Source organism: Perognathus longimembris, chromosome 13, assembly GCF_023159225.1.
Source record: "Perognathus longimembris pacificus isolate PPM17 chromosome 13, ASM2315922v1, whole genome shotgun sequence".
Classification (NCBI taxonomy): domain Eukaryota; kingdom Metazoa; phylum Chordata; class Mammalia; order Rodentia; family Heteromyidae; genus Perognathus; species Perognathus longimembris.
In genome coordinates this window covers 57,724,426-57,845,618 of record NC_063173.1, presented here as the reverse complement: position 1 = coordinate 57,845,618, position 121,193 = coordinate 57,724,426, and the positions used below count along the sequence as shown (strand labels likewise).

The 121,193-nt window shown below is 57.6% G+C and overlaps 6 protein-coding genes across 26 annotated transcripts in view; all 6 read left to right on the top strand.

Moving 5' to 3' along the window:
* Positions 1–14,148: 14,148 nt before the first annotated feature.
* Ehd1 (EH domain containing 1) lies at positions 14,149–58,040 on the top strand. Of its 2 annotated transcripts, XM_048361186.1 has the most exons (6): positions 14,154–14,656; positions 18,220–18,317; positions 34,296–34,708; positions 36,522–36,686; positions 37,016–37,553; positions 58,012–58,040. In XM_048361186.1, the coding sequence occupies exons 1-5, from the start codon at positions 14,253–14,255 to the stop codon at positions 37,538–37,540; spliced, it is 1,605 nt and encodes a 534-aa protein (XP_048217143.1). In that variant the 5' UTR covers positions 14,154–14,252; the 3' UTR covers positions 37,541–37,553; positions 58,012–58,040. The 2 variants fall into 2 exon arrangements, with proteins under 2 accessions (XP_048217144.1, XP_048217143.1); XM_048361187.1 differs by lacking the exon at positions 58,012–58,040 and having other exon boundaries at positions 14,149–14,656; positions 37,016–38,909.
* Positions 45,511–64,549, top strand: Cdc42bpg (CDC42 binding protein kinase gamma). Of its 3 annotated transcripts, none has more exons than XM_048361178.1 (37): positions 45,511–45,765; positions 48,112–48,203; positions 48,291–48,374; positions 48,709–48,804; positions 48,992–49,140; positions 49,975–50,068; positions 50,277–50,477; positions 50,598–50,846; positions 51,748–51,827; positions 52,564–52,646; positions 52,734–52,814; positions 53,038–53,144; positions 53,239–53,418; positions 53,601–53,693; positions 53,802–53,923; positions 54,422–54,488; positions 54,681–54,787; positions 54,883–54,997; positions 55,135–55,283; positions 55,371–55,459; positions 55,664–55,716; positions 55,802–55,897; positions 55,999–56,058; positions 56,391–56,496; positions 56,738–56,871; positions 56,959–57,098; positions 57,181–57,262; positions 57,740–57,956; positions 58,641–58,703; positions 58,821–59,420; positions 60,284–60,381; positions 60,461–60,545; positions 60,646–60,766; positions 60,946–61,063; positions 61,243–61,366; positions 61,488–61,576; positions 63,645–64,549. In XM_048361178.1, exons 1-37 carry the CDS (start codon positions 45,606–45,608, stop codon positions 63,699–63,701), a joined length of 4,641 nt encoding a protein of 1,546 aa, XP_048217135.1. In that variant the 5' UTR covers positions 45,511–45,605; the 3' UTR covers positions 63,702–64,549. The 3 variants fall into 3 exon arrangements, with proteins under 3 accessions (XP_048217135.1, XP_048217133.1, XP_048217134.1); XM_048361176.1 differs by having other exon boundaries at positions 55,799–55,897; XM_048361177.1 differs by having other exon boundaries at positions 45,512–45,765; positions 55,799–55,897; positions 61,491–61,576.
* Positions 64,550–69,263: 4,714 nt separating this feature from the next.
* Men1 (menin 1) lies at positions 69,264–74,781 on the top strand. 2 transcript variants are annotated; one of them, XM_048361184.1, is made up of 10 exons: positions 69,264–69,664; positions 70,040–70,500; positions 71,221–71,429; positions 71,582–71,710; positions 71,965–72,005; positions 72,091–72,178; positions 72,724–72,860; positions 73,190–73,325; positions 73,675–73,839; positions 73,996–74,781. In XM_048361184.1, coding segments are annotated over exons 1-10 (1,851 nt in total). In that variant the 5' UTR covers positions 69,264–69,662; the 3' UTR covers positions 74,479–74,781. The 2 variants fall into 2 exon arrangements, with proteins under 2 accessions (XP_048217141.1, XP_048217142.1); XM_048361185.1 differs by having other exon boundaries at positions 69,264–69,676.
* Positions 74,782–75,692: 911 nt separating this feature from the next.
* On the top strand, positions 75,693–89,849 carry Map4k2 (mitogen-activated protein kinase kinase kinase kinase 2). Of its 4 annotated transcripts, none has more exons than XM_048361180.1 (32): positions 75,693–75,819; positions 75,933–75,990; positions 76,176–76,266; positions 76,360–76,424; positions 76,716–76,771; positions 77,082–77,129; positions 77,239–77,254; positions 77,621–77,693; positions 77,783–77,914; positions 77,997–78,059; positions 78,346–78,427; positions 78,508–78,615; positions 79,201–79,279; positions 79,427–79,485; positions 80,626–80,669; positions 80,746–80,784; positions 80,973–81,006; positions 81,087–81,183; positions 81,268–81,356; positions 81,441–81,482; positions 81,596–81,680; positions 81,792–81,871; positions 81,958–82,018; positions 82,123–82,240; positions 86,436–86,494; positions 86,578–86,681; positions 86,781–86,958; positions 88,374–88,442; positions 88,559–88,645; positions 88,830–88,900; positions 88,985–89,040; positions 89,154–89,849. In XM_048361180.1, the coding sequence occupies exons 1-32, from the start codon at positions 75,724–75,726 to the stop codon at positions 89,239–89,241; spliced, it is 2,427 nt and encodes an 808-aa protein (XP_048217137.1). In that variant the 5' UTR covers positions 75,693–75,723; the 3' UTR covers positions 89,242–89,849. The 4 variants fall into 4 exon arrangements, with proteins under 4 accessions (XP_048217137.1, XP_048217136.1, XP_048217138.1 ...); XM_048361179.1 differs by having other exon boundaries at positions 77,212–77,254; XM_048361181.1 differs by lacking the exons at positions 75,693–75,819; positions 75,933–75,990; positions 76,176–76,266; positions 76,360–76,424 and having other exon boundaries at positions 76,711–76,771; positions 77,212–77,279.
* A 4,314-nt stretch (positions 89,850–94,163) lies between these two features.
* Positions 94,164–109,467, top strand: Sf1 (splicing factor 1). Of its 14 annotated transcripts, none has more exons than XM_048359549.1 (14): positions 94,164–94,961; positions 96,353–96,481; positions 99,591–99,666; positions 102,633–102,785; positions 103,187–103,276; positions 103,808–103,991; positions 104,092–104,207; positions 104,310–104,417; positions 105,767–105,947; positions 106,190–106,463; positions 106,762–106,821; positions 106,939–107,118; positions 107,847–108,051; positions 108,484–109,467. In XM_048359549.1, exons 1-14 carry the CDS (start codon positions 94,562–94,564, stop codon positions 108,611–108,613), a joined length of 2,286 nt encoding a protein of 761 aa, XP_048215506.1. In that variant the 5' UTR covers positions 94,164–94,561; the 3' UTR covers positions 108,614–109,467. The 14 variants fall into 14 exon arrangements, with proteins under 14 accessions (XP_048215506.1, XP_048215505.1, XP_048215511.1 ...); XM_048359557.1 differs by having other exon boundaries at positions 94,168–94,592; XM_048359553.1 differs by having other exon boundaries at positions 94,655–94,961; positions 106,190–106,467.
* A 5,966-nt stretch (positions 109,468–115,433) lies between these two features.
* Pygm (glycogen phosphorylase, muscle associated) overlaps positions 115,434–121,193 on the top strand; it is a 17,620-nt gene continuing 11,860 nt past the window's right edge. The window contains exons 1-7 of the mRNA XM_048360665.1: positions 115,434–115,763; positions 117,280–117,381; positions 117,467–117,545; positions 117,632–117,735; positions 118,068–118,199; positions 119,769–119,880; positions 119,969–120,051. Of these exons, the coding sequence (XP_048216622.1) occupies positions 115,521–115,763; positions 117,280–117,381; positions 117,467–117,545; positions 117,632–117,735; positions 118,068–118,199; positions 119,769–119,880; positions 119,969–120,051 (855 nt within the window). The 5' untranslated portion in view covers positions 115,434–115,520. The remainder of the gene's footprint in view (positions 115,764–117,279; positions 117,382–117,466; positions 117,546–117,631; positions 117,736–118,067; positions 118,200–119,768; positions 119,881–119,968; positions 120,052–121,193) is intronic.

The following is a 121,193-nucleotide window of genomic DNA, read 5'->3' as shown; positions in this document are numbered from 1 at the left end:
GCTTTTGTACTCGACTAGTGCTCTACCACGGGAGCCGCCGCTCTATGCTGGCTTTCTGCTGTTAATTGGAGCTAAGCCTCCTATCCTCCTCCTCCCCTGCCTAGCTTTGAACCGCCATCCTCAGATCTCAGCCTTCTGAGTCGCTAGGATTCCAAGTGTGAGCCGTGGGTGCCTGGCTCTTGTTTTCTGCAGTGCCTAGGAATGGAACCCAGGGCCTTCTGTGTACGGGGCAAGTGGGCCACTCTGCCACACCCGAGCCCTCCAGCTCTCTGTCCTCCCCCCCCCTCCACTCTTCTCCATCTCACTTTTCTCCCCCAGCCCCTGCCCCTGGCTGCTCCCCTCCCCTGAGCCCCTCCCGCCCTCTCCCTTCAGCCCCTAGCTCCCCGACCAGGCCATGGGGGATGGGCATCTAGAGGGCCTTGGAGCCTGACAGATGCCAGGTCACCCTTTGCTGTTCCTCTGCCCCATGGCTGCCCCAGAAAGGGTGGCCAAAGGGCGTAAGGTGGAGACCACGGTGGCCCCGCGTAACGAGGAAACAAAAGAACCTGGGGACAGAGGGCGCGGGCTGTCAGAGTGGGCAAAGGCTAGCCAGGAGTCGTAAACCCAAGCCACTCCCAGCTTTATGAGGAAGCTTTGGGGTTGAGCCTGGACTTCGCCCAGAAAGGAGGGCTGGCACCCCGGAGGGTGCTAGGTGTGGGCCCTGGTGATAAGGCTCTGGGGCCCAGAGGGTGGACGGCGGGGCCTTCTCCCGGGATCCTCTCCCCCTGGAGATGCTAGGCGAGCAGAACACAGCTTCCCATTGGTCTCTGCAAATGGAACGCAACTTGTCACTGGCTCCTGCAAGCAGCAGCTTCTCATTGGCTCCTGCCCCCTGTAACAGCAACTCCATGTGGAAGTGCCACTGTTTCCAGTGGGGCTGCTGTTATCCGGGGTGGCAGCCGGTACCCACGGAGGAGAAGCAGCAGCCGGCAAGCCCACCGGGACCTCCCTGGCGATGTGTCAGGCCGGGGTGGCAGAGGGTGGCGGGCTCCCGGCCGACTGCCAAGACCGAGTGCACAAGGCTCTGACCTATGAATTGACAGCCAGTGTCTTGTCTCCCCCTGGCTGCCAATTCCATAGGTCACAGGTATGTTCGCCTCAATGCAAGCTGCGGGACCTTTGAGGGCAGAGACAGGCGGGAAGGTGCCGGGGGTTGAGAAGAAAGACCTTGTCATTCCAGCACAGTGCTCAAACCCCAGCTCACCCGTCCCATTCCCATTTTTCCTTCCTTCCCTCCCTCCCTCCCCCTGCCCTCCCTCTCCCTCGCTGTCTCTCTCTCTTTCCTTCTTTTGCCAGTCCTGGGCCTTGGACTCAGGGCCTGGGCACTGTCCCTGGCTTCTTTTGCTCAAGGCTAGCACTCTACCACTTGAGCCACAGAACTACTTCCTGCTTTTTCTGTGTATGTGGTGCTGAGGAATCGAACCCAGGGCTTCCTACATGCTAGGCAAGCACTCTACCACTAAGCCACATTCCCAGCTCTTTCCTTCTTCCTTTACTTCCTTGCTCCTTTTTTTTATTTGTGCCACTACAAGGAATTGAACTCAAGGCCTAGGTGCTGCCCCTGAGCTTTTCTGCTCAAGGCTAGTGCTCTACCACTTGAGCCGTAGTTCCATTTCCAGATTTATTTTATTTTATTTTTTTGGCGCTTCATTGGAGATAAGAGGCTCATGGACTTTCCTGCCCAGGCTGGCTTAGAACTACCATCCTCAGATCTTGGCCTCCTGAGTAGCTGGGATTACAGGTGTGAGCCACTGGTGCCCGACACCTTCCTTTTTATTTTTTAATCTCCCAGCGATGGAACCCCCGGATCTTGTGCATGCTCAGGAAGCATTGTACACAAGCCAAGAATAACCCTTCTTGAAGGATTTGGTCCTGAGTACCAGGCCAGCACCCAACCCCCCCTCCTCAGCTCTGAGCTCCACACTCACCAAACTGATGCTTGCGGGCCCCCTCCCCACCCGCAGAGGGCTCAGCCCCCGGCCCCGTGAGCCCAGGCATGTGCACAATGAACGCTCCCAGATCTCCATCTTACACCCCAAGAATTGCCCGTGGGTGCTCACCAGGGCCTGGGGGGAGACACCAGGGGCCGAAGCACCGGCCCCACCTCCTCTGCCCGGCTCACTCTCCTCTCTCGCCATTCTCTCCTCCCTGAGGCACAGCCTGGACTCCCAAGCCACCTGGCTCTGCTTCTAAACAGGGCCAGGGCCTTATCTGATGGTGGGGGTGGGGGTGGGGGTGGTGGTGGTGGACAGGACTGCCGGCCCCCTCCTGTGACAGCTGTGACCCTACTCGCTCTACATGTATAATGGGACTCTGGGAGAATTTCCATTTGGAAAGAAAAGTCAAGGTTTCCGCTGCTTGCTGGGCACGGGTGGCTCATACCTGGAATCCTAGCTACTCAGGAGGCTGAGATCTGAAGACTGTGGTTCCAAGCCAGCCCAGGCAGGAAAGCCCATGAGAGGCTCTTATCTCCAATAAACTACTCAGGAAAAGCTGGAAGTGGCGCTGTGGCTCATATGGTACAGCGCTAGCCTTGAGCACAGAGAGGCTCAGGGACAGTGCTCAGGCCCTGAGTTCAAGCCCCAAGACTGGCAAAATAAGTAAATAAAAAAAATAAAATAAAATTTTAGCAAAGCTCTGGTGGCTCATTCCTGTGATTCTAGCTGAGATCTGAAAGTCGCTATTTGTAGCCAGCCCTGGCCAAAAAGAAAACCCTAAGAATAAAATATAATTGCTAAGGCAGGTGCTGGTGCCTCACACCTGTAATCCTAGCTACTCAAGAGGCTGAGATCTGAGGATCTTCATTTGAAGCCTGGAGCCTCTTATCTCCCATTGGGTACAAAAAAAAAAAATCTGGAAGTGGAGCTGCGGCTGTAGTGGTAGAGCACTAGCCTTGGGCACAAAGCTCAGGGACAGCCCTCGGGCTCTGAATTCAAACCCCACAATCAGCACGCACAAATTGTTTAACAAGAATTAGTACCTGATGCAGAAATGTCACAATGAAATCACTCCTAGGATAGCTTGTATATAACTAGTCTATGCTAACATGCCTTTGAAGTAAAGTAACTATATTTCATGTTGAAAAAAAAAAAAAGAATTAGTACCTGAGCTCTTTCTGTGTATGGGATCCTTTGGTGACCTTACCAGGTAACTTGTAAGCCGGGGGGGGGGGGGGGGCGGCGGGGGGAACGGATGCAGGGTCCCAGGGAATAAGCCGTAAGGTGTCAGGAGCAAGCTGGGCCTTTTCCCTCAGAACCCAGGTAGCAACCAACCCCAGACGCCTGGGCTCCGGAGCCCTCACCCCTTTCCATCAGTGTCTTTGCTCTGAATCCCTGGGACTCCAGCCACCCCTGCCGGGCCCAGCTCATCCCCCACCGCCGGGATTCAGCCGGCGTGGCCGCTCCCATGCCCTTATCTCACTGAAGGCATGCTGGGCGCTTATCTTATCCTTGCCTCGCTCTCCAACTCCTCCAGAGCAAAGTCTGCTACTGACTCATCCTCCAGGCCTGCTTCTCACCAACCAACAGCAGGGGTCCAAGAGCCACTGGCTGAACAGTGGGCACCGGACTCTCAGGGGACTGTGCCACCCCGGGGCCCTGGGTACTGGCTTAGGGTGGCACGGTGGCGGGTGTTGCTGATGGGGTTCCTCCTCCACCTGCCCCTCCTGAGCTCACGGCAGCCACAGGGGACCATGTCTCTACTCAGGAGAGAGGCAGCCAGCCCCCTCCCTCTGGCCTTGTGCCTCGACTCTACTTATAGAGCGCTGTCCCTGAGCTCTTCCGCTCCAGGCTAGCGCCCTACCGCCGGAGCCACAGCGCCACTTCCGGTTTTCTGGTGGTTCATTGGAGATAAGAGTCTCAGGGCCTTTCCTGCCTGGGCTGGCTTTGAACTGTGATCCTCAGATCTCAGCCTCCTGGGTAGCTAGGATTACGGGTGTGAGCCGCTGGTGCCTGGCTCCCATTGGCTCTTGGTTGTTTTTTTTTTTTTTTTTTTTTTTTGGCCAGTCCTGGGCCTTGGACTCAGGGCCTGAGCACTGTCCCTGGCTTCTTCCCGCTCAAGGCTAGCACTCTGCCACTTGAGCCACAGCGCCGCTTCTGGCCGTTTTCTGTATATGTGGTGCTGGGGAATCGAACCTAGGGCCTCGTGTATCCGAGGCAGGCACTCTTGCCACTAGGCTATATCCCCAGCCCCCCATTGGCTCTTGGAACCCCATCAACACCTGCTCCTAAGTCCTACGCTCTGGGTCACCTGCCTGAGCCCTAGAGATGTCCTCATCTGCCATCCCTGCTGACTCCCATGAGGGTGCTCTGGGGCCAGTTAGCACCTTTCCCCCCCCCCCCCCACACACACACACCATGTCCCATCACCCGCAACCTGTCCGGAAGTGGCAGTCATTGACTTAGTACCGGAGGGACTGGCACGGAGAAGGCACTCAAGCAACGCCCACTGAAGGACCGGCCACTTGTGTGGATGGAAACACCGTGGGTGGGAGGCCCTCCGTGGTTGCCAGCCAGCTGCCCCCTCCCGCCCTCCCCACCCACAGGACACCGCCAGGCCGGCAAAGGAGAGCGTGTGCAAATCATTCCTGTCCCCACTGCAGAGAAAGGGCCAGCAGGGGAAGGAGGGGGCCAAGAAAGGAAGGTGAATCGAGTTCAGCGTCTGTGATTGGCAAGGAGCTGAAGACGCGGCTGGGGTCGGAGGGCCCCGGGTGGGCGGGCAGGGCCAGCTTGCTCTGTGGTCAGGCTCGCTCCCGCGGCCGCCACCAGGGGGCGCGCTTGGCACCACTCCTGGGCTGGGCAGGGCTCCACCGCTGCAGAATGAGCCCAGAATGAGCCCAGGGGCCTACTGGGGCTCTGCCCTCTCCACACAGCTTCCCAGCTTCCTGGGGCGCCCCCAGGACCCCTCCCCGGGCCAGGGCGGCTGCCCTCCACTGAGGCGGCGTCTGGGACACGTGAGATCCGCAAGGCTGTCATGAGCAGAAAACACAAGTGTGCCAGGCACCGGTGGCTCAGGCCTGTCCTTGTAGCTACTCAGGGAGCTGAGACCTGAGGCCAGCAGTTCAAAGCCAGCCAGACGTTCACGCGCAGTGAGACCGGAGGAGGATATTCGTAGGAGAGGATCACAAAGGCGCCATGCCTGTGTGCATCTGAACGTATAAAATCGTATGTATTGAAGTGAACGCCAAGAAATGGAAACAAGGGGCTGGGGATATGGCCTAGTGGCAAGAGTGCTTGCCTCGTATACATGAGGCCCTGGGTTCAATTCCCCAGCACCACATATACAGAAAATGGCCAGAAGGGGCGCTGTGGCTCAAGTGGCAGAGTGCTAGCCTTGAGCAAAAAGAAGCCAGGGACAGTGCTCAGGCCCTGAGTCCAAGCCCCAGGACTGGCAAAAAAAAAAAAAAAGAAATGGAAACAAGAAGGTCTTTCCTCGAAGCTGTTTTTGTTTTCTTTCCATCTTGTTTGTTTACTTATCTGCCTTTGGGAGGGCAAAGAGGAGGCACAGAAATGGAGGGGCAAAGGGTGAACAAAGGCAGCCGTGGTACTCACTGGCTGCTATGTAGAAAATGCACTTTACAGCTTGTGGGTGGAAACAGGATAGGAAAACGGAGAGCGCAAGGGAAGAGATGACATTGTTTAAAAAGAAATGTACTCTTTGCCTGAATCATATAACTGTAACCCCCCCTGTATATCACCTTTATTATAACAATAAAAAATGTTTTTAAAGCCAACCAAGCCGGGCACTGGTGGCTCACCCCTATCACCCTAGTTACCCAGGAGGTCGAGATCTGACGGTAGCAGTTTAAAGCCATCCTTGGGCAGGAAAGTCCAAGAGACTGTCATCTCCAATCAACCGCCAGAAAACCGGAAGTGGCACTGTGGCTCAAAGTGGCAGAGTGCTAGCCTTGAGCAAAAGAGCTCAGGGATAAAGCCCAGGCAGCCAGTTCAAGCCCCACAGCCAACAAAAGGCGGGGGGGGGGGGGTGGTGGTGGTGGTGAAGCCAGCCAGAACAGAAAAATCCATGAGACTTATCTCATTAATTAACTAGCAAGCTAAAGTGGAGCTGTAACTCAAGCGGGACACCAGCTTTGAGTGGAAAAATCTAAGGAACAGATAACACCTAGGTCCTGAATTCAAGCCCTAGGACCAGCACACACACACACACACACACACACACACACAGTCATTTGTGCATGCCAGAAGTCCCTACGCAACAGCTGCTCTAGTCAAGAAAGAGACCAGGCCTGCAAATGTCACCGCGCTGCCTTCGTGGCTCCTGACAGCGGTTTGCTTCCATCGGTCACCATCATCGTCTTGTTTGTGTACAGAGGTGCCACTGCTGAGTCCAGCGCCAGAAACCAGTTCTTTGCATTCACTCACTGAATGAATTTTTATTTTGCCAGTCCAGGGGCTTGAACTCAGGGCCTGAGCACTGTCCCTGGCTTCTTGTTGCTCAAGGCTAGCACTCTGCCACTTGAGCCACAGCGCCACTTCTGGCTTTTTCTATTTATGTGGTGCTGGGGAATCGAACCCAGGGCTTCGTGCATGCTAGGCAAGCACTCTACTACCAAGCCACATTCCCAGCCCCTGGTGTATGAATTTTTATTCTTTTAATTAAAAACGATTACGATGTAATTCATTTTTTCCTTTTCACTATAAATGAATTTTGCCCCTGCCCCCGGGGGAGGGCACAGTTCCCCTGGGAGCAGTGGGCGGGCCCCAGGGCCCACAAGGACACAGCGCTGGCCCAGGCCTGCGGTGCCTGAAGGAACCCCTGACTACACACAGTCGTGGGGCTTGAACTCAGGGCCTGGGCGCTGCCCCTGAGCAATTTTCTCAAGGCTAGCGCTCTACCACTTTGAACCACAGCTCTGCTTCCCATGTTTGAATGGTTAAACTGGAGATAAGAGGCTCACAGGGACTTCTCGGACCCCACTGGCTTGGAACCCCGATTCTCAGACCTCAGCCTCCTGAGCAGCTGGGATGACAGGCGTGAGCCACCGGTACTCAGCCCCCTGAACTTCCCTTTGCTCAAGGCCGGCACTCTACTGCTTTGAGCCACAGCTCCACTTCCAGCTTTTTGATGATTAAATGGAGATCAAAGCCTCATGGATTTTCCTCCCCAGGCTGGCTTCCAACTATGATCTGCAGGTCTCAGCCTCCTGAGTAACTAAGATTATAGGCGTAAACCACCAGCACTCGGCTTTGCTTTTCTTTGACAGCTGTGAAATGTTCCAAAATGTTGCAAGAATTGTCCACTCTGATTCATCAAAGGTTAATGATTTTGCTACACTATTAGCTTCCCCTCTCTCTCTCGCTGTCATACACACACTCTGAGTTACATGACCCTTCATGACTCTTCACCCTTAAACATTTCAAAATATATCTCCTAAGAAAAATGACACCCCTTACACAACCCCCCAAGTTACCAAACACAGGCCTGGGACAGTGACGCAAGGCTGGTCTTCAGCACGAAGCCCATTTCAAATGTCACTGACGGCCTCCGTCACCCCCCCCCCCCCCCCACCGCGGGGCCAGGCTGTTCTCCTTGTCAGGTCTCTTCGGGGCTTTTGTTTTTGTTTTGTGGTGGGGTGGGGTGGTCGTGGAGCTTGAACTCGGGTCCTCGTGCCGTGCCTGAGCGTGGCGCAGTTCTCTGCAGGGTCTCAGGTGTCTCTTGGTATCAGCCAGGCTTGGTTTGCGCCCCGAGGTTCTGGGCGGCTCTGCTTCCAAGCTTCTCCTTGCTGCCGCCAGTGGCTGTTTTCTTACAGCTGTGACACTGGGGTCCCCACGTCCTTGCTGGCTCCTGGGACCCCCACCCAACTCCAGGGGATCTTCTTCCCCTTAAAAAGAACCCACATTTTTTTGTTTATTAATTGAACACCAATTTTTTGACAAGGTGCTGTGCAAAAAGGGTACAGTTACATAGTAGGGCAGTGTGTACATTTCTTATGATATCTTACGACCTGTTTTTCTATCCCTTCTCTAGGTCAGGTAGACATATATGCAATATACAATGTATCAAGCACATATACAGTGTTCACAGACTTGGTCTCTACTGTCTCTCCGTCTCCCTTTGTTAACAGTCATATATCAGGGAGATCATGCCCCTTTGTTTTCTGTGTTCTAGGCTTCTCGTTCCACATTATTTGTTCGAGTTCTGACCATTTCCCTGCAAATAACAATATTTCACCATTCCTAATCGCTATGTAGTATTCCATTGTGTATAAGTACAGAACCCACATTTTTTAAAGGTGGTGTACGAGGAGTTAGTTACATAAGTCAGGTAAAGAGTACATTTCTTTTTGGACAATGTCACCCCTCCCTCCCTCTCTCCCAGTTCCTCTTTATCTCCTTCCTCCTCCTCTTCCTTCCTTCTCCTCCTTTTCTTTTCTTGGTCAGTTGAGGATCTTGAACTCAGGCCTGGTTGACAGGTGCTACCTTTGAGCTTTTTCCACTCAAGGCTAGCGCTCTATCACTTTGAGCCGCAGCTCCACTTCTGGTTTTCTGGTGGGGTTTTGAAGAGTCTCATGGACTTTCCCGCTGGGGCTGGCTTTGAACTGTGATCTTCAGTTCTCAGCCTCCTCAGTAGCTAAGATTATAGGCATGAGCCACTGGCACCCAGGAAACTCTTTCTAATTCTCTCTCTTCTCCCTCTTCCTGACCCCCACCCCTCAGTACTGGGGAACAAACTCAGGGCTTCAAACTTGACAGGCAGGTGCTCTATACTTGAGCCATACCTCTAGCCTGGTTGTTTTCAGAATAAGGTCTTACTTTCTGTCCAGCCTGCCAGGCCTACGGTTTTCTGAACTCAGGGCCTGGGCATTGTCCCTGAGCTTTTTCACTCAAGGTGAACACTCTACACTTGTTACAGCTCGTTTGGGCTTTTGTTGGTACTGTAGTTAATTGGAAGTGTCTCTGGACTTCCTTGTCCGGCTGGCTCATCCTCAGATCTCAGTCCCCCATCTCTGACTCCCAAGGAACCTAGGTGACAAGCCGGAGTCACAGCAACAAGGCTTCACAGTTCTCTCCAGATGACCGCCTGTCTCTTTAAGCCAACAATGTCATGTGGCCTCCTGTGCTTCAACTCTCTGACTTCCTTTCCTGCCATTGTCCAGCCAGAGACACCGCTGCTTTAGAGGAGTTGGTGTGAGCAGGGACAGGGTGCCATCTTCCAGAGCCTCCCACGGGGGTCCACACAGCGTTCCAGGAATCATGGGGTGTGCACCCCAGGGCTGGGGAGCCTGGGGACAGGTCAGGGAAGGTGCTTCTGGGGACAGTGGAGGAGCCAAGGCGCAGGGGTGGAGGGGTGAGAGACAGAGACCTAACTGCAGCTGAGGGGGGCACTGGATTCCTGCCCTTGGGAGCACACCAACATGTTCTTTGGGGAGCAAGCATGGGGTCCGGGCTGACACGGGCCTGGGGGGAGAGCTTCTGGTCCTCTTTCTGGGGGTGGGAGGAAGCTCCCAGCAGAGCAGCTGGGCTGTGGCGGCCATCTGCAGAGATTCGGGATGTGGGGAGAGGCGAAGCCGGCAGAGTCTGGACGCTGGCCTTGGGTTTGATATCTGACTGCTAGTAAGGTACAATGTGAAGACAGAGCCCCAGACCAGAGGTGCTGGGCACAGGTGCACAGGCACACGTTTGTGTGTGCGCGTAGACCGGTGACGGAGGGGGACAGAGGGGGACGGAGAGGCCCCAGTGACAGAGGGGGATGGAGGAGGATGGGGACAAAGGGGGTAGCTTGAGCAGAACAGATCAGATTGGGGGGTTGGGGCGTGCCAGTACCGGGACTTGAACTCAAGGCATGAGTCAGCGCTGTCCTTTTAAGTTTTCACTCAAGAATAGTGCTTTACTGGGGCTGTGGCTCAAGTGGTAGAGTGCTAGCCTTGAGCAAAAGGAAGCCAGGGACAGTGCTCAGGCCCTGAGTTCAAGCCCCAGGACTGGCCCAAAAAAAGTCTCAGTGACTTTTCCTGCTTGGGCTGGCTTTGAACTGCAATGCTTAGAGTTCAGCCTCCCAAGTAGCTAGGATTAAAAGCCTGAGCCAGGCACCTGGTCACTCATTCTTCTGTTCCACAAACTGTCCTAGGGCTGCTCCCCACCCCTGACCGGCCATGTGCCTGGAGGGGATGTGAGGAAGAACACACACACACACACACACACACACACACACACACACACACACACACGTGAGCCTGAGCCGGGTCAGCCTGTGGCCACGCAGGCAGCTGCAACTGTGCACCTCGTTTATATTCTCAGGCTTACAGTTACCATTTCATTAATACAGGTTATGGGGGTCCCTCAGGGGCTTGCCAAGAACCCCCAAAAGCTATCCCTGGGGAGAACACTCAGTCCTACGCCATTTAACAAAGCACTCTGTGGGCTTCCCACAGACCATCTGGCCACACCTAGAGCTCCAAGGGGTGGGAGGTAAGTGTGGGGTGATACCCACTGCAGTACCCCGAACTCACTGCAGCTGGGGCGTTAGCAGCTCCTGCAAGGTGGGACCCCAGGCTCTGAGGGCCTGATGAGTATTCAGAAGCTCAACCTCTGGTCTGGCCATGGAACTCATTTCACTGCAAGTGCTGAGACGCGCAGGTGTGTGCTCTGTAACGTGCTGCGGTGGCGTGCGCGTACAACGTTCCAGGGACTCCTGTGTGCCTGGTGCCGAGCGTGCGGAGAAACCAAGGAGCCAGAGAGCCGGAGAGCTCGGGGCACAGCCCCCCCCCCGTCCCCCCCCCCCAGCCTGAGCCTGACAAAGAGGCTCTGAAACCCGTGCTCTGCTTTTCCACCTGCCTGACCGACCTTGCAGCTAGAAGGTCGGAGCCAGAAAAAGGCCCAGTGTGGAGAGTCCTGAAATCTCAGCTTCACACTCGGCCTGGCTTTCTTCAACAAGTCGCTGAACTGCCGGGGGGCTAGGGCTTTTTCTCACTGGTATTTGAAAGTAGCTGGGACTGGGGCCAGAGCTGGAGACCCCAGGGAGGGGGAGGGCGAGGGGAGGAGACAGACAGACCTTTCTGGTTCTTTACTTTCTGGTTCTTTACCTTGTTTTGGCAACAGTGATCTGCTGTCAAATCTTTTCACTTCATCAACAAAAGTCGGCATTTGTATGCACACTTCCTCAGGGGAGAGAGGGAATCGCTGTGTAGCCCAGGAAGAACCCTAAGCGGTTTCCATGTTCCCCAGCCCAATTCTTCTGCCATATTTGGAGAGAAAAAAAAAAAAAAACTCCCTCTTTTTTTTCTTGCGCTCTCTCTCTCTCTTTTAAAGTTGTCTTTAGGGACACTGTGGACCTTTCTTAGACCAGGTCATTTAGGGACCAAGCAGAGGATGGAAGATGAGAAAGGACAGGGTCACAGGCCTCTTTTGCAGGCCCAGGGTGGTCCCAGTCTTCCGGTTTGCAGGTGTGTTTGTAACTTGAAGAAAACAAAATCAAAAGGACTGGGAATGGGGGAGGGGGTGGGCACGGTTTCTGAAATAAAAGGAAAATATCTGAATCTTGTTCATCTGCTCAGGCAAAGAAGCAGAAGGTAAAACAGCAGAGAAACCAAAAGTGAAATGGCTCATACACACACACAAAAAAACCCAAAACTTTCCCACCAAAAAGAAAGTACCCTATTCAAAAAACTACGAAACAATAAGCCAAAAAAAAAATCAAAGGAAAGAAAATTAGGCCATTATAAGAAAGGATTTAGGCACCAAATTGAGGAATTGGGGGAAGTAATTCCGGGCCCCTTGGGTCTCCCTGCGGGGAGGGAGGGAGATCCCTTCTTCCTGGGCTTTGAGCTGCTTGGAGAAAGTTGAGTGCATGTCCCCAGTAAGGTCTGGCTTCCATTTATAAATAACCCAGGAACATTTTGTTTTCAGTTTGTTGGGGCTGGGTTTTCCCAGTCTCCAGGGCTCTGGGGAGATGTGAAAACTGAAAACCATGGCCTGTCAGGGTGCGTGGTGCTGGAGACAGCTTGCTATTCAGATGACTGAACAACCAGCTTATTTAGCATCCTCTGCCTCGAGCCTTTCTCTGGACCAGCGTAGAAATGACATCTCCGGGGCGGACCCTCGGCCACACTGTGTAGGAGGCAAATTACTTGGGTTTCTGAAGCAGACTGAGGAAGTCTGGACAGGGCTTAGCCTGAGGCCTCTGGTCACCAGTTGGCACATGGCCTCTGGTGACAGTCTCTGCTCAGGAGTATCAATATGCTCTTTTGAATGCACCATCAATCATTCCCCCTCCCCGAGTCTTATGGCTTCTGTGTTTTACTGTTATTGATGAAAAGAATGCTAATGAAATTCTACAGGAAAGCAGTAGTAAATTGGGGAGGGGCTTAGGACCACTGGTGGGTTAGAATAATTCATTAAGCTGCTCTCTAGCTGTTAGGGAAAAAGAAGGAAAAGCAGTCATTGAAGGAATAGGGGCCCATCATACCAAAGGTGACCACAAACCCTCCTCTCTTACCCTCTCGAGGTCTCACCAATGTATGTATGGCTTGTTCTGATTTCCTGCCTCTGTCCTCTTGGCCGTCAGCATTCTTTCTTTCCTGACACAGGTGCGCAGTCCTTCATGCTTCCATCTCTCTCCAGAAGCACAAAACTGGACAGGAGGCTTTCACATTCCCAAGTTCAAATTTATTTTTCTTCTTGTGGTGCTAGGGATTGAACCTAAGGCCTCAAGCCACAAGTATGCTAGGCAAGTGCCCGACTGCTGAACTGCACCTCATAAACGAATGCTTTCCGTCTGTTCTTAGTTCTTGAGACACAATCTCACTATGATGACCAGGACGGTCTCAAACGCCTGGACTCAAGCGATCTCTTGCTCAGTCTCCCTGTAGCTGGGACTACAGATATGTGAGACCAGGCCTGGCTTCCCCGGGTTCACCTCAGATCTCTCCACCAGTCCCTCCCCACCCCCCACCCCACCATCTGACACTGGTTACCTAACCATCATAATCCCCTGAGCTCTGACATCACCCACTGAAGATTCTCATCGGCCTGGAGAGGCCAGAGGGTCTAGAGTTGGCAGGGGATGATGGCGGGGCCATGATCCCATAGAACAGCCGGGAATCGGTAAGGAGGTCGGTGCACCGGTCAGGGCAAAAGGATGGTAACTGGTGGTGTCTCTGACAGGAAAGCGGAAATATTTGGGCTTCTTAATTTCCCCTAAGTTCCCACAAGATTTCATTGCTGCCCCACACGGGGAATTTCCGATTTCAGTTCCTCAAAACTCGAGTGGCCTGGAAGGCCTCGGCTTCCTCTTTACTACCGGCCGCAGTTGCAGCCTCTCCGGGGAGGGGGAGACCTTGCCTCCCCCTCCCCCTCCCCCCATGTCACCTTCACCGGTGTCCCGCCTGGCCCCCGTCCCGCTCCCGACCCCAGCCTGGCCTTCGGGGTCCACCACGCCCGGAGGTCTACCTAGTTTTTCTCTTCTTGGTCAGCCTCCGCCCTGGGGTCCCCCACTCCCTCGGCTGCCCCGGCCGCCTCTCCCGTCTCCACCCCGGGAGCCGATGAAGCCCGGGAGGAGGGCGGCGGGGGGGGGGGGGGGGAGAGGGTCGTCGGGGAAGCTCGACGGGAGGCGGCGGCGCGCGGGTTCCCAGGTCCCCCGGTGGCTCGGGAGGGGGAGGAGGGCAGCTAGGAGGAGGCGCCGCGGCCGGGGCGCGTAGTCGGGATGTTGGGGTGCTATTGGAGCGCTCCCCCCCCCCGCCCCGCGGCGGGGTGTAGGGGGCCCGCGGAGGTCCCGCCGCGGGAAGCCGCCGTCGCGTGCCCGCCCGGCACTTCCGCAATCCGCCCGGCGAGGGGCGGGGCTAAACAGGTACGGTTGCCCCGGCAGCCCGGCCACGGGCTCGCGAGATTTGAAATGAGCCAATGGGAGGCGGGGGGAGGACGTGGCACGCATCCGGGGGCGGGGCCAGGAGGGGTGCGTCCCTCCGCCCGGGGCCGGCGCGGGGGCGGGGGCGGGCGCGGGGGCGGCGGCGGCGGCGGCGGCGCGCCACGCCGAGTGGACCCTATAAAGGGCGCTCGGGGAGGCCCGCGCGCCACCCGGCCGAGCGCGCGTCCGCGAGCCCCGCGCCTGCGCAGTGCGGGCCGTTCCCCGCCCCCTGCGCCGCCGCCGCCGCCGCCGCCGCTGCCCTCCGCCGGCCGGCCGGCCCCTCCTCGGCCGAGCGCCCTCCGCCCGCCCTCAGCCGCCGGTCGTGTCCCGCAGCCGCCAGCCCGGTCTCCGGCAGCATGTTCAGCTGGGTCAGCAAGGATGCCCGCCGCAAGAAGGAGCCGGAGCTCTTCCAGACGGTGGCCGAGGGGCTGCGGCAGCTGTACGCGCAGAAGCTGCTGCCCCTGGAGGAGCACTACCGCTTCCACGAGTTCCACTCGCCCGCGCTGGAGGACGCCGACTTCGACAACAAGCCCATGGTGCTGCTCGTGGGCCAGTACAGCACGGGCAAGACCACCTTCATCCGGCACCTGATCGAGCAGGACTTCCCGGGGATGCGCATCGGGCCCGAGCCCACCACGGACTCCTTCATCGCCGTCATGCACGGCCCCACCGAGGGCGTGGTGCCGGGCAACGCGCTCGTCGTGGACCCGCGGCGCCCCTTCCGTAAGCTCAACGCCTTCGGCAACGCCTTCCTCAACAGGTACCCACCCACTCCTCACCCCCGGCGCCCGCGGCCGGGTTCCCCCACCCCCCCACCACACACACACACCGCGCGCGGCCCGCCACTCCCCTCCCGCGGCCCTCGGCGCCCCCTCCGGCCTTTGTCTCGGGGCCCCGGCCGGACCCGGCGCGACCACTCCACTCCCGGGGACAGCGATCGGCCCCGCCGCGTCCCCCGGAAAACCCACCCAGACCCTGCCCGGGGGGGGGGGGGTCGGGGAGTAGGCACCGCCCGCCCCGCTGGCTTCGGTCACCACCGGAATCTTCAGTTTAACTCCCAACCCCGTCCGCAGACCCCGGTCCCACTTCCCGCACAGCCATGGGGACGACGAGCTGTGGTTTGTCCCCCTTTCTCCGTGTCCACGAGTTTCATTCAAGGCTCTCCCTCCCCTCTCCCGCCGGGCCTGTTTCTTAAGTGTCCTGCGAAACCCACGAGACTTTTTCGGCTGTTGGCTTTGCTGGTGTGTGTGTGTCTAGACTCTTTACGCTCTCCTTCCTGGTAGCCTGTGTAGGAGGGACAATTAGGATTGGCTATGGCCTGCTAACATCTGGGACAGCCCCTTGGAGGCAGATGGGGTCTGAACGCCTCTCTCAAAGACGGCTATTAATGGGGTCAGGGCTGCCTCCAAGGGCCTTGGGGGGGGTGGTGTTACCGAGAACCCTGATAGGAAATTTGAGATTTGGGCCCTCCTTTCTGGAAGAGTGAGAGAAGATTCCTTACTTCACTTGGCTCTCCATTTCCCCAGTTAAAGGGTGAGGCCTGCCTCTTTAAAGTGTGAGTAATAATCCATCGGAGTCAGAGTCTCGTGGAGCTATGAATGAAACGCGGTGGCCTCTCTAGGGACGTGCACCGCCCAGGCTCACTTTTCTCTAAAGGAACTCGAGGCATCCTGCCTCCACCCCAAGAGGCCCACTCTGGACTTCTCAGACCCTGCTTTCTCTCTCCCTCTTTCAGGGAGTGACTCGGGGGCCTTCAGCGTCTGCAGCCTGAGTCAGGGAAGAGCCTAAGAAAGAATCTGAGTCCTGCCTTCCAGATCTCCACCCTCGACATCACATTCCTTCCCAGACACTGTCCAGCACACAGGGCGGGCCAGCTTGTCCCAGATCGCAGCCCTGGCCAGGCTGTCTCCCCGCACGGGCACACGGGGCTGACCTTTAATGTGTCTCTTTGTCCCTTCCAGGCATTTCAGCCTGGCCTTCTGTTTTATGTTTTATGCTGATGTTAGTTGCATGCCAGGCCTGGGTTGACTGAAGCCCTTTGGACTAAGGCTCCTGAAGGGCTGGCCCTTTGCTTCAGCACACCTGTGGCTAGTCCATCGGCTCCAACAGCCACAGGTCTTGGGGGAAGTTGGGTGCCTGTAACTGGTAGGGCCCTCACTGGGTCTCTACTTCCACCCAGAAATTTGGGGTTGAACTCCGGGGCTGTACGTGCCTCTGTCCTTACGTGTTCACTGGAAGTGTGAGGGCAGACTTTTTTGGAAAAGAGAAAGGGGACACATGACTGGGTTTCCTGTCTTTGGACACTTAGAGCTTCAGAGCTGGGCGGATTTTAGACACTATCTCAATATCCCTTACCTTATCAGTTCAGGAAATGGAGGGTCAGAGGGCTGATTTGTCAGGGTTACCCATTAAATTAAGGGAGTGAGACTGCCTGGCCTTTGTGTATTCACAGCTGCTGCTACCTTAAAAAAAAAAAAAAACACCACAAAAAACCTCGGAGCATCTGGGGAGTGGCCGGTTAGACACAGGCACTTGGATGACATCACTTGCATTTGCTTCTTGCCTCTGCTCCATTTCCACAGGGTCCCTGAGCACTGACGGCCCAGCTTCTGTCAGCTGGGGGCTGGAGCTGTGTCAGGATGTGTAGAACACGGGTTCCTCCCGCCAGGGAGGGTACAACAAAGGGGGCTTTTCTCCTCAAGGGACCCATTGAGGCTTGAACTTGACTCTCAGCCTCCTTTTCCCGAGTGGCTTGCTCTGAGATAGGATCAGATGGAGCCGATGGAGGCAGGGTACAACCGAAGTTCTGAGAGTGCTTGATGAATACTCATGACATAACCTGGACTAGATGGCCCGCCTGTAGCAAGATAGAATCTGCGTCCTTGTTGGGGTGGGTGGCATCTTTGCTGCCACCTGCTCTTCTGGCTTTTCTGTCCCCTCCCTGTGTTCTGTGGGGCAGATGCTTGCACACTGGGTAGGATCTTTTGCTTGCATGTTTTTGCATGTCACTAACCCGAATCCCTTCTGTGTCCCCTCTTTCACTTCTTTTTCTTTCTTTTTTGTTTTTTTTGTCCGTTGTGGGGCTTGAACTCAGGACTTGGGCTCTGTGCCTGAGCCTCTTTTGTGTTCAAAGCTAGTGTTCTACCACTTGAGCCACAGCCTCACTTCCAGTTGTTGAATGGTTAACTGGAGATAAGAGTCTTACAGGGACTTTTCGGCCCCGCTTGGCTTTGAACCGCAGTCCTCAGATCTCAGCCTCCTGAGTAGCTAGGATGACAGGCGTGAGCCACCTGCACCCGGCGCCCTCTCTTACTTCTGTCCTGTTATCCTCTCTTCAGTGAGGAAGCCCTATGTGGCAGGAAGTGACCTAGAGCACTCCGTGCTCTGTGTTGACCTGATGATGATGAGCTCCCAGCTTTTTCACCTTATCTGTTTTGCTCTGTTACACTTGGAGCAGCGCCTCTCGCCCTGGCCCCTTGACCCTACAGCCTGGGGGCCTCTAGTCACTTGGAGGATGGGGCCCGCAAGAGACACTAAGGAGCCCCAGTTCCCTCCCACCCCCACTGCTGGAAGGGCAGCTTGGGAGGGGCGCTCATTTCTTTTGCTCACAATACCTTTTTTCAGAGAGGGTGTTCTGTGTTCACTGAAGAGACAGCCGCTTGCTCTTTGGGGCTGCTCTGAGCTCTGCAGGAGGACAGGCACGTGGCCCAGACTTTCCTCAGGGGTCGCCTCTCTCCCCTGTGGCCAGGCTTTTCCTGGACTGGCTTTCACACTGGGAAAGGCGTGTCCATAGTTCCCAAATGGCACAGTCCCCTGGGCAGCGCGGTGACTGGGCAAGGCTGGCCCCGGAGCCCTGGGAAGCGGCTACCTCAGTGGGGTGTGGGAACCCGGCCAAGTGGCTGGAAGTTTTAATGTGGAATTGCCAGGTTCCTGTTGTCACACCTCTGTTTCCCTCCAGAGCTGAGTGGTCACCTAGGCTCACACAGCTTTCACCCACAAGTCAGCAACTTGGCGCTGAGCTGGTGAACTCTCGGGGGGCGGTGCCTGTGAGGGAAGCAGGGGGCCGGTCGGGGCCTGTGGGCTGCATTCCCCGAGCAGATGGGCGGCAGCGCAGTGTCAGGCTGCTTGCCAAGCATGAGGGAGGACCTGGGATCCAGCAAAAGAGACAGCGAGGGAAGAGCAGGGTCAGGTCTGATTCGCAGCTCCCCCTGGAAAGTAAGGTGGTGGGGGACCCGAGTCCCCTGCGTCTGAAGGAAGCCTGGGTGGGAACAGGAGGCCCAGAAGCCCTCCTGATGGCCCCCCTCTTGCCTTGCTGCCCTGTAGATTCATGTGTGCCCAGCTGCCCAACCCAGTCCTGGACAGCATCAGCATCATCGACACCCCCGGCATCCTGTCTGGAGAGAAGCAGCGCATCAGCAGAGGTAAACAAGCTCTGACCTCAGGGGTGGCCCTGGGCTTCCAACAACAACAACTACAACAGCAGCAGCAACCAAAAACCAGCTGATCCAACCCAGGGCGGTGGCTTGCACCTGTAATACCAGTTTCTAGGGAGGTGGGGAATCGAGAGAATCATAGTTCAAAGCCAGCCTGGATAAAAAGAAGTTGGAAAGGGCTTTATCTCAGCCCAAAGCCAGGTGTGGTGGTTGCACCCCTGTCATCCCAAGCTACAGGTCAGACAAGCACAATGGCTGGATGCAGTGTGCACACTTGTCGTTCCAATGACAAAGCCAACAGGAGGATTGAAGTCCAAGCTGCTCTGGCCATAATGCTAGACCCTATCTGGAAAATAATGCCTAAAGAGACTGGCAGAGTGACTCAAGCAGTAGAGCACCTGCCTAGCAAGCTGAAGGTCCCGAGTTCAAGTCCCAGTACTGCTGTCACTTCCATTGTGGGTGCTTACCTAAGTTGCTTTTTTCCTCTTTGTGCTTATTAGGTGATCAAGAGCAGCTAAGGTGAGATCACAGTCCCTTCAGTTTGGTTGCTGGGTTTTTTTGTTTTGTTTTGGTTTTTTGCCAGTCCTGGGGCGTGGACTCAGGGCCTGAGCACTGTCCCTGGCTTCTTTTTGCTCAAGGCTAGCACTCTGTCACTTGAGCCACAGCGCCACTTCCGGCTTTTTCTATATGCGTGATGCTGCGGAATTGAACCTAGGGCTTCATGTATATGAGATGAGCACTTTACCACTAGGCCATGTTCCCAGCCCTTGTGGTTGCTGTTTTTGAGGGGCATGCTTGGAACAGGGCCACTTGGACCCCTGGGCCATGCAGTGAGATGGGAGGGTATAGTCCAGGACTTGTGCCAAGGTGCTCCTGCCATCACTGCTTTGAAAGAGTCTCTGGCCTCCTGTGGCTCACTTGCTCTGGTTTGCACCTAAAACTTTTGCCTCCTAGAGCCATGTAATTTCCTAATAAGCTCAGAGATACTACAAGCAGCCCAGGCAAAAGGAGAAGCTGGCAGAGCTGTGTGAGCAGCAGCCCAGGCAAAAGGAGAAGCTGGCAGAGCTGTGTGAGCAGCTCTGGTTTGGAAATTTGCTTACATTTGCTTAGCTCCTGCTGGTCAGCAGCCTCCTGCCCCACGCCTCCTCCCCCCCCCCCCCACCCAGGGCCGGAAGTTTCCTGCTGAGCATTAGTGCCTGAGTCCAGTCCAGTTGTGAGGACTCCCATCCAGGTTTGCCCATATTTTTGTGTTTGTTTTTACAAAGTGGAACTTTATTTCCACCAATACAAAGGCAACACATTCTCTTTTCTTTTTGGTCAGAGATGGGATTTGAACTTGGTACCTGATGCTTTTGCTCACTTGCTCACTCACTAGCCTCCACCAGTGATTGGAACCATGCCTCCAACCCCGCATTCTCAAGAGCAGCTAAGTCCCCACGCTGCTCCTCGAGATGAGGAGGGGCCCAGACCCGCCTGCCCCACTGCGCTGCCTCGGGTGTAGCTCAGGATGAGCCTGGCCTGAGTCAGTGTCTGTCCCTTCCCGGTGCCCGTGGCTGGAGCTGGGGCACGGCTTCGGGAAGGGTTTGAGGACCAGTGGTCAAGTTCGTTGATTATTAGCTTGCCTGTCACCTGGCCCTTGTCCTCTGGCCTGACTGCAGTGGGGGGTGGGATCTTCCTCTGATCAGGTTGAGCACTTCCCCTGGTGTTCCTAGGAGCTAAGGGAGCAGTCTTGAGGTGCGGGGGTGGGGGTGGGGGGGGTCCCTTCCTAAGTTTGGCCAGATTTCTTTGTTTCTTTTTTAATTGATACTAATTATTCTACCCTGGTTTTTGTTTTTTTGTTATTGTTGTTGTTTCTGCCAGTCCTGGGGCTTGAACTCAGGGCCTGAGCACTGTCCCTAGCTTCTTTTTGCTCAAGGCTAGCACTCTACCACTTGAGCCACAGGGCCACTTCCGGCTTTTTCTATATATGTGGTACTGGGGAATTGAACCCAGGGCTTCATGCATACGAGGCAAGCCCCCCCCCCCCCCCTGGTTTTAAGAAGGTACCTGATAAGCTAAAGCTCTCTCACTTGTCAGAGCGAAGGCCAAGAAAGGAATAAGTTACGTAAGTTACTCTGAAAGACCTGGGGGTGGGGGTGGGGAGATACATCCCTGCCTCTGGGCTGCAGTATCTGGACCTTTGTTGGCTGACCCGAGGCTCTAGCAGCTGGCGCCTTTGGCTGCACACAGCCTCTGATAAGGGACAATAGCTCACGCAGAGAGACTGATCTGGCCCAAACGCCCCTGCTAGTGTGGCCGGGGGACCTGAGTGAAGATAGTGGAGGTGAAGGGCGTGGTGTTGTTACCACTCAGGTCTCACTCAGGTCTCGTGAAAAGGCTAAGCCTGGTGGGACACACCTGCAATCCCAGCCACTCAGGAGGCAGAGAGTGGGACTACAGTTTGAAGCCGTCTTGGCCAAAAGCTAGACCCCATCTCTGTAACTAACCTGGCTGTGGTGGGGCACATCTTTCATGTGTGTGGGAGAGAGACCTACGTAAAAGGTTTGGGGCCAGCTTGGGCAAAAAGTAACAGACCATATCAGAAAAATAACTAAAGCAAAAAGGACGGGGTGTGTGGCTCAAGGGGAAGTGCGCCTGCCTAACAAGTCCTGGGCCCTGAGTTCAAATCCCAGTGCCGCCAAAAAAACGAAAAAGAAGCTGTGTGCGGTAAAGTTAACTGGCTCCAGCATCTGATGCTTTGCTCCTCTCTTCGGCTCTTCAGCCTGTGTCCTCAAGAACTTAGCAGACCAAGGAGCTTGGACTGTATATCTTCATGCATGGGAATCGCTGGTTATTAGTTATGGGGCTTGAACTCAGGGCCTGAGCACTGTCCCTGAGCTGCTTTTGCTCAAGGCTAGCCCTCTACCACTTGAGTCACAGCACCATTTATGGCTTTTTCTGCTTATGTGGTACTGAGGAATCGAACCCAGGACTTGATGCATGCTAGGCAAGCACTCTACCCCTAGGCTACATTCCCAGCTCAGCCACTGCTTTCCTTAATAGGAGCGTACATGGCAGTGTACATGTGTGTCTTGGACAGGCAGCTACGTGATGCTTAAGCAGTCTTGGCAATGTGGTTTTTCTTCTATTTCCTTGCTTTTGTTCTGGTACTGGAGCTGGAACCCAGATCCCTGTGTATTAGGTAAGCCCTCTACCCTTGAGCCATACTTCCTGCTCCAACCATACCTTTCATTGCGTCCAGGCAGCCCAGCCCTCAGGGACCCTATGCAAACACACATGGAGCTGCTAGCCCACAGGAGACCCCCAGGTGTGCCTAGTGAGGTTTCTTGTGCCCTGCAGGTGATGAGTGAGCCCCCCTGGGTCCCTGTAGCCACCGAAGGCTCCTTGACCACATCCGCTCTGTGTGGGTGAAAGATTTTTGCTGGAAAGTGATGAGCAAACCCGGTTTTCCTAGACTGTTCCTTTCCTTCCATAACCCTAGAGGCCCTGCTTTGTGTCTTACTAGATGTTACCAAGTTAGGATTTGGTGTGGGGTGCTTTATGGTTGCTGGCCACCTCTTGGAGGCGCTGGCGTGGGAGGAGTGGGCTTTTCCTCAGGCCCCGCCCACCAGTCAGTCCCCGGGAGCCTCCGTGCCCCTGCGTGCAGAGGAAGTCCGAACGGGGCAGTGTGTTCCGGGCTCCCACAGCTGGCAGCATGAAGAGCAGGTGTTTCCCGCTCAGAAAGCGATGCGGGCCAGGGAGCATGCGCCTGGCTGAGCTGCCGGCCCCGCTGCCGCCAGCCCCTCCCTGGAAACGGCCAAGGTGGCGGGAGCATTAGTGTTGCTCATTACATCGGCTTCCGTCTGCTGGCCCCTCCCAACGTCTTTCCCTTTCCCATGGTCCCTAGTGTGTTTGGAAAGATAAAGACAAGGTGGGCCTGTGGGCTGGAGCAGCCAGGACACTGGCCAGGTTGTCAGGACCCCTGAGAATTGCCTCAGGGAAGAGGAGGAGCCATTTCAGGGTCTCCCTGTTTGTTGTTGGCTTCTTTTTTTTTTTTTTTGGTGGTGGTCCTGGGGCTTGAACTCAGGGCCTGGCCACCGTCCCTATCTTCTTTAGTTAGTGTTAGCTAGTATTCTACCACTTGTGCCACAGTTCTACTTCTGGCTCTTTGGTAATTTATTGGAGGTAACTTCCACAGACTTTCCTGCTGAGGCTGCCCTTGATCTTTGATCCTCAGATCTCAGGCTCCTGAGTAGCTAGGATGACAGGCGGGAGCCACTGGCGCCCAGCCCACTCCTGCCTGCTGTGCTAGTCTTCTGAGCGGCCTTCAAGATAACGTTCTCCCTTGTCAGCAGAGGAAGGTGCTACGGGACAGCATTCGCGCTCACTCCCGAGTGCTGCCCGTGTGACTGATAATGGGCATTTCAGAGGGCAGCTGGGGCTGGCTGGGCTGCTGCCCTTGGCCCCTGAGGTCGCGGGCATCTGTGCAGGCCCCTGGTCCTGGGCGTGAAGCCTTCCCTCTGGGCAGTGGCAGGAAGTGGACTTTGCAGGCTCGGTGGACTTCCCACAAGGGTTACTGTGTGATTGGGAGCCAAGCTGTAACTTCCCTGCCTCACTTTACCCCACAAAAGTTGCACGTACAAGACCAGACACTGGTAGCTGTCAGCCGAAATCCTAGCTACCAAGGAGGCTGAGTGTGGTTCGAAGCCAGCTCAGGCCAGAAAGTCTGTAAGACTCTTATCTCCAGTTAACCACCAAAAAGCTGTAAATGGGGAGGGAGCTGGTGGCTCACACCTGTAATCTTAGCTACTTAGGAAGTCTGAGGATCTTGGTTCAAGGCCAGCCCGGGCAGGAAAGTCTGTGAGACTCTTACCTCCAAATAACCACTAGAAAATGAAAAGTGGCACCATGGCTCAAGTGGTAGAATGCTAGCCTTGAGCTGAAGAGCACCCAGGCCCAGAGTTCAAGCCCTATAACCTACAAGAAAAAAAAAAAGCCGTAAATGGAGTTGTGGCTCAAGTGGTGGAGTGCCATCTTTCAGTGATAAACCTAAAGGCCAGTGCCTAAGCTCTGAGTTCAAGCCCTAGTACCAACACACACACACACACACACACACACACACACACACACACACACGCCCCCTCAGAAACAAACAAAATGACCACAAAAATCTGTGTGTGCACAGCATGAGGGTGGCTTCAGCTTGGATTAGGAGGTGGAGACCTGGCTGGCCTGGCGCCCGCCCTCCTGCCCCCGCGGCTCGTCCATGTGCCCCACTGGTGTCCCCAGCCGTGCCGGTCAGGAAGCCACTGCCCTTGAGACAAGGAAGCAGGCCAGAAACGCTTGGTGATGAGCGATGGTGACACAGGCTCTGGGTGGGGTCCCGGAGGCGGCCAGACGGGCCTTGCACCCTGCAGGGTTGTCCTGTGCGGGCCCGGGCGTCCCGAAGTGCTAGCCCCCAGCCAGGCTCAGACTCCCCGCCCGGAAGTGGACAGGGTTCTGAATGAATGGCAGTAGTGATGTCTCATCCTTGTCCCTGTCCTTGCCTCCCAACTAGAAAGCGTCCCCAAGGCCATCCAGGGCACATGGGGCCCTGGCCCAAGCTGGCTGCTACTGGGCTCTGCCTGCTTTTTGGCCCATAGGCTCTGCCCGAGCTGTCCTGATTCCCATAGTTAGGTAGGCTGGAGGCTGAGAGACTCCTGTCCCTGCCTTCACCAGGCCTCAAGCCTGGCAAAGCAGGGCTGTGCTCTGCCCCGATCCACCCACCACTACTGATGCCTTCCGGGCCAGTTTCATGAAGTGTTCTGCAGGCCATGGAGTGCTCCAGGGGTGGAGCACTTAGGGGGGTCCCAAGCCTCAGGGAGGCCCGGTGGTATTTGAGTTGGACTTAGAGTATCTGCAGCACAGACCATCCCAGAAATCCCCAAGTCCTGGGTTGCTCGGGAGGAGCTGAGTGGACAGGGAGTTGTTTTTATCACTGAGAGGAGAAAGAGCCTCTTAGCCAGGTGCCAGTGGCTCTCACCTGTGATCCTGTCTACTCCGGAGGCTGAGATCTGAGGATCACAGTTCAAAGCCAGCCTGGACAGGAAAGTCCATGAGATTCTTATCACCAGTTAACCACCAAAAAGCCAAAAGTGGAGCCATGGCTCAAGTAGTAGAGCACTAGCCTTTGTGGGTGGGGGGGAGCTCAGGGACAGTGCCTCGGTTCTGAGTTCAAGCCCCAAGACTGGTATAAAAGAAACAAAGAAAAAGACAACAGCCTCTTTAGATTATTGATAACAACTGTTGGAATTTACGTGCTCAAGGCTCTGGACCTCAGGATTTCTCACACTTGACTGTTTTTCGGGGTACACTCAGGTCAGCTTCCCTCCAGCTGGGGTAATCCGTTTGGGCAGCCAGCCTCCCTATGGCCCTCGACCCCACCCACTCCTCCTTGGCTCTCAGATCCTCAGCCCCCCACACCCCATGCACATTCTTGGGCTTACGGCCCTTTTGGCCATTCTCTCCACTGGGGGTGCTGGGTGCGCCAGCTCTGCCCACGGCGGCTCTGTACCAGGCTGTGCCGGCCTTGGCACCTGTTCCCCAGGCTGTGGAGCAGCTGGCCCAAGCGCCTGCAAATGTTCCATTTATATGTGAGGTAGCAGCCGTGTTCCCGCCTTTGAAGCCGTCCCTGCCTACGAACTCATCAGAATCCGAGCGTGTAAATAAGAGCAAACATTTACGAAGCGCTCATGGTGTGCCAGGCACTTCCCCGGCCCCCAGCAGCAACTTCCTGTCTTCGTGCTGCAGAGAAGAAAGTGGGAACGCCCAGGGGTGGTGGGCAGGTGGCCGGCTGGGGTCACCGGGCCGCCTGTTGAGGAGGAGGTCCGGGGCGCAGCTGTGGGCCTGGTGCCCGTCCATCTGCTCTCCCCACCCTGCCGCCCTTGCTTATTTTTAGGCCAGATGTGTTGAGGTCTGCATTCTGTCCCCCATTTCAGTTTTTTGAGACATGGACCATGCTGACATAGAACTCCTTATGTATGTAGCCCTGGGTAGCCATGACCTCGGGATCCTCAGCCTCCTAAGTACTGGGACTACAGACCTGCACTACCATACATACCTTGGACCACTATCCTACGTAGACCTGTGTAGCTGGCATCATAGTTGTACACTCCCTCATCTGGCTTGTTTTGCTGAGCTAAAAGTCTCACTACCTTTTTGCCTGGGCTGGCCTCAGTTCTCAGACTTCCTGATCTCCATTGCCTAAGTAGTCAGGACTACAGGTATGCTGCACTGTGCCTGGCAAGACTCACCCTTCTTGAAGCAGCTGTGTATCCCCACCACCACCACACGGCGAAGGCAAGCTCTCCCCTCCCCCGAGAAGGTCCCCGTGGAGCCTCTCTGTGCTCCTCTGTGGTGAGTCACTTCCAGTCCAGGCAACACAGTGACGTTTGTCCCTCAGACTCATCTTTAACCTGAGTGAAATCCCACGGCCTGGAGCCCTTTGGGTCCATCTGCTTTGACCAGCCCTGCTGCTTTTGACAGTCGTTGACATGTTTAGGAGTATGGGGTTGGCTTCCTTTAGAACATGGTTTTGTGTGGTGCTGGGGATGGAACCCGAAAGCCAGGGCCGTGGGGGTCACAGACAAGCACATTCTGTCTGCGCTGCACCCCCAGCCTGGAGATCGCTTCCCCCCTGCCGCCGGCCTGCCCCCCGCCCTGTGGGTGTGCCCTTCCTGAGTGGTCTCCTGTGGCCGTCACCACAGTAGTCGTGTAGCAGGTGGTGCACAGGGACCTTGGTTTCTCTGGGGTAAGTGCCTAGGGGAGGGGAGGCCTCTTCCTTTACTCTCTGTGCTACTTAGAGAAGGCCTTCCCTTAAGTCCAGCCTGGGGACCCCTGCAGGAAGTCCTCCCGGGGCCGCTTAATCCCAGCTCCCACCTCTGCTCTCCTGGGCTCCTGTCTCCAGGCCAGCCTGCACAGATGGAGACGTGTGCCATGGAACGCTTTGGCAAGAAATACCAAGGCCCACGCGGTTTGAATGGCAGGAAACAAGAGTCTGGTGGAGACAAACCCTCCATTGTTCCATGTTCTAGAAACTTTTGGAATGTGTGAAGCCATTTTCCCCAGCTGCAGGAACTACCTGTATCTGGAGGGTGCTGGGCCCGGGCAGGGGCCCCTGAGCCGCTGCGGCCTCCACGGCTGGACGGGCCGATGCAGGGACTCGCCAGGAAGGAGAGAGCAGGCCTGTGGGCAGGCCAGCGAAATCCAGTGACACTGGGGCCTCTGCGAGCAGACAGGCCTGGAGGAGGCCCAGCTTAAGCAGAGCCTCTGCCATGGGTGGTTTTCACATCTTGTCAATGTCACCTCTGTGGCCATTTCCCAGGGGGTGCAGCCTGGCTGCTCAGAGCAGCAGCTTGGGACCGTTTGTTTCTACCTTTTTTTTTTTTTTTTGCTAGTCCTGGGGCTTGAACTCAGGGCTCTGACCCTGAGCCACTCAGTGCTCAAGGCTAGCATTCTACCACTTGAGCCACAGCACCACTTATGGCCTTTTCTGAGTAGTTTATTGGAGACCAGTCTCATGGACTCCTGTCCGGGCTGGCTTCAAACCGTGATCCTCAGATCTCAGCCTCCTGAGCTACTCCGTCTTGAGTAGCTAGGACGACAGGCGTGAGCCACCAGCACCTGCTACCTTTCCTTTTTAATTGTGGTAAAATATACTAGTAGCCAGGTACTAGCCCTAGGCCTGGCACAAAATAAGAATTAATAAAATACATTTATAATATATAAGCATTATATATAACGTAAAAATTGTAATACTATTCTCTTGTCTTTCTTGCTCAGGCTGATGCTCTGCCACTTGGGCCATTCACTTCCAACCTTTTGCTGGTTAATTGGAGATAAGATAATGACATTTGTCTGCCTGGGGTGGCTTTGAACTGTAATCTTCCGATCTCAGCCTCCTGACTAGCTGGGATTAGAGCTGAAGCACCCGAGTCCAGCAGTGTCCCCCATCCTCAAGTTGGGCTCAGGGGTGAGAGGCACTTCCATCTCCATCTCCAGAACTTTCCCATCCTTCCAAACTGAAACTGTCCTCATGAATTACTAATCCCTGCCCTCTTGCCCTTCTGTCCCACTTTCTTCTGCATTTGACACCTGGGCACCTCATTCAGGTGGAATAGCCTGAATGTCTCCTCTTGTTATTGGCTCACTTCATTTAGGGGCGTGGCTTGCAGGCCCAAGTCTCATCCTGCTGGTTCTTGGTCTCTTGTGAGCAACAGCTCTGGCTTCCCCTCACGAAGATCCCCCTGCAGGGCCTTTTCGTTCTAGCCCACCACTTTGGGCTGTGCTTTATGCTTTTTTATTTTGTTTTTTCCTGTGCTAATAGTGTGGTTTGAACTCACGGTCTGGGTGCTCTCTTTTGCTTTCTCACTCAAGACTGGCACTCTTGCGCTTGAGCCATACCTCTGCTTCTGGCTTTTGTGTGTCTAATTGGAGATGCATCTTTTGGACTTGTGCCTGGGCTGGTTTTGAACTGTGATCCTCGGACCTCAGCTCCTGAGTAACTGAGATCATAGGCACAAACCACCTGTGCCTGGCTGTGCTTTGTGTTCTGGTGGAAACAGGAGTCACTGTCTTGTAGAGGCCTGAACCAGATAGAACTCATTGTGCAGGCTCCCGTCTTGAGGGGCATTGTTCTCTCTCACCAAGCATGCCACTGCAGAATGGCTACTGCCTTGGGCACATGATGTGTCCCAGAGCCTGGAGGCTCATGGCCTTGGGTACTGCTTGAACACTGGCCACCCTGCCTGGGCTTGCCTCCAGCTTGAGCCCAGCCAAATGGCGGCTCCCTACTGTCACCGTGCAGTGTGATTCCTTGAGCCAGCTCCTCCGAGAGCACTGGAGGGAGGGTCGGCTGAGGGGCTCTGGCCTGCAGCCACGTGGTCACACCCTTGCTGTCTGCACAGCCCTGCACACCATGACCCTTTAGGTGACCTGTGATTGTACTTGGCCAGCCGTGTGTCTCCCTTCCACCAAAATGGTGAACACTTTCCATAATAAACAGGAAATTTTACTCACCTGCAAAACATGGACTTAGCTCCATTTTGTTCTGACCCAGCTTGAGGTGTTGGCTAAGAACTGGACTAGTGGGTGGGGCCGGGGCCCGGCTGGGCTTGATTGGGGACCATATTCAGAGGCAGGCTCCTTTTCCTCTCTCCTCTCATTCCCATGGTCCCCTGACACCAGAGGGGAAAGAGTGAGGCCACGGGGCGGGGCTGGAGGGTGACCTCAGCCCCCAGGCGCTGTCCCAGCTGTGAGTCCAAAGCTAACATGGCCAGTACAGCTCGTGGGGCGCCCCTGTTCCCAGGAACTGAGTCTTGGCCTTGCTGCATCTCCAGCTGTGCGGATGAGTCTCAACGTGGCCGTCCGCAGCCTGTTTGAGGAGGGGAGGAGCCAGGCCTTCCTTTGCTGAGCCAGGAGCCTGCTAGTTCCCGAGTCAGCATTCCTGGAGGCTCCCAGGCCCGCGGAGGCCCGCGCTGGGGGTCAGGAGTGCAGCCTGGGGCCCTGGGCCCCGTTCCCTCCTGCCCTCGCTGCCTGCCCCTTCCGCTGTCATGCTGACCTCTCAGTCCCGGGGCGCCTCCCTGCTGCCACAGCATCTGCAGGGGCTGGGTGCCCCAGAGCCTTGGACTTTAGAACCAGCAGCCTGCCATGCTGGCTGTGAGCCACTTGATCCAAGCATCCTGACACTGGGAGCACTGCCCTCCGACCAGTCCCCACCAGAGCCCCTGGAAGGCAGGTGGGTCTGCAGGGCAGCTCCCCTCTTTCTGCTCCTGAACCCCTTTTCTCCATGACACCACTGCCACAGTTGCCTGTGCTGTCACCAGAGCAGTGGGAATGGGGTTTTTGACTGTGCCAGGAACGACTAACCTTTGACCTCTGAGCCAGGCTGAACATTTGTCCTTCTCAATTCCTAACTGGCCATAGAGTTCCAGGCCACCGAGCTCTTGCTTCCAGGGAGCTCCATTATCATCCTCACCTGGGAAGAGGAGTTCGTGCAGGTGGAGCAGCTCAGAAGTCAGGAAAGGCCAGGCACCAGTAGCTCATGCCTATAGTCCTAGCTATTCAAGAGGCCGAGATCGCAGTGTGAACCCAGCCAGGGCCGGGAAATCTTGGTGGTAGAGATTGGTATCTCTGAAAAGCCCGAGGTAGAGCTGTGGCTAGTGGAGCACTAGGCTTGGGCAAAAAAGCTAAGGGACAGCGCCCAGACCCAGAGTTGAAGCCCCAGCACTGGCACCAAAAAAAGAGAACTTGCTGGGTGCCCGTGGCTCACGCCTGTAACCCTAGCTACTCAGGAGGCTGAGATCTAGGACAACCGTTCAAAGCCAGCCAGGGCAGGAAAGTCCGTGAGACTTACCTCCCAATTAACCACCAGAAAACCGGAAGTGGTTCAGTGGCTCAAGTGGTAGAGCACTAGCCTTGAGCTGAAGAGCTCAGGGACAGTGCCCAGGCCCAGAGTTCAAGCCCCACGACCGACAAAAGAGAGAGAGAGAGAGAGAAATTAAAGTTGCTGAGTCAGCCACCGGGAGTTGACCCTAGGGCCCCCTCTTTCCAAGCGCATGTTTTTTCTGGACACTCCAGAGTGGGGAGGGTCCAGCCCCCCCCCCCCCATGGCTTTGACCGCCACTTGCCCAAGGGCTGGCAGCGGGAAGGTTGTCTGGCCACACTCAGCTTGGGGATCTAACTCCTCCCCCCAAGTGTAGCCGAGTTCTTGCTTATAGCAGCTTGCAGCAGAGGGCTTCACACACCAAACCCCAGCAGGACAGAGCCCCATAACGGACAATAAAAAATAAAGCTTAGGGACAGTGTCCAGACCAAGTTCAAACCCCAGGACTTGCACCAAAAGAAAACAATGAAGATAACCAAGCTGGATGCTGTTGGCTCATGCCTGTACGTAATCCTAGCTACCCAAGAGGCTGAGATCAAGGTTCAAAGCCAGCCAGGGCTGGAAAGTCCCTAAGACTCTTTATCTCCAGTTAAGCACCAGAAAACCAGAAGTGGAGCTGCGGCTCAAAATAGCAGAGCACTAACCTTGAGCGAAATTGCTCAGGGACAGCGCCCAAGCCCTAAGTTCAAGCCCCATGACACATATACACACACGCACGCACACACGCCACCAAGTCTAGCTTATCCCAATTCATCCTGAGGGGAAAAGCTCTCCCATGGCCTCCTTTCCCCCCTGAGTACTTCTGAAAAGGGAGGAACAGATAATTTTCACTTTGGGGAGCCATGAACAAAACAGAAACTTTTTTTTTTTTTTTTTTTTTTTGCCAGTCCTGGGCCTTAGTCTCAGGGCCTGAGCACTGTCCCTGGCTTCTTTTTGCTCAAGGCTAGCACTCTACCACTTGAGCCACAGCGCCACTTCTGGCCATTTTCTGTATATGTGATGCTGGGGAATCGAACCCAGGGCTTCATGTATATGAGGCAAGCACTCTTGCCGCTAGGCCATATCCCCAGCCCCAACAGAAACATTTTGAAGAGGCATATTGTTATAGAACACTGTTCCTGAGACCCCGAAAGCATTGCCTTTCATCATCAGACATCTGATAGTTTCTGTGAAAACACCAGTCCCAGGCAGCCTCAGACAGACAGCTTTCATTTTAGAACCCAAGGTGGTTGGATACTATAGTCCCTACTACTGCATATGTATTCCATTCCTTTTCTAAAAAAATTACTATTGGAGCTGGGGATATGGCCTAGTGGCAAGAGTGCTTGCCTCATATACGTGAGGCCCTGGGTTCGATTCCCGAGCACCACATATACAGAAAATGGCCAGAAGTGGCGCTGTGACTCAAGTGGCAGAGTGCTAGCCTTGAGCAAAAAGAAGCCAGGGGCAGTGCTCAGGCCCTGAGTTCAAGCCCAGGACTGGCCAAAAAAAAAAAAAAATTACTATTATAGAGGTGATATACATGATACATAGAGGGGTTACAGTTACGTGGATCAGGTAATGAGTACATTTCCTTTTGCACGTGTCATGGGTTCCTCACCCTCTCCCTGTCCCTCCCTCCTGTCTCCTCCCACCTGCTGTGTAGTTCACTTTCATCAATACCCAGTGAGCTTCACTGCTGTACTTTTTCACCCCTTTTCCCTTGGGTTCTGTGCCTCCTCCCTCCCAGAAGATAGACACGTGAATACACCATATATAAGGTAAAGAAGACAGAAGCATCACCAAAAACTAAGAGCTAAAAAAAGGAAGAAAGAGGGGCTGGGAATATGGCCTAGTGGCAAGAGTGCTTGCCTCATATACTTGAAGCCCTGGGTTCGATTCCCCAGCACCACGTATACAGAAAATGGCCAGAAGGGGCGCTGTGGCTCAAGTGGCAGAGTGCTAGCCTTGAGCAAAAAGAAGCCAGGGACAATGCTCAGGCCCTGAGTCCAAGGGCCAGGACTGGCCCAAAAAAACCAAAAGGAAGACAGAAGAAAAATAAGTCCATTGTTTTCATACCTTGGAGTTCATTTCAGTATATATATTATTTTATATAAATACGAAGAGGCACTTGGTCATTGTGCCTTTGTGATTTTCTCTAAGGCTGTCCTCTTTTGGTCTCAGTATATGTGAGTATCTAGAATCCTATATCCTGATGCATTTTAGGGCTAAACTCTTGCATATCACAAAGAACATGTACTGTTTGGCTCACTTCACATGATTTGTTCTAGTTCCATCCATTTCCCTGAAAATGACATTCTTTTTTTTTTTGCCAGTCCTGGGCCTTGAACTCAGGGCCTGAGCACTGTCCCTGGCTTCTTTTTGCTCAAGGCTAGCACTCTGCCACCTGAGCCACAGCGCCACTTCCAGCTTTTTCTATGTATGTGGTGCTGAAGAATCGAACCCAGGGCTCCATGTATATAAGGCGAGCACTCGACTACTAGGCCATAACCCCAGCCTCTATTTCATTCTTTCTAATGGCTGTCTGTGTAAAGTTCCGTTGTGTGTGGGTACATTTTTCGGGTCCACTCACCTATTGGGGGGCATCTGGGATGCTTCCCTATCTTGGCTGCTGTGGACAGTGCAGCAGTGAACTTGGAAGTGTGGTGTTCTTGTCGTATCCTGGCTCACCATGCTCAGGGCAGATGCCTAGGAGTGATATGGCTGGGTTCGGGAAGGTCTATGTGTAGTTATTCTGAGGAATCTCCAGGCTGCTGTCCAGAGTGGTGGCACTCCTTTACATTCCCACCAGCAGTGCAGTAGGTTCCTTTTTCCCCACATCCCCACCAGCATTTGTTGTTCAAATTCAAAACGGTGGCCATTCTAACTGGGGTGAGATGGAATCTCAGGGTTGTTTTGATTTGCATCTCCTTTATGGCCAGGGATGATGAGCATTTCTTTATGTGTTTCTTTGCCATTCTCATAGCATCTTCTTTTTTTTTTTTTTTTTGGTCAGTCCTGGGCCTTGGACTCAGGGCCTGAGCACTGTCCCTGGCTTCTTCCCGCTCAAGGCTAGCACTCTGCCACTTGAGCCACAGCGCCGCTTCTGGCCGTTTTCTGTTTATGTGGTGCTGGGGAATCGAACCTAGGGCCTCGTGTATCCGAGGCAGGCACTCTTGCCGCTAGGCTATATCCCCAGCCCCCTCATAGCATCTTCTGAGAAGTCTCTCCTTAGCTTCCCTGCGTGATTGGTTCATTAGGTTTGGGAGGGGTTAGTTTCTTGAGCTTCTTGTATATACTGGATATTGGGTCTTTGTCTGATGTATTGCTGGCAAAGATATTTTCCCAGTTGGCTGGTTGGCTTTCTAGTTTAGTAACTGTGTCTTGAGCTGTGCAGAAGCTTTTATTTTGATGTAGTCCCACTTGTCAAGTCTCTTTCCTGTCTCTTGTGCCCCTGAGACTTAAAGAAGTTTCTGCCTATACCTGTAAGTTCTACTGTCTCTCCTGCTCTCTCTAGCACAGTTTCAGAGTTTGGGGTCTGGCGTTGAGGTCTTTGATCCACCTTGAGTTGATCTTAGTGCCTGTTGACAAGCAGGGATCCACCTTTCGTTTCCTGCTTATGGCTGCCGCCGAAGCCACTTTTTCTTCTTTATGTTACAAGGGAGGCTGAGAAATGTGTCCTTAAGCTGAAAGCTCTGAATCCAGCTGAAACTGGTGTCGTGGGTGCAGTTCCAATTAGTGTTTGTCACAGATGGCATAGGTCACTTCCCTCGTTGGCTTTGTGTGGGCCTCCGTTGATGGAGAAAGCGCCCAGAGCCAGGGTTAGGGGTTGAGTCTGCCCAGTTCACCCCCTGTCATTTAGAGTGTCATTTAGGGTTAGGCGCGATGACAAAGGGGGAGTGCATGGCAGCCCGTGGCTGCGTGCGGGCCGAGGCCCGCACACCCTTGTCAGCCTCGCACACCTTCATGTTGCTGCGGAACCTCAGCTGAACGCCGCTGCTTGCCGCCGGGGTGGGCCAGCTTTGGCCCCCAGCTGACGGCTCTCCACCCCCTGTCGTAGAAAACGATTGAGACTTGCAAGGGAGCCTCGCCGTACGCCTTGGGCAGACCAAGGCCACCGCAGCTACAGTGCTGCTGTTTATCGCCTCTGCTGTCCAAGGCACGCACACTGGCCTGAGCGCCTGACTTTTCCTCTCAAGGCTGGTGCTCTGCCACTGGAGCCACACCTCCACTTTTGGCTAAGAGCCCCACAATTTTCCTGCCTGGGCTGGCTTTGAACCACAGTCCTCAGATCTCAGCCTCCGGAGTAGAATAACAGACATGAGCCACCAGTGACCGACTGTCGCTGGGTCTTGCTTTGCATGAACGACTATGCAAGTCACATGCTACATGGCCAAGGTGCTCCAGGTGGTGTAGAAATTGGGAAGACCTATGATCCCTCCCTCCGGTGACTGTGCTGGCTGGGTGAGAACATTCTAGAAATTTACCTTGCAACCTCAGGCACAGAGATTCTAGACTGTTAGGCACGAGAGCCCCCAGAGCAGCCCGCACCATAGCACCCTGCGCTCCTCCCCTCTCGCCCCCAGGCTATGACTTTGCGGCTGTTCTGGAGTGGTTCGCGGAGCGCGTGGACCGCATCATCCTGCTGTTCGATGCCCACAAGCTGGACATCTCGGATGAGTTCTCAGAGGTCATCAAGGCCCTCAAGAACCACGAGGACAAGATCCGTGTGGTGCTGAACAAGGCCGACCAGATCGAGACCCAGCAGCTGATGCGGGTGTACGGGGCCCTCATGTGGTCCCTGGGGAAGATCATCAACACCCCCGAGGTGGTCCGGGTCTACATCGGCTCCTTCTGGTCCCACCCGCTGCTCATCCCCGACAACCGGAAGCTCTTTGAGGCTGAGGAGCAGGACCTCTTCAAAGACATCCAGTCGCTCCCCCGAAATGCCGCCCTGAGGAAGCTCAACGACCTGATCAAGCGGGCTAGGCTGGCCAAGGTAGACCCCTTGGGTCACCGGTCACTGGGTGGGTCTGGGGGCTCGGGACCGGCACTCGGGGACCTTCCCTCCCTGACCGCTGCCCGGCCAAAGCTGTGTCCTTTCCCATGTGGCCAGAAGCCTCCGCTCTCTGTGCTCTAAGGTGTGTGCGTGTGGTGCGTGAGCGTGTGCGTGTGCGTGCTTGCCAGTCCTGGGGTTTGAACTCAAGGCCTTGCTCTTTCTAAGGAGGTGTTCTTTCTGCTGCACCCTGAGTTTTGCTGGCTGGTTTTGAGGCTTGCTTCCTGCCAAGGTGTGCCTGGCTGAAATGTGCTTACACAAGGTAGCTAAGATAACAAGACCTTGCACCACGTCCAGTTCCCTTGACAGGAGGGTCTTGTAGACTTTTCTGCCCAGATTGGCCTCTCACCCCTATCCTCGAAGTCTCAGCCTCCCAGGTGGCCAGGATTATAGGCGTGAGCCGTGTTCACCCCGCTTGCAGCCTGCTTTTAGCCTCGGTTCTCCCCGAGCCCCTTCAGCCTGGTCCAGCTGGGGCTCGTGCCTCACCTAGGGCACCCAAGGCACTAAACATGAGTGTGGCTTAAGACTGTCACACAGGAAGTTACCACAGAAGTGGGTCGTGGTGAGCTGCTTGGCTTCCCCTCTGGGGTTTTGTTGGAAAGGAAAGTGTGCGAGGCCCAGCGACACACACTGCCCCGCGGTAAGCACCGTGCTGCCAGGAGGGGCGAGGAGGCCTCGGGCAGGAGCCGCTGCATACAACACGTGCCGGGACAGGAAGGAGCTGGGGGTGAGGGGGCCACCAGCCTGTGGCCCCGCGAGAGAGCTGGCAGCTGAAGCCGAGGCCCTGTGAAGTGGCAGCTGCCCACGCAGGCCCAGTAGACCACCTTAGCCCCCATGGGAGGCCAGGCCCACAGGTTCCCATGGGGTCTCGAAAGCTCAGTGCTCAGCCAGGGTGGGCGGAGCTGGGAGTGAAGGCCGGTCACCCCACTGGGCCCATGGAACGCGGGGCTTGCTCACACCTATCCTTAGCCGTTTCCTTCCTCTTCCTGGAGTGATAAGCCCACCCACCCCGCCCTGGGAATCCCTAGACGGGGGTGGAGATGGATTGGAGGGGAGGCCAGCCCACTGGCTGAAGCTTTCCACGGCTGGACGACCCTTGGCTGACCGAGGCATTTGGAGGGCTGGGCTGCATGCCCTGCGCCCCTAGGGCAATGGAGATGTCCCACCCTTAACTGAGAAACATTGAGCAGGGGGTAGAAGCTTATCAGACAAAACTTTTGGGGACCGTCCCCCCACCTCCCATTTCTGCAGGGGTGCACTGATCTGGCTGGCTCCGGGTACAGCTGGGGCGGGGCTGCAGACAGCATGGACGGTGCACTGCCGTCAGCAGTCTGGGTCTCAGTCCTGGCTCCTGGGCTTGGTCACCAAGCCGTGAACAGCGCTCAGCCCCCCAGGCCTTACGCAGGCCAGGCCAGGCCAGGTTGTGTCCAGTTGCAGGCTAGGTGAGCACTGCGTGGGGCCGACACGCGGGGCCTCGCGATCTCAGCCGGCGGCTGCCTCCCGTTCGCCAGCTGAGCCGGCCTGCCTCCCGCGCCTCGCGCAAGGATGTTGTCTTGTTTCAAGTGCACCTTCCTTTCCTCTGCCTGCCCCCTGCCCGAGCGCGGTCCTGCCCCTTGTCACAACTGCCCCTCAGGCCAGTGGCCCTCTGTGGCGGCAGCAGGAGCCGCCTTCACCCTGCAGCGTCCTCAAAGGCCCTGGGGTCGCCAGGGCAGACGCCAAGCAAGCGGGATCACCCCCCTGCGCCTCGTCCCCCCAGGTTCACGCCTACATCATCAGCTCTCTGAAGAAGGAGATGCCCAACGTCTTCGGTAAGGAGAGCAAAAAGAAGGAGCTGGTGAACAACCTAGGTGACATCTACCAGAAGATCGAGCGGGAGCACCAGATCTCCCCCGGGGACTTCCCGAGCCTCCGCAAGATGCAGGTACGGCCACCCTGGGCCTCGGGAGGGCAGAGGGAACCCCAGCTCGGGGCGGGGGAGGGGAGGGCCTCCCCATCGGGTAGCTATGGGGTTAGTCACCGCACCCCTCCCAAGCCAGCCTTGACCCGGCCAGTAGGGCCATGGTGACTCATGTGGGGCGGGCAGGCCCGGCTGGGCCTTTGAGCCTCCCTCCCCTTGGGGAGTCCTTGCCACAGCCTCCGGGGAAGGCACTCCTGGGGCCCCTGGGGGCCGGCTGGGTTGTGCAAGCCGGGACATGGCTGGAGTCTGGAGGCCGCCCCCTCCCAGGCCTCTCCTTCCGCCTCCACCCGCAGGAACTCCTGCAGACCCAGGACTTCAGCAAGTTCCAGGCCCTGAAGCCCAAGCTGCTGGACACAGTGGACGACATGCTGGCCAACGACATCGCCCGGCTGATGGTGATGGTGCGCCAGGAGGAGTCCCTGATGCCCTCGCAGGCCGTGAAGGGCGGCGCCTTCGACGGCACCATGAACGGGCCGTTCGGCCACGGCTACGGCGAGGGGGCGGGCGAGGGGATCGACGACGTGGAGTGGGTGGTGGGCAAGGACAAGCCCACCTACGACGAGATCTTCTACACCCTGTCGCCCGTCAACGGCAAGATCACCGGTGCCAACGCCAAGAAGGAGATGGTGAAGTCCAAGCTGCCCAACACGGTGCTGGGGAAGATCTGGAAGCTGGCCGACGTGGACAAGGACGGGCTGCTGGATGACGAGGAGTTTGCCCTGGCCAACCACCTCATCAAGGTCAAGCTGGAGGGCCACGAGCTGCCCGCCGACCTGCCCCCCCACCTCATCCCCCCCTCCAAGCGGAGGCACGAGTGACCGCCACGCCACGCCCCAGCCGCCCGGGGCCGCCTGCCAGAGATTGGGGGGAGGGAACGGGTCCCCATTTTTTTCAAGGTCCATAAAGACAGAGCGGTGTTTCCTCAGCTCTCGAGTAGGAGAACCACCATCTTTCTTTTAAGGCTGCTCCGGGCCCCAGCGGGAGGCAGGGGGATGCTCCGATGTGAATGATGGAATTTTGTGCACAAAAACGATGGATATTTTTAATATATAACCTTAGGGGCAGCCTCCGTTCTTGCCTCGTCCTCTGTCCGACAGCCCCAGGCTCCCCCGGCCCAGCCTGGCCTCCGGCCTGGCCAGGCGTCTGTGGGGACGGGGACCTCAGAGCGCCAGCCGCCCTGGCTCGCCCTGGTGGGCCACTGCACGGGGCTGTGTAGACGGGAGGGAGCCGGGGCTCCCCGCCCCCCCAGCCGAGCCCCGCCACCCCGCACAGTGGCTTCCGGCCCCCCTCCCCTGTGCTTGGGTGAGACCAGTTTTGTGCCTCCACTTGTCATCCTAGCTCCCGGTACACACGCCCCCCCACTCTCCTCCTACACCCCAACTCCCAACACCCTGCCCAGCCTGGCAGTCACAGGCACAAGACCCAGCCACTGTTGTCCTTTTTGGGGGAGTTCTAGGAAGGAATGTCTTCCAGAAAAAAAAAAGACAAAAATATATATGTATACATAAGCTAGGTCTTGTTCTGTTAAGTGACACTTTTCATACTTGACTGAATTTTCCAGTAACTTCCAGACCACTTGTTCAAAAGCTGTGATTTTTGTCTTCCTTCCCCCCGTCCGCCAGCGCGGGGTGGGGCCGCCGAGTTAGATATGAACACACAGGACGCTCACCCCGCGGCCTAGGTTCACGTGCTGGCTCAGGGGGCCCAGCCTGCACCCCCTCCCTGCTGGGGTGGGGGTTCCCAGTGGTCTGGGGGGGTTGGTGCTGGTAAGAGGCAGCCGCAGCTCTGGCCTGGACCTCAAGTCCAGACATCAGGGACGGGGAAAACGTGCCCTTCCCTCTTCACCCCATTCCCTCCTCCCCGCTCCCCCTGGCTGAGCCCAGGCCGCCCGCGCAGGGCCCGGTGTCGGCGGGCCCGTCCTCAGCCCCCAGACCCAGCAATAAGAAGCCGGAGCCAGCTCGCTGTGGCTCCCGCCACCTCCGCGGGGCCGGGCATGCGCCGGAGCCCCTGGCCCGCCCGCCCCCGGTGCTGCCGTGCATCCGCCTCCTCGGGGCTGAGCGCCCGGCCTGGGCGAGACACGGACCCGTAGTTCACTGTGGGAGATGCGGCCGTGGCCGGCCCTCCCCCGTGGGGGAAGGTGGCCAGGGCTGAAGACTTGCTTGTATTAAAGAGGTTTGATTGTGCTGAAGCCGCCTCCTGGTGCGCAGTTGTCTTTTCCTGTGGGGGTGCTGGACACCACGATGCCAGCAAGGACAGACTGACGGGCCTCAGGGCCACTCAGCTCTGTGGGAGCCGCGGCCGATTGACGGGGTTCCGCGGGTGGGCAGGGAGATGGGGCTCCCAGGGAGCAAGGGGGGCCCCTGCCCCTGCTGCTTGTACCAGCGGGAGCTGAGGAAGAGATGGTGTGGGCGGGCCCCTTCTTCCTGCACCTCGGACACAGACAAATGAGGGGGTGCCTGTGGGGCCCTCAGCACCCGGAGGAGTCTCATAAACACGGGGTTTCTGGGCTCCAGAGCCAGCCTGGCTCCACGCTCACCCCGAGGGGGCTTTGAAGATGGGCAAGGCAGACAATGGTGTGACAAAACCCAGTGTGGGTGGGGCTGTTTGGAGCCAGCTGATGTCCCAGATAGGGGCCCTGTTTACCAGAAGGAAGGGTGACCCAGGGAGTGAGGGCCTGGAAGGGTAGACAGGAGATGGAGCCAGGGAGAGACTGCGCCAGGCAAGCCTGAGGGAGGCAGAAGGCAGGTCAGCAGGTGGTCAGCGCTGGAGTTGGAGGGTCGGCGTCTGCATGCACACCAGGCCTGACGGCCAGCCACTGCCTCCTGTGTAGATTCACCCGCCTCACCCGCCCCCTGGGGAGCCCTCAGCAAAGCCTGGCCCAGGACAGCCCCCATAGCCCAGGTAACTAGAACACGAGTTGCTGGGCGCTGGTGGCTCACGCCTGGAATTGTAGCTACTCAGGAGGCCGAGATCTGAGGATCGTGGTTCCGTGCCAGCCCAAGGCAGGAAAGTCTGTGAGACTCTCGCCTCCATTAACCACACACACACACGCCAAAAACGGAGCTGTGGCTCAAGTAGAATGCCAGCCTTGAGCAAAACAGAGCTAAGGCAGGCCTGGAAGTGTGGCTTAGTGGTAGAGTGCTTGCCTAGCATTCATGAAGCCCTGGGTTCGATTCCTCAGTACCACATAAACAGAAAAAGAAGCCAGAAATGGCACTGTGGCTCAAGTGGTAGAGTGCTAGCCTTGAGCAAAAAGAAGCTCAGGAACAGTGCTGAGGCCCTGAGTTCAAGCTCCAGGACTGGCAGTAAATATGTAGGGGCTGGGAATGTGACTTAGTGGTAGAGTGCTTGCCTAGCATGCATGAAGCCCTGGGTTCAATTCCTCAGTACCACATACACAGAAAAAGCCAGCTCAAGGACAGTGCTCAGGCCCTGAGTTCAAGCCCCAGGCTGGCAAAAAAAGTTGCAATGCTACCCTTCACTGGGGGGGGGGGGGGGGGGAAGAGCCCCCAGGGAATTTCAGGGAGGCCGTAAGGCCGGTCTGCCTTCAGTAGGGTGCTCTACCTGTGGGACCCTGAGAGGCACTGTCCACTGAGTACCCATCGCTCAGGGGGCCGAGCCCCAGATGCTGCCCAGAAAGTGCCCGCTGAGCAAGAGGTGTAAAGCAAGGGCAAGGTAGGCGTCGCCTCTCACCACCACCTCTGTGCTCAGACAGCTGACCCTGACAAAGCTAGCCCCGGTAGATAATGGCGGCTGCCCCGCTGGCCGGTTACGCCCGCCCTGTGCCTCCTCCCTGGCTCTGGTGAGAAGACCCTGTTCACCTGCTCCAGAGCCCCAGAGTAAGAAGCCTTCGGGGGGCTGGCTCTGCCTCTGGGCCCCACACAGTAGCTGTTTGCTGTGGGGAGGTTCCTTGTGCAATTGGAACAGACGTTTCTTCTGTTTGGAGCACCGTGAAGCTCGCACATCCGCGCAGGCTGCTTGTTATCGCAGTGGGCTGCTCAGAGGACTTGCCCAAGGCCAGTGGGCTGGGCAGGGGGAGCCGGCCACACTCCTCTCTTACTTGCCACCTTCCAAGTCTCGGGCGTAGGGCCTGGGCACGTAGCTCAGTAGTACAGAGCTTGCCTTATGGAGTTAGTCCCAGGGCTAATAATAATAATATAATAATAATAAAAAACCTAGCGGCTCATGTCTGTAATCTTAGTTACTCAGGAGACTGAGCTCTGATGATCAGAGTTCAAAGCCATCCTGGGCAGGAAACTCTGATCTCCAGTTAACCAGCAAAAATCTGCAAGTGGAAGTGTGGCCCAAGTGGTAGAGCTGACCAGCCTTGATAGAAAAACCTGAGGCTGACTGTGCAGGCCCTGAGTTCAAGCCTCAGAACCCCCCCCACACACACGGCTCTGCCATGCTCTGGGGCCTATCCAGGGCTTTCTCCCCCTTGATTTCGTTTCCTCCAGCCCCCAAAACTTCCAGTAGAGCCTCCAGGACATGCACCTTCAATGGCTTCCTTTGCTGAGCATTCGGGGGTGGCTAGTTAGAAAAGAGGGGTAAGAGGTGGGGTGCAGAGAGCACAACTGCCCCACCCAGCACCCAGAACAAAGCAGGGGACCCTCCCTTCCCTGAAGCAGCTCACAGACTGGGTGGCGCCCCTGGGCCGGAGTGAGGGGGGGTGGAGACTGAGCCCCAGTACTGGCTGGCTTCCTGTGCTCCCAGAGGGACAGATGATTTAAAAACCACATGGGGCCATGGCTGGCTGGGGGGGGGGGGGGAGGAGCGGCTGGGCGAGGGGGAGGGAGAGCATGGGAGCCACGGTGAGCCGCAGCAGCACGGGGTGGGGGGTGTGTAGAAGAAAACTCGGGATGATGAAGCCACCATCTGTCCACCCGTTGGGAGCTCTGGACATGTTGAAGGATGCAGCCTTGGTGTGTGGAGGTGGTGGGGGACCAGAACGGGCTGGGGCAGGGAGTGGGGGCTCCTCAACCTGGCCACCCCTGCCAGACCCTCCCCCAAAGCATCCCCCAAGGAGATTTTTAACTAAGAATCAGGTGCCATGGGCTGAGAATATGGCCTAGTGTACATGAAGCCCTGGGTTTCTATATATGAAAAAAGCCGGAAGTGGCACTATGTCTCAAGTGGTAGCATGCTGGCCTTGAGCAGGAAGAAGCCGGGGACAGTGCTCAGGCCCTGAGTCCAAGGCCCAGGACTGGCAAAAAAAACAAACAAACAACAGAAAAGAACCAGGTGCCTACTGGGCACCAGTAGCTCATCCCTGACATCCTAGCTACTCAGGAGGCTGAGATCTGAGGATGATGGTTCAAAGCCAGCCCAGGCAGGAAAGTCCATGAGATTTTTATCTCCATTTAAGCACCAGAAAACCAGAACTGGTGCTGTGGCTCAAAGTGGTAAAGCGCTGGCCTTGAGCTGAAGAGCTCAGAGACGGGGCCCCAGGCCCAGAGTTCAAACCCCAGGACGGGCCAAAAATAAAAGAAGCAGGTGTCTGAGTCAGGCACCCCAGGAGCCAGGGGCTCACGCCTGTCATTGTAGCTACTCAGAAGACTGAGCTCTGAGGACACCAGTTCAAAGACAGCTCCAGGCAGGAAAGTCTGTACGGATCTCCAATTACCCCAAACCCAGAAGTAGGAGAGTACCAGCCTTGAGCAAAAAAGCTGAGGGACAGTGCCCACACCCTGAGTCCAAGCCCCAGCACTGGCAAAAAATCTAACAGGTGCCTGAGCAGCAAAGGAAGGCGTGATGAGCTGCCCACCTCTACCTACAGGGCCTCCATTCTTCCTGGAGAGAACAGTTAGGACCAGTGATGGCCACACCGTGTGCTTGTTGTCACTGTCGCTTCCTAGCCGGAGCTGCCTCCAGGCTGGGGCTGGGAGACTGCCACCCAGTCGGCCACCCACTGAAGGCCGAGTCTCTGGACCTTAGGAGGAGGCGCTCAGTGCTATGTCCAGGAGCCCTAAGATGTGGACCCCAAGCCCATCTGCATCTAGGCCCCCTTCCGGTCCCCATCCCAGGAGTGTGGGGGGGAGGACCCGGTTCCTGCCTGTTATTTGCTCTGGGCTCCCAGTCCCTTCTTGCCCCAGCACCTTCCCACTCTCTGCTCCTCTCCTGAGCCCTCTCTCCCCTAGGCTTGGGCCACTTGACAACTTCCTCTGCAGAGGCCTTGTCCCCTGTCCCCAGCACCTGGGTGCCACATGGTACCCTCCGGTTACCAGGCACTGGCCTAGGCCAGGGACACAGGGTGAAAGCGGGATGTAGGCTACGAGGGCGTGTAGGCTACGGCAGGAGCAAAGGGCTGGCAAGACGCCACCTCCCAGCTCCAGCGGGTTCGTCTGTGGAGGAAAGTAACAACAACTTTCCTGGCAGGGCTCTTGTGGAGATAAGACATCTGAAGCCATTTTGAAATGCCAAGAATCACAGAAAAATGCAAGGCGTCAGCATCGCGGCCTCTGGCCCAGGGCTGGTGCCAGCACCTCCCTACCAAAGGGGCTTGGGAGGTGAAGAAGGGGCTGCACACAGTAGGTCCCTGCTGCAGACCTGGGGGCCTTGGCATGGGGTCACCACCGTGGGAAGGGGCTCGAACGCGGGGCTTGGGCACTGTCCCTGAGCTTTCTCACTCAAGGCTGGCACCCTACCACTTGAGCCACATCTCTACTTAGAGCTTTTTGCTGGTTAATTGGAAGGAAGAGTCTTGATGACTTTTTCTGGCCTAGCTGGCTTTGAATTGTTATCCTCAGATCTCAGCCTCCTAAGAATCTGGCTTACGGATGTGAGCGACTGGCCACCTGGCAGAGGGCACCTTCAAGGATTTTCCGACAGCAGAGCTGCAAACAAATGAATCAAAGCCTGAGCCCCATTTGCAGACAAGGACACGGAGATTTCCAAAAATGACATGACAAGAACAAATGCAGGCTGAGTGCTAGTGCTGATCCTAGCTTCTCAGGAGGCTGAGATCCGAGGATCCCAGTGTGAAGTCAGCCCGAGCAGAGAAGTCCATGAGTCTCTTATCTCTAGTTACACAGTAAAGAGCCACGAGTGGGGAGGTATGGCTCAAATGGTAGAGTGCCAGCTTTGAGTAAAAAAGCCAAGAGTGAGTACCAGCACACACACACACACACACACACACACACACACACACACACACACACCCAACCCCCCCACATCCACAAAAAAAAAACAACAACAAACTAATACAGGACCAAGAAGTACAGAGTGCCTGAGAGACAAGGAGTACCCAATGCCAGTTCCAGCTCCAGGCCTCTGACTCAGTTTCCCTCCACAGAGTGTGAGAACAAGAGTCTGATGGAGTTTGGGCTTTTCTGAGAGGTCAACTGTTGAGAGGGGAAGGGACCTGAGGCCTCACCAGTTGGCCCTTGACCCCTGGGGTTGGAAGGCGGTGGGAATGGAGGGCCTGGGTTATGCAAAGGAGCAGTAGAGGAGAGGCCCATTTTCGGCCTAGGACCACTGCCCCCTAGTTCTCCACAAAGGAGAACTTCTCTGTACCTGCCCCTCTCCTGGTCTCTGGCGCCCCCCTGTGCTTCCTTCTTGTCGTCCTGTGGACGGCAGCTATTCCAGGTCAGCCTTAGAAAGGCCCAGAATCCCTCAGGTGAGACCTGGAGGGCTCCCGGGAACCATCCAACCTCCTGCCCTGCCCTCCCCTCCCGGGACGCGAACACCAGTTGGCAGTGTTGAGGGTTCTCAGATGCGAGTTTGAATCCCGGCTGATGGAGGAGAAACTCATCTCCTGATTCCCCACCGCAGATGGCGGGCCCCTGGGGCAGGGTCTCTGCTGTCACGGGGAGACCCACGCTGGGAGGTGCCGGGCTCGGCCTCCTCAGCCCGGGGAGGCCGAGCCTGCTCCCTCACCGAGCTCCCCCGGCCACCGTCGGGTCTCCCAGGGACAGAACGCTGTCTGAAGCCATTACACCGCCCCTCCTCCGAGCTCTCCTTCGGATGGACTCGCGGTTCCGTGGCGTCGGGTCCGGCCCAGCTGCACACAGCTGCGCAGAAATCAGGGCTACCACTGGCCGGAGCCGGCCCCTCCCCTGCCCTCCCCTGCCCTCCCCTGCCCTCCACATTCCAGGCCGGGGCCCGCGGGCCCGGGGCCAGCGGAAAACCTTGCACATGTCGGGACCCACTCCCCGGGTCCGGCCGGGGCTCGCCCCCGCCTCGGGGTCCGTCCGGCTGGGACCCGTCCCCGCCTCGGGTCCCCTCGGCCCCCGGCTCGTCCCCCTCCCGCCCGTCCCCTGGGGAGCCTCAACTTTTTCGGGGGGGGGGGGGAGGGGGAGACAGGGGGCGCTGCCCGGCCCGGCGGGCGGACCCGGGACGGAGAGAACTACAAGTCCCATCCGGCCCCGGGGCGGCGGGCGACCCGGCCCCTCTCCCGGGCCCCCGAGCGGCGGCCGCGGGGGCGCGAGGGGAGCCGTGGCGGCTCCACCTAGCTCCGTCCAGGTGGGAGCCCGGGCCTGGCTGGGCCCCGGACACGCGGGGAGTGGCGGAGGGGGTCGCGACCCCACGGGACCCCCCCACCCCCCCCCCACCGGCCTCGCCCCGCCCCACCCAGGAGCGGCCCTCCGAGCCCCGCCCCGCCACTTCCTGGCCGGAGCCGGCCCCGCCCACCTCCACCTCCGCCGCGGCTCCCATTGGCCGGCGCGCACCTGCCCGTCCGTCGGGGGGCGGGGCGGAGGGCGGGGCGCGGCGCCCAGGTGAGGCCGCGCGGGCGGCGGCGGAGGAAGGTGACAGCGGGGAGGGCGGGAGGGTGGGGGGCCGCGGCGCGGACCAGGCTGAGGAGCCGCGGGCGGACCGACGGGCGGGCGGCGGGCGGGAATGCGGGCGGCCTGGCTCTAGCCCGGGCGCGGGGCTCCAGCCGCAGCCATGGAGCGGCGGCTTCGCGCGCTGGAGCAGCTGGTGCGGGGCGAGGCCGGCGGCGGCCCGGGACTCGACGGCCTCCTGGACCTGCTGCTGGGGCTGCACCACGAGCTCAGCAGCGCCCCCCTGCGCCGGGAGCGCAACGTGGCGCAGTTTCTGAGCTGGGGTGAGTAGCCGGGAGAGGGGGGAGGAGTGGGGCCCACCCCAGACCCTCCCACGGGGACGCGCACCCCGGGGACTCCCCCTCGAAGACAGCCCCCCAGCCGGCTCCGGCGCGTGCCGCCGGACCCCTGTGCGCACCCCGCACCCCTCACTCACTCAGGCGCCTTCCCACTGCCAAACCCCGCATCCAGCATACAATTCACCAACGCGCACACCAACTTACTCCCGGTTGCAGACCCCACGGGCCCCCGTGCACATCCTCCACTTCACAAGCAGCCTTCTCCCGTCCCACCGCATACCCCACGCAGAACACGCCACCGCGCCGCAGGTGCCGTGCACATTGCACAAACGCAAACTTTCTCAATGTCCTCCGTTCCTCACGGAGTCCACAAAGGGGCCCCGGGAGCCCCACAAGCCCTGGATTACAGTTCTGCCAAACACACCGACCCATAGGGTTCGCCATTTGCAGACACTCCCCAACACCTGGTACGCAAGTCTATACTACAGCCTGCACTGACATGGTGCCCCAGGGCCGGGGCAGGGGGCCTGGCTGGCTGGAGGTGGGTCTTCACCCTTTCCTGGTTGACTCATTGGAATCACTGGGAGTGGCTGGTCTAGGGTGACCCTGAATTCAGTGTGGACACAGGTGCCAGCCCAAGGGTTCCCTGGTCAACACCTGGTAGGGCCATGGTGGGGGGGGGGGCCTGGGGATCGGGCCTGAAGGGTGGGGTGAGGTGGGGTGTTTGCCCTGTGGGCGACTAGCGTTCCTGGCGCTCCAGAGCTGTGGGCAGGCACAAGGCTCCGCCTGGCACCGTCGGGGGCCTGCCCTTCCGCCGTGCCACTTCTTTCTGGGGCCAGGGCAGTGAGAGAGAGCCCTGCTCCTGCTGCCGGCCTGTTTCCCCAGGAGTCCTGAATGTTTTGTGTGTGTCTGACTGTTGTTATCACCCACCCACCCACCCCGTGACACCCACACCCACGTGTGTGTGTGTTTGCACACACACATGTTCTGTTCCTCCCTGCCTGCCTCCGGCACCTCTGCCTGGGACCCCAGCATAGGGGCCGTCTGTTGACATCTCCCGAGGTAACTCGAAGGGCGTGACTCACTCCTCTTGCCCCAACTTGTCCCTGCTCCTGCCCAGAGCCCCCGTCCCCCTGGGCAGGCAGGGGGGAGTGGGCATCTTGTGTAGAGCACCTGGGTCCTCCTAGGTTTGGGTCCCAGGCTTGGGCCCGGGTGGCTGGTGGGTCACCACTCTGGCCTCGGTTCCCCCTTGAAATCTGTGGCCGGCCGCTCCTCCCCAGCTCCATACGCAGACTTGGGAAAGAGACAATTAATTTCTGTAATGAGGTTTCCACACCACCCCCGCTGCGGGGGTTCTGCCTGATAAACCTGTGGAGCAGCTCTCTGTCCCACCCACAGGCCCGCCCAGCTGGCAAGAAGTTTTCCTCCTGGCAGGGGGAAACTGAGGCAAGGCACCAGACCACAGCTGCTCCCCGTCGTAACTGCTCATTCCTGCCTACCTCAGCTCCCAAGACCCACTCTGTCCCCCGGCCTGTGGCTACCCTAGACCTGGGGAGGGTTTGGGAGTGGCTGGAGAGGCCCCTTGTGGAAGTATGGCCGGGCACAAGCCCCATCCAGAGAGGGTAGCAGAACTCACAGCCCTGCGGGGCATCCTGAGAGCTCACACCTTCAGGTGCTGGCACTGGGTACCGGCTAAAGCTTTTTGGCCCTGTTTTTGAGTCTTGTGAGTACCTGGGCAGACTGGTATCTGTGCCTCCAGGCCCAGGGGCCCCACTTGGGGAGCACAGAGCCTGTCTTCCCAGAGGCCTGCAGAACCACTCTTCTCCCTGTCCTCCCGGGTTGCCCCGAGCCTTACCTCCAGCCAGGATCCTCTGTGTCTTTGGGGGTCCCCAGACCCAGGCCCACGGCTCCTGAATGGCAGAGAAGCCTCTCTGGGGACAAGGAATGTCACCCATCCAGTTCCCCAAGACAGGCCCTGGCTTGGCCCTGTTAGGGGCCAAGAGCTGTGAGCTGGGGGTGGACAGGTATCCTCATAGTCCCCGGGGTGACCTGGCCAGCCAGGCCCAGGCCCCAGGATGCAGAAGTCCTGTGATGCTCTGGGATAGAGGCCTCCCCGAGTCTGGGGGCCAGGGAGAGCCGGGACCCGGATGATTCCAGATAATCTGAGCTCGGAACCTTCACTCCTGTGTGTCCTGATCATGGCTGAACGGCTGCAGCTCTCCTCAGCTCTTCCCCCCCGGGGACGTCCCTGCCCGGAACTCATAGGCGTCGAGGCGGGGCAGGGACCCTCCTAAGTATACCCCGAACCCCACTCTGTCCCCTTCCTAACAGCCAGTCCCTTTGTAACAAAAGTGAAGGAGCTGCGTCTACAGAGAGATGACTTTGAGATCTTGAAGGTGATTGGCCGCGGGGCCTTTGGCGAGGTGAGCAAAAGGCCCAGGGTTGGAGGGGAGGAAGGGGGGGTTTTGTGCCCGGCCTGGCCTGACCACAGTTCCTCTCTGTGGCCTCAGGTGGCCGTGGTGAGGCAGAGGGACAGCGGGCAGATCTTTGCCATGAAAATGCTGCACAAGTGGCAGATGCTGAAGAGGGCTGAGGTCAGTCAGCGCGGGACGCGGTCTGGTGGGCCCTGGGCACCGCGCCATGGGCGGGAAGGATATGGGCTGCCGGGCAGGCCTACGGGGACATCCAGGGGGAGCTGTGGGGTACGGCTGCTGGGTAGGCACGGGACGCCCGTCCTTTATTCCTTCCCATTTGCTCAGTGGAAACACTGAGGCCCAGAACCACAAAACATGGCTCCTCCAAGGCCAGCCCGGAGTTAACACTTTTCATCCAGGCCCCTAGGCCTGTGAGTCCTTCTCCGTCTTCCTGGGGGAGAGGGACTCCTGGGCTCTGCCCCCACTCCACCCCTGTTCCTCACACCTGTTGCAGACAGCCTGTTTCCGGGAGGAGCGGGACGTTCTGGTGAAGGGGAACGGCCACTGGGTGACAGCTCTGCACTATGCCTTCCAAGATGAGGAGTACCTGGTGAGGAGAGGGCGGGTGGGCGAGGCCCTGGCCCCGGGGACTGAGGAGGCCTTCCCAGGGAGGGGCGCTGAGTCCAGCTTCGGGACCCGGAGCCTCCTGGCTGAGCCCTGGCCGGGAGCTGGCTGGGGAGGACAACGACCTGTTCCCAGAGTCCTCTGGGATTCCTAACCCTACCCACGGCCCACAGTACCTGGTGATGGACTACTATGCTGGAGGGGACCTCCTGACACTGCTGAGCCGCTTTGAGGACCGCCTCCCTCCCGACCTGGCCCAGTTCTACCTGGCTGAGATGGTGCTGGCCATCCACTCCCTACACCAGCTGGGCTACGTCCACAGGTGGGGCCCCCAGCCCGCTGCCTACCAGCCCCGGCTCCTCCTCAGGGAATGTCTGATGTTTTCTGTGCACTCGCCATGTGCCCAGCCTCCCTCCAAAGCCCCTGGAAGGTGGGGGCTGCCAGTGGTCCCATTTGACAGTTGAGGAGGTCAGAGATCGGCCCGGCTAAGACCCGGGCTCCGGATGACCCAGCTAGCAGGCGGCTGAGCTGGAGTCAGCACTAAACAAATCTGACTTTCTTTGGGAGGGTGGGGACGGTACTGAGGTTTGAACTGGGGGCCTTGACCTTGTTTGGCCTGCTTGCCCAGCAAGTACTGCTCTACAACTTGAGCTGTGCTTCCCACCTCGCTTCTCGCTGGCTGTTGTACAGAGTCTAGCAGACTTTTCTACACAAGTTGTCTTCAAACCACGGCCCTCTGGATCTCAGCCTCCTGAATAGCCAGGATTATAGGTGTGAGCCACTAGCTCTCTTTCTCCTGGCTCCTAATCAGTCACAGACACACTCATGTGCATGTACACACAAGAAAGCATGTGAAGCCAGGCACCAGTGGCTCACACCTGTAATCCTGGGTACTCAGGAGGCTGAGATGTGAGGATCTTGGTTTGAAACCAGCCTGGGCAAGAAAGTCCATGAGACCCTTATCTCCAACCAATCACAGAAAAAGCTGGACATGGATCTGTGGCTCAGGTGGTAGAGCACTAGCCTTGAGCTAAAGGAGCTCAGGGGCAGTGCCTTGGCCCCACGTTTGAGCCCTGGGACACACAGGCCAGTGCACATCTCCTAAACTCGCGTCCAGACACAGATTGAACCCTTCCCTCCCCCTGCCCCCCTCCAGGGACGTCAAGCCTGACAACGTCCTGCTAGACATGAATGGCCACATCCGCCTGGCCGACTTTGGCTCCTGCCTGCGTCTCAACAACAGTGGCATGGTAAGGACCCCACTCACAGTGAGAGCCAGGATCATTAGGGGGATGAGAACCTGGCCTAGTATTAGGGTATCAGGCATCAGGTGTGTGTGGGGGGGTGCTATTGTGGCTCTGCCCTTGGGAAGTGGGGTGCCTGGCTCAGACCTGGACGGTCATGAGGGGTCAGGAGGCCCAGGCCAACTTGAAGGTGTCACGGCACCCACCACTGCAGGTGGATTCATCGGTAGCAGTAGGGACACCGGACTACATCTCCCCTGAGATTCTGCAAGCCATGGAGGAGGGCAAGGGCCACTACGGCCCGCAGTGTGACTGGTGGTCGCTCGGAGTCTGTGCATACGAGCTGCTCTTCGGAGAAACGCCCTTCTATGCTGAATCCCTGGTGGAAACCTACGGCAAGATCATGAACCACGAGGTCTGGCTGCCGGGCCCCGGGACGCCAGGGAGGGCAACCGGACCCTCCGCGTTTTGTTAGAGGTGCCTGCAGGCCAAACCGCGCTCCGGTCCTGACCCACCCGACTCTCCTGACCCGCAGGACCACCTGCAGTTCCCTTCCGATGTGCCTGACGTGCCAGCCAGTGCCCGGGACCTGATCCGCCAGCTGCTGTGCCGCCAGGAGGAGCGGCTGGGCCGCGGGGGGCTGGGTGACTTCAGGAACCACCCCTTCTTCGAAGGAGTGGACTGGGAGCGGCTAGCCACCAGCACTGCCCCCTACATCCCCGAGCTGCGTGGGCCTATGGACACCTCCAACTTCGACGTGGACGATGACACCCTTAACCACCCAGTAAGAGACACAGCAGTAGGGCTGTGCCCTTGCAAGCTGTACGTACCCCCAGAAGTCCCCTAAAGCAGTTGTTGAGCTGAGGTGAGGCCTTTGGACCCCAGGGGTGGGTGAGACTTATCTGAACCAGTTCACTTGCACTGACGTGGCTTGTTCCAAGTGAAGGCCCTTTGACCTCAGGTATCATCCTATTCGCCAGAATGCCTAGGAGGGAAAGAACTCCCAGTAGCCTCAGAGAAGCCGTGACCTCCAAGAATCATGGGAGTTGCAGGCCTTTTTGTGTGTACTGATACTGGGGCTTGAACTCAGGACCTTGTACTCTCTGCTTTCTTAGTCACAGCTGGTGTTCTACCACTTGAACCGCTCCTCTAGTCTAACATTTTTCTGGTTCATTGGAAAAGGAGTCTCTTATAGACTTTTCTGCCTGGTCTGGCTTTGAACTGTGATCCTACAGGTTTCAGGTTCCTGTGTAGCTAGGATTGTGGGCATGAACCACTGGTCCGTGGCTTGCGGTCCGTTTTTTGTAGGCACCGTGTCAAGTTTACACTTGAACGGGAGGGAGTCGTCCCACCTGGTCACTGGGGGTCGGCTGGTCCTTGAGCCTAAGCCTGGAGCCAGGCCTGCCGGCTCTGACTCTCCTTCCCTTTTCTTAAGTGAATTAGGTTTTTGGGTTTTTTTTTTTGTTGTTTTTTTTTGCCAGTCCTGGGCCTTGGACTCAGGGCCTGAGCGCTGTCCCTGGCTTCTTTTTGCTCAAGGCTAGCACTCTACCCCCTGAGCCACAGCGCCCCTTCCGGCTTTTTCTGTGTATGTGGTGCTGGGGAATCAAACCCAGGACTTCATGTATACAAGGCAAGCACTCTTGCCACTAGGCCATATTCCCAGCCCTTTCCTTCCCTTTCCTCAGGAGACCCTGCCACCACCTTCCCACGGGGCCTTCTCCGGCCACCACCTGCCATTCGTGGGCTTCACCTATACCTCAGGCGGGTAAGTCTGCTCCTCACTCACCTGCCGCCATGTGAGGGAAATACCCCAGCAGGATCTTGGGAAAGGGGACCCAGTGGCTTCCAGGCCACTGCATGGGACGTGTGCTCTGAGCCTCAGTGTCCACGTAGAGCCGTGGCCACGCCGTGGCCCCTGGCTGCCCTGCACTCCACATGTACGGAACTCGTAGTCAGAGGCCTGGAGTGTGAAAGGCCCCTACTGTCCCAGCCTCATCTTGTGCCTTTATGAAACAGGTGGGGGCGGGGCTGGGAATGTGGGGCCACATACACAGTAAAAGCCAGAAGGGACACTGTGGCTCAAGTGGTAGAGTGCTAGCCTTGAGCAAAACAGGCACAGGGACAGCGCTCAGGCCCTGAGTCCACGCCCCAAGACTGGCTAAGTAAAGAAATAGAAGAGGTGAGAGGCTCCGCACTCATGGCCGCTCCAGTGGGGGGAGGACTCTAAGCAGCCCTCCCCAGGGGCCCCTTCGTGGCTGTAGGCCGGCAAGAAGAAGCCAGGAGAACGCTGAGGCTCAGCTATGACAGGCGATGTCCCAGGTCCCGGCTTGTGGTGGGAGGGGTCCTAGAGGCCCCCGAAGGCAGCTGCTGGAGACGGGGCCCGGCCGCGGGGCTGGCCTGCGCTGTGTGTCTCTTGGATGAGTGAATGAATGCATGCAGGAGGGCAGAGGGAGCTTTGGGGCTGGGTTCTGCCAACGTGGATTTCCTCTGTCCTCTCCCAGTCCCAGTCCTGACAGCAGCTCTGAGCCTGTGTCTGCCCTGGAGCGGAAGCAGGGGAAGGTGGAGCTGAGCTGGAAACACCAAGGTACAGGAACGACGGGACGGGGCTGGGCGTGTGGGCCCAGGTGCTTTGCTGAGGACCTGGATGCTCACCTGGGGCTCTCCCTGTCAGAGGCCCCGCACGGCCCCGCAGAGCCCCAGGAGCTGGCACAGCTGCAGAAGGAGGTGCAGAGTCTGCGTGAGAGGCTAGCAGGTACCCCTCCCCTCCCTGCACCCCCTGGGTCCCCGGCTGTTGGAGCTTCTGCTCTCACGTGCTGTGCAGTCTCAGGGAAGTAGCTGGAGTATTGTGAGCGCACACCTGGGAAATGGGCTGGGAGAGCACCGGCTCTGCGGAAGACTCTGAGTCCTGTGCTTGGAGGATGTGGCTGGCGTTGGGCTGGTCAGTATATCGGGGTCTCGGTGACTGTTCCTGGCAGAGACACTGAGGGACAGCAAGGCCCCCTTGTCGCAGACGGATGGGCTTCCAGCTGCCAGCCCCAGCCAGGACAGTGACCTTCAGCAGGAGAAGGACCGCCTCCAACAGGTGAGGCCACTGGAGGCCGGCGCGTGGCCCAGGGCCCCACCTCAGAGGCTGGCGCTCTGACGGGCTTTGTCTTCTTCCTGCCCCGGCTCCCCAGGAGCTGGCTGAGGTGCGGGCGGGGCTCCAGGCGCAGACCCGGGAGCTGCGCCGAGCCCAGAGCCGGCAGGAGGAGCTGCTCCAGAGGCTCCGGGAGGCCCAGGACCGAGAGGCCGCCGCAGCCAGCCACATCCAGGCCCTGGGCTCGCAGCTGGAGGAGGCGCAGGGTGCACGCAGGGAGGTGGGTGTTGGGAGCAGAGGGGCCTGCTTAGGGAGTTGTACCCACAGGCCTGGCGGGCACGGGGACTCAGTCCGCAGCCCCTTCTCACCCCACCCCCCAGTGGCCGGGGAGCCTGTGGTGTGTGGCATGGGGTGGGGGTGGGCAAGGTCAGCCTTAACCTCCCTGGCCTCCTCCAATCGCAGCTGGAGGGCCAGGTGGCTGCCCTGGGCCAGGAGGTGACACGGCTGCAGGGACAATACAAGCAGAGCCTGGAGAAGGAGTCTCTGAGGCCCAAGGTACCACTTCTCACCCCAGGGGCAAGAAGCCCCCTCAGGGCCCGGCCTGGGCCTCAGGGTGGGCCGTGGTCTCTGAGTTCCCGCCTGACCCCTTCCCACGTCCTCAAGACTGTCCACACGGCCTGTGAGACCAATGGCACGGGACCACCAGAAGGGGGCTTGCGGGAGGCCCAGCTGAGGCAGGAGGTGGCCGCCCTGAGGGAGCAACTGGAGCAGGCCTGCAGCCACGGGTGAGGGGGCAGCGGGAAGGTGGGGGGGCCAGGCGGGGTGGGGCAGGGGTGGGCGGGGCCAGGCAGGGCGGGGCAGGGATGGGTGGGGCCAGGCAGGGCGGGGTCAGGTAGGGTGGGTGGGCGGGAACAGTCAGGACGGGGCATGGGTGGGTGGGGCCAGGCAGGGCGGGGCATGGGTGGGCGGGGCCAGGCAGGGGGTGGGGTCATGCCGGGCGGGGTGGGGGTGGGCGGGGCCAGTCAGGGTGGGGCAGGGATGGGCGGGGTCAGGCAGGGCGGGGCAGGGATGGGTGGGGCAGGGCGGGGCAGGGATGGGCGGGGTCAGGCAGGGGGTGGGCAGGGCCAGGCCAGGCGGGTGGGCGGGGCCAGGCCAGGCCGGGTGGGGTGGGTGGGAACAGTCAGGACAGGGCAGGGGTGGGCGGGGCCAGGCTGGGCTGGGCTGGCTAGTGGGGGGGCAGCGTGTCCTCACCTCCTCCTTGGCCTTCTCTTCCCATGGAGCAGCGGGAAGGAGGAGGCCCTGTGCCGGCTTCGGGAAGAGAACCAGCGGCTAAGCCGGGAGCAAGAGCGGGTGAGCCGGTGGATGACGCACGGGCCAGGGGGCATGTTGGGTGTCTGGCAGGGTGGGTGGGCGGAGCTCTGGGGTCCCCTGTAGTAGCCACTTGAGTGGCTGTAGCAGATGAGGCTCAGAGGGGGAGGGGGAAGGGGTCTGTGGAGAGGCTGGGGGGCGGTCCCTGGAACACGCCTTCTGCCTGGCCTCCAGCTGGTGGAAGAGCTGGAGCAGGAGCTTCAGAGCAAGCGGCGGCTGGAGGGAGAGAAGCGGGAGACGGAGAGCAACTGGGAGGCGCAGATCGCGGACATCCTCAACTGGTGGGTGTCACCGGGGCAGGGCCTTGGGGGCTGGGTGCAGTGGGGCCTGGGGAGGGCTGGGCCCAGCCCCTGACTCTGAGCCCCACCCCAACCAGGGTGAATGACGAGAAGGTCTCCAGAGGCTACCTGCAGGCCCTGGCCACCAAGATGGCTGAGGAGCTGGAGTCCTTGCGGAACGTGGGCACCCAGACACTGCCCCCTCGGCCCACGGTACGCCTCGAGGGGTGGCCGTGGGCGTGGCGGCACACGGGGCCCGGCCCGCTGGCATGGACAGCCGCATACTTGGGTGGGAAGGGATTTCTGAGGTGCCTTACTGGTAGCCGGGGGGGGGGTCCCTCGGCCACCAGGACCACCAGTGGAAGGCCCGGCGGCTGCAGAAGATGGAGGCCTCGGCCAGGCTGGAGCTGCAGTCCGCCCTGGAGGCTGAGATTCGCGCCAAGCAGGGCCTGCAGGAGCAGCTGACGCAGGTGCAGGAGGCCCAGCTGCAGGCGGAACGGTGAGGACGGGGCTGGACTCCGGGGGGGAGGGGGTGTGCCAAGCCCTTGACAAGGCCAAGGGTGAACCCGTACCCCCCTCACCATAGCCGCCTGCAGGAGGCTGAGAAGCAGAGCCAGGCCCTGCAGCAGGAGGTGGCGGAGCTGCGGGAGGAGCTGCGGGCCCGCGGGCCGGGGGGTGAGTGTTCCCCACGCCTTCTTGCACCCGCCGCCTGGCTACGGGGGGCGGGGGGGAGCTCCTGTGAGAGCTGTCCCAGGTGCTGCCACTCACTCCTGGACCCCGTTGGGCCAGTCTCTCTCTTAGACAGACGAGAACTGAGGCCCTCCCCCCCCCATGGCCCATGGACCCCCACTTCCAGTGACCCGTGTCCTCTCTCTGCAGACACCAAGACCTCCAGCTCCCTCATCCCCTTCCTGTCCTTCTGGAACACCGAGGTGAGATGCCGTGGGGGAGGGCAGCCCTGGAGACGGCACCGGAGCCGGGCGGGCTTTGACCTTGTCCCTCGCCCATCTCCAGAAGGATTCTGCCAGGGACGCCGGCATCTCGGGAGAGGCCCCGCGGCCCGGAGCCGAGCCGGAGCTGAGGCCCGAGGGCCGCCGCAGCCTGCGCATGGGGGTAAGGATCGGGGAGGGGGGGGGAAGGCACAGGGTGCTGGACGCCCCCTCCCCCGGTGCCCTTCTCCCTGCTCATCCCCCCCACTCCCCCGCCCCCCGCAGGCTGTGTTCCCCAGAGCTCCTGCCCCTGTCGCCACCCCTGCAGAAGGTCCTCCCCCCAAGGTCAGTGTCTACAGGGGCACGGTGGGGGGGAGGGGGGCAAGCCGGCTACTCAGAGGACCTCGGGGTGCTGGACTTTCTGCCCTCCCCCAGGGGGAGGGGGAGCATCATCTCTAGCAGTCCCCGTTTAGTGACATAATTGCCTCAGTAAGTTTTCCTGTGTTTGTGGTGCTGGGGGATTGAAGCCTGGGCCTTGCACTGGTATTGAACTCGACTCTGGGGTTCCACGTTGGCGCCATGCCTGACTCACCACCCCTTGCTGGCCTGGCTCCTCTGGGGTGGGGCACGGACCCCTCCCTGGGACGCTGTGGGTGACGGCGTGTCCCCCTCCACAGCCTGGCTCACACACGCTGCGCCCCCGGAGCTTCCCGTCGCCCACCAAGTGTCTCTGCTGTACCTCGCTGATGCTGGGCCTGGGCCGCCAGGGCCTGGGCTGTGACGGTGAGAACTGGCCGTGTGCTCCGGCCTCCAGCCCTGCGGGGTGACCCTGACGCCCACAGACCGTTCCTCCCCACCCGGGGCTGCTGGTCACAAGTCCCACCACTCGGTCTTTCTTTCTCATGTGATGAGGGGTGATGGTCCAGGCGCCTCTGGCCTCGGGGGTGCCGCCCGGGAAGGAAGGCCCGCGTCACCCCGCCCTCACCCCGTCTCGCTCCACCTGGCTTCTCTGCTCTCCCCACAGCCTGCGGCTACCTCTGTCACTCGGCCTGTGCCCCCCAGGCCCCACCCTGCCCTGTGTCCCCCGACCTCCTCCGAACAGCCCTCGGGGTGCATCCCGAGACGGGCACCGGCACCGCCTTTGAGGGCTTCTTGTCGGTGAGCGGGGGTTGGAGGGAGCGGGAGGGCGGGTGAGGGGGCCCAGGACTTGCGCACTCCTCCACCCCCGCCTCCTCCCCCGCGCAGGTGCCCCGGCCCTCGGGCGTGCGGCGGGGCTGGCAGCGGGTCTACGCCGCCCTGAGCGATTCCCGCCTGCTGCTGTTCGACGCCCCAGACCCTCGGGTCAGCCCGGCCAGCGCCGCCCTGCTGCAGGCCTTGGATCTGAGGTGCGTGGCGGGGGTGGGGCCCCGCGGGAGAGGAGACATGGGGTACGGCACAGTCTCAGACATGCTCCGTGGATTCCCCCAGGGATCCCCAGTTCTCAGCCACCCCCGTCCTGGCCTCGGATGTCATCCATGCGCAATCCAGAGACCTGCCGCGCATCTTTAGGGTGAGTGCCCCGTCAGTGTCCCCCCCCCCACACACTGCGCCCTCCTCTGCGTGGACGGCCACCCTGAGCTGGCCACGCGGGAACCCGGCCCTGTCCTGCCTCGTTTAAGACTCGTGTGGCTTCCGGGTGCCCTCAGGGGCTCTAGATCAAGGCCTTGAGCTCCCGTGACTTCCCAGAATGCCTTGCCCCCATGTGGCTCTTCCTCCTGGCCCTTCTTTCCTCTTGGCACAGAATTGCCAGGCCCAGCCCCTCCCCCAGAGCAGTCGCCCTTCACCCCTGGTCCTGGCGTCCCCACAATTGTCCTTCCTCCGTCACACGGACCTCGAGTCCCCTGGGACTGCGCCTGTGCACGTGGCCAGCCCCACCCCCACCCGGCACGCAGTCCTGGCTCGCGGACGCCAACTGGTGGAGGGAGAGGGGGGCAGTGGAAGGCGGCTCTGGGCCCTGAGCCCCCTGGCCCGGCTCCCTCGCTCACAGGTGACGGCGTCCCAGCTCACAGTGCCCCCCACCACGTGCACGGTGCTGCTGCTGGCCGAGAGCGAGGGGGAGCGGGAGCGCTGGCTGCAGGTGCTGGGCGAGCTGCAGCGGCTGCTGCTGGAGGCGCGGCCGCGGCCCAGGCCGGTGTACACGCTCAAGGAGGCCTACGACAACGGGCTGCCCCTGCTGCCCCACACGCTGTGCGCCGCCGTCGTCGGTGAGCCCCCCCAAAGGGGTCGCCCTGCACAGGCGCGCGGGGGGGGGCGGGGGGGGCCGACCAGGCCACTCACCAAGCTACGCCCTGAGCTGGGTGCTCGGCCTCACACAGGGTCCCCCTTGCCTGTCTTCTGGGTGTCGCTGTGTCTGGGAGGCCCGGCTTCCCGTCACGTCGTCTCTCTAGGCCTCGGCTTCTGCTCTTTCCGAGGGAATCTCAAGGGAGCGGGTGTCCTTGTTCTGGCTGTTGCGAGTGGGTGTTACTGGCAGCCACCGAGCCACCTGGAACCTCTGAACGCGCCTCGCGCGCACGAGGCCTGAACAACGCCCACATAGCTGAGCCTACGGGCAGCCCTTCAGGGCGGGGCCAGGGGACGGGCCGTGCCCGTCCCGGGTGCATCTGCAGCTGGCAGAGATAAGGGTGTTTATGAGCCAGGGACTCTGCTTGGCAGCTCTGTGTACATAGGGGAAACTGAGGCTCCAGGAGGTGACCCGGCCACCCTGGCCCCTGTCACCAAGGTCTTTCCCCAGAAGAGCAGGTCTAAGCTACGGGAGGAAAGGGTGATGGGTGACCGTGGGTGGCTCACCACCCCTCCCTGTTACTGCTAGAGAAACTGAGGCTCCTCCCGTCAACAAGGTCAGGTGGCCCTGAGCCTTCTCTGACCTTTGACCCTCTCCCCGCTCCCAGACCAGGAGCGGCTGGCCCTGGGCACCGAGGAGGGGCTCTTTGTGATTCACCTGCACAGCAATGGTACGCGCAGGGCTGCAGGGGGTGGGAGGTGGGTGAAGTCAGCCCCCCGGGGGAGCGGAGAGGGTGGGGACCAGGCCGCTTCTGACCCGCGCTGGCTGTCTCTCACCCGCCCCGCAGACATCTTCCAGGTGGGGGACTGCCGGCGGGTGCAGCGGCTGGCCGTGAGCCCCGCGGCGGGCCTGCTGGTGGTGCTGTGCGGCCGCGGCCCCAGCGTGCGCCTCTTCGCCTTGGCCGAGCTGGAGAGCTGCGACGCCTCGGGCACCAAGATCCCCGAGTCCAGAGGCTGCCAGGCCTTGGCCGCGGGGCGCATCCTGCAGGCCCGCACCGCCGTGCTCTGCGTGGCTGTCAAGCGCCAAGTGCTCTGCTACCAGCTGGGCCCGGGCCCGGGGCCCTGGCAGCGGCGCATCCGGGAGCTGCAGGCGCCGGCGCCCGTCCAGAGCCTGGGGCTGCTGGGCGACCGGCTGTGCGTGGGCGCCGCGGGGACCTTCGCGCTCTACCCGCTGCTCAACGAGGCTGCGCCCGTAGCGCTGGGCGCGGGCCTGGTGCCCGAGGAGCTGCCGCCGTCCCGCGGGGGCCTGGGGGAGGCGCTGGGCGCCGTGGAGCTCAGCCTCAGCGAGTTCCTGCTGCTCTTCGCCACGGCTGGCGTGTATGTGGATGGCGCGGGCCGCAAGTCACGCAGCCATGAGCTGCTGTGGCCCGTGGCTCCCACGGGCTGGGGTAAGGCTGGTGACAGGGCATCTGGGTTGGGTTTTGTTGTTTTATGTTTTTTGATCCGTTGTGGGTCTTGAACTCAGCCCGGGCACGGTCACCGAGCTCTTCAGCTCAAGGATGGCACTCTCCCACTTTGAGCCACAGCTCCACTTCTGGTTCTTGGGTGGTTAATTGGAGATGAGAGTCTCGCGGGGACTTTTATTCCCTGGCTGGCTTCCGACCGCAATCCTCAGACCTCAGCCCTCTGAGTAGCTGGGATGACAGCCCCCGGCATGCCCAAACTCTTGAGGTTTTCACTGGAGGCCTTGCACTGTTGTGTCCTCAGTAGCTCTCCTTGGTTCCTCTTCCTGACTTTACTGGTTAATTGGAGATGAGAGTCTCTCAAATTTGTCTGCCTGGGCTGGCTTCAAACCTTGATTCTCAGATCTCAGCCTCCTGAGTAGCAAGGATTACAGGGGTGCGCCCTCCCCTACCTCTCTATTCAGAGCACTGAGTCAGTTATCATTACCTTCATGGTGGTTTGGTATGTAGAGAGGGAGAGGGGAGGGGAATGGTTTCTTCATCCACACCTAGTGCCAATGTAAGCAAGTGCACCCTCGGAGCTCAGGATGTCTTCAGGAATGAATGAATGAATGAATGAATGAGGCAGGGGTAATCATACCCTCCTAAGTAACGAGTGTGCTGGGGCCCGGGCTGGAAGAGCCAGCCAGTGCTTCTGTCCTGAGCCCTGACTTTGGGCGTGGAGTCTCTTTGCTGTGACAGGACCCGGGGTTTCCCTGCTGCAGCCGAGGAGGAACCAGGCTCCGAGGGGCTCCCTGGCTTCCCGGAGCTGCACAGTACAGGCAGTGTCCCCCCCCCCGCCCCCGCAGGGTACGCAGCCCCCTACCTGACAGTGTTCAGTGAGAATTCCATTGACGTGTTTGACGTGAGGAGAGCAGAGTGGGTTCAGACCGTGCCGCTCAAGAAGGTAGAGGCCTGCCCGGACCCGGGGGGCTGCGCCGGGGCGGGCTGGAGTGGCGCAGCCTGACGGGCACCTGCTGCTTCAGGTGCGGCCCCTGAACCTAGAGGGCTCCTTGTTCCTCTACGGCACCGAGAAGATCCGCCTGACCTACCTCAGGAACCCGCTGGCAGGTAAGGGAGGGCGGGCCAGCCTGTGTGTGCGGCGGGCCCGCCGTGCGCCCGGGTGTGGGGGGACTGGTGAACACCCCCTACCTCCCAGGTTTTCTCACAGAGAAGGATGAGTTTGACATCCCTGACCTCACTGACAACAGCCGGCGCCAGCTATTCCGCACCAAGAGCAAGCGCCACTTTTTCTTCCGGGTGTCGGAGGAGCAGCGACAGCAGCAGCGCAGGTGTCCTGGCTGGGGCGGGGCGGGGCGGGGCTTGCGCGGCCGGGGGCGGGGCTTGTGCGGCCGGGGGCGGGGCCTGGTGGGCGGTGGGCGGGGCCTGCCAGGCCGGGGGCGGGGCGTGAAGGGCCAGGGAGGCCGCAGCTTTTCTGCCCCGATGGTCACCCCTTCCTTCTTACCCTCAGGGAAATGCTGAAGGACCCCTTTGTGCGCTCCAAGCTCATCTCACCGCCCACCAACTTCAACCACCTGGTGCATGTGGGCCCTACCGAGGGGAAACCCGGCGCCAAGGACCTGCCCCGGGTGAGTCCTCCAGAGCCAGTCCCCGCCCTCGTTGGTGATGCTGGCCAATCACAGGCCGCTGTGCTTACCCGGATGCCGAGGCCTGGGCCCGCCGTTCACCCATGGGGAAGGCGGGTGGCTTTGTTTGCCCTAGTCTGTTGTGCTTCCGGGGTCCCAACCCCTCGGCTGCCCCCTGGCAGGCTCAGGAGCAGAAGGGACGAGGTGCCCGCAGCTCCAGCTCGCAAAGGCCACACAGCTTCTCGGAGACATCACGTCGCCCAGCGTCCATCGGCAATGACGGCCTCCCTGGAGACGCAGAGCACAGTGAGGACCCCACCCAGCCACGCACACCTCCCCTCCATTTCCACCTTCTTCAGACTCCCCCCCCCCAATCTAACTCAGGCATTTCATTTATTCTCCCCACCCCCACCCCCCCATCCTGGAGCAGTGAAGAGGAAGCCTTGGACATCTCTGTCCAGCGAATCGGTGTCCTGCCCCCAGGGATCGCTGAGCCCTGCGGGGTCGCTGATGCAGGTGAGGGGGAGGGGCTCTGTAGTCCCCATTCACAAGCAAACAGGTGTTTTCTTTTTGCTCTGCCTTGACAGGAATCCAAAGAGAACTAGCCAGACTACAGACAAGCCAACTTGTCTGCTCCCCCCCCCCCCCCAGTCAGTCCAGCCTAGTCAGGACTAAACGCTCTCAGTCCTAGCTGCACACCTCCAAAAGGGAGCCCAGCCTCCATGAGGGTGTCTCTTTGGTAAAACGAGTGGTTGCCCTGAGGCCTAGGTGAGGTGACAATGCTTGGCACAGTGCCTGGAATGTGAGGAGTGCCACTGAGAAGCCTCTCTCTCTCTCTCTCTCTCTCTCTCTCTCTCTCTCTGTCTATCTGTCTATCTATCTATCTGTCTTGTACTGGCTCAGAGCCTTGTTTTTGCTAGGCAGGTACTCTAGCACTTGAGCCATGCTCCCAGCCCTTTTTGCTTATAGCTGAATTCTCAGATAGGCTCTCACATTTTTCTTGGGGCCAACCTTATTAAGACCTCCATTTTCCCCTTCTTTCTTTCTGTCTGGGGCTTGGACTCAGGTCCTGGGCACTGTCCCTGGCTTCCTTTCACTCAAGGCTAGCACTCTACCTCTTGAGCCACAGTGCCACTTCTGGCTTTCTCTGTGTATGTGGTGCTGAGGAATCGAACCCAGGGCTTCATGCACGCTAGGCAAGCACTCTACCACCAAGCCACATTCCCAGACCCAGCCCTCCATTTTTCTACCTCTGTCTCTTGCCTAGCTGGGATCTCAGGTACACGCCACCACCCCCAGCTGGTTGTTGAGATGGAGTCTCATTAACTTTTTTCACAGGCTGGCCTCGCCTTGGTACTCACAGTCTTCACTTACGGAGTAGTCAGGACTGTGGGCCACTACTCCCGTTTGTTTGTTTTACTTATTTACTTTATTTCTGTGCTGGGGCTAGGGCTTGAACTCAGTGCCTGGGAGCTATCCCTTAGCTTTTTCACTCTAGCACTCAGCCAGGTACTAGTGGCTCACACCTGTAATCCTAGCTACTCAGCAGGCAGAGACCTAAGGATCATTTTTTTTTTTTTTTTTTTTTTTTTTTGCCAGTCCTGGGGCCTGAACTCAGGGCCTGAGCACTGTCCCTGGCTTCCTTTTTGCTCAAGGCTAGCACTCTGCCACTTGAGCCACAGCGCCATTTCTGGCCATTTTCTATATATGTGGTGCTGGGGAATCGAACCCAGGGCCTCAAGTATACGAGGCAAGCTCTCTCACCACTAGGCCATATCTCCAGCCCCGACCTGAGGATCTTGGTTCAAAGCCAGCCTGGGAAGGAAAGTCTGTGAGATTCTTATCTCCAAGATTCTTATCTCCAATTAATCACTGGAAAACTGGAAGTGGCGCTGTGGCTTAAAGTAGTAGAGCATTAGCCTTGAGCTGAAGAGCTCAGGGACAGCGCCCAGGCCCAGAGTTCAAGCCCCACAACCAACCCACTGACTGACAAAAAAAAAAAAAGAAAAAAAAAAGACTTAGCACTCTACCACTTGACCCACACCTTCACTCCTGGTTCTGGGTGGATAATTGGAGATGAGAGGCTCATGGACTTTCCTGCCCAGCACGATTTTGAACTTTGATCCTCAGATCTAAGTCTCCTGAGAAACGGAGATTATAGGCATGAGCCCCCCTGGCCTGGCTTCTGCTCCGCCACTTTGAATGCCTTCTCTGTCCTTTATTAACCACCAGGCTGCCCACCATCGCCTTCAAAGAGGCCGGGTGGACACTCCCATGTGTCCATCTACCCCTTCTTGGGGTTCCTGTGCTGTGGGGTTCCTCCACATTCATCGGAGGGCTCCGTGGGGGCGGCAGGCTTCGTTCGGCTGCCTGCTTGTTGACGGATGGTGGAATGGAGTGAACAGTGGGACTTTACCTCATTCCGCGCTGAGTAGTTGTCCAGGTTCTTCTGATGACTCAGCCACCCTCGACCCCACCTCCGGGCTTCTTGAAGGGCCCTGTCTCAGCAGGGGGCAGGGGACCGGGTGAGGGAGGAAAGAGTCCTCCCTTCTCCCTGCCTGATTTCCTTTCCCTTCTCCCCCAGGTCTCAGAGCGGCCCCGAAGCCTCCCACCAGCCCCGGAGTCAGAGGGCTCCCCTTGACGCCCTCCGGCAGGGCCCACCCCATCCCAGGACAGAAAGACACGAGGGAGCACAGAACTTGAGGGGTGCCATACTCCGGCTGGTCCGGGACACGTGGGAACTCGGTGTCAGAGGGGTCCTGGACGGGGCAGTGCCGGGGCGATAGTGCCAAAGCTCTTCTTTCCAGTGCCATGCCTGGAAGCGCGGAGGAGTCAGGAGGAGGAAGGAGGGCCGAGTCGAGTCCCCGGGAGCAGCTCCGGGGGCTTGTGTGCGCAGTGGCCCCTGGCGGGGGCCAGCAGGGGACGTGCCGGGGTCTCTGCTCGGGGTCAGGGTGGAGAGGCCAGCGTCTGCCTCAGAGAGAAGGACAGGCAAGGAGGAAATGGGATGTCAGCGGAGGGGAGAGAGAGACAAGCTGGGAGCGGAAGTGGAGAACAGGAAGCGGAAGCATGTAGAAACTGGAAGGAGACAGAAGCCATTGGGAGGCGGGGAGGCGAAAGGATTGATGGGGAAGAGGAGGTGGCGAGATGGCAGGAGAGCCGCGGAGTGGGGGGAGCTGGGCGGGAGCAGCCCCAGCCCAGGGGCTTCTCTCTGAGCAGGATTTAGAGGACTGGGTAGCAGGACCAGCGTGGTGGGCTAACCGCCCAGGCAGGGACGGGCTGGGAGGGTATTTATAAGAGCTGCTCGGTGGGCGATGACCCCTAGCGGGGCACTGGAGGGTCTCCAGGCACACTTTGGCCCTTCCCGGAAAGGGAGGTCCTTTTCCTTGAAGCTTCAACCAACTGTATTAGGGGGACATAGGGGGCATTTTATTATTGATCACAGTCTTTATTATTGTTATTATATTACTATTTTTATTAAACCTCTCCCTACGAAAGTCTAGGGGGGAAAAATGAGTATTTATCTCTTCAGACGCCGCATTTCCCGGGAGGGATAGACCCTGATGCTCTGTGATGCAGCCAGAAACCAATAAAGACAACTTTGTATGCGGCCGGCCTCCCTGCCCGGCTCTGTCCTGCTGGGGTGTGGAAAATGGGAGGGCAGGAGCTGGAAAAAAAGTGTGGGTCATGTAAGACCAGATCTCCTGCCAGACACCAGTGGCTCACGCCTGCAATCCTAGCTACTCAAGAGAATGAAATCTGAGGATCGTGGCTGGGAATGTGGCCTAGTGCCTCACATACATGAAGCCCTGGGTTCGATTCCCCAGCACCACATATATAGAAAAGCAGCCAGAAGTGGTGCTGTGGCTCAAGTGGTAGAGTGCTAGCCTTGAGCAAAAAAGAAGTGTGGGGGGAGGGCTGGGGATATGGACTAGTGGCAAGAGTGCTTGCCTCGTATACATGAAGCCCTGGGTTCGATTCCCCAGCACCACATATATAGAAAAGGGGCCAGAAGGGGCGCTGTGGCTCAAGTGGCAGAGCTTTAGCCTTGAGCAAAAAGAAGCCAGGGACAGTGCTCAGGCCCTGAGACCAAGCCCCAGGACTGGCAAAAAAGAAAAGAAATCTGAGAATCAGGGTTTGAAGCCAGCCTGGGCAGGAAAGTACATGGAACTATCTCCGTTTAACCACCAGGAAGCTGGAAGTGAGTGGAGCTGTGGCTCAAGTGGTAGAGCACCAGCCTTCAGCAAAAGAAAAGGTAAGGGACAGCACCTAGGCCCTGAGTTCAAACCCTGGTATCCACATTGCGTTTTCAGAAGTCAAATGACACAACCAAATAGGGTAAATGAGTGTGGGCAGTATTCCAGCAGCCCACCAGGGAGCAGCAGGGCCCAGGAAGACAAAGGGGGGGCCCCGACGGCCCGACGGAGCCCCAGCTTGCAGTAAAGACCTTGGCCAGGGCTGAGCAGGAAGGCCGCCAGGAGGTTAACTCCCCCACCACACTCTGTTCCCGTCCCCCACTTTTCTTCTGCCTCCCTTTGAGAACAGCCAGCGCCCTAAGACACCAGGCACTGCAGAGGGTGGAGGGCAGCCTTGGGCACACGGGGAACAGGGTGGAGAGAGTGGAAGGGGGGGTCGAGGCTGCTGGAGGGATCTAGCCGCCCACTGCCCACCGAGAGAAGGAGCAGGGACGAGAGATGAGCAAGGCGTCAACGGAGCTTCATCACCGGGGTTTTCTAGGACCAGGCTGTGTGCAGGCCCTAGAGCTGCACCAGAAGCCCTGAGTCCCGGGGTCAGGACAGGACCCAGAGGGCGGGGGCCAAGCTCCAAGGCTGAGGGCTGGCCTTACAGATGGAGGGAAGTATGGGGGAGAGTCTGGCTGGGAATGGAGGTTGGAGGTTTGGGTTTGAGGGCCTGGTGAGGGCCCCAGAGTGGAGACTCGGATGCCCTGGATTGATTCTAGCCTAGGTAGTCATGGGTACGCTATCTGCCCTCGGTTTCTTTATCTCTAAGTAGGAATCGTAAAACCTCTTAGGGGATACGCTGGTGAGACCGAAGGAAGTGATGATGTCCAATGCCTTTGGTCTCAGGAAATGCTTCCTCTGCCTTTTGGAGCACACGGTCCACAGACCAGGCCCCCAGGCCATGACGGATGCCCAGGGCTTTGGCAAGCTAAGACCTGGAACCTCGCGGCCATGGTCCCATCAAATCAGAGAAGTGGCTGCCTCCTCCGCACCCAGAAACACTTCAAAAATTGTACATTTGTAAAAAAAAAAAAAATTGTCCAAACCAGGCACCACTGGCTCACACCTGTCATCCTAGCTACTCAGGAGGCTGAGATCTGAGTATCAAGGTTTGAAGCCAGCCAGGGCAGGAAAGTTCCATGAGACTCTTATCTCCAATAGACTAATAAAACTGTGATTCAGGGCTGGGATGTAGCTTAGTGGCAAAGCGCTTGCTTAGCAAGTGCAATGTCCTCGGTTCGATCCCCAGTACCAAAAAAGAAAAGACAAAAAAAAAACCCAAAACAACAACTGTGATTCAAGTGGTAGAGCCCTAGCTTTGAGCACAAAAGCCCAGCGTCAGTTCTGGGGCCCTGAGTTCAAGTCCCAGGACTGGGACACATACCTAGGATTACAGGCTTGAGCCACCAACACCCAACTTTTAATTTCCTGGTAGCTCAATGTATGTGGCTTAGGTCCTATTCTTTTTTCTTTTCTTTTTTTTCAAACACCAGGGTTTGAACTCAGCTCCTAGTTGGCTTCCTTACTCATGGGCAGTGAGTGCTCTACAACTAGAGCCAAACCTCCCCCCCCCCAACCTGGCTAATTGGAGGTGGAGTCTCTTGGACTTTTTTCTGCCTCATCTGGCTTCAAATCATAACCTCTAGGTCTCAGCCTCCTGAGTAGCTAGGATTGTATGTTCCCGGCTTCATTCTTTTTTGTTTTTCTTTTAACAAAATGTGTCATCCTCAGCTTCCTGAGTGCTGAGATTATAAGCATGTACCACCATGCTTGGCCAACAGGTAAACTTTTTAGAAGGAGAGGGCATTCTTTTGGTGGGACTGGGAATTGAACTCAGGGCCCCAAGCTTGTTAGACAAGCACTCTACCATGTAAGCCATCTCCTCACCCCCGTTTTCTTTTTGAGATGGGGTCTTACTGTTTTGTACAAACTGACTTTTTTTTTTTTTTTGCCAGTCCTGGGCCTTGCACTCAGGGCCTGAGCACTGTCCTTGGCTTCTTTTTGCTCAAGGCTAGCACTCTGCCACTTGAGCCACAGTGCCACTTCTGGCCATTTTCTATATATGTGGTGCTGGGGAATTGAACCCAGGGCTTCATGTATACGAGTCAAGCACTCTTGCCACTAGGCTATATTCCCAGCCCCCAAACTGACTTTTGAATGCTTGTGCTCAAGTGATTTCCCTGCCTCAGCCTCCCTGAGTACACTGGGACTAGGTGTGTGTGCTGCTACGCCCAGTACTTAACGACTAGGACACATTAGTAAACAAGACACACACATTACCAGTCCTGTGGAGCTTGTATTTCAGTGGTAAGAGACAAATAACAAATACATGAGCTCATATGTCAGAACAGTGGTTCTCCACCTGGGGCTATTTAAACCTTTGGCAGACATCTGGCAGTCTAGAGATGGTGACCGCGGTCACACTAGGTTGTGCTGGTGGCATTCTGTGGGCGGGGGCCAGGCCGCGGCCAGCCATCCTTCAGTGCACAGGGCCACAAATGTCAATAGTGCCTAGGTTGAGCAACCATGTGCTAGAAGGTGTGAATGCTTTAGAGAAAAAAGAAAAAAGCTGGACAGGGATTGATAGAAAAGTCTGGATGAAGCCAGGGGCCTGTGGCTCACACCTGAAATCCTTGCTAGTCAGGAGGCTGAGATCTGAGGGTTGCAGTTCAAAGCCTGGATGGGAAGTAATTAGGGCAATTAGGTAATCTGGGTCAGCCTGATTGAGAAGATGACGTGTTTTGTTTTGTGTCTATATTGGAGCTTGAACTCAGGACCTGTGTTCTTGTTTGTCTTTTCCCACTAAGGCCGACATTCTACCATTGAACCAACATCTTCTGGCTTTTTGCTGGATCTGGAGTTAAGAGTCTCACAGCTTCTGCCCAGTCTGGCTCTGAACCAGGATCCTCAAGATGAGATAGTAGAGTCTGAAATAGTGGGACTCCAGGAGATAGCTGTAGGGGTTTCTGGAACCTCATAAACAGAAGCTGAGATAAAGTCTGAAATACTAGAGGCCCAGGAGACAGAGGTAGGGAGCTCTATGACCTCAGGAACAGAAGCTGAAATAGTAGAGTCTGAAATACTAAAGTCCCAAGAGAAAGAGGTAAGGGTTTCTGGGGCCTCAGGACAGAAGTTGAGAGAAAGCCTGAAATACTGGGGACCCAGGAGATAGAGGTAGGAGGCTCCGGGGCCTCAGGAACAAAAGCTAAGATAGAATCTGTGATACTGGGGACCCAGGAAACAGACATAAGGGGTTCAAAGGCTGAGATAGTAGAATCTGAGATATTGAGATCCCAGGAGACTCCTGAGTAGCTAGGATTTACAGGTGTGAGCAGCCAACTTCCAGCCCATGACACTTCTAGGACACATTCTACATTATCAAGTTCAATTTGCCAGATTTTTTTTTTTATTACGCTATAGGAATTTGGAGGGTGGGGGACCTACAGAGGAGAAACAAGGCAAGAATTGAATCTGGTCTATCCATTGCCATGTATCCACCGCCTGAAAGTGAGTGCCTTATTGTAGGCAGGAAATGTATTTGTTGGGTAAATAAAGGAATGAATAGATTCTATCCAGTTTTTGTTTTTTCTTTACTTTTCAAATAGGCTGTCTCCCCCCCCCACCACCACCATGTCTGGGCCAGTCTGTAACTCAGCCTCTCCTTTATGCTTCCCAATAGCTGGGATGATGTTACGTTATGTATGTACCACGATGCTCAGGGTTATTATGAGATGGGATCTCACTTTTTTTTCAGTCCCGGGGCTTGAACTCAGGACCTGGGCACCCCTCAAAAAGAATGAATTGTGCAGCCCCGTGCATCCTAAAATGGTCTTCAGGGAATAGGCATAGTGTTTGTTTATCTTGAAACAGAGTATCCTACATAACTGGGCTGGTCTCTACGTCCTGGCCCTCCCCGCTCAGAGTGCTGAACTCACCACACCCGGCCCGGCAAGTGTTTCAAAACAGCATTGGGGGTGTGGGGGGGGTGTCCCCCCACTCTCCTTCTTGAGTTGAACCGCCCAGAGGAAGGGCAGGAACTCCTGGAGCACGCCTGTCACCCTCCGAACTACATCTCCCACAAGACACGGCGAGGGGGGGGCCCTCGCTCTCCCGCCGCGCGCTAGGGACTGACCAATCGTTGAAGACCTCGGGAACGTGGCCCCGTCTTCCCCGCCCCGCCGAAGGCCTCCTGGGCAGCGGAACTACGACTCCCATGAGGCATCGCGCGCCACCATTTCCAGACTTGGCAGCCGGGCGGGGCCGGCTCCGGACTCCACTTCCCAGCAGGCGACGCGGCGCGGGGGGGGCGGGGCTCCAGTTCCCAGCAGGCTCCAGGCGGCGAGCGCCGCGGTGCCTTGTGTGGGATGTAAGCGCGGAGGTGGGCGCGGGGCACGGAGGCCGGGGCTCTCCCGGGGGTTTCGGGGGCTGGCCGGAGGTCTCCTTCTGGAAGGGCTCCCGGGCTCTGAGGGGATCGCCGTGGGGGAGGGCGGGGCGTTCTCTGGAGGCCCTCAGGGAGGTCCTTGGCGCACCCCCCCCTCCCCCGGCTGCGGCTGGGGGTCCCGGGTTGGGGCGCGGGGACCAGGAGGCCCTTCCTCGGCCGAGGGGTCTCGTCGTCCGGGGAGGGGCAGGTGGAGGGGGCGGGAGGCGGGGGACGCGGAACCTCGGCGGAGCCCGGTGGCGGGTCCCCTCCCCCCCCACGCCCAAGCCGGCCCCTCTTTCTCTCTCTCCGGGCTCCCGGCAGGCCGCCGCCCGCCGCGATGGGGCTGAAGGCCGCCCAGAAGACGCTGTTCCCGCTGCGCTCCATCGACGACGTGGTGCGCCTGTTCGCCGCGGAGCTGGGCCGGGAGGAGCCCGACCTGGTGCTCCTCTCCCTGGTGCTGGGTTTCGTGGAGCACTTCCTAGCTGTCAACCGTGTCATCCCCACCAACGTGCCCGAGCTCACCTTCCAGCCCAGCCCCGCGCCTGACCCGCCCGGCGGCCTCACCTACTTCCCCGTGGCCGACCTGTCCATCATCGCTGCCCTCTACGCCCGCTTCACCGCCCAGATCCGAGGCGCCGTCGACCTGTCCCTCTACCCGCGAGAAGGGGGGGTCTCCAGCCGCGAGCTGGTGAAGAAGGTCTCCGATGTCATCTGGAACAGCCTCAGCCGCTCCTACTTCAAGGACCGGGCCCACATCCAGTCTCTCTTCAGCTTCATCACAGGTGGGAGCCTGACAGGTGGCCTGCCCCTTCTCACTGCTGCGTGGTGTGCAGAGCCCCTTTGAGACCTGGAAACCTAGTGGGGAGGGGCAGGTGTTTGTCCTTTGCCGGTGGGGGAAACCGAGATCCCAAGAGGGCCAAGGGATGTGCCAGCGTCACAGAATGGCAGCTGTGGGACACTAACCGCTCCACTCCACAGCCTCTCACCTTCCTTGTGTCCCCTCAGTACCCTAGCCCTGCCATTGAGGGGGCGGCCTTGGCTGTCCTGCCATCCAGTCTGAGACACAGAAGGTGGCGGCAGATTTGGCCAGGGAGCGGGAGGAGGGGGAAGTGCAGAGATAAATTAAGAGGATTTGTTGGTAGGTGTGGAGAAAAAGAATGTTGGCCGGACTGCCCTGTTATTATCATTGCTGAAATAATCTTAACAGATGTGGTGAGATAGGCGAAGTTTTGAATTTTGATACGGATGCCCAGACAAGGAAGGGGCAGGGTCAAAAACTGGCTAGAGCTATGGCAGCTCCAGAACATGCCTGTCCTTTCCTGGGGACAAGCGTGTAACTGGGGAGCGTGAGCCTCTGCTGTGGAAGGCATAGAAGGTGTTGGGTAGGAGCTCCATTGGGGGGGGGGCTGTGGGAGAGAGTATGGCACATTAGAACCTGGACCCCCTTCCACTAGGTCAAAAAAGCCCAAGAGATTGTCTCTTGTTACTTCCCCCTTCTGCAGGCACCAAACTGGACAGCTCTGGCGTGGCCTTTGCCGTGGTCGGGGCCTGCCAGGCCCTGGGCCTGCGGGACGTGCACTTGGCCCTGTCTGAGGATCATGCTTGGGTAGTGTTTGGTCCCAATGGGGAGCAGACAGCTGAGGTCACGTGGCACGGCAAAGGCAACGAGGACCGCAGGGGCCAGACCGTCAACGCCGGTGTGGCTGAGCGGGTACGTAGCCCCCCCCCCCCCCACCTCCTCCCCTTTGCGTCTAAGGCGGCTCTTCTGCCCTGGGCCACGCGCTCAGCCCCCTGCCTGCCGTCATGCGCTGTCGCGGGCACACTGCGGGCCGTCCTGACCCCTCTGCTCCTGCTCCCCCCAAGAGCTGGCTGTACCTGAAGGGCTCCTACATGCGCTGCGATCGCAAGATGGAGGTGGCGTTCATGGTGTGTGCCATCAACCCTTCTATTGACCTGCACACGGACTCGCTGGAGCTCCTGCAACTGCAGCAGGTGAGGGCGCGCCCGGCCGGGCCGACGCCTCGGCTTGCCCCATGGCCCTGCGCAGGGCTTCATCTCCCCTTCCGTATGTGAATCATCCGGTTCTTGGGTTCTTGGGACAGCGAAGACCTGAAAGGGCTCGGATTCCCTCCAAGGGTTGGTTCCTGAATTCCAGTCCTCCCTCCCTGGTGGTGGTTCCGAGCCCCATGCCACCTGCTAGGCGGCTGCCCCTCCCCTTAGCTCACAACTCTCCTCTTTGGCCTTAGAAGCTGCTCTGGCTGCTCTATGACCGGGGACATCTGGAAAGGTCAGTAAGGAGAAGGGGCCGGCCTGGGGCCGGGGGGGGGGAGCAGAGGGGGGAGCGGCATCCTGGACTTGCGATCCTCCCCTAGGTACCCCATGGCGCTGGGGAACCTGGCAGATCTGGAGGAGCTGGAGCCCACCCCTGGCCGGCCAGACCCGCTCACCCTCTACCACAAGGTGGGAGCCTCCCTCCCTGGCTGGGGTCTCCTGGGGGACACGGAGGAGCAGGGGAGGGGAGGGCTCTGGGTGCTCGGGAGCCTCTGCCACCCGACTGCATTGTCAGTGCAATCAGGGCTGCCCGAGGGGTGCTCTGCGCGCCCCAGCCTAGGATCGGCAGGGCCTCAACTTGTTCCCCCCCCCCCCCCCCGGTGTCCTTCCCATATATAGCGGAGGCCACTCGTGGGAACAGAGAGAGTGTGTGTGCGTGTGGGTGTGTGCGCGTGTGCGTGTGTTGGCCGTGGGGGCAGAGGGCGGAGTTGGGCCTGGAAACCTTTGGTGCTTTTGGTGAAGAGTGAGTGCGGAACCCTGCGAGCGCCCTGGCCTGGGCTGGGAGCACGGCCTCCCCTCCTAGGCCTCCTTCTGGGGGCTCCCCATCCCTATAATCCACTTAAGGCCTCAGCCATCACCTTCCAGGGGGGAGCTCCACAAAGGGGCGGGCAGGGGGAGGAGCTGGGTGTGTGTGGGGGTGCCGCCTCCCTGAGGTTGCTCTGCCCGCCCCGCAGGGCATTGCCTCCGCCAAGGCCTACTACCACGACGAGCACATCTACCCCTACATGTACCTGGCTGGCTACCACTGTCGCAACCGCAACGTGCGGGAAGCCCTGCAGGCCTGGGCCGACACCGCCACGGTCATCCAGGAGTGAGGATCCCCACGTGGGCCTCGAGCCCTTCCCTCCCCTTGACTCAGTTTCCAACCACTCTTGTCTGAGAGTGAGACCAGAGCCCCAAGCTCCGTCCCCTCTCGCTCCGTTCAGACCCCAGGCAGCCAAGGCTACCCCCCCCCCCCCCCCCCGTCTTTGAGGAAGGAAGGGCCTCAGGTTAGACCGCCCCTTCTCTCCCCACCAGTGTCTAGCCTAGCCCTGCCTCCCCTCCTCACCCTTGTGAGTACTCTGGCCCGGGATGACCGGGGGTAGCCCAGTGCTCCCGGGGGGCATCTGTCACAGGTCCACGTGCTCCCTGTTCTCTCAGCTACAACTACTGCCGGGAGGACGAGGAGATCTACAAGGAGTTCTTTGAAGTGGCCAATGACGTCATCCCCAACCTGCTGAAGGAGGCGGCCAGCTTGCTGGAGGCCGGCGAGGAGCGGCCGGGGGAGCAGACGCAGGTGGAGAGCCGGGGCTTTGCTGGAGCCCCCCTCCCGTCTAGACAGGGTCCCCGGCACAGGGCTGGGGGCTACGTGTGGAAGGCGGCCCAGGGCTGCTGCTGCTCGCCCCCCCCCGATCCTGGGCTTGAAGGAGCTGAGGGCGTTCGGGGGCGTCTACCCTGTCTCTTCGGGTACACGGGGTGGATGGAGCTAGGACAAGGTCCTCCCTCCTCTGGCCTGGCCCAGGACCGGCTTTACGGAAAGAAGGCCGTTATGAGCATGCTCCTGACCCACACTCCCCTCTGCAGGTGGGGGCCGGGCCTGCACCCCAGTCTGACCTGCGCTCTGCTCTCCCTTCCCCTTTGCTCAGGGTCCCCAGAGCCAGGGCTCTGCCCTCCAGGACCCCGAGTGCTTCGCTCACCTGCTGAGATTCTACGATGGCATCTGCAAGTGGGAGGAGGGCAGCCCCACGCCTGTCCTGCACGTGGGCTGGGCCACCTTCCTCGTGCAGTCCCTGGGCCGCTTCGAGGGGCAGGTGAGGGGGCCGCGGGCTACTCACCCCCACCCTGCCTGAGGGGCGCCGCCCTTCTCCTTGGGGGTAGAGGGGGCGGGCTCTCGGCCAGGCCCGGGGCCCAGCAGCTGCCGGCCGCGGTCCCCAGCGCCTTCCAGCGCCTTCCCGGCCGCCCTGCAGGTGCGGCAGAAGGTGCACATCGTGAGCCGCGAGGCCGAGGCCGCCGAGACCGAGGAACCCTGGGGCGAGGAGGCCCGAGAAGGCCGGCGGCGGGGCCCGAGGCGGGAGTCGAAGCCGGAGGAGCCGCCGCCCCCCAAGAAGCCTGCCCTGGACAAGGGCCCCAACTCGGGTCAGGGTGCGAGTTCAGGACCGCCCCGCAAGCCCCCAGCACCGGCCGCAGGCGCCGGCCGAGGCCCGGAAGGCAGCAGCGCGGCCCCGGCCCCCGCGCCCGCCGCCTCCCCGCCGCCCGAAGGCCCCGTGCTCACTTTCCAGAGCGAGAAGATGAAGGGCATGAAGGAGCTGCTGGTGGCCACCAAGATCAACTCGAGCGCCATCAAGCTGCAGCTCACTGCGCAGTCGCAGGTGCAGATGAAGAAGCAGAAGGTGTCCACGCCCAGCGACTACACGCTGTCCTTCCTCAAGCGGCAGCGCAAGGGCCTGTGACCCGCGGGGAGCCCCGAGCCCGCCGCCCCCGGCCCTCCCGGCCCCCTCCCCGGAGAGCAGGCCCGGCCGGGCTCCCCGGGACGCGGGGACCTTGGGACCCCAGGGCGAGCGCTGCAGGCCGAATCCGCCGCGCCCCTTCCTGGACTGGCCGCGGGGACCGGAGGAAACCCCGGGGGAGGGGGGGAGGGGAGGCGGCGCGGGCCGCGCGCTCTTCCTGTTTTGTACATAGATTTATTTTTCAGTTCTAAGGAAGATGAATACATTTTGTTAAAAAAAAAAACAAAACAATAAGGCCTGCACCTGTCCGTGCTTCCTCCCGGGGTCGGGGGGCGGGGGAGGGCGCTCCGCCCCGGCGCGCCCACCTGTGGGGCGAGCGAGCGAGCGAGCGAGCGAACGCCGACGGCTGCCGGGCCCCGCGCGCCCCCCGCGCCCCCCGCGCCCGCTCCCGGGACGCCTCCGCCCGGCCCGGGCCACCGCGCGCCCCGCGCCCGCTCCCGGGACGCCTCCGCCCGGTCCGGTCCCTCGCGTGCCCCGAGCCCGCTCCCGGTGCCCTCCGCCCGGCCCCGCCGCCCCGAGCCCGCTCCCGGGACGCCTCCGCCCGGCCCCGCCGCCCCGAGCCCGCTCCCGGGACGCCTCCGCCCGGTCCCGTTCTCCCCGAGCCCGCTCCCGGTGCCCTCCGCCCGGCCCCGCCGCCCCGAGCCCGCTCCCGGGGACGCCTCCGCCCGGCCCCGCCGCCCCGAGCCCGCTCCCGGGACGCCTCCGCCCGGCCCCGCCGCCCCGAGCCCGCTCCCGGGACGCCTCCGCCCGGCCCCGCCGCCCCGAGCCCGCTCCCGGGACGCCTCCGCCCGGCCCCGCCGCCCCGAGCCCGCTCCTGGGACGCCTCCGCCCGGCCACGCCGCCCCGAGCCCGCTCCCGGGCCCTCCGCCCGGCCCCGTTCTCCCCGAGCCCGCTCCCGGGGCCCTCCGCCCGGCCCCGTTCTCCCCGAGCCCGCTCCCGGGGCCCTCCGCCCGGCCCCGTTCTCCCCGAGCCCGCTCCCGGGGCCCTCCGCCCGGCCCCGTTCTCCCCGAGCCCGCTCCCGGGGCCCTCCGCCCGGCCCGGCGGCGGGGCGTCCTCGCCCGGCCCCGCCCCGGGGCCCCGGCCCCGCCCTCGCGGCCTCGGCGGCCGCCCGCCCCGCCCCGCTCGCCGCCCCGCGCCGCCCGCGCCGGCTCCGCAGCTCGCGCCAGCCGGGCCGCCCGGCGCCGGGCCATGGCGCTGCTGCGGGACGTGTCGCTGCAGGACCCGCGGGATCGCTTCGAGCTGCTGCAGCGCGTGGGGGCCGGGACCTATGGCGACGTCTACAAGGTGCGCGGGCGGGCGGCGGGCGGGCGCGCGGGGCCGGGGGGCGGGGGCCGCGCCCGGCCGCGCGGGGGTGGGGGGGCGCCCCGCCCGCCTCACCCTCGCCCCCCGCCCCGCAGGCCCGCGACACCGCCACCTCGGAGCTGGCCGCGGTGAAGATCGTCAAGCTGGACCCAGGTGAGGCCGGGCGGGGCCTCGGCGGCGTCCGGGGGAGCGCGGGCGCGCGGGCGGGCGCGGGCGGAGAGGCCCCGGCGGGAGCCCGCCTGTCACCTGTCGGGTCTGCAGAGAGGCCCCCGACGCCCATCCTGGCGAGGGGCCTCCGAGTCACCCGCCCCCTCCCCCCGTGTCCCCGTGCTCCCCAGGGGACGACATCAGCTCCCTCCAGCAGGAAATCACCATCCTGCGCGAATGCCGCCACCCCAACGTGGTGGCCTACATCGGCAGCTACCTCAGGTGAGGCTGTCCGCCCCGCCCGTCCACCCCCCCCCCCCCCGCTGCGGCCCCCGCGGCCCGGGTGCCCACCCCAGCCCTGTGTCTCCTCCCCAGGAACGACCGCCTGTGGATCTGCATGGAGTTCTGCGGAGGGGGGTCCCTGCAGGAGATCTATCACGGTGCGCCCCCCAGAGGGCTACGGCCTTTCCCCCTTCACCCAGCCCGGGAGCAGCCTGGGAGCAGCCGGGGAGCCAGGCCGGACTTGGGCTCCTCTCCACTCCTGCCTGGCTGTGTGACCTTGAGTGAAAGCTGTCCTTCTCTGGGCTTAGAATTCCACCCCACGTAGAGAGAGGGATTGTATCTAACACCCCTTTCCTTTAAAAGTGCCGCGTCTGTGCCCCCAACCTAGGGTGGCAGGGAGGGCTTGGGTATCTCAGACCCCCGCGCCACCCTCGCCCTTTCCATTTCAGCCACCGGGCCCCTGGAGGAACGGCAGATCGCCTATGTCTGCCGGGAGGCACTGAAGGTAGCTGGGCCCATCAGGCGCCCTCTAGGCTCCCCAGGAGCTGTGGGTCGGGATCCCAGCTGCCCGTGGGGTGGGGGTGGGGGCGGGGTGCTCCAGACGGGGCTGGCCCAGGGGGCTACGGGTCCTGGAGGGGAAGGGGCCCCAGCCCTGTTGCCGGAAGCAGCCCATTTCCCTCTTGGCTCAGTCACTTCCTGTTTGGGGAGAGGGGAGGAAGAAGTGGCTTGGGTGGGGGGCCCTGGTCCCTGAGCAGGGGTTCAGTGAGAGGATAGGGGCCAGGTGGCTGCCCCCAGGGACTCCTCTCTGCCCTCAGGGCCTCCACCACCTGCATTCCCAAGGGAAGATCCACCGGGACATCAAGGTAGGTCGGGGCCTGCTCAGGCGTGGGTGAGGGAGCCCCAGGCTGGGGACGGCCGACCCAACCTCTCCTCCATTTCCCACAGGGAGCGAACCTTCTTCTCACTCTCCAGGGCGATGTCAAGCTGGGTCAGTACCTGGGGACACGCTCCGGGTGAGGGTTCTGGGGAGAGTGCCCGGTGCCCTGGGGTTAGTCACTTCACTGCTCCGGCCTCAGTTTCCCCAGTTAGTTACTGCGGCCTGCCCCCCTCCTGCTGGCTGCTGGCTGTGGTTGGCCCTGGCTGGGGTTCTGGCTTGGGAACCAGGCCCTCACTGGGTCAGGGATAGAGGACGGTTGGTCCCTTCCAGGAAAGGGACCTGGCCAGGCGGGGGACAGCTGGGGCCGGCCCTGGCCCCCTGCCCCTCGGAGCCCTTCCAGATCACCCTGAGCCCCGGGGGTGGCGGGGGTGGCGGGCAGAGCCACAGATCTGGCGAGCGCTGCTCTTGTTCCTGCAGCTGACTTCGGGGTGTCTGGGGAGCTGACGGCATCTGTGGCCAAGAGGAAATCGTTCATCGGGACTCCATACTGGTGAGGCTGGGGCCGGGGGCAGAGGAGCGGGGGGGCCTCGGGTGGGGGCCCCCGGCCGACGCCCCCCCACCGTGACGCCCCGCTGCCAGGATGGCCCCCGAGGTGGCCGCCGTGGAGCGCAAGGGCGGCTACAACGAGCTGTGCGACGTGTGGGCCCTGGGCATCACCGCCATCGAGCTGGCCGAGCTGCAGCCGCCTCTCTTCCACCTGCACCCCATGAGGTCAGCCCAGCCCGCCCCCCTCGCCCCGCGCTGGCCCTGCCGACCCTTGACCCCTGACCTCTGACCTCACGCCCTCCCCCAGGGCCTTGATGCTCATGTCAAAGAGCAGCTTCCAGCCACCCAAGCTGAGGGACAAGGCGCGCTGGTGAGGCCCCCCCTGTGCTGAGCCGCCTTTTCCAGGCAGGCTCCTCCTCGGTGGGGGGGAGGGGGGGAGGGCGCGTGCTGGCTGACCCCCTGGTGCGGACGGGAGAGAAGGGCAGATGGCTGGTGACGGGGCCGTGTGCAGTCCCCGTCCTGCCCTGGTGGTTCCTTGCTGAGCCGGCCCAGCTGGGTTCTGGAAGCTTCCGGAGCAGGGATGGAGTGACCGGCAGGATGGCCCCCCGCACGGGGGCCTCACCTCCTGCCGGGTGGGGGGCTCTCGTACCCACCAGGACCCAGAACTTCCACCACTTCCTCAAGCTGGCACTGACCAAGAATCCCAAGAAGAGGCCGACCGCCGAGAGGCTTCTGCAGGTGGGAGGCGGGCGGGCCTGGGGCTCGGTGCACTCAGGCCCGGAGGCCAAGGCCGACCTGAGCCCCCCTCGCTCCCCCAGCACCCATTCACAACCCAGCAGCTCCCCCGGGCCCTCCTCACCCAGCTCCTCGACAAGGCCAGTGACCCGCACCTGGGAACCCCCTCCCCTGAAGACTGTGAGCTGGAGGTAAGCGAGAAGCGGGAGGGGCGGAGCGTCTGTCTGGGAGGAGCCAAAAGACATGCTGGCCAGGGGCCCCCCAGGACTAGGGCTTGAACTCAGGGCCTGGGCGCTGCCCTTTAGCTCGTTCATTCAAGCTGGTTCTTGAGCCACAGCTCCACCCTCAGCCTCTTGCTGGCTCGTTGGAGATGGGTCTCACAGACCTTCCTGCCCGGGCTGGCTTTGAACTGCCGTCCTCCGATCTCCGAGTAGCTAGCGTTACAGGTGTGAGCCTCTGGTGCCGGCCCAAAGTCACAGTAATTCCAACACAGAGAGTTTGTCCATCGGGGATCTTCCCGCTGGGTCTTGCTTCCCCGTTGATGGGTTCCCACTCTTGAGCGCAGGCTGGAGGGCCATGGCGGTGCCGTCTTGCTTTCGGTGTCACTTTACCTCTCTGCGCCCAGTTGGCCCCTCTGTGACACGTGAGGGCGTCCGTTTTCTCTCACAGTAACCTCAGAGGTTTTCGCAAAAACCAAACACCCCGTGTGTGTGCCCTCGCAGAATTCCTGGCAGGAGGTGGGCGCTGGATGCCAGTGCGCTGCTTTTCCTCCTTAGACTTACGACGTGTTTCCAGACACCATTCACTCCCGGGGCCAGCACGGCCAGGCCGAGAGGACCCCCTCCGAGATCCAGTGTGAGTCTTCCTGCTTTTTGCACGGGGATGAGGGGGATGTGTGCTATGTCTGCACCCGTGTCAGGATGTGTGTGTGGGGGGGGGGTTTGTTTGGGGGGTTGGTCCTGAGACTCCATCCTCCTAACCCTGTACTCTGGACTCTCCCAGTTCACCAGGTGAAATTTGGCGCTCCTCGCAGGAAGGAAACGGATCCACTCAATGAGCCGGTGAGGGCCGAGCGGTAGGCCATGGGGGGGGGGGGGAGGAGGGGGCTCTGGTGTGAGAGACTGCTTTCAGCCGGGCTCAGATGGCTCACACCTATTGTAATCCTAGCTACTCTGGAGGCTGAGATCTAAGCATCACAGTCCAAAAGCCTGCCAGGGCAGGAAAATCCATGAGACTCTTATCTGTAATTAACCACCAGAAAATTGGAAGTGGCTCTGTGGCTCAAGTGGTAGAGCGCTAGAGTCGAGCTGATGAGCTCAGGGACGGCACCCAGGCCCAGAGTTCAAGCCCCACGACTAAGAAAAAGAAAGAAAAAATTTGAAAAAGGAGACTGCTTTCAGACAGGGGCTGCCTGTACCACCCACAAATCTGCAGCTAATGGCTCCATTGTGGGCCACTTTCCTTTAGACAGTGACGAGGAGATGGGCCTAGGGCTAGGGGAGGGGTATGGCTCAAGTGATAGAGCAGGTCTGAGGTCTTGTGTTTAATCCCCAGTACCACCACCAAAAAAAAAGGAAAAAGCTAGGGACCCGGTGGCTCACACTTGTAATCCTAGCTGAGACAGGATCACAGCCGTGCCAAGCCTGCTCAGGCAGGAAAGTCCATGAGACTCTTATCTCCAATTAACCACCAAAAAACCAGACGTGGGGGTATGGCTCAAGTGGTTGAGTGCCAGTGTTGAGGAAAAAAACAATCTCAGGACAGCACGCTGATTCATACCCCAGTATGCACGTACACACACACACACACACACACACACACGATTGACTTTGCCCACACAGGTCTGACCTCCCCTCTGCTCTTCCAGCCATATCTCTCTGCCTGGCCAACGGTGCTACTTACCAGTGCGTTGCCCATCTTCCCGTCTGCCCCTCTCTCCTGCCATCTTGCCTTCTGTATAGCTAGGGGTGCAGGCGTGCGCCACCAGTCCCGGGCCCTTGTTTGGTTTCGTTCTGAGATGGGAGTCGGGTTCCATGGCCCAGGCTAGCCTGGAGCTGGGGAACCTCCTGCCTGAGCCTTCTGACCGCGACCATCCATCCCATTGGTGGCCGTGATGTGGCTCTCCTGCCGCCTCCTCTTGGCCTCTCTCACGGCTTTCCTCTCTGCCTCTCTCCCCGTGCCTCTGCCTTGGTTTCCTCCAGTGGGAGGAGGAGTGGACGCTGCTGGGGAAGGAGGAGCTGAGCGGGTAAGTGAGGGAGGAGAGCGGAGGGTCTGCGTGGGGGCCGTGGAGAGGCCCACCTCTGCCCTTCCCTGTCGCCCAGGAGCCTGCTGCAGTCCGTCCAGGAGGCGCTGGAGGAAAGGTGAGGGGTGAGGGGATGCTGGGGGGCGGGGCCTCCAGGCCCGGGGGATGCTGGGGGGCGGGGCCTCCAGGCCCAGGGGGATGCTGGGGGCGGGGCCTCCAGGCCCAGGGGATGCTGGGGGCGGGGCCTCCAGGCCCGGGAGCCAATCCCATTTCAGGACGGTCCTCCCGCTCCCCTGTCTCCCGCAGGAGCCTGACCATCGGGCCGGCCTCGGATCTCCAGGTGCTGCCGCTGGGGGGGGGGGGGGCAAAAGCGCCCGCGGGTGGCAGGGGCTTCTGCTAACAGCCCCGGCCTCTTTCCAGGACTCCCCGGATGACACCATGGGCACCATCAAGCGTGCCCCTTTCTCGGGGCCGTCCCCCGGTGAGCCAGCCGAGGGGGCCCTCTCCAGCTCTCCAGGTGAGCCCCAGGCTTGGTGGGGGGGGGGAGGGGGAGCCTGGGGTGGGGGCTGGGGCGGGAAGTCACCTCGGCCTCTGCCTGCAGGCGCCCTGCCCCCACCGCCCCCAGACCTTGGCAGCCCCTCCGCGCTGCCCACCGCCTGGACCACCATGAAGCAGCGGGGAGACCCTGAGGTGAGGGGCCGGAAGTGGGGGGGTGGACAGCAGGTGGTGAGCTGTGGGGTTCCCCCCCCCACTAACTCCTATCTTCCCTCCTAGCGCTCATCCTGCCACGGGCTCCCTCCAACCCCCAAGGTGCATGTAAGTGTTGGCCTGGGCTCCCCCCCTACCGCCCAGCTTCCCTGCTGCCCCCCCACCCCCCCACGCCCACCCAACCGCCACGGACCCCTCTCAGCCCCTCGCTCCCTCCACAGATGGGGGCTTGCTTCTCCAAGGTCTTCAATGGCTGTCCCCTCCGGATCCACGCCGCTGTCACCTGGGTCCACCCTGCCACTCGAGGTTGGCCGGAGGATGCAGCAGCCAGGGCTCGAGGGCTGGGGCTTGGGGGGCTGGAGGGGGGGTGAGCGCCAGGGTGGGCGCTGACCTCTGACCCTGTGCTTGCATCTTCAGACCAGTTCCTGGTGGTGGGCGCTGAGGAGGGCATCTACACGCTCAACCTGCACGAGCTGCACGAGGACACCCTGGAGAAGGTGAGGCTGCTGGCCCCAGGGGAGGGCAGAGGCGCGGGGGGGGGGGGGGGGGGGACGGGCACCGAGACCTGTCCCTCTGCCCCCAGCTCATCTCACACCGCTGCGCCTGGCTCTACTGCGTCAACAACGTGCTGCTGTCACTCTCAGGTAGGAGGCGGGGCGGCGGCTGCACCCCTGGTGCCCTGAACTCCCCCTAAGGCCCCCCCCCCACAAGCCCTCCCCACCCCCACCTTGTGCCTTGTTCCTGGCAGGGAAATCCACACACATCTGGGCGCATGACCTTCCGGGCCTGTTCGAGCAGCGGAGACTGCAGCACCAGGCACCTCTCTCCATCCCCACGAACCGCCTCACCCAGCGCATCATCCCCAGGTAGGGGCGCGGGCGGAGCCGGGCCTGGGGCGTTGCCTCCTCCTCGAGAGCCTTGGCTCCTGGGCTTCCTGACAGCACTTAGCACAGCACTGGGCAGTGCTGGGCCCAGTACTTTGTGAATCCAGTGAGTCCTCTGTTGGAGAATCAGGGGCAAGACAGTCCCCGCCTGGTGCCGAGGTGTGTCCGCCCGGAGATCCTTGGGGGGCAGAGGCTGCAGAGAGGGGGAGCAGAGAGGAAAGAGCGGAGGTGGGGGCCGGACCTCCATGGTGTTTGGCTGAGGCTGAGGAGGCCGCACGGGCCGCGGGGCTGCTGCTGCCCCTGTCACCGCCGCCGCCCCCGCCGCCACCAAGCCCCAGATCTGGGCTTTGTCCAATGGGCGGCAGCACCGTCAGCGTTTTGAAAAGATCGATCTGAGTGCCAGTCAGGATTCTCCCTATTGAAGGTGATTTCAACTGACTAGCCAAGAGCCGGGAGTGGTGCTGCAGGCCCGTCAGCCTAGCACTTGGGGGGCTGAAGTCCTAGGCTAGCCTGGGCTACCTAAAAAAGACCCAGTCCCCACCCACCCCCACTCCTCAACACACACAAACCACAACTCACTGGCTTAAGCCGAGAAGCGAGTTGGGTGTTCCATGCAGCTGAAGGCTCAGGGGCAGCTCAACCTCGGGCTCAGTGGGATCCAGGTGCCGTAGCCCGGGCAGGAGCTGGCCTGCATGTCTGGGTTTAACGGACTTTCTTCTTAAATGACAGCACAAGTGAGGCGACCTGTAGTTCCAACCCAGCGAGTGGGTCTAGACTGAGAGTGGACCGACAAGGCCAGGGAACGGGCTGAGAGGGGCGGGCTTAGCTTGCAGCAGAAGTAGCCCTGAGTGTGTCCCAGGGTTTGTCGGGCACCGTCCATAGTGGGGAGAGCGCTTGGTCCCTCAGCTGACGGCAGAGTCCAGAAGGTTCTTAGCGGGGTCCTGGGGCTGAGCTAGGCCCTGCTTCTCGCCGTGGCATCCTTTGCCTTGCTAGGAGAGGCGGGCAGTGCCGAGCCGGGTCAGGATAGCTGTTTGGTGGCGACAGCTCGAGGTCATCCAGCCACGGGGATGTCAAGGGGGGGGGGGGCGTTCAGGAAGCCTTTGCTGGGAAAGGGCCGTTCTGAGCGGGACTTTAGACTAGAGCCGGGGTGTAGCTCAGCGGCAGAGCTCTTGGCTGTTGTGTGGGTGAAGCCTGGGGTTCTATCCCCAGCAGTGCAGCAACCACAAAAGACTAATCCTGTGGATCTGTGGGAAAGGCCATCGGGCGGAAGGCTGAGCCAGCACAAAGGCTGTGGGGCCGAAAGCCCAGCTGGGCCTCCTTGAGCAGCAGCAGCGAAGCCAGGGTGGTGGAGGAGATGGAGCGGGGAGGCCTTCGGCGTCACCTAGGGTGGAAATGGGGTGGCACTGCAGCGGTGGGGTGGGAAAGCAGTGTTCCCAAGGGCTGGGACAGCAATGGAGGAAGTGAAAGCTGGTCCAAGTCTGGTTCTGTTTTGCAAGTGGAGCCAGCAGGATTTCCTGATGATAGGCAGTGGACCGGGAGGAGGGTGTGGCAGGGCTGTGGCCAGGCCCTACCCGGGCCTTGGGAAGGATGGAGCTGTCATCAGCTAGAGGTAGAGCCAGAGCCCGGGGAGCCCAACTCCATATTGCTGAAGGAACATGTTTTTTTTTTGTGCCAGGCGCCTGAGGCTCACGTCTGTGATCCCAGCTACTCAGGAGGCTGTGATCTGAGGACTGAGGTTCAAAGCCAGCCAGGCAGGAAATCCATGAGACTCTGATCTCCAATAAACTACCCAAAAAAAGTCAAGTGGAAGTATGCCTCTAATGGTAGACGCCTAGCCTTGAGCAAAAACAAAACAAAAACTAGGGCTGGGAATGTGGTAGAGCGCTTGCCTAGCATGCATGAAGCCTTGGGTTCGATTCCTCAGTGCCACAGACACAGAAGAAGCCAGAAGTAGCACTGTGGCTAAAGTGGCAGAGTGCTAGCCTTGAGCAAAAAAGAAGCCAGGGACGGTGTACTCAGGCCCTGAGTTCAAGCCCCAGGACTGGCAAAAAAACAACTAAGGGACAGTTTCCGGGCCCTGAGCTGAAGTCCCAGCTCTGGCACACACAGGGCCTCATACTTGCCAGGTAAGTGCTGTCGGAAGATGCAAGGCCAAGACGGTCAGTATTTTTTTGCTTGGTGATGGGGCTCGAACTCAGGGCCTGAGCACTGTCCCTGAGCTCTTCTTGTTCAAGGCTAGCACTCTACCACTTTGAGCCACAGCTCCATTTATGGTTTTCTGGGGGTTACTTGGAGGTTAGAGTCGTACAGACTTTCCTGCCCGGGCTGGCTTTGAACCGCTATCCTCAGCTCTCAGCATCCTGAGTGGCTAGGATTTACAGGTGTGAGCTACCAGTGCCCGGCTATGATTTTTGTTATTTGGTTTTTATGTTTTTGTTAATCCCGGGACTTAAACTCATGGCTTCAAACTCTAGATTCTCTAGGTCTCAGCCTCTTAAGTAGCTGATATTACAAATATGAGCCATCGTGTGTGTGTGTGTGTGTGTGTGTGTGTGTGTGTGTGTGTGTTAGCTCTGTAGCTTGAACTGTCCCTAAGGTTTTTGCTTGAAGCTAGCACACTTCCACTTGAGCCACAGCTCCACTACTGGTTTTTTTGGTGGTTAATTGGAGATAAGAATCTCATGGACTTTGCTGCCTGGGCTGGCTTCAAACCTCGAGCTTCAGATCTCAGCCTCCTAAACAGCTGGGACAACAGGCTTGAACTCAGGGCCTGGGCTCTGAGCCTCTTTGTGCTGAAGGCTAGCACTCTACCACTTGAGCCACAGTGTGACTTCTGGCCTTTTCCGCCTACGTGGTGCTGAGGAATCGATCCCGGGGCTTTGTGCATGCAAGGCGAGCGCTCTACCGCTGAGCCACCTTCCCGGCCCCCAAGGGGACCTCCATCCATGCTCCTCCAGAGGGGTCGGAGGCTCCGAGGAGAGGCTGGCTGTGGGCTCGGATGCCATGACCAGATGTGGGGCGGGGGTGTGTGTGGAGGCAGGGGACCCACGGGGAGGGCGGGCCGCCCATGCCCAGGGCGGCCCTGCTCCTGGCATCCAGGGCCCTCCAGGCTTCCTGAGCCCCGGGTGAGTCACCGCGGCCGGGGGCCCGTGTCTGGAAGGTCAGAGTCACAGGGTGCACTTCAAACGTAAAGAAGGGAAAACGTGAATTACTGAGAGGAAGAACCAACTACAAAGCCACATGCCAAACTATGTGCCACTGTCCTACCCGGAGGCCAGCTGGGAGGAGAGGGAGGAAGAAGGAGGGCAGAGGGCAGAGAGGGGCAGACGCCGGCTTCCTCCCAGGGGCCCGTCTTGGCAGAAGTACAGACAGGGCCTGAGTCACTGGAGCGTTCGCACCAGCACACAGCCCTGTTCCCTAGAGAACACCAGGCGCAGAGGGCCCCGGGGGGGAGCCCCGAGGCCGGCCACCGGCCCTGCAGGCCTGCAGTCCCCTCCGGAGCACGGTGGCTGAGGTGGACCGCTGCTGTCGGAAGCCTGCGTCCCCCAGGGCCGGTGGCCCTCTGTGACATGGGCCGGCGCGGCCCGGCAGCCAGAGCCCGCTGCCACTCCACGCGCTCCCTCCGCTAGGCCTAGACAAGAACGGCTTTTGTTTTGTTTTTGTGTATCGTTACTGGAGCTTGAACTCGGGACCTTTCGCTCAGAGCTAGAGCTCTGCTGCTTGAGCCGCGGCTCCGCTTCTGGCTTTTTGCTGGTGGAGAGCAGACAAGGGCCTCCCAGATTTGCCTGCCCAGGCCGGCTTCGAGCCAGGATCCTAGCGTCCAGCCTCCCTGGGTAGCTGGGCCCCCGGGCGTGAGCCCCGGGCCCTGAGCTCCCAGAGGAGAATTGTAGGAACTCCCAGCAGGTGGGAGGGTAAAGAACTGGCCTCATCCCGTCTGTGGCCGGGGAAGCGGCCACTGCAGCCGCCCTCGCCCTGCAGATGAGGAAATGGAGGCGTGGACAGGGGAAGTGACTTGCACAGGGCCACGGGGTGCCGGGTGTGACTCGGGACCCCAGGCTGGAGAGCCTCATGGTGGCCACGGTGACAGGGCACCACGGTGCTGGTGTGGGGGACAAAGATGGCTGCCCCGCAGGGCTCTGGCTGCCAGCTGCTCCCACCCTGCCTGTCACCCCTGCAGGCGCTTCGCCCTGTCCACCAAGATCCCAGACACCAAAGGCTGCCTGCAGTGCCGTGTGGGTAAGAGCTGGCCCAGCGGGGCCCCGGGGGGGGGGCGGGGGGCGTGGGCCGAGCGCCCTGCCCACCCCCTGCCTCTCCCTCAGTGAGGAACCCCTACACGGGCGGCACCTTCCTGCTGGCCGCCCTGCCCACCAGCCTGCTCCTGCTGCAGTGGTACGAGCCCCTGCAGAAGTTCCTGCTGCTGAAGGTGAGATTCAGGGGACCCCCCCTCCCCCGGGCAGGCCGCAGGCTCTGGGGCAGGCAGACGTGGAGACCCAAGTGCCCCTCCCACCCCACCCTCCTCCAGAACTTCTCCAGCCCCCTGCCCAGCCCGGCCGGGCTGCTGGAGCCGCTGGTGCTGGACGGGAAGGAGCTGCCGCAGGTGTGCGTGGGCGCCGAGGGCCCCGAGGGGCCCGGCTGCCGCGTCCTGTTCCACGTCCTGCCCCTGGAGGCCGGCCTGACGCCCGACATCCTCATCCCGCCCGGTGAGCAGGGAGGCCGGGCCGGGGTGAGGGGCTGGGCTCGCCAGCCATGGCTTCAGAGAGGGTTTCCAACTCTCAGCCTCCCTCCCGTGAGCTTCATCTGGAAAGATCTCCAGACCGGGCCTGGTGTGGGGGTGCAGCCTGGAGCCCCAGCTTACAGGGAAGGCGGAGCCGGCAGGATCGCTCACATCCAGGAGGCGAAGGCCAGCTAGAGCAACGCAGACAGAAAGGAGCTGGGCACCAGGGGCCAGTTACCCTAGCAACTGAGGAGGCTGAGAGCTGAAGATCGTGGTTCCAAGCCAGCCCCCGGGCAGACAAATCTGAGAGTCTTAGCAGTAGTTAACCAACAAAAATCCCAAACCGGAGACATGGCTTATGTGGTAGAACCCAGCCTCAGTTGAAAAAGCTGAAAGTGTAAGGCCCTGAGCTCAAGCCTTAGTAATAGCAAGCGTGTGCACACATGTGTGTGTACTCTCTCACAAACACACACACACACAAAGGAAAAAAATTATTGTACCAAACACCTGACAGCCAAGAAAACTCTGGCCGCCAGTGCTCAGGCGCGGCAGGGAAGCTGGACTCTGGCGTGGAGACGGCGGGACAGGGTGATGGCAGGACGGGGATGGCGAGGGCAGAGACAGCCTCGGGCGCCAGGCCTTGGGCTATGGCAGCCTTGCTCACGAGAGGTGTTTTGGTTTGGCTTGGTTTTTGGTGCTCATTCCCAGGGCCTGGGTGTTGTCCCTGAGCTTTATTTGCTCGACTGGAGCTCTACCACATGAGCCACAGCTCCACTTGTATCTTTGTTTTGTTTTGTGCCAGTCCTGGGCCTTGGACTCAGGGCCTGAGCACTGTCCCTGGCTTCTTTTTGCTCAAGGCTAGCACTCTGCCACTTGAGTCACAGCGCCACTCCTGGCCATTTTCTCTATATGTGGCGCTGGGGAATTGAACCCATATATACAAGCAAGCACTCTACCACTAGGCCATATGCCCAGCCCTGTACTTCTAGCTTTTCATGGTTTATTGGAGATGAGTCTCACAGACTTTCCTGCCCCGGGGGCTTTGAACCGAGATCCTTTGACGTCCGCCTCCTGAGTAGCTAGGACGACAGGCGTGGGCCACCTGCGCCCGGCCTGGATCTCGTTCCTGAGCGCCACAGCGGCGCTGCCACATGCACAGTGGTACGCGCGGGTCACTCGTGAGGAAACTGAGGCTGACAAGGGGAGTGGGGAGCCCCCCCCCCCGCACCTCCCTGGGAGATGTGTACCACTCAGCCCGAGGGGAGGTCGTTTTCCCCTGCCTGAGTTTCCTGGTAGGGGCCAGTGTGGGGCCCAGCTGCCCCAGGGTCCCCCGTACGCTGGAGGTGGGGCCCGGGGGGGGGGGGAGGTCCGTCAGGCCTGGTCCCTTTGCTCTGCCCACAGAGGGGATTCCAGGCTCTGCACAACAGGTGATCCAGGTGGACAGGGACACTGTTCTGGTCAGCTTTGAACGTGAGTACCCCGGCGGCCCGTGCACACGCGTGTGCGTGTGCATGCACGCGTGTGGGGAGCGGGTGGGGGGAAGCCGCGTGGCGCTGCCCCCACCCACCGGGCCTCTCCCCGTGCAGGCTGCGTGAGGATCGTCAACCTGCAGGGCGAGCCCACGGCCACGCTGGCCCCCGAGCTGACCTTTGACTTCCCCATAGAGACCGTGGGTAAGGGAGCCGGGGGGGGGGGGGTTGAGGTGGCCCAGGCCGGCTGGAGGGCAAGAGGAGCTCCCCCCACCCCTCCCGGGGAGCCATCCTGGACATCCACAACCAGCTAGGCCCCCTGTGGCTGGGAGCGAGCTTGGGGGGCCTGGCAGGGGCTGGGCAGACGGAGCCCCCTCTCCCGCCGCAGTGTGCCTGCAGGACAGCGTGCTGGCCTTCTGGAGCCACGGCATGCAGGGCCGCAGCCTGGACACCAACGAGGTAGGCCGGGCTGGGGGCGGGGGGTTGGTATGTGTTGGGGTGTGTGTGTGTGTGTGTGTGGCTTCAGCGCCCCTTGTCTTCCAGGTGACTCAGGAGATCACGGATGAGACGCGGGTGTTCCGAGTGCTGGGGGCCCACAGGTAGGTGGGGGTGTCGCTGGGTCTCCTTTCCGCTCCCCCCCTGCGGTCAGGGGAGGACGGGTTGGGCCTCGCGCCTCCCGCCTGGCTCACCCACGCGCCTCTTCCCCCGCCAGGGATATCATCCTGGAGAGCATCCCCACCGACAACCCCGGGGCCCACAGCAACCTCTACATCCTCACCGGCCACCAGAGCAGCTACTGAGCCGCCCGGCCCCGCCCCGCCCCCTCGTGCTGGCGGCCGGGAATAATCCTCACCGCTGGGGGGGGGGGGCTGTCCCTCCTTAGCAATAAGTGCACCCCCCACGGAGCTGCCACCCCCTCCCTCCTGCAGGACCCCCCTCCCCCCCGGCACAGTGTGGGGGCTCATCTTGCCAGTCCATTCCATTTTGTTTCACATTCCCACTTTCTGCCAGGAGCTGGCCCCCGGCTCTGTCCTGGGGAACGTGTATTTAAAAGAGAACTATATTGGTATGAAAGCTGGCTGGTTTGATCCCCTGCCCCCTGAGGGGTGGGGAGCCGGCCCCACCCCGCCGCCTTGCCCTCCCCCCCTCTGTGAGGGTGCTTGGTGGTCCTCCCAGCTTCCTGGCAGCCCTCCCCACGCAGGGGGGACCCAGAGCAGAGGGGTCGCCCGGGGCTCTGGGGACTCCCCTGCTCCACCACTAGCGACACCCGAGCGGCTGCCGGCTGCTCCCGCCCACTGCAGGGCCCCCCAGCCTCGTGGAGCAGCACAGTGCACTGACAGGCTAGGGGAGGAGGTGGGCTGAGTGGGCGCCAGACCCCCAGGTGCTCAGGAGGAGCAGTTGTGGGAGGCTGTGCTCGGGCCCCCACGGCCCTCCTGCGGCTCAGGGTGGGCGGCGCCTTGCCCTCCTCCCATGCTCCCCTAACAGAGGGCCCAGAGCCCCAGGTCAGGGGTCACAGCCCCTGGACAGGGGAGGCCAGCCAGACAGGGAGGGAGCTGAAGGAAAGTGGGGTGTGCAGGCAGGGCGGAGCGCCAGAGCAGAGCACAGGCCCCTCATGCCCGCGCTGTGCAAGGCCTCTCCTGTGCCTGGTGGGCCGGCTGATGACCGCGCGTGTGAATGGACACATTGTGCCCTTGGCCGCCCTTTCCGCGAGCCCTGGCTGCACTGTTCCCAGTGACTCGAGTGTTTCTTGGCTGAAATGAAGAGCTAGATGGGAGAGCTAGATGCCCCCCCCCCCCATCCGCCTCCGTGAGACCCCAGCAGAGAGGCACTTTCCAAGCTCTGATGGGCCACGTGACAGGGAGGTGATGGGGCTAGAGTGAGTTCCTCCCTCCTGGTCTTCCAGTGTTGCAGAGTTCTTGGGGGGGATGCTGGAGGCGGGGTGGAGAGGGGAGTGAGTGCCTGGCGGAGGCGGGGACACCCTGACCCCAGGTGTCCCGGTGAGGCCTGTGGCCGGCACCACAGGGCCACAGGCGCAGCCGACAGCGCCACCTTGCGGTAAGCCACGGAGGCCTTCCGTCCCATCCCAGGTGGGGGGCTTAGAGGTGTAATGTGCCAAAGACCGGTGTGTGTGTGTGTGTGTGTGTGTGTGTGTGTGTGGAAGGGCCTCCAGAAAAAGCGTTTTCTGCCAGCAAAGGCAGGCACAAACCAAAGAGAAGGCACGAGAGCAGGGAATGTATACTGATTGAGACTAAGACGCGAGTTTATTTATATATTTGTTTATATAGTCCTTGCTTGAGGTACATATTTTGAAATACAAAGGATAGAAGGAGTCGGGTTTGGTAGGACATGCCTGTAAGCCCAGCACTCAGGAAGCAGAGGCGGGGGGGGGGGGGTCTGGCCAGCCATGGGCCACACAGCAAGACTTTGTGTCAAAACATTCAAGTATTTTAAAGTTTCTCTTTTATTCCCCAGCAACCCATGTCCCGGTTACTTATGAATCCTTCTAGTACTATTTATGCAAATTTAAAGTGCTTCAATATATTTTCTATACACATGGGTATATACATGGTCCACGTATGATGCTAACCTTGGCCTTTTAGAAGATGCCTGGAGGTTTTTCCATGATCAGGGTTGTCCTTGGTTGTTTTATAATTCAAGGTGGTCCAGTTGTATGGGGCTCCCATAACTGCTGTTAATGCGCTGTAGTTAGATCCATCTGGATGGAAACACTGTTTTTACCACTGCGATATTAAATGCGATGCTGCAATAACGTTCTTACCCGGTGCTGCTTTGTGTGTGTCCCGGAAGTGGCCCCGCTGGGCCAGAGGTGGGTAATTTGGCATCTCAGCCCCCAACCACCCACCCTCTGTGGGAGGGACAGGGCAGATGGGGCGCCTTCCCGTTCTGTGGTGGAGAAAGGACACAGGCATCGCAGGTGTTCAGGGAAGTGGCCGCACCTGGAGTGCACCTGCCCGGATGGTTAGAGAGCCCTGATGACGCCCTCTGCATTCCCCAAGGGGCACCTGAGGCTCACTCCCTGGGGGGAGGAGGAGGAGGAGCGTGAACTGTGGGGTCACCCTGGGGCACAGATAGGACGTCCGGAGCCAAGCTCGGTTCCCTCCATCTATGCCACGGCCTTTCCTAAGGGCAGGGCCGCTGGCAGGACAGGAAGTGCTGCATGTGCTTTCTGCAACTACGCAGAGGAGTCGGGGGAAGACACATCTCCCAACCTGCAAGGTGATTCCAAGAGAGGATCTTGGGTGGCACCGGTTCTCTTTTCCATTCACTTTGTTGAAGACCCAGAAACTCTAGGGAGCTTCTGGGCAGAGGGGATGGAACTAGGGACCCTACACCAAGTCGGGTAAGCGGTGGGCAAGTGATCTACAGCTCCAACCTGCTTACCAAATTTTAATATGCCTTAGGTCGTTGGTTTTTGTTTTGCTGGTTCTGGGGCTTGAACTCAGGGAGGGCCTGGACACTGCCCCTGAGCTTCTTGTGCCCAAGGCTAGTGCTCTACCATTGAACCATAGGCCCACTTCCAGCTTAATTGGCAATTTATTGGAGATACGAGTCTCACAGAGTGGGGCTGTGGTAGAATGTTTGCCTTGCATGCATGAAAAGTCTCACAGACTTTTCTGCCCAGGCTGGCGTACTAGGGATTGAAGTCAGGGTCTTATGCATGCTCCAGGAGCACCCAACCACTCAAACTGTGCCCCAGCCCAACAGACTTTATTTCTAGAGCAGTCTTACTAGGTTTACATTTTTTAAAATATATTTTTAATTGTTATTGTTGTTACTGTAAAGGTGATATGCAGAGGGGTTAAAGTTAGATAAGTCAGGTAGTGAGCACATTTCTTTTCCTTTTATTCCAGTACTCAAGGCCTCAGCACTGTTCCTGAGCTTCTTTTGCTCAAGGCTAGCACTCTACCACTGGAGCCAATGGTCTTAAGCCAGAAACCCGGCATAACTTGGATTTTTTTTTGTCAGTCATGGGGTTTGAACTCAGGGCCTGGGCATTGTTCTGAGCTTCTTTAGCTCAAGGCTAGCACTCTACCACTTCAGCCACAGCACCACTTCTGGCTTTTTTTGTGTATGTGGTACTGAGGAATCGAACTCAGGGCTTCATGCATGCTAGGCAAGCACTCTACCACTAAGCCACATTCCCAGCCCCTTGGATTGCAATCTTGTTCTATTCATATAAGGAGCCTTATACAAATGCAGCCTGGGCTGGGAATATGGCCTAGTGGTAGAGTGCTTGCCGCACATACATGAAGCCCTGGGTTTGATTCCCTAACACCACGTATATAGAAAAAAACTGGAAGTGGCACTGTGGCTTAAGAGGTAGAGTGCTAGCCTTGAGCAAAAAGAAGCCAGGGACAGTGTTCAGGCCCTGAGTCTCAAGCACCAGGACTGGCAAAAAAACAACCAAAAAAAATATATATATACAGCCTGTGCAATAGCTCTAGTGCTTCAGTTTACTTTTTTTCACAGTTCCTCCTATGTATGCACAGGGGCTATTTCCAAGATTGTTAGCGAATCCTATATAGCAACATCAGCTTATTCTTGGATTTACGAAAGGTGGTGCTCTATGACTTAAGCCACAACCCCACTTCTTGCTTTTTGGTAGAGACAAGAGTTTCACAAACTTCCCTGCTGGGGCTGACTTTGAATCACGATCTTCAGATCTCAGCCTCCTGATCAGCTAGGCTTACAGGCGTGAGCCACTGGTGCCGGGCTAGTTAGGTGACTTTTAAGAAAAAAAAAATTTTTTTTTTTTGGCCAGTCCTGGGGCTTGAACACGGCCTGAGCGCTGTCCCTGGCTTCTTTTGGCTCAAGGCTAGCACTCTACCACTTGAGCCACAGCGCCACTTCTGGCTTTTTCTGTGTATGTGGTGCTGGGGAATCGAACCCAGGGCTTGATGCATGCGAGGAAAGTGCTCTACCACTAAGCCACATTCCCAGCCCTATGGGAATCCTCAGTGGAGCGCTATCCTCTAGCAAAATGACAGGGCTCAGGTCCTGAGTTCAAGCCCCAGAGCTGGCAAAAAAAAGGGGGGGGGTGAGAATTAAATTAAATATTTAAATTTTGGAATCACAATCTAAGTGCCTAATTATAAGGTACTTCTAGAATGAACTTCAAGTTGTCTTTAAACGTACACGCCGTTCCATCAGCTAAAGAGCGGTTTCCAATCCTTCAGTGAGACTCTTCTATAACTCTCCGGGGACGTGTGTCCCCCTCCAAGAAGCCGCCCGAGCCCCCCAACACTCGGGACGCTGCTGGCCACCTGCAGCGTCAACGGACCCGGACTGCGGCGCGGGCCCGCCCCTTCCCCGTCGGGCGCCCGGGTCCCCGGTTACCAAGGGAACGGTGATTGACGTCACTTAGGGCTCCGGTTCCGGACTCCAGGGTCACGAGCGGTGGGAGGGGGCAGCCAAGGCCGCGTTGCCCTAGGTGCGCATGCGCGCCCCCTGCTCCCTCCTCCCACCATCCTTCCCGCCTCAAATCTCGTTCCGGACGGGGCTTTTCCGCCGCGTCTTCTCGCTAAAAATCACCGCGCAACTAGTCCCTGGGAGGGGGGAGGGGAGAGCGGAACGTAGCGCCAGCCAATCCCAGGCCACGACGGCGCAAACGGCCTGGCCTGGCTCTCCAGCTCCAGCCAGTGAGAGGGCGCGTCCGCCCTACGTCACAGAGCTGGCCCCACCCCCCACCCTCCCTTCGGGCCTCCGCGCTCACTCCGCGCTGTAACAAACGAAGTGCGCGCTTGGACACCTCACAGCTCGCCGGACGCGGCCGCCATTTCCTCGCCCGGCCTAACGGTTTGGCCAATCCCCGGGCGCAGCGAGGGAGACGAGCGCTCTGCCAATCGGAGGCCGGCGGCTGCGACCCTCCGCCCCGGCCCGGCCCAATCCAGGCCGCGGCCCCGCCGCCCCCCCCGCCCCCGCGGCGCCCTCTCTCCTCCCTCTTTGTGCGTCTCGCGCCGCCGCCGCCCGCCGCGTGAGAGGACGGGTTCCCCGCGCTCCGCGGCCGCGTAGTCGGGTCCCCTCCCCCCCCGGAAGGTTCGCGAAGAAGAAGCCGCCGCAGCGGAAGAGGAGCTGCTGGTGCCGGTCCCCGGGGGCGCCATGGCGACCGGAGCGAACGCCACGCCGCTGGGTAAGCTGGGCCCCCCCGGCCTCCCTCCGCTTCCCGGGCCCAAAGGGGTCTTTGAGCCGGGGCCTGCGCCCGGGGCGGGGCTGCTGGCGCCCGGGCCGCCGCCGCCCCCGTCCGTGGGCTCCATGGGCGCCCTGACGGCGGCCTTCCCCTTCGCGGCGCTGCCGCCGCCGCCCCCGCCGCCGCCGCCGCCGCCCCCCCCGCCGCCCCAGCAGCCGCCGCCGCCGCCTCCGCCGCCGTCCCCGGGCACCTCGTACCCGCCGCCGCAGCCGTCCCCCGCGCCGCCGCTTTACCAGCGCGTGTCGCCGTCGCAGCCGCCACCCCAGCCGCCGCGTCAGGACCAGCAGCCGGGCCCGGCCGGCGGCGGAGGAGGTGAGTCGGGCCGTGAGAGCGCGAGAGGCGTCGCGCGGACGGGCCCGGCCGGCGGAGGGGTGCGCGGCGGCGGCGGCGACGGCGGCTGCACGCGGCGGGGGCGCGCGCACGCGCGCGCGTGCTCGTGGGAGGCCCGGGCGGAGGTGCCCCGGGGTGCGCGCGCGGCCTGGTTTCCCGAGGCCTCGAGTGCGCACGCGCGCCGGGGGAGGGGCGCTCTGCGCAGTCGCAGTCCGGTCTCCCTGGCTCGGTGGCGTAACTCTTAGAACCCGGTAGCCGAGTGGGAGACGTGGGTGCCGGGAGGGCTGAAAAGGCCCCTGACAACGTGGAACGATTTCCTTCTTGGTTTTAGAAGAAACAAAGAGAATAAAGCATTTAACTTGGAAAAGCTAGAAGGCTTCAGGAAGTGGTTAGGTCCAATCATTTTTGGATCTGAAACTCCATTTACTCAATAAAGTTCTCAGACTATCTCCTCACTGTTTTAAAATAAATGCCTTTTTGTCTCAGACTATTATAATCCCTGGGAAATGGAAAAAAAAATTCCTGTGGGAAATGTAAGGAAATGTGTCAAGGAAAGGGAATTTAGCCATTATTTTGGTTTAAAGTTTTTTGGTCCTGAATACACTAGTGAAGAAAAAGGAATCTTATTTGAATAATTGAGGTTTTCACTTAGTGCATTATGCTGTGTTCTGCCCTTGCCATCAGTCACTCGTTACTGCTTTATCGCCTGTTTATTATGCCTCACTTTTTTTCTGTCTTCCTGGGCCATTTGACATGTTGGCAAGTTATAGGTGTCTCTTTCATACTTTATTTAAATTTTTGGTTTTTCTTTTTTTCTGGTGCCAGTCCTGGGGCTTGCACTCAGGGCCTGGGCACTGTCCCTGAGCTGCTTGCTCTGTGTACGTGGTCCTGAGGAATCAAACCCCGCGGGGGGAGGGGGGGTCATGCATGCTAGGCAAGTAAATACCACTAAGCCACATTCCCACCCCTCATACTTTAAATATTTTGAAGTCTTAAACATTAATTCTTAACATTGAAGTAAGACATTAAGACTTGTTACCATGGTAGGGGCTTGGGTGTGTGGCACTGTGAAAGAGAGGACCTGGGTTGATGCACTACACTATCCTTAGGGGGAAGGAGAGAAGAAGTTCTCCCAGAAAAAATTTACAAATGTGAAATGATACAGGATCAGCCAGGTACCCCTGTCAGAGTGGCAGAATGTTCACATCTTTGACCTCAGGTTTTATCATCCATTCACTGTTAAATTTTAGGTCAAGGTTTCAGTTTTTATAGTCTGCAGGGGTTCTTTGTAACAGGTTAAGATTGCTGAACTTGTTGGTAGTTAAAGCTAACTAGCCTGTATTTGTATCTGATGGACTTTGTCTGCCTTTTAGACTTTCCAAGTAAGAAGCGGAAGCGGAGCCGCTGGAATCAAGACACAATGGAACAGAAGACAGTGATTCCAGGCATGCCCACAGTTATCCCCCCTGGACTAACTCGGGAACAGGAAAGAGCTTATATAGGTAAATACACGTTTTGCATCTAAGCACTTTTTAAGATTATTATTGTTAGTGTTACACATCTGTTTAAAGTTTGAGGCTTTAGTGTTCTTTCTTGAGACTACTTATGATCAGGTGTACTTTCATGGTTTTGATATCCATCAGATTTTGCTTAGTCCTGCATCAGCAGCTCCTTGTTCTGATCTGTTCCTAACAGCAGTGTTCTCCACAAGTGCCAGGAAAGTAGCAGAACCCATTTAGGAGTAAATAGCCTTTCTAGTCAGCAGCCTAACATTGTCAGCTGCTGTGCATTGCCAGTTGATGGGATGAGTGTCATCTGCCTCTCTGGACAGGCCCCAGTGGAGAACACTGCAGATGTGTTGTTTTAAACCAGGTACCTTTTTCACAGCATGACCTTTCATTATATTTCTCCCTTCCCCTAAAATGTGGTTTTACTTTTTATAGGTACAAAAAAGTTTGAAAATAAGTGGTTCTGAAAGTGTACTTACAGTTTACCCCTTTTACCATTTTGTTGAATTTAACCTTCCCTTCGGCATCTGGTTTGGTCTTTGCAGAGCTGTCTTAAGATGCAGGCTCTTTGTATTTCCTACTCTAAAGGACTACTGGGAAGGACTATACTGCTTGATATGAAATGATGTGGTAGGACAAAAGATCTCTGTTGGGAGATGTAAAGAATTAAGAGTGGCTATCCACAATGTAACTGAAATTAACCTAAAAATTCTTTTATGTAAGGTCCCTAATGCAAAGCTATATTGTCCAACTGTCTTGAAAAGGTGCACTTGATAAGCATTTCCTACTAACCAAATAAACATCCCTTTGGAGGAAATTCTATCCAAGATTACCTCCACCTATAAGTAAGGCTTTTTGTGGCCTTTACAAACAAAAAGCGTCAAGGTCAACAAGCTTGGTCTGAATTTGGAGGTTCCTTTTTTTTTTTTTTTTCTTTTTTTTTTTTGCCCATCCTGTGGCTTGAACTCGGGGCCTGGGCACTGTCCCTGAGCTTTTTGCTCAAGGCTAGCACTCTACCACTTGAATCATAGTGCCACTTCCAGCCTTTTTCTGTTTATGTAGGAATCAAACCCAGGGCTTGATGCATGCTAGACAAGCACTCTACTACTAAGTCACATTCCCAGCCACTGAAGGTTCTTAGTTTCCTTTGGGGGGGAGGGGCAGAGGGCAGTCCTGGGGCTTGATCCAGGGCTTGGGTTGCTGTCCCTAAGCTTTTTTGCTCAAGGCGAGGGCTCTACCACTTGGGACCAAAGCTCTACTTCCTGCTTCTCTTTTTGGTGCTTAATTGGATATGAGTCCCACAGACTTTTGCTGCCTAGGCTGACTTCCTACTGCAGTCCTCAGATCTCAGCCTTTTAGGTTTACAGGTGTGAGATACTTGGACCCAGCTAATATTTTTAGCTCCCAGCTAATTTTTTTAAACCAGTTCAGGGACTTGAACTCAGGGCCTGGATGTTGTTCCTGAGCTGCTTTTTGCTCAAGGCTAGCACTCTACCACTTGAGCCACAGCAACACTTCCATTTTTTTCTGTGTATGTGGTACTGAGTAATCAAACCCAGTCTTTCATGCATGCTAGGCAAGCACTCTACCTCTAAGCCACAGTCCCAGCCCTTCCTGGTTTTTTAACTACCATCTGACCCCTTAGGTCTCATCAGACATGGTTGGGTTTTACAGCCTTAGGAAATACTCCTGGTAGAGTCATCCCAAGAACACATGTAAAAAGTGGGGAAAACAAAATTTAGAATTCCAGTTCTCTTATCTTAGAAGTCTGTCTAGTAAAGCACTAGGCCATAAGAACTATTTATAGCTGTCGTCAAAGTACATAGAATCAAAGCAGAGACTAAATGGAGGTCCTGCTCCGAGGAAAATAGCAACAACCCTTTGGTATGAGCTATTCAGGTTAGCCCTCCTCCCCAAGTGTCAACAACTGTCCTTCGAAGTTTCTTTCACCCTAAGTTGTTGAGCTTAATACTTGATTACAAAGTCAACTTACCTGGCAAGGAACTGTGTATCTTGCTCATCTTTTGTGGTACACACTGCCTCATTGAGAATATTCCCTAATACCATTATTATGAGCTTTGATTTCTTTAGGGTTTCAGTGTAAGGGTGTGGCTAAGGTCTTGTGGGACATGCTTAAAATTAGAATATCTAGGGTTCATCAATTCTGTCTTGGAAATAGCTCAACTTTAGCCCAACCTAATAAGACTTGTCCTTACTAGTGATGCCTATTCAGAGTTCTAGGATATACAAAGGTAAGGAATGAAAACTACTCTGGCTCTGTAGCCCCATTATCTTGTTACCTTTCTCAGGAGTTTCAGTTTTTTTTTTTTTGTGAAACTGACTTCTTTCATGTGTAGTCTCAGATCAAGGCCTGAAAATATATATTTCCCTTGACCCACACTTTCCATCTTTGTACACCCACTTTCTAAATTATAGTAGATCTGCAAATTAGCAACTAGCACCTCATGAAGAGGTATATGGTTTGTCATTTAATAAAAAAAAATGTCTACTGGGAGACCTTAAGTGTACAGGTCTAATTGTACAGAAAGAAAATGCACACATTTCTATAAGGTGTTGGAATGGTTACTAAATGTTTTGTTTAAGGAGTTTTTAACCAGGTCTTGATGAAAACATGTTTGCTCAACTGGTATTTTTCCTTGTCCCATTGTTAATTGAGTCTCATTTTGGACTATGTTTATTAATGAAGAAAAACTCAGTTTGGTGGGAACCAGATCACTGGTGAAAACAATATATGGTGTTGGTTCTGAGTGCCAGTTGTAAGCAAGTGTTGATGGGGAGGGGGAGGTGAATCCTTCTAATAATTGCTTTGATGTTAGCCCTAGTGAAGAGTCTTCACTGCTAACCCCTCTTCCAACAAACTGTTTGCTTCCTTAAGTGATAACCATTTTGAAAAACACCTATAGATGTAAATGGACTCCGGCCAATAGGTGGTTGGGGGTTTTGCCTCAATGTGTTCACTGATCAATCGTCCCTTTCAAAGTCTCCGAGTTCTTCATGCTTGTTGTTGAGATTTGAGATGTTTTTTGGTAACATTGTCTTTTTTCCATCCTTTTTTTTTCTTTCCTAACCTGGTTTCTTCCAGTGCAACTGCAGATAGAAGACCTGACTCGTAAACTGCGCACAGGAGACCTGGGCATCCCCCCTAACCCTGAGGACAGGTTGGGAAACAGTTTTAACCAGCTGACAGTAACGCTTTTACCTTTTTTCTCAATACGTTTTACTGGTGGCAACATAATATGTATCAGTTCAATAAAATCCTAGTTAAGGTGATTGATGCTCTGACCATTTTGGAACTAGGGTTTGATTAGCAATACATATGTGGTCAGTCGACAGTTAGAAAATTGGAATGAAACTAAAATACTGGGAGAATAAAAAGTTAAGGAAAACTGGTTACAGGACAACTGGTTTCTAATTGGTAAGCATGTAGACAGTGAAAGATGATTAAACCTCCCTTTTCAATACCTGCTTTGGATAAAAGCCTAGGGCATAGATTTTTTCACAGGAACATAATGTAGGAATTAAGAATATTTTTGAACATCACCGAATTTGAGCAGGCCGGAAACATGGCTGACTTAATGGTGGAATCTTTCTGCTCCTGTTTTTGAGATGAGGTTTCTAACCAACTTCCTTCATTGGCAATTTTCAGATTTGGCTGTTGCCTGGGGGGTTGGGAGGGGCCAGAATATTCTCACTTGTTTTGGGAAGGCAGGCAACCAATCCTGTTATTATATATATGTTTTGTTTTTTTTAATACGAGGGAATGTGGGCCTCAAACAGCTGTGGTACTATCATTTCAGTTTAGTTTTTCTCCTTTCTGAGAAGTAAAAAGGTTGGATGAAGGAGGTGAAATTTTTAAACTGGAATTTTATTGGCTGATCTTTGAAAAGCTTAAGTCTAGTCATTTGGTAGAAATGCTGCCTTTGTCACTGGAATATTTTAGTGTGTGAAGAATAATTTCTTGGAAATTGGGCTTTTCTTAGTTAATAGCTCATAAGTCAGGAAGATGATATATTGACTCTTAAGTCACTATGCATCTTTCTGCTGTCTTTTGGAAACAAATTGGCTTTTTTTCTCCATATTGACTATAATTTTACTTACTAAGTTTGTTTTTACCTATAGATTTTGGTTGGAAAGTTGCGTTGTGTTCTGTATTTTTTATTTGGAGATTTTTAGCTTTTTTTAAATTTTTTAAAATTTCACATTGTAGGTTATAGACCACAACTGTTTAGTGCCTTTTTGGCCTCTTTCCCTTTAATAATATGTCCACAGGTTACCAGGAAATTCCTCCAAAGATTGAGTTTTTAACAAACACTTGCTTCCTTGATAACTAGGATTAGAGTTTAGTTGATCTATCCAGTACCTGTTCTAGGTGAAGAAGTCTGCCAGTCTAACCTAGACTATTAGCTTTTTTGCCTTTAATTTCCACACTTTGGGAAGTGGTTAAATTGTTGTGATGCCTTTAAAAGGCCAATTTGGTACTCTGTCACAACTAGTTTTGGTAATGAGCCAGAAATGCTCAATTCTAGACAACCTTGGGGTGAGCATTAGAAATGTCAAGTGTGTTAGAAATAAAACCAGAGCAGAATTTTTCCTCCCTTGTGTTCAGTTTTGAAAGAGGCTCTAGTGCCTGTGGTTTTGTTTTTGAGCCCAGGTTGGAGGGAAATACATGAGTTTCTTACCTTAATAAGATGGTTTTTTAAGGTGTATTGAAATTAAGCCACTTTATAATGCTCTTTTAATGTTGCTTAACTTAAAACAGTTAAAAATGTCTTAAAAATCTGTTGTAGACTTAAATGTATAAGGTGATAGTCTAATGAGCTGGGGTACGTTTGGTTGTCTTCACTATCACTGGATTGTGCTAACAGTTTATATATGCTAGAAACGGAGGTGTCATTTAGCGTCATTAGCCATGAACAAACCTGACCTTTTATTCCATCGTGTGTGTAACCTGGTATGACATGGTTCCCTTTAGGCTGAAGACAGTGGGAGCAGCCGAGTTCAGTCCTTGCTCTCCAACTAGGCAAAGTTCTCTCAACTAAAGCCAAGGGTATAGGAGTCTGTACTACTTTCAGGATGGTTTTTTTTTTTTTTTTTAATAACCTGATCCACATGATCTTTTCCCTTCTTGCAGCTGCTACTAAATTTTCATACAGAATATCAAGCTTTGGTCCTTTTTGTAATCTCAACTCAGTTTTAGGAGTGTAACTTCTCTTTTTTTTTAAATAATTACCGCAAAAAGCTAGCTGTAGTAAACTGACCATTTTATCATTACTTTTTTTTTTTTTTTTTTGCTTATAGCATCAGCATTTTACTCCTTAAAAAATGAGAGAAAAATCTGCTTTCTGGAATTGTAAACTCTGGTGGAGAATCATAGGTTTCCCCCTTACTGTTGGCAGGTTCAGACCCTAGACAACTATTTGACCCAATCTGCATTGGCAGCCTCTTGCCGAAGCTGCTTTAGCACTTAACGGTTTTCTCTACTCAGACTCCCCACTTCGAACAGCCAGAAACAGGTTGTCTACTGGGCCTTGGACACAGCCAGCCAGGCCATTGAAGGAAAAGCAAAGACGAAGCCTTGCACCATCTCTCCATTGGGTGTCGGGGGGTCAAGTAGCTGCAGTAGCTTGAGTCCCAGCTGCTTTGGGGGAAGGAGCTCGTGTTTACTAATGTCAGGGGTATAAGATGCTCTTCCTGATAGGCATGAGCTCTCCCAAGAAGAATTAACAGTTGACCTAAACTTGGGGTTTCTATGGTTCATCAAGTTGGGATTATTGCAATTTTTTTTCCAAAACAAAACTCATATTGTTAAGATTCCAGAGAATGATACTGTTCTTGCCATTTATAGCCCAAATACTGTCCTCTAAAGGACAGTTTTCCCCACTCCAGTCACTTTTAAAAGCATCTCCCATTTTTTTTTTCCTTTCTCATTGCACACTGCAGCTCCCCTAATGCTAAGCCAGCTCTCATCTCCCCATTCCACACGATCTTGAATAGCACACGTTATGGTCGGTTCCTCCGAAGAGTATTGTTAGGGTCTGAGAGGCAGAAGGGCTGGGAAGGCTTGTAGTCCATGTGGGAATGAGGGAAGTTGGGGTAGGGCAGTAATGGGGTCTGTTTCCCACAGGTCCCCTTCCCCTGAACCCATCTACAACAGCGAGGGGAAGAGGCTTAATACTCGAGAGTTCCGTACCCGCAAAAAACTCGAAGAAGAACGACACAACCTTATCACAGAGATGGTTGCACTCAATCCTGATTTTAAGCCACCTGCAGATTACAAGTAAGCAGAGGAGTGGGCTAGGTAGTCTAGGACAAGAATGCATTCAGGTCATATATGGCCTGTTGGGACAGTTTTGTAAAAACCTATTACCTCTTTGTGTGTGTATGCTGGTGTAGGGGCTTGGGACTGGGCACTGGTTTTTAGCTTTTTTACTCAAGGCTGATTGATGTTCTACCACTGAAGCTACAGTTCATTTTTGGCTTTTTAGTAGTCAATTGAGAGAAGAATCTTAAATTTGTCTGCCAGTGCTGGCATTGGACCTTGATCCCTTCATGGCCTAGCCTCCTAAGTAACCTGCATCACAGGTGTGAGCCACCAGTGCCCAGTATAATTTGCATATGTATCATTGATTTGTTCACGAAGAGTGATAGGTTATGGTTATATGGTCTTTTCTTTCTTAGACCTCCAGCAACACGTGTGAGCGATAAAGTAATGATCCCCCAAGATGAGTATCCAGAAATCAACTTTGTGGGGCTGCTTATTGGGCCCAGGTGAGTAGTTACTAACCTGTACTGTATAGAGTTCCTTTAGAGCCTTTTAACACTCACATTGGGGGCCACTGGGTTAGGCTCTTCCCTTTTGTTAGAAATTCTTGATGCTATTTCCCCTTTTATTCCAGAGAAGTGAAATCCTAAGATTTGCTGGGGCTAATCTGAAAGCAAAGCAAAAAGTCTTGGTGGGGGACTGGGAATATGGCCTAGTGGCAAGAGTGCTTGCCTTGCATACATGAACCCCTGGGTTCGATTCCCCAGCACCACATATATAGAAAATGGCCAGAAGTGGCGCTGTGGCTCAAGTGGCAGAGTGCTAGCCTTGAGCAAAAAGAAGCCAGGGACAGTGCTCAGGCCCTGAGTCCAAGCCCAGGACTGGCCAAAAAAACAAAAGAAAAGTCTTGGTGGAAAATGCTAATTCTCTACACTTGCAGACTTCCCACAAATGCCTGCTCAGCCCAGTCTCTTCCCTCTGGACCATGACCTTGGGTTATAGATATAAATGCAAATCTTTCTTGCTCCTCCTGTTAGAGGGAACACACTGAAGAACATTGAGAAAGAGTGCAATGCTAAGATCATGATCCGGGGAAAAGGGTCTGTGAAAGAAGGAAAGGTTGGACGCAAAGATGGCCAGATGTTGCCAGGAGAAGATGAGCCCCTTCATGCCCTAGTTACTGCCAATACAATGGAGAATGTCAAAAAGGCAGTAGAACAGGTGAGTCACCGGTGAGCCCAGAAAGAGCTGCTTGCCAGAACTCTTAAGTGGTGGCCAAGTACTTCAGCAACTGACTGGGTGGCTGTTGTGTCTACACTAGATTCGAAACATCCTGAAGCAGGGTATTGAGACTCCAGAGGACCAAAATGACCTACGGAAGATGCAGCTTCGAGAGTTGGCTCGCTTGAATGGCACTCTCAGGGAGGACGATAACAGGTAGTGATTGGTGTGGAGGAGGCTTTATAGAAATCTAAAGAGCCTATGGAAATAGAGGGATTGTCCACACACCTTTGAGTTGATTGCTTTTTCCCTTAACAGGATCTTAAGACCCTGGCAGAGCTCGGAGACCCGCAGCATCACCAATACTACCGTGTGTACCAAGTGTGGAGGGGCTGGTCACATCGCTTCTGATTGCAAGTTCCAGAGGTGAGAGGCAAGCATTCTCGTGGCTCCCTGGCATCGAGATAGCAATCTTTCACACATTGACTATAATTGTCTCGTGTACCAAAGAAGGAGCACATTTTGTTATAGACCTCTGTAATATTATAGGTTGTAGCCCAGGAGGACTAGAAACAGCCTTATAGAAGCCTATTTTATTAACTTGCCTTGACTGGAAGCTTTCATGTTGTTGGTTATATTTTGAGGGGACTCCATATTTCCTACCTTTCTGCTTAAGATTTGTTCAAGACCGAGCACTAGTGGAGTGGCTCATGCCTATAATTCTAGCTACTCAGGAGGCTGAGACCTGAGGATTGTAGTTCAAAGCCAGCTTGGACAGGAAAGTCTATGAGACTCCTATTTCCAGTTAACTACCCCAAAACAGAAGTGGAGCTGTGGTTTAAGTGATAGGGGGTCAGTACTGAATTAGAAAAGCTGAGGGGCTGGGGATATAGCCTAGTGGCAAGAGTGCCTGCCTCGGTATACCCGAGGCCCTAGGTTCGATTCCCCAGCACCACATATACAGAAAACGGCCAGAAGCGGCGCTGTGGCTCAAGTGGCAGAGTGCTAGCCTTGAGCGGGAAGAAGCCAGGGACAGTGCTCAGGCCCTGAGTCCAAGGCCCAGGACTGGCCAAAAAAAAGAAAAAAGAAAAAGAAAAGCTGAGTGCGCAAACCTCTGATACAACACATATTAGTGTGGACAGAATTTGACTATTAAAAACCAAGGGCCGGGTGCCAGGCTCACACCTGTAATCCTAGCTACTCAGGAGGCTGAGATCAGAGGGTCTCAGTTTAAAGCCAGCGCGGGCAGAAAGTCCCTGTGAGAATCTTGTCTCCAATGAACCACTCAAAAACTGGAAGTGGCACTGTGGTTCAAGTGGTAGAGCACTAGCCTTGAGCACAGAGGCTCTAGGACAGTACCCAGGCCGTGAGTTTGAGCCCCACAACCAACAAAAATAAATCTCTAAGGGTTTCTTAAGGGGGCTCTTTATAGTTCAGTGGTGCATAGATTTCTTTTTCCTCAGGCTGGGAAGATAGGATTTGATACACCTGTTGGTCCTAGCCTAGTGTTTGCTGCAGCTGATAGTTACATGATTGAGTCTCTGACCTGATAGTGACCAGTGACTGGACTGTGTTTTTTGTTTTGTTTTGGTCGGTCATATGGGGCTTGAACTTAGGGCCTGGGCGCTATCCCTGAGCTCTTGAGCTCAAGGCTAGTGCTCTACCACTTGAGCCACAGTGCCACTTCCAGTGACTAGACTTTTAAAACGAAATTCCTCAGGGTCAAAGCTTCCTTCCTTGAGTTTTATTTTCTCTTCCTGTTCCACATCCTTTAGGCCTGGTGATCCACAGTCCGCTCAGGATAAAGCAAGGATGGATAAGGAATATTTGTCTCTCATGGCTGAGCTAGGGGAAGCCCCTGTTCCTGCATCTGTGGGCTCTACCTCTGGGCCTGCCACCACACCCCTGGCTAGTGCACCTCGACCTGCTGCTCCTGCCAATAACCCGCCTCCTCCGGTGAGCCTTGGGACTGGATCTCTTGGTCTAGCTTGCCTGTTCTCTTCTGCAGAGACTGGAAGCTATGGCCAAGGGCTTTGGGTAGAGTAGAATGGTTGGACATGGCTGGCAACATTGTTCTTCTGGAATGTCCGGCCGGGGTGGCCTCATCCTTGTGTTTTGGTCCTGTGACATAGCCAGAAGAACAATGTTGCCACCAGGGGGAGCAGGCCAGGACGTTAGAGGGAAATGCTCTCACCTAGTCTCTCATGTCCACCACCCAGAGCCGCCCACCCTGGATGAATTCTGGACCTTCAGAGAGTCGCCCCTACCATGGCATGCATGGAGGTGGTCCTGGTGGGCCCGGAGGTGGCCCCCATAGCTTCCCACACCCGTTGCCCAGCCTCACAGGCGGGCATGGTGGGCATCCCATGCAGCACAATCCAAATGGACCCCCACCTCCTTGGATGCAGCCACCGCCACCACCGATGAACCAGGGCCCCCACCCACCTGGGCACCATGGCCCTCCTCCAATGGGTAAGTAAGTGTCAGACCAGAAACCTTGGGGCTTTGGGACAGACAAGGGCTGTGTCAGGTGACTGAGCTAGAAGCAAGCAGTGCTGGTATGGGGCTAGGTAGTCTACTGGGCCTACTGGCTTTGCCCAGGGAACAGGATTGTCTGGCTCTGGGAAGCCTTTCTGAGTGGGTGGGCCATTGAGGCAGGGCTCTTAGAAAGAAGGGCAGAGACTCAGGTTGTGTGAGGAAGCTTTTGGGGGGTGTAATCCGTGGCCAGTTCAAATGTCCTGCTAAGTCCCTGCTCTTTCCTTCCATCAAGATCAGTACCTGGGAAGTACGCCTGTGGGCTCTGGGGTCTATCGCCTGCATCAAGGAAAAGGTAACGCCATCAGCTTGCTTTGAGTCTCCACTGAGGCCCTAGGAGTTGACTGTGAATGGGGGCTCTGGCCCAGGCCGCCGCCTCTGAGATCTCATCGTATTTCCATCTCCCTCGCAGGTATGATGCCCCCGCCGCCTATGGGCATGATGCCGCCGCCGCCGCCGCCTCCCAGTGGGCAGCCCCCGCCCCCTCCCTCTGGTCCTCTTCCCCCATGGCAGCAACAGCAGCAGCAGCCTCCGCCACCCCCTCCGCCCAGCAGCAGTATGGCTTCCAGTACCCCCTTGCCATGGCAGCAAAGTGAGTAGAATATTTTGGGCTTATGGGGGTGGGTGGTGTGGGGCTTAGGTCTGAGAGGCATAAGACTTATAGGGGCAGGAGACACCTTGGCATGTCTTGGAGGGGGTTGGAAATGGGGCCGCCTGGCCCAAGGTGGCATCTTGGGGAGAGAGCTGATGTTTGGTGTGGTTGTGTTTGGGAGAGATCTGTGGGGACTGGAGGGGAGCCTGCTATTGCAGGTAGGGCGCCAGAAGTCCCGGCTCTCGCCAGCTAAGTTGGCTGCTGGTGGAATAGACCTTGTGTGCGGGATCATAACGGGGTGGTGCATGCATGGTGGAGGGGGCTGTGACTGGGCCGGAGCGACTGCAGGGGGCGGGGGGGGGGGCCGTGGGGAGAGAGCAGTGGCCTCGGTGTTGAATGTGCCGTGCGGTGGTGGCGGTGGCGGCTGGGCGGAGGGATGTCAGAGCCGGTTCTTGTGTCTGGTATTTTACCTTCAGCTCCTCCAGGAGCATTGGTGACAAAGGGCTTACTTTGTTAAGCCCAGAGACCTTGAGGCTGACCCCCAGGGTAGTCTTGCCCACCCCTCCACTCCCCATCTCCAGGACAGCCCCCGCCCGCCCGCCCCCCACCACCGTACCGCATGCCAAGCAAGGAGCAGGCGCCCCTCATCCCCCATCCCAAGGCAGCAGCCGCAGAGAGCCGCGGTGTGCCCCCCGCGCGTGTGACCTTGGGCTTCTTTACCACCCCAGATACGACGACTACCACCACGAGCGCTGGCACAGGGTCCATCCCGCCATGGCAACAGCAGCAGGCGGCTGCCGCAGCTTCTCCAGGAGCCCCTCAGATGCAAGGCAACCCCACTATGGTGCCCCTGCCCCCCGGGGTCCAGCCGCCTCTGCCGCCCGGGGCCCCTCCCCCTCCGCCGCCTCCACCACCTGGTTCCGCCGGCATGATGTATGCCCCGCCCCCCCCTCCTCCGCCTCCCATGGACCCTTCTAATTTTGTCACCATGATGGGCATGGGGGTGGCGGGCATGCCACCCTTTGGGATGCCTCCAGCTCCCCCACCGCCTCCACCACAGAACTAGACTTGGTTTTTTAAGAAAATATATATTATATATAGAGAGAATTGGTCTCGTTTAAACACGCCGAACCTCACCATATGGAGCCAGACATTGGGACGCACGCATGTGATTTGTGTGCACGCATGTGTGTGTGTGCACGCACTGGGCTGGGCCAAGCGACTGAGGACTTGCTTGGGAACGCGCAGGCAGTAGTAGGGGCACCAGCTTGGGCTCTTCTGGCGCCCCGTAGCATCGAGTGTCTTCTTTGTCTTCTTTCTCTCCTCACCCAACTCCCTTTGCCTCTCCCCAAACCGGGCCACCAGGATCCCTCCCCGCAGCGGCGATGGCCCGAGCCATGAGAGTGAGGACTTTCCGCGCCCATTGGTGACCCTTCCAGGCAGACAGCCTCAGCAGCGCCCCTGGTGGACAGGATGGTTCGGCAAAGCAGCCTGAGTTATTTTTGTGGACGGAATCGGAACACGCTGGCTCCATATCGTGACCTTTTTATTAATTTTTTTCTTTTTCCTTTTTTTTCTGTTACTTTCTTATCTCTTCCTTTCTTCAGACTCCGTCCAAGGAGATGCTCTCCCCGGTCTTCTGCTGCAATTAGAATTCTTTCCCTTGTCTCCGTTCCTCCATCCCTTGCTAAGGAAAGGGGAGTAAATGGCTCTAGGCACGGGCTTTGGCCATTCATGTCAGGCGGGGGAGAGGGGGTAGAAGGCTGTCCTTTGGTTAAGTTGTTCAAGGTGCCATAGCCACCCCCAGAGATGTTTTGTCTTTTTCTTAAGTGTGCAGTTTGTTGCCACAATTGTCAAGTCTTGTGAAATGTGAAGTTGCTGAGGGTGGGTTAATCTCCAGGCCCAGGACCCACATCCCCTCTGCACTCCTGCCAGGACTGGGTGGCCCAGCACGCTCGGCTGGCCCTCCGGCCGGCCTGCCTGCCTGCCTGCCTGCTCGCCCGCCTGCTCACTCGCTTGCTCGGAGTCCTTTCCCTGCTCCCGACCATCTAAGCTGCCTCAGAGGCCATTTGCTCCTCTCCTTCCTGGAAAGCTTTTTCTGTTTTATTTTTATCCCAAATGTCTAAATGTTTTGCAGTGTCTAGGGGTTTGAGCCCCCTTGTTCTTCGTTCTGCTTCTTTTGCCCCCTTCCCTCTTCATGGAGTGATTATGTTGACAATGTGTAGCGCACGTTCTCTTCACTGGTTTATCTACAGAAATTTCTCTGGGCTTTTTTTTTTCGGTGTTTGATTCAATCAACACTGCGCTAAAGGGGGGGATGTTCCATTGAATAAAAGAGCAGTGTGTTTTTCTGGGTCTGTTTATTTTCTTTCAAAAGAGAAGGTGCTGCCATCACTTAGAGCAGCACCAAAGTCGCCTTACCTTGTGTTTAGCACCTGGCCCCAGCTCCTTTTCCCTGGAGTGTCGCCACAGGATGTGAACTAAGGAAACCTTCCACCCACCTGCCTCCTTGTATGTGGCTGGCCTGGTAGGAGCATTGTGTGAGTAGCTCTGTTTCCTCTAGCTTCCCCTTCACATAGCTGAGAAGTAGCCTCACTCTCCTGGCCACCCCATATCTCCCGTCCATCTTGTTTTCTAGAAGGCCTTTAGCTGGGGGTTTGGACCTCTCCATTTGGTGAGCTCCACTTGGGATTTGTGCTTGCAAGCTGCCACCTGATTAAGGCCCTGGGCCTGGGGAGACATCAACACGAAAGGTCAGGCCAACTAATCCTGCCTGTCAGGCACAGAGCAGCTAAAATTAAAACCGCCAAGTGGCTTTTTTTCTTTTCTCTGCTGGTGACTTGCAGCATGCCAGCACTGTGGGTTTTAGGGGGTGGAGGTGGGAGGACAACAAAATAAAGTGCCCCTCATACCTTGGAAGTATCTCTTTAAAAGGGCCTTGGCTGGCTGTCTAGATAGATGCACAGTTTCCTTGTGGCAAGAGGAAAACACATGGCAGTCTCAGATTCTGTGTCAGGCACTCGTGAGAAGAGCCATCTTAAAGCTTCTGTATTTACTCGGCTCTGGCCAAGGGGGCCTGCTTGTACTTGGCTAAGGATTGCAGGGCTTGAAGAACCCAAGAGAAGCAGGCAAGTTCCTTCTCTAACCAGGTCCTAAACTGTAGAAGGGAGGAGTATGTGTAGATTTCCCCCCTCTGTCCTTAACTGACTTCCAACTAGGGGACTTGCTGCCCTCTTTGACCTTGGCTTTACCTCATTGCTTCCCCCACAAGCTTGGTTTCCCTGGTGGGCTCATTGGGTGGTTAATTAGCTCTTTGAAGCTCTAGAAGCAGCAAAGTGGCGCTATGTGGGTTTTAGAAATAAAATCAATAAATGACTTAACCACAACCCAGCTGTCTCTTGACTCCCCTGGGCCCAGCTTGCTTGTGCTCCCTCCCTTTCTACTCCCTGCAGTTTCTGTTAAGATTTTGGAGTGTGTTAAAAACAGTAGCTGAGAAGGTAGAATGGAGGTTCTGAAATAGCAATGAGCACTCAGCTGTAGCAAGTACCTATAGGAACCACCCAGTGTAGTAGCAGTATGAGGAGCTAGGAAACACCAGTGCTCACTGAAAACCTTCATTCCCATTGTGACTGGCCTGTCTGGCCCGGTCCTGTTTCTGCTGCTACAGCAGTATCCTCACACCCATCAAAGCAAAGCTTGGTGAGGGGCATGCCAGACGGGAAGGAAAGGTCAGCATGAGAGCTGTGTTACTAAGATCCAGCCAAGTGCTCTGTAGAAACCCAAGATTGGTCTAGACCAAGAGGCCAGGTTTCTGGTTAGAAACGTAGACATAAACAACCTTAAGTTACACCATTCAGGCAAGGAACTCTGCCTTCAGGGTTCTTGGAGATAATTGCACAGGGGAAGGAACTAAGGGGACAAGAGGGGCAGTGGTGGAGATGTAGTTTGAGCCTTTGTGTTTCGCATGCCGGGCTGGGGCATGTAGAATGAAGGCCTGTGTAATGGTGTCTCCCCAGGGTAGGGAGCCTAGAGACAGCCCAAGGGAAGGCTGCTGCTGACAAACACATGAGAAAGCTGCTTGGGGAACATCCAAAGTGTATATACTATAGTCAGGAAACTGAACCAGATGGGCGTTTGGTGCCCTCCTTTATGGGCACATGGTACAGGGTCATGTGCCTCAGAAGCTGGAGATGGAGGTATGGAAGACACCAGAGAGCTGCCATTGTTTTTCAAAATAATGGATAAAGACTTCAAGATGGGCTGAGAATGTAGCCTAATGGTAAAGTGCTCGCCTCGGATACATGAAGCCCTGGGTTTGATTCCTCAGCACCACGTACAGAGAAAAGGCTGGAAGTGGCGCTAGCCTTGAGCAAAAAGGAGGCCAGGACAGTGCTCAGGCCTGGAGTTCAAGCCCCAGGACTGGCGAAAAAAAGATGGAAGTGGATACAGAAATGGTGAAGCTCCTTGGTGGTAGGGTGCTTGTTTATATCACCAGCACCTAAAAAGTGAAAACAGAAAAAGTTATCCCTATTATGCACACTATGTCTCTAGCTTATTTCAGTTATGTTTTTTTATTGTCCTCTCTACTTGGAATCCTGTCACTGTGGAATAGGAGCCGGGGCAGTGAGCCTGGGCTAGACCTAGAAAGGCTTGCAGCATGGGGGTTCCAGGGCTGGGTTTGATGTAACAAAATTCTCAGAAAAAAAAAGTTGGCCATCCCCAGAGCCCAGCTCCCTAGCAGCCGTCCATCCCGGGCTGGCCCACCGTGGCCTTCAGAGCAGTGCGGCAGCTCCTCCCCTCAATGCACCTGCCACCTTGACTGGGCACCTGCAGGCCCAGTCAAGCCTCTGACGGCCCTGGGCTCTGCTCAAAGAACAAGTCAGGAACCAAAGGCCACCCCTGAAGGAAGCAGGAACTGAATGAGGCAGGGCTTATGTTCTCATTCAAGAGTAAATTTGATCAAATGAGTCCAGGGTATAGAAAGGCAAAGCATCCCATTTAAGGCCACAGAACCAAGTCAATGTTGGGTCCAGAACATCTAGTGAATGGAGACAGCCAAAACCTAGACTATTCCTGAAGCTATCTCTCCACACAATGGGTAGGAAGGTAATAGGCCCCTGTTTATAAGGGAGGGACAGTTACAAGCCCCGGACCTGTTGAGTCTGCCTGTGTGGTCATGTAGTCATGTGGTCATGTGAAAATGCCTTCAGTTACTAGCACACCAGTGGGCCATAGTGAGACCTGAATGTCATTATCTGGCATTTTTATTTTTAGCAAAGATTTATAGTAAAGTACAAAAGAAAACAGCCGGGTGCCAGTGTCTCACATCCCTAATCCTAGCTGGTCAGGAGGCTGAGATCGAAGCCAGCCAGGACACTAAATCAGAAAAAGATACGTAAGTGGAGGTGTGGCTCAAACGTAGAGGGCTAGCCTTGAGCACAAAAGTTCAGGAACAGCCAAGCCCTAGGACTAGCCAAAAAAACCCAGAACAATCCGTAGCCTTTATCGTGCATGCGTATGTGTGTGCACTTGCACTCACGCACATTCATGTGTGCCAGCCAATACCCAGGCTGGAACTCAAGGCTTCACATTCTTAGCTTGTTTGCTCCACTTCTGGCTTTTTGCTGTTACTTGGAGGTAAGAGTCTCATAGACTTGCCCAGGCAGGGTTTGAACCACAGTTCTCAGATGTCAAGCCCCTGAGTAGGGTTACAGACACGAGCCACTAGTACCCCGCATACTTTTCCCCCCTTTTCCCAGTACCAGGGTTTGAACTAGAACCTTATGGTCCCTGGGCCTGCTTGCTCAGCTGACACACTACCACTTGAACCACACCTCTAGCCTAGGATTTTGCTTTGCTTTTTTTTTTTTTTTTTTGCCAGTCCCAGGGCTTGAACTCAGGCGCTGGGCTCTCCCTGAGCTGCCTTTTGCTCAAGGTTAGCATTCTACCACCTGAGCCACAGCACAACTTCCAGCTTTTTCTGTGTATGTGGTACTGAGGAATCAAACCCAGGGCTTCATGCATGCTAGACAAGCACTCTACCACTAAGCCACATTCCCAGCCTAGATTTTGCTATTGACGAGAAAATGTTGCATGGACTTTTTTGCCTAGGCTGGCTTTGAACTGTGTTCCTTAGTTCTTAACCTCCTGAGTAACTAGGATTAGAGGCATGAGTTACTAGTATCTAGTTTAGAGTTGTTGGGGTTTTTTTTTTGGGGGGGGGTGTCAGATGTGGGGCTTGAACTCAGCCCGGGCACTGCCCCTAAGCTCTTGCTCAAGGCTAGCTCTCTGCCACTTTGAGCTGTACTTCCATAGCTTATAGTTCTGTTTTGATACCAAGGCTTGAACTCAGGGCCTCATGCTCTTGCCTGGCTTTTTTGCTCAAGGCTGGAGCTCTTCCACTTGAGTCACACCTCCTCTTTTTTTTTTTTTTTTTTGGCTAGTCCTGGGCCTGAGCACTGTCCCTGGCTTCTTTTTGCTCAAGGCTAGCACTCTGCCACTTGAGCCACAGCGCCACTTCTGGCCGTTTTCTGTATATGTGGTGCTGGGGAATTGAACCCAGGGCCTCATGTATATACAAGGCAAGCACTCTTGCCACTAGGCCATATCCCCCTCTTGTTTTGTTTTGTTTCTCCAGTCCTGGGCCTTGGACTCAGGGCCTGAGCACTGTCCCTGGCTTCTTTTTGCTCAAGGCTAGCACTCTGCCACTTGAGCCACAGCGCCACTTCTGGCCGTTTTCTGTATATGTGGTGCTGGGGAATTGAACCCAGGGCCTCATGTATACGAGGCAAGCACTCTACCACTAGGCCACATTCCCAGCCTCTGTTTTTTGGTGGGTTTGTTTTTTTTTTCTGGTTAATTGAAAGTAAGAGTCTCACAGACTTCTGCTCAGGCTGTGTGTGATCCTTAGATCTCAGCTTCCTCAATAGAATTACAGGTGTGAATCCCAGCACACATCTTTATTTTTCACATTTTTATTAGTGTATGTTAATTGTACAATGTAAGTTTTATTGAGGTATTCCATAGATGTACGTGACGTTCTTTAATCACATTCAACCCCTCTGTTACTCTCAGGGCTCAATCCTCTCCCCCTTGAGTGTTGTTGTGAGTGGGTAGAAAGTGCTTCAGTTTCTCCCGCCCCACGATATCACAGGACTACAGTACCCAGGGGCCCCTGCTCCATGCTGGAACCTCAGCAGAAAGCTTGGCTTGTAATCTGACCCATCCTGGTAAAGGTCAGTTCAGAGCTCCTTGAGGGACAGCAACAGGGGGTGCCCAGAGCCACTTAGCTCTGAGGGTGGGGCCAGGGAAATGGGAGTTCCTCAGGGGACCTCCACCTCTACTAGCCCAGGGTCCTAGATGGGGGTGTGCCCCGCACTCTCTGTGCACTTCTCGGGACACACTGACTTTTAGCTCTTGCCCCTTTTGTCACGCACACACAGTCTCCCCAGCAGAATACAGCTGCCAACCCAGTAAGGGCCACGCTGTCCAACCCTTAAAGGGTGCTCGTCCCCCCTGTGGTTTGCACATCCCTGGTGAGTATCCAAAGCAAATCCGAGTCAGGTGCTGGTGGCTCACGCTTGTGATCCCAGCTATTCAGAAGGCTGAACTCTGAGGATCAAGGTTCAAAGTCAGCCTGGGCAGGAGAGTCCATGAGACACTTATCCCCAATTTATCACTAGGAAACCAGAAGTGGCTCAAAGTGATAGAGTGCTGGCTTTGAGCAAAAGAGCTCAAGGACAACACCCAGACCCTGAGTTCAAGTCCCACAACCGATAAAAAAAAAAAAAATCCTACTGCTCCAAGGAGAGAAGGGTGTGTGTGTGTGTGTGTGTGTGTGTGTGTGTGTGTGTGTGTGTGTGTGTATTCAGACACCCGGACCATATGACAGTCCATTGGCCCCTCAGACCTGCTGGAGGGTCCACAGTTCGGTCCCACCTCACCTACTCACTAGGGGAAGGACCCAGGTTGGGGAATCCTTGAGACAAAGACACAGCCAGTTGGCTCCAGTCAAGCTTTGGGCCGTTCAGCCCAGGGTTTTGCCTGTGGTAGCTTTACCGTCTCCAGCCCTACAGAGAGAAGACTGGGAAGTGGGTCAGCGCAGGCTGCTAACCAGCCAGGCTGGGCTTGGCCCTTCCCTTGTAGAGCTCGCCCCTCCTCCTTCACTCTGCTCTCCTCCTCTTGCCCCCAAAATAGCTCCCCGATCCTGCTGGCCAGGACCCTCCCATGGAGGAGGTAGGGGATGAGGAGGTTGGGGGGGGGAGGGGAAGGCGGGGCGTGCTGCCCAGAGCCAGGCTTTAAATCCCATCCCAGCTGGGTCATTCCACTCCCTGGCCGGAGGCACCGAAGGAAGCCGTCCGTCTGTCTAGTCGTCTGTCAGGCCAGCCCACCCTCCTGCAGCCATGTCCCGGCCACTGTCAGACCAGGATCGGAGAAAGCAAATCAGCGTGCGTGGCCTGGCTGGCGTGGAGAATGTGACTGAGCTGAAGAAGAACTTCAATCGGCACCTGCATTTCACGCTCGTCAAGGACCGCAATGTGGCCACCCCGCGAGATTACTACTTTGCCCTGGCCCACACTGTACGTGACCACCTCGTGGGACGCTGGATCCGCACACAGCAGCACTACTATGAGAAGGACCCCAAGGTGCTACTGGGGGCTCCCCGGATGGGGAATAGGCCATGACCAAATGGCTAGCCTTTTCTAAGGCCCGTGCTTTCTGCAGCAAAAGGAGGGCTCCAGGGGCCTGGGGAGTTGCAGGTGGATGGGTGCTGGGGGGGGGGGGGGGGGGGGCAGGGGGAAGGCTGGGAGGAGTCCCAGAGCAGGTGGGTTGTTTGCAAGGGCCGGGCACCGTCCACGCTGAGAAGGTTGGAGGGGCTGCTGTTAGGAAAAAACTGCCCTGTGGCCTGGTTTCGACCTGGGGTAGCGTGACATGCTGGTGAATATGTACGTGGTGCCGTGTGTCTGTGCCACGGGCCGGGCGAGGCTGGAACAGCTGGGGCGGTTGGGATCAAGTGTCTGAAGGGGTCATTGGTAAATGTCAGCAACCTAACACCACATGCCCGGGGCGGGGGAGGGGCGCAGAGGGGTCCCAGGCACAGCGGGGGACCAGGTGCTCAGCATCCTCGCGGCGGTTTTCTACCCGCTTTGGGGTCTGAAGCTGGAGGGTGAAGGGGAACGAGGCACTGCCCACTCCTAGCCCTGAGTCACTGTGTGACCTTGAGCAAAGGACATTTTTTTCCTCTGGACCTTGGCTTGGCCCTCTTAGGGAACATTTGGAGGTATTTCTTTCTCAGAGGGGCTCTGAGCCCTCTGAGGGGCTCATGTGTGTGGAAAAGGGTCCCTTCACCCCCCGCCCCCCCAAGCACCTTTATCCCCAAGGCATGTCTGGCCTGCCCCACTCTCCTGATGGGAAGACGGAGGCCAAAGAGGCATGATGTGACTTGGAACCAAGGCCTTGCCTGTTAGACTGTGAAGTTCCAGATGGTTCTTCTGAGTGGAGAGGAAAATTTTAGGGCACAGACATGGGACATGCTGCCCAGTGCCAGTGGCTCACACCCTGGAATCCTTGCTACTTAGGAGGCTGAGAACTGAGGATCGTGGTTCAAAGCCAGCCTGGGCAGGAAAGGCAGTAAGACTTTTCTCTCTGATTAACTGCCAAAAGAATCTGTAAGTGGGGGGCTGGGGATATGGCCTAGTGGCAAGAGTGCTTGCCTCATATACATGAGGCCCTGGGTTCAATTCCCCAGCACCACATATACAGAAAATGGCCAGAAGGGGCGCTGTGGCTCAAGTGGTAGAATGCTAGCCTTGAGCAAAAAGAAGCCAGGGACAGTGCTCAGGCCCTGAGTCCAAGGCCAAGGATTGGCAAAAAAAAAAAAAAAAAAAAAGAATCTGTAAGTGGAGCTGTGGCTCAAGTAGTAGCGTGCTAGCCTTGAGCACAAACCCTCAAGGACAGTATCCAGGGCCTGATTTCAAGCCCCAGTATTGGCGTGCACGTATGCATGTGCACACACACACACACACACACACACACACACACGAAGTAGAAATGGGGTATGCAGGAATTTGGGAGTGGAGCAGGAGAGGGGGATCTCCGGCCCCTGGGTGAATGCCGGTGGGTAATCCTGACTCCCCCCTCCCCGGCCATGTCTCTGGACAGAGGATCTACTACCTGTCTTTGGAGTTCTACATGGGCCGGACGCTCCAGAATACCATGGTGAACCTGGCCTTGGAGAATGCCTGTGACGAAGCCACCTACCAGGTTGGGGGAGGGGGCGGGCACGAAGGCCTGGGGGGAGGTCTCCCTGCTGGCACCTGGCCCTGACTACTGCCATCTCTCCTCCTAGTTGGGCCTGGACATGGAGGAGCTTGAAGAAATCGAAGAGGACGCGGGGCTGGGCAATGGGGGCCTGGGTCGGCTGGCAGGTGAGCGGGTGGTTTGTGTGGGGAGGGGGGTGGGGAGAGGGCTGCGTCAGGCCTGGGTCCTGATCCCCCACGCTGTGTGTCCCCAGCCTGCTTTCTGGACTCCATGGCGACGCTGGGCCTGGCGGCCTATGGCTATGGGATCCGCTACGAGTTTGGGATCTTTAATCAGAAGATCTGCGGGGGCTGGCAGGTAAGGAGCCTGGGCCCTGGTCTTGGTGGATCTTGATTCTGATGGAGAGGCTCTCCCATGTGGTCATCTATTTTTGAATAGGTTCAGAACTTGCCACAGACTTGGGAAAACATCTTTGCTCCTTTTTTCCCCCTCTGCTGGCTCCAAAGCCAGTTGGTAACGCCTGAAATAGGTGGACCATATCTGTGAACCCCACTGTCCAGTCTCCCAGACCAAGAACCCCCATTTATAGAATACTCCTGACCACGGCTCCTGCTCTCCCATGCCCTACCAGCTGGTGAGGTTCCTGGACCGGACACTGACTCCTCTCCCCTGTCCTGCCTTTAACTCAGATGGAGGAAGCTGATGACTGGCTTCGCTACGGCAACCCCTGGGAGAAGGCCCGGCCCGAGTTCACGCTGCCTGTGAACTTCTATGGCCGAGTGGAGCACACCCCCCAGGGAGCCAAGTGGGTAGACACACAGGTGAGGATGAAGCAGAGAATCGGGATGGGGGTACTGAGGGAGAATCCAGCGACAGGACTGGGGAGAGGGTTCAGGAAGCTACTAGAGGGAACCGGGATACAAGGAAAGAATGTGCAGTCTATTAGACCCAGTGGTATTTTCCAATTTAGAAAACGGAGGCTCAGAGAGGCTACGACGTGACTTCTTCGTCAAAATCACCCAGCCAGAACCAGGAGAGCCTGGAGTCAGGGACACACTGGGTTAGGCTAAGTAAGGAAGCTCAGGAGGACAGGGCTCTCCTTACCCCACCCCCCGCCCACTCCTTACCGCCGCCAGCACAGGACGCCCCAGAGGACGCCACCGTGACTCGAAACCTGCCCGTGCCTCTGGCCCGGAGAACTGAGGAAAACAAAGGCAGCAACGCAGAGATAGGGACACAGGAGAAAACCGAGGCTGCTACAGTTGAGACTGAAGTGTCCAAGGTCACACAGCAAGCCTGGGGCCTGGGGCCAGCCCAGGCGTCTATCCTAATCGCCGCGCAGTGGGTTCTCAAACAGCAGGGCCCTCAGAATTCGGTATTCACTGCGCTGCCACCCCCGGAAGGGGTGGGTGGCGGCGGGGCACATTAGTTGCCCGTGGCAGGCTGGCACAAGCATCTCTGGCCAGAAGGCCGGGAATTGGCTCAGTCTGGCGGTGTGATCTTGGATCGGTCCCTTCCCCCTCTGAGCGGCAGCTTCCACCATGCTGTCATCAGGGGGCCCCTAGAGGTGGAGAAGGAGGGCGATGCCCCTTTGAGGGAGTCCTTTGGAAAAGTGGAGGTGCAACAGGCAGGTCTGAGCAGCCCCCCCCTTTTTTTTTTTTTAGCATTTTCTATTGTGATTATAAAGGTGATGTACAGACAGGTTACAGTTACATAAGTCAGGTCATGAGTACATTTCATTTTGGACAATAGCAGCCGTGATGGATGTTTGCTCATTGTGAGAGGCGAGGCCAAACCAGACATAAATCTGTGACAAGGCATGACTTCTGGGTGCCTGAGCCGGCCTCGAGCTCTCCCAGCCCGCTCTGGAGTCAAAAGTGACCTCTCACTTTTGCCCAGGCCAGGCTGGCCAGCTCTGTGTCGGGGTGTCTGCACACGTGCACACGCACGTGTGTACGCGTGACAGTTCTGGGGCTTTACCTCCAGCCCTTCGTTCTATCACTTTGGTGATTAACTGGAGCTGAGAGTCTCATGAACTTTCCTACCTGAGCCGGCTTTGAACTGGGACCCTCGGATCTCCGCCTCCTGGTCACAGGCATGACCTTCCACCTCTTGTCTTGTCACTCTCTCTCTCTCTCTCCTTAATCCTCAGAACATTCTGACAAGACAGAGGTTGCTGTGTGAGGGGTCCATATTCCCTTTTTAGAGATGAGGTCCAGAGAGGTGGTACACTAGCTAGTGAACACTGGTGTTGGGACTGGAACCCAAGCTTGGGAGCTGGTAGCAGGCGTGACAATGCCTGGACTTCCAGCCCTGCAGGCGAGGGAGGGCCTGACCCTCAGGCCCAGGCAGCAGCTCGTCCAGCTCATCACACACGCTGTCTCCCGCAGGTGGTACTGGCCCTGCCCTATGACACCCCGGTGCCTGGCTACCGCAATAATGTCGTCAACACCATGCGTCTGTGGTCAGCGAAGGCCCCCAACGACTTCAACCTCAAGGACTGTGAGTTCCCCGAGGTGGCCGGCAGCCCCGCCCACACCCCCCCAGCCCGTGCCCAGCCCGATGCCGCTGCCTTCATTTTATCCCCTAGTCAACGTCGGTGGCTACATCCAGGCCGTGCTCGACCGGAATCTAGCTGAGAACATCTCTCGTGTCTTGTATCCCAACGATAACGTGCGTAGCCCCGCGGGCTGGGCCTGGAAGCCTGGGTCCTGGGGAGATGGGCAAGGGGGATGGGGAGGAGGGGACAGGAGCTCCTGCCCTGGTCGCATCGAGGGCCGAATGCTGGTCCTGTGTGCCCCGTTCTCTCTCCCGCCCTCCCAGTGTCCCTTGAGCAGGAGAGGCCCAAGTCCTGAGGCAGGAGGAGGAGGATGCCTTGCTGCTTCACTTTTCCTCTCAAGGCTGGTGGCTCTACCACTTGAGCCAAACTTCCACTTCTGGATTTTTAAAAATTAGATTGATTTATTTTTGCCAGTCCTGGGCCTTGAACTCAGGGCCTGAGCACCGTCCCTGGCTTCTTTTTGCTCAAGGCTAGCGCTCTACCACTTGAGCCACAGCGCCACTACTGGCTTTTTCTATATGTGTGGTGCTAAGGAATCGAACCCAGGGCTTCATGTATACGAGCCGAGCACCCTACCACAAGGCCATATTCCCAACCCCTAGTTTTATCTATTTTTTGTTTATGTGGCACCAAGAAGTTGAACCCAGGGCCTTATGGATGTTAGGCAAGCACACCTACCACTAAGCCACATTCCTAGCCCTGGAATTTTATTTATTTATTTATTTTGCTAGTTAACTGGAGATAAAGCTCTTGGATTTGTCTGCCCAGGCTGGCTTTGAAACCAGATCCTCAGATCTCAGCCTCCTGAGTAGGCAGGACTGCAGCCGTGAGCCACCGGTGCCCAGCAGAATGGAGTATTTCTTTTTCCTCTTTTCTTTCTTTCCTTTTTTTTTTTGTCTTTCCTTTTTTGATACTGGGGATTGAATCCAGGATGCTGCAGTTGCTAGGCAAGTGCTTTGCTACTGAGCTCCAGCCCAAGAATGGAGCATTTTTTTTTTTTTTTTTTGCCAGTCCTGGGCTTGGACTCAGGGCCTGAGCACTGTTCCTGGCTTCTTTTTGCTCAAGGCTAGCACTCTACCACTTGAGCCACAGTGCCACTTCTGGCCATTTTCTATATATGTGGTACTGGGGAATCGAACCCAGGGCTTCATGTATACAACACAAGCACTCTTGCCACTGGGCCATATTCGCAGCCCTAGAATGGAGTATTTCTAAGGGACTGTTTCCTGGTGACCTCCACAATGTCCCTGTCTCT

What these genes read in the sequence shown, in the direction of transcription:
- Cdc42bpg (XM_048361176.1), top strand. Translation starts at nt 45,606, where the DNA reads ATGGAGCGGCGGCTTCGCGCGCTGGAGCAGCTGGTGCGGGGCGAGGCC. An exon ending in ATGACACCCTTAACCACCCA is followed by an intron (nt 50,847 to 51,747) that starts GTAAGAGACACA and finishes CCCTTTCCTCAG; the next exon opens with GAGACCCTGCCACCACCTTC. An exon ending in CCAGGGCCTGGGCTGTGACG is followed by an intron (nt 56,497 to 56,737) that starts GTGAGAACTGGC and finishes CTCTCCCCACAG; the next exon opens with CCTGCGGCTACCTCTGTCAC.
- Sf1 (XM_048359548.1), top strand. Translation starts at nt 94,562, where the DNA reads ATGGCGACCGGAGCGAACGCCACGCCGCTGGGTAAGCTGGGCCCCCCC. An exon ending in GGGCTGCTTATTGGGCCCAG is followed by an intron (nt 103,277 to 103,807) that starts GTGAGTAGTTAC and finishes TCCTCCTGTTAG; the next exon opens with AGGGAACACACTGAAGAACA. An exon ending in CCAATAACCCGCCTCCTCCG is followed by an intron (nt 105,948 to 106,189) that starts GTGAGCCTTGGG and finishes GCTCTCACCTAG; the next exon opens with TCTCTCATGTCCACCACCCA.
- Map4k2 (XM_048361179.1), top strand. Translation starts at nt 75,724, where the DNA reads ATGGCGCTGCTGCGGGACGTGTCGCTGCAGGACCCGCGGGATCGCTTC. An exon ending in GACCCCCTCCGAGATCCAGT is followed by an intron (nt 79,280 to 79,426) that starts GTGAGTCTTCCT and finishes GGACTCTCCCAG; the next exon opens with TTCACCAGGTGAAATTTGGC. An exon ending in CAGGAGGCGCTGGAGGAAAG is followed by an intron (nt 80,785 to 80,972) that starts GTGAGGGGTGAG and finishes TGTCTCCCGCAG; the next exon opens with GAGCCTGACCATCGGGCCGG.
- Ehd1 (XM_048361186.1), top strand. Translation starts at nt 14,253, where the DNA reads ATGTTCAGCTGGGTCAGCAAGGATGCCCGCCGCAAGAAGGAGCCGGAG. An exon ending in AGCGGGCTAGGCTGGCCAAG is followed by an intron (nt 34,709 to 36,521) that starts GTAGACCCCTTG and finishes TCGTCCCCCCAG; the next exon opens with GTTCACGCCTACATCATCAG. An exon ending in CGAGCCTCCGCAAGATGCAG is followed by an intron (nt 36,687 to 37,015) that starts GTACGGCCACCC and finishes CTCCACCCGCAG; the next exon opens with GAACTCCTGCAGACCCAGGA.
- Men1 (XM_048361184.1), top strand. An exon ending in ACGCCGGTGTGGCTGAGCGG is followed by an intron (nt 71,430 to 71,581) that starts GTACGTAGCCCC and finishes GCTCCCCCCAAG; the next exon opens with AGCTGGCTGTACCTGAAGGG. An exon ending in TGGGCCGCTTCGAGGGGCAG is followed by an intron (nt 73,840 to 73,995) that starts GTGAGGGGGCCG and finishes GCCGCCCTGCAG; the next exon opens with GTGCGGCAGAAGGTGCACAT.